Consider the following 109,969-nt stretch of genomic DNA (forward strand, 5'->3'; position numbering starts at 1 on the left):
GAAATGTGTGCTGCTAAACGCATACGTTTTCTTCTACAGATTTCATATTTTGAAAGTCATAAAACTAAGGCAAACATTAAATTAAAAAAAAAACTTCTTGCTAAACTAGCAATTACAGTCATATAAATATTTCATTTTTTAACAAAAAAAAAAAAAAATAATAATAATAATTAATAATTTTTTATACTCATAGCTTATTTTATGTATATATATATTTATCTTTGTCTCTTGTTTGTTATTATAATGAGTTTTTGCTGTCGATCTATTGCATTTTCGACACTTCGAATTTCGTATTGATAATTTCTTCGTCGGAATCGAGTGCGGGTAATGTGACATCAGCCATTGATTCGGGTATGTTTTCCTCTACCCAACGTAGATCATCTTCTTCATTTGTTGTGGTCTTAGATGGCGGTGTCTTGGCTCCGTTACTGTTGGTACCGCGCATTTTAACACCATAAACATCTGCCACAAACTGATCCTCTTCTGAAATGGTAAAAGGAAAATATTTATTTTAATTAGATTAAAATCAAAAATAAAAAACTATGATCCGATTAAAAAAAAAAAGTTATAAAGGATTAATCGGTTTTGCCAACAGATGTATACCCTCAGCCAATGTTCGATTATTTAAATATAATTTGACTTCCGGTATGATTATTCAAATTGTTGACAGGCTCCAAAGGAATGGGCCAATATTGTACATTTCGTATCGGACCTAAATAAATATGATATAAATATTACGACGTGCCAGGTTTGGACAATTACGACTACTTTCTTCACCTTATATGAGATTTGTATGTGATAATTTTTAGAATATCTTAAAATATGCATGCATGCCGAGATATTCCATTTTCATACTTCATCTAATACAGGCAAAAATATTGGCATGGACAAAATTACAAGAAAATCGAACATTTATACCCGATTTTATGCGAAATCATAAATCATACCAGAGGAAATGGTCCGATCTCTACCATCTTTATAACAGAACTTGTGTTGATGGAAATATTGAAATCGAATGTTAATCTCGTGTTTTATGAGCTTCATTGTTTTTCAAAATTTTGACCCTTTGTGGGGGAGGTACCGGAAGGAGAGCGCCGATATGTTTTTATTTTTATATTTTCACACCAGACCTTGGATTAATAAAAATATTGTGATGTGTGAAATTTGAAGAAAATCAGATGCTTATTTCGGATTTTTTGATCGTTTTGGTTATTCAAAACTGCGACCCTTTGTGGGGGAGGTACCAAAAGGAATGGTCCGATCTCTACCATATTTATAACAGATCTTGTGTTGATGGAAATATTGAGAGGTGCCAAGCCTCAATGGAATCGGATGTTAATTTCGTGTTTTATAAGCTTCATGGGTATTTAACATTTTGGCCCTTTGTGGATCGTTATTGTCCATTTTCGCACCTGACCTAGCACTGATGAAAATATTAGGATTCACAAAGTTCCTATCCTTTCACTTTATGTGCAGAAAATTATTTTCTTTCTATACCGTTATTTCGATGAGGCACGTTTTGGGCGTATCAAATGATAAATGAAATATGATATAAAAAATCCAATTAAAGAACTAAATAAAGGAGTTATTAACTCGTTCTGTTTGTTTCTTTATGTTGTTGTTGTAACAACTTCACATGTTTTGTTCGAATTCTGCTAATTTGGTTCCAACTCCAGGTTTAAAAATTCGGCTACTTTTACAGACTTTAGCCAGAGCTCTTCTGGAGTGAGTGGAGTATGTTTGGCACTGCAATTAAAGAGGTGTTGCGCATTTGACGGCGCTGTATAACACGCCGGAAAGACGTTTCGCTGTTGGTTAAAATATCTCGCTCTTCAGATCAGTCACCGTTACGTCGTTGAAAGTGATTGAGGTCCTATCTTACTTTTCCCAGGATTCGAGAGCGATTTAACTGTCATGCTCCTGTATCAACTAGTTTACTTCCACTGTCAATTCACTGAACGACAGAGAACATCACGCTCATTTACTTGTCCCGCTGCATCTGCTGGGAACTTTGCTCTTGTTTCGGGTATATTCCAGGTATACAGCGAGCGGGGGCAGCTTTGATGATATTACGTTCGCGAAGTTCAGTGTGGCCGTCGTTTGAGGATATGTGCAGTCACGTCGCATTGATAAATTCTTCAAGTTCGATAAAAATAGAATTTCAATCATACACCTATCAGTCACCGTTATTTTGTTTAACGTGATCAATGTCCCTTTTCCATGGTTCATATTGATTTTAATTTCACATAGTAGACAACGTGTCGACTTACCTTCATCATCCTCATCCTCTGGATTATCAAGCAGTGGTGTAAATGCATAACGTTGGTTATTATTTGTGGGACGCCACAAAATCATTATAACCAACAACAAAACTGAGAAAAGGATATGCCAAAATGCTGTATCAATCCAGATATTACGCCAGCCCTGAATAAACAATAAATATTTGTTATTATACTGTTAATAAATAGCTTTATAAAATAGAATACTTACCGGCGTGCAATTTTCTGCTTTACGTAAACGTAAAGCATACAACATAAATATGACGGAAGCAATTACCGAAAATATTAATGTATTTGTGAAATGTCTATACAGTGACAACTTAACCATATTTCTGAAATTAAGGAATAAAAGTTATTAGTTTATAATGAAAGAAAACCGCGTTGTACGAACCTTCTCAAACGCAATGTACGTGTGGTTTGAACCAAAGATGTAAAGATCCACCAACAAATACCGGTATCTAAAACTGCCAATGGAATGCTGGCTACCAGTAATTCATTTTGTATGTCCGGTTTGTTGCGCATAACACGTAGATAACTTTCAACACAAGCCAACAGGAAATACAACAAGCCCACACCTACCACACGATGTAACAATGGACCCAGACGAGGTCTATAATCGAGAGAAAAAAACATATGTATATTTCATAATTTGACATTTCTTATCCCAATTTTACTTACTTTACAATACCAAAACCCAAGCTCATTATTATAACCAGCATACGAGCCAAAGTTCTTTTGGCACACGATACAAATTCAGCTGTTAATTCAGCTCCAGGCACTGAAACACCACTAGTATTCACTGAATGATATTCTGCATAGAAAAATGCCTTCTCCAACATGCCCAGTAAAATTACACCGCCTATCCAGAATTGTATACGCAACAAATCACGCCATTGCATAAAGGAGACACCCAACCAAATGACGCCAAATATTACATATACAATGCACATTATACCATAGAACTACATGGAAGAATATATTTTTAATTTCTTTGTTTGAGGTGATAAAATTATATAAACTTACCGGTAAGAATGGAAAATCGGTAGCCGATATATAACCATAGGGTCCCAACATTTCCACCGTAACCATGGCTGAAAACTCAGCGGCCTCTGGTGTTTTTGTTTCAACAGTAATGGTCAGTTCGTAGATGCCATCATGTGAAACGGTGTACAATGGTCGATTGGTTGGCTAAGGAAAAAATTGATTTTTTTTATTTCGAAACAAGAAAATTTTATTTTTTTTATGTTATAATAATAAACAATTTAGACTATAATAATAATAATTCAACTTCAACTCTCATGAACGGAACAGGGATTACATATCTCCCACCACGAGGTTTGACAGAATTTAAGACACAGATTCCAAGCAGGGATGAATTAAACAGAGCCAACCTATTTCTAATCAGTCTGCCGATATCTACAGACGGATCAAAGATGGAAGAAAGCACGTCGGCCGGAGTCTTCTATCCGCAGCTAGGAATGACCTACTCTTTCCAGTTGGGTAGAATGTCCAGTGTTTTTCTAGCAACGATCTTTGCGATTATGAAAACGGCAGCATTTTTTATAACCTACACCACATAGTGGTAACGGTATTATGTCTTTGTGCATTTGTTTGTAACAGGGAGAAGGAAGCGAGATAGACCCACAGTTACTTCTGAGGATATTCACAGAATCACACTCTGAGTCGATTTATGCATGTCAGTCAGTCCGTCCGTCCATGTATTCTTGTTAACAAAATGCAGGTCGCATTTATTATCCGATTAAGATAAAATTTTGCAAACAATTTTTGTTTGGCCCAAGGACGAACCCAATTGAATTTGTAATAATCGGATCAGATTATATATAGCTCCCATATATCTTCGACCGATTTTGGTTTAATTGTGCACCAAAAGTCCTAATGACCTGAGTTTTGGTACATCGGATCGAGTTCAGTCTAGAAGCAAGTACATCCAATTTGGAGAAAATCGGAGAAAATGATCCGATTTTTCTTTTAAGTCCCTCATATTCGTAATATGCATTCTACAATAATGATATTTGGCACCAGATATCTTATAGAGCTCGGAAATACCTTTGCCAAATTTTATTAAGATTGGATCTGATTTGGATATAGCTGCCATATATATCTTCAACCGATTTCGGGTTGATTGTGCGCCAAATGGCTAATATCAGTCCTAATGACCTGAATTTTGGTACATCCGACCGAATTCGGTTCACAAATAGAGATATAGCTCCCATATATGCAGGGTAAGATGAAAAAACTGCAAACAATTTCAGACTGCTGTCATTTCCAACCCACTCGTCCGACTGCTGTTATCCCAGTGACACCTCATTATATTGTTTACAAGCGTACAAGTGATTTCTTATATTTGGCTGGAAAACCACATGTGGCTGTCGTTGAAGTACCTCAGCATTTAAATGTGAATAAAACTTTTGTGTCTCGTACCATCGCTCGTTACCGTGATACTGGTAGCGCAGCCCGACGTCAAGGAAGTGGACGGAAGAAAACCGCAACATCAGAAGATGTGGTTCGAAAAGTAAAGAAGCGACTTGATCGAAACCCGCGTCGCAGTGGCCGAAAAATGTCCGTGAGCTGAACATATCACATTCAGCAAATATTGAAAAATGAGCTCGGGGTAAAGCCACTGAAATGCCGAAAAGTGTGAGGACTTACACCGCAACAGAAAGAAAATAGACTTAAAAGAGCTAAAGAGTTGCTTCGCTTGGCCGAAATTGGTGAACTGCCGAATTTGGTTTTCTCCGATGAGAAAACATTCGTTGTCCAGCAGTTTGTAAACAAACAAAATGGTCGTGTTTACTTGCCAAAGAGGTCAGCTGAAAATGTGCACATTCGGTTGGCCACCAGAACTCAAGCGCCGGTCATGGTGATGGTTTGGCCCGCCATAACAGCCGATGGTCGCTCTCCACTCGTATTAATCGCCCGTGGCATCAGAATAAATGCCGAATATTAGCGCGCAAATATTCTGGAGGGTGTATTAAAGCCTTGGGCACGCAAACATTTTGGCCGCAGACCTTGGACATTACAACAGCACGCGCCACCCAAGAATTGTTACGAAATGAGGCTCCTCGCTTCATTTCCAGTGCACAATGGCCACAATAATCTCCGGATACCAATCCGTTGGGCTACTGTGTCTGGAAAGCAAGGTTGGCACTAAAAATACCAAAGTGTCGATCACCTCAAGCAAGCGCTTCGCCGGGAATGGGCCAAAATACCGCATAGCAACATTCGGGCAGCGTGTGACGGTTTCATTGGCAGTTTGAAGGCCAATTAGTGCTAGAGGTGACCAATTCGAACAAATTTAAACTTACTATTGTTTCTGGAGTATTTTGGAGAAAATACAAAAGTTTCGACCAAAAATACCACAGAGCAACATTCGGGCAGCGTGTGACGGTTTCATTGGCTGTTTGAAGGCCATAATTCGTGGCGAAGGTGGCAAATTCGAAAAAATTTAAACTTATTCTAGAATTTAATGCTTTTTCCGAAATTTTTTGCTTTTATTCAATCAAATTAAAAAAATGTAAAATTATGGCGTTTGATTTTGTTGCATTGTTTTTATCTCACCCTGTAGATATACTATTATAAAATTTTAAAACCTCTGAATGTCTTCATCCTATGGGAATAATAAACCGCATTATATAGGATGAATCTTTTATTATATCTTATGAATGATGGAATTTTTTTTCGAATTTTACATTGCATGAGTCGATTTTAAACTGGCTACAGACTAAACCAAATGATTCAATCTGATCTGTAACTGTTGTGTTTCCAGGCCAAAATCTTTGGGGTTTGGTTTTATGGACAGAATAGAATGTCCAACTTGTCCCTGTATCAATTCCGTAAAAACAGGGACATTAGCAAAAGTCTGTATAAGCTGATATTGAAGATGTTCTCTTACCGCATGTGAAAACGATACATACGTTAAAAGGAGATCCTTCCCCAGAACCTGCAAAAATCTACTGGTTTTGTGTTTTTTGATAAAGGAAAAATCGGTTGGAGTAGTATATTTTTAATTCTTGCAGGTTCTAGAAATGAGCAATTATAAACGTATAAAAATCAACCCGCCTCATATATAAATAATTTTTGAAACATTTCAATCATGGCGTGTGGCAAATTTGTCCCCCGGCAAAAAAACCTACTGGGTACTAATTAATTCATTTAAGAAACTATTTTTTTTAAGATATACTACTGGAAGCGTTGATATCGGAAACAGAATGTTTTGCGTAGAAAAAAAATGGGTAAAAAATTGTAAGTATTTCAAGTGATAAGAGTTTTATAAAACAACCTAAAGATAAGAAGTCTTTGCTTGTGAAAGGTGGAACCTAAACAAAGCATTGATTTAACACAGTTGAACAAGGTTATGACGAACAAAAAGAATCCTATGTTGTTTCATACGTTGATTTTTTAAGCAGGAAACAAATAAAAAATATGGCATTTTTCAAGTACAATCCCAATAAGAAATTTTAGTGTCTCTAAATGTGGTGAACATAACAATTCATAGGCATTCTTTATAAATTAAAAGATTTTAACAAATATTCACAAATCGGTCCTAGTAATTCACATTTCATTGCCATTGTAGTATTGCCTTTGAAATAATCAGATAAACGATATAAAAGTTTCGACTGTAATTACTTCTGTGATTCATGAAATTTACTGCAAAACATGAATACACACACGCACGCACCCACTAATTTTCTAAACTTACCGACAATGGATGTTTGGCATTCTTCATGGTATCAGCAGGAGATTTAGCCGTCAATTGTGATGTGTCGCCTGGCTTGATGGTCGTCTTATCAGAAGTTAATGCATTAGCAACAGCCCCTTGGATCTCAGTGTTGGGTATTTCCAAAACAATTAGATGATGTGGACATGTACCGTCTATCTGGTATTTATGCACCACTTGTGCACTTTGATTTTGGGCTCTTTGTTGACTTTCCAGTATATCGTAAGCTTTTTGAACCTGTGTAAAAATAATGGAATTAATTACAAATATATTTAAATTATATGAAGCGTGGCATACATCGGGGGCATCGAACCAACATTGTCGCTCCACTAACGATGTACTAATGATGATATCAAATTCAGTTTCAGTATTGGCTTCACACTCCACTACAATGAAATTATAAGAAAAAGAATTAGTCCGGGGGGTTTTCAACTGTCTTCCACCCACATCCTTCAACCAAGCTGTCGCTTACAAAACCACTTACATTTTGCATAGATTTTAGTGTTGGCCAATAGAGGTCTCATTTCCCGTTCGGTTGGAGCATTCTAAGCAAAGATAATATGATAAGTACTAAGGACGCAATTTCTATGGTTACTTTACTCACGGGTGACAGTGTGAATTTTGTTATTCCTGGATCCGATATACATGAAACGATTCCCCATATTTCCAGCAACGTCACCCAATACAGAAACGTTTTTATTTGTTTTGTTGTCATCATTTTTTACGGTTTCCTATGTGCCGGTCGTGTATAATTCGATATACGTGTTTAATATCGTCGTCGACAACTCAATTCACTTGATTTATTTGGTAAATTCATGAATCAAATAAATATTTTCAATCGGAAAAACTATTTTTCTATCACGACGTACATATTACTTTTTTCCTTTTTGACACTCTGCTACTGCGCTGCTTTAGAAATGTTCTGTTGTCAGATTGGGCAGTGTTGAAAAGTAATCGCATACCCGAAAGCATTAACTGCGAAGTAGGGTTGCCGTGTGTGTTGTTTTAAATAAAAAATGCAATAATTCGGTTGCAAAATAAATTTTCGACGTTGATGGGAAACACATTGCCCAATTTTAGGATAAAATGTATTGTCCTACTATTTTAGATTCAATGTTGTGGAATAACCCCAAAATTCCATTCTAGTTTCGCGGGTTTTCCCCAAATTAAGAATTAAAAAAAAAAAAATTAAAAATAAACAAAACTAACTGACTAACTAAACACTATAAGACTCCGTTACAGAGTTGCATTTTTCTAGTTTCTGTGAAGTTGAGCAACCTTTCTTATTGAGCCATATGTACATGTTGGGAGCTTGGATTATTATTCAAAATGCAGAAATGTAATTTCTAAAATGTTTAATTTCAATTTTTAATTTAAAGGAATGATATGAAACATTCCTCTGAATATGTAAGTGCTCTGTTCCAGACCTACAAGAATGTTAAAGTTTTTACTACGATCACCGATTTTCTCTTCATGATATCGAAAAAAATTGCAAAACTAGTAGATTTTTGCAGGTTCTGGAACAGAGCAATAATTGTTAACTGTATGGAAATGGTCCGCAAACTATTGTTTTTTTTTTTCAATTTGTACTGAATGTGAGGGTACATAAGCAGCTGGGCATCATGGCTAGGCACATTAATGTCAAATTATTATTATGGCATCTCTTTATGATATGTCACAAAATATTCCTTGCGAAGACTTCAAGCTGTTAATGTACTGTCACCTTTATTTCGTGGGTGGTAATACTTAGCTTATGTCTGATTTGAAAGTCAATTTGTTTTATCCTTCCGCTTTTTTCAATTATCAGAACACTGCACAGACGAGAGTTTATGTATTGAAAAAGTATACCCTGTGTATATAAAAAATAGGATTTAAAATACAAAATGTCGCTATCGAATTTGTCATGAGAACTACCTTCCCATTCAATGTTCAATGGAGCTGACTGATATTTGTGCTGGAGTTTTCAAAAATAACACAAGAATTATATACAAAAAAAAAAAAAAAATAACAATGGTAAAGAATGTCATGATCAACAAGAAAAATTGTCATATATAATTGCAAGAGCCAAGTTCAAAGGTGAACGATAAAAATTGCGGGAAACTATTTTTTTCTTGGGGGACGGACCCGGGACCCCAGACCCGAAAGTCCGGGTTCAAGACCCGGACTGGACCCGGATCCATTTACCCGATATAGACATCATAGGTATTGTTTGAAAGCTTATTAATACCTATCCAACAATTGGTCACATGATAAGGGTCATTTTTAAGCTACAATTTGTGGTAATACATTTTTCAGGTCAAAAGCCTGGTCCCGGGTCCGTCCCTCAAGAAAAAAATTGTTTCCAGGAATCAGGGTAAAAATACCTACCACTTGAAGAAAATTAAAAAAAATTAAGGGTTTTTACTAAATTAGAGTTAAGCCTATTTTTGTATCCACATAAAATTTATGAATAAACATTTTGGTAATGATTTTGAAAACAATTGCAAACATTTTAATCTTCTTTTGTTTTTCAGCAATATTTAATTGTTTTTCATGTTTTCATAATGTCAAAAAATGATTTCATAATGACAATGACGAAAAAAGCGCAACAGTAAATACACGGTCGTAAAAGACAACTCTGATTTAAGACTAATTGACTTTTGTTTTTGTCGTATTTGTTTTTATATAATTTCAGTATTTTATATAATTTCATATTTTATATAATTTCCGGAGAGTCAAATCAATTAGGTTTACAGTCCCTTGTGTATTTTGATTTGTTTTTTTATTTCTGTTTATTTGACAGATGCAAAACAAGTAAACACACGTTTTCTCATATATTCTCTTCTGTCCATATCATGGTAGAAGAATATAGGTAGACGCATCGACACAGCTGCTGGGACAATGAACTGTCATACCAATTTTGGAATTGGAAATGTTGAATGAAAAATTATTTAAATTTGTAAAAATGGTTGAAAACACGAATTATAATAACATCAGAATGACGTCGTATAAAAAAACATATAAAAATCTAATTATATTTGAAAAGACATTTGAACATTTTTGACATATCAATGTTCCTAAGCGTTGATGCATCTACCTGTATTCTTCTGCCATGGTCCATATATATTAGATACATTGATTATAAACGCAAACAATGAAATCGTGGCGCGATACCGGCTATTCACAGTACTTGGCAAACCGTCGACAGGAAATTCATTCGGCTTTGTTGTCGCATTCGTCATTTGTTCATTCGTAAACAAAGTTCTATCCGGCATTATTCATCACATTCATTCGTAAACAAAATAATGCGTTCATTGTTGACCATTCCCTTTTGTCTCAGCTGTTGGCATGGTTTGGAGCGTTTTTTAATTTGATTTGCGGAAAATATCTCGCGCCGTTAAGTAAACCATTCAGCTTCGTTGTCTGTTTGTGATATAACCAAAAAAACAAGATGTTGCGGAAGGTATAAAATTGTAAATAAAATAAAACAAATTCATTAATAAAAAACTCGAATTTTATTAAATTATTTAAGCTCAATCCTCTTATTGGCCAAGTTTTGAAGCAAACAAATGTACAAGTGTCGAGAAAAGTGGCGACAACTTCGTGTGTCCGCGCCACAGATGTGTATGAGCCGGATTATTTGGACGTATGTCTTATTTTTTGCAGAAAACAATAAAAAAGAGTTATTTTAGTGATTTTTATTTTTAGTCCCTCAAACCACAATATCCGCAGTATCCTAATCTGAATGTCCAAATCAAGGGCTATGATTATCCAATTTTGGAAAGCTATCAACGTTACCTGCATAATGTTGCCGAATATTTGGACATTGATGTAGCCGATTGGTAAGAGAAATCATGTTTTTTTTTGGCAAAATTTATTGGAAATAATGTTTATTCCAATTAATAACATAGCCTAAAGCCCCATTTTTGAGTAAAGGCCACCAGGGACTGAATAAGCATTAAGGTTGTGATTTGGGCCCTCTGTAATTCCTATACTAGGTTATATATATTTTCAACGGGTACTCTATGAGAAAATCCTATACATAAAAAAGAAGGATGTATTGAGATACTCTATTGAAGGAACACAGATGTTCCGGTATTCAGCATTGAATTTGATTCTTCGAAAAGTTCAATGACGCGTTTGAAGATGTTGAGAGCTACTCATTGGACTTACTAAATCTTATTGGAAATATGGAATTTGACATCGGCTTAATCCTTAATAGACGAAACAGTGATCATAAAGGTTGGAGATTATGATCTGAACTCTATAGAGATAATAATCTGAACTTCTAATTTAAGATTGCAAAAGGTACATTAAAACATTATTCCACGAAAGCTTAACCTGACGTTCAGGAAGGCAGCAGGATTTATTAGTGAACTAAATGTTGAGATTCCTACAACATATTGGGTAGTCCAGCGGTAAGAATGAGAAACGAATCACCTAATTGAATATAGCTGTCGAAGACTAAATAAGTCCTCCACTGAAGTCGAGTGCCAAAAAATGTGGGTAGTGCAACACCAATGAGTGTGGGATAGGTCCCTAAGTGGAAAATCGTTGCGGAGAGTAAGAAAATTATGTCTAATACTTTATATTTGCCATGCATGACAACTACTCCACTCACAGGCTTTAATGTCCATTGTGTTCATCCTTAGAGTGAAGGGTATGAGGGAAGAAATAGAAGAATGAAAAATAGTTTTAGCAGGGATAAACGAAAGAAGAAGTGAATATGTAGTTGTTTTACGAATTATACTTATGCACAGTAGGGGCAAGTTATGCCACCTGGTCAGGAGAATTGTTGGCACCACGTCGGAAAAGGAGTTCCGATGTTGATCCCTATGCTCTCCCATTCGCCTATCCTTCTATTGAAATGTATTGGGCAGTTGACAGCTCCCCACACAGTGGACATTCCCATTTAGAGACAACTTGTGGATACTTTAATAAAAAAGTTGTTACCCTTCTAATAGAAAATTTCCTCAGTCACTCAGAGATTTAATGAAAGGAATGTATTTGCCGGTGGTTGGCAAATATTTTGCCATGTTTTAAAAAAAAATTGACATAAATATTACTTAGATTTTTCGTATTTCGATTTACAACCAAATTATCATATAGAATTCAATGGAATATTTTCTTCTTTGCAGTTATGCGCTTCCTCCACAAAATATGACCGTACAAAGATTAAAACCCAACTCAATGGTCACCGATTCAGAATATCGCCTTAAAATCTATGAACGTAACATTCAATTGCAAGATGTTGATGTCCCGGCGTATCCAGCATTTCTACGTCTTGCGCAGGCGGCATTACCTGAAGGTGTTGAATTGACAGTTCAGGAACACACCGATGAATGCGAAGAAAGACGCTATGTACCCGACAAAGATTTATTAGAACTTAAAGCTGAGCTGGAGAGAATGCAAAGTGGTGGTAGCGGCGGAAAGAAAAAGTAATAGTCTGTGCATATAAATAATTGTTTGTTTTTATTTCGATATAAGAAAATAAATTGCGAAGAAAAAAACATTTATAAAAAATATATTTTCTTTTTTTTTGCACTCGTAATCAAATATTTGCTATAATTAAAGAACATTTAACAATCCTTATAAATATTGATAATAATAATGTGATAAAAAAACTATTTTTTTTCTAACTATTAACTTATAAACATAACCATTACTATAATTAAGATTTAAAGCTTTACATCTATGCAGGGGAATGTATTTGATATATTCGATTTGGAAGACATGTGTTAAAGATAAACGTGAAAACAAAAACAATGCACAATTAATTAATTTATACATAACGCATTAAACAACACCAAAATGTACCACCTTTATTGGCGTTCCATTGGATGTTGTGGTATTTGCATGAGTTACAGATGACGTCGCACTATGTCCATTATTTGTTGTGATGATATTGTTGGTATTTGTAGAAGGCTGATAATAATGTAGTTCATTTGCTGCCCTATGAGATTCGGCTAAAAATTTACAACAGTCAGTTTTGATATGTACAAAGAAAAAAAACAAAATATATACAAAACAACAAAACATGTTGTCATTTCTCAAGGCTGGCTACCTGCGGACAATGGATTAAAATCTTTAAGATAATCATCGTTTGGATGACATAGGGGTAAACTATCCTGTAATTCCTTTTTGGGGTTTGTAAAGTTCCTTGGAGGTGGGCGAGCATAACCATTACGTTTAGCTATCAGGGATTTATCTCTTCGTGGTATTTCCTGCAAAGAAACAACAGCCTTTCAATTAAAGAAAACATATTAATTATTCTAAAGAAATACAAGTTTTCATTTATGATATTACAAGAAAAAAGACAAAATAGTTGGATCAGCGGGTAATTGTTTTTTAGTCGATGTGGAACTTATCCTTCACCATGGGACAAATAAGGAAATTATCACATTCGTATCTATTCGTTTTAATACAACAAATATAGCCAAATCTATTTATACTTACCGGTACAACTGCCACTTGTACGGTATCCGAAAATTTCACTTTATTTTTCTCTCCATTTGGATTTTTACTGCCATCTTTAACATGGCCATTTTGTGTACCACTAATGCCACTCAGTACCGATGTGTTGCTACCATTTTGTGTTGTCGAGCCATTCGAAAGTATTGAAGCTGTGGGTTTTTTACTTAATAAAACTTTTTGATATTCTTCATTGGATATACTATGGGCAGCAAGAGATGTTCCACCGCCGGATGATGATGATGGTATTGTGCCAGATACCAACGGATGTTGAAAGAATTTCGGTTGATACATGGCAATTGGTGCAATGGGTAAAACTCCTGATGACGATGATGTAGGTGGTGCTGCTGCTGATGCCATAGCATGATACCGTTGTTGGTGTCCTCCCCCCATATTGGCATGATTGTTATTTAAGGAATCACTTGTAGTTTGTAAATAACCACCAAGAGATGACGAAGTTGAGGGAATGGAAGGTGAAAGTAAATTCATGTTACCATTTAGACCATTGATCCCACCAACACCACCGCCATTGCTGTTTGTATTATAAAGTGGAGTAAAGGCAGACTTTGTAGATGAATTTTTCAATGATATGCCCAAATCGGACCATTGTGGTGTAATGGAGGAACTATGTACATTTGTTGCATTATTGGAATGCACTGAATTTCTTGCACTTTTCATAGTTAAATTGGCTAAATTACTACTTAACGCTGCAGTCTTGGCGGCCGATAATGTTGTAGGATTTAATTTAGTCTGTTTTTTATCCGGTATTGGAGGAGGTGGTGGTCTTGTCCTTTCTTGATGTTGTACCATATGAGGTTCGGTTGATTGGGCTTCTTTTGGTAAATTGATTTTTATCATTTCAGCATTAAAGACTTTCGATTTAAACGAAGGCAGTGGTGGCACATAATCTTTAAGAAACTTTTGATGTTGTTGCAATTTGCTGCGACAATTGGTTGTTTCGCTAACCGTCGACTGTGAACACACGGATTCGGAACGAAAATCACTGGCACTTACATTGCCATTAACCATATCTTCTTCGTGGAGTATGGCAGCAGCTTGGCTAAAACAAGCAGCAGAAAATTCAGCAAGATTTGGATCACATTTTGTAACATTGAAAAGATCCATAAATAGATCATAATCTTCTATGTCTTGGGCTACTTCAAAGGCTTCAGCAAATAAGTTTTGTCTGCAATTAAAAGTAACAGAGGATCCTTGTTAGTAAAAAGCATAAAAAATATTTTTCGACATGATTACCTTAAGAGAAAAAAGAAAAACCGTCTCTTCAAATCAAATACTTGATCACTGAATTCATCTTTTGTCTCCTCTGTAAGGGAATCTGAAAATGTCTTTAGGGCTTTGTTCATAAGTTCAATGCGAATTTTCTTTTGATCGCCCTTATAGAAAACATGATTGGCAATTTTGTGTAATGATATTAGACATACGGCTCCATAAGTTTCCCAATTCAGAGCATTTAGAAGATTCACGGCCTTTTCCAATTGATTGAGGGCCAAATATTTATCTAATATCACATCCGCTGTTAGACCCGAATTATGAATATCACCACGCATACCAGCCCCTGCAAAAAATCTTAAACAACCAATGGGACCTTGATCGTATATCAATATTAGAAAACAATCTGTGGCTGCATAAGGATGTGAATAATGGTGAAGTTCAGGTTTACGACTAAATGATATTTGCAACAACGTTGGTTGGGCCGAGAAATAATGTGACAAATCCAGTAAATTGGAGGGTGTGACATCTTCACTTTGCAATTGATTGCCAACTGGAGTTAGAGCCAAGTCAAAGCATTGAAATTGTGATCTTGTGTTGGCAATTACTATTAAACTGGAATCACTGTGCCAGGAACATTGTATGGGAACCTTAAACAAGATGGACATTGATTATCAAAGCTCAACACATTTTATGCTATGATATGTATGGTTACTTACAATATCGATTTGTGTAACACATTTGGTTGACTGTAATACTAAATCATGCAGGCATATATTACGATCTGCACTGCCCAAAAACAGTTTTTCCTGATCTGGACTGAAGGCGAAACATGTTATCTGTGTACCCACGGGAATGGAGGACAGCGGTGTTCTTTGCATTTTACCCACAACTATTTCATAGCTGCAGACTTCTGCTGAAATCTCACCCTTGCGTGAAATTTTCTGTTCCAAAGTTAAAATTTGATTTTCGGTAGAACGTAAAAAATCCACACACATTGGATCATTCTCTGACCAACAATAGGCAAAGAAATCCAATTGATTTCTAATAAAAAATGTGCTTTCATTAGTATTTCCTTATGCCAACAACAAAGCAAAACTTACCCCTTCAACTTGAAAACATGTATGTTGGCACGATCCTGATCCCGTATTGTTGGCCGCCATGGAAACACCTCGTTTTGTGATGACTTTGTCCATATAACAAACATATCGTGGCTGGTATTTACACTAATGCGGCGTGCCAATTTTCGTTCGGCTGTACCCGGAATAATGGCGTGAAATATTTTCGGTTCCATGTTAGAAATTTTCTCAGGACCTTGTTGCCGGGTGTTGGGCTTTTGTAGATGCACAACTGTCACCTGATTGGTGTTGTATGCCAACACAATGTGGGAATGCGTAAAAAATGCTTGAAAAGAGAAATAAGAAAGATATTGAAAAGAAAAAAATAGAAGAAACATTGTTAATAGAATCGAGTGTAATAAAATGTGCAAGTCTATGACAAAGAAAATACAAAGAAGTAATTAACATTTAATTGCATGTGCAAAGATGCTTAGAAAGACATGAACGTTATGTCGCGGCATTAGATGATATGTTGGCAGAGGGGTTTTCGGGTAAACGGTGAAAGGTAGAAGTAAAAACAGCAAATAAACGTAACATTCGTTTTACAATGAGGTGGTCTTTTTATAGGTTTCGAAGCGGCAACGTTCTGCATAAACGAAGAACAGATTTTGTTCAACGTGGGAATTTCTTACTTAATGTAATTTAAAATGTAAATTGTAATAATCTGAAGATAGATTACACCATAATGTGCGAAAGATCGAATGCTTTGTTATAATGTTATTTAAGATACACACATGGTGTTGTAATTTTCTTCCTGAAATGTTAGCAAATTCTGGCCACCAGAGCTGATCTTTTGTTATCCTCCCTTTAGAGACGTAAAGAACCCAAGTTTAAGGTATTTTAAAAATCTAGAACTCTGTCCTTAATTTGTCTTTAAATCGCCAAGATATACGTGTTCATGGTGGTCATCACTGGCCACTACCGCATTTTCATTTAAACGATTTCTTCCTTTCGCATTATCATATTAAGAAGGATCAAAGTATTTTTTTATCAGTGCCTTGGATTTGTAGACGGACAGAATCATAAAGACGCGGTGCAGTGCGTCGAAATTAATAATTTTCTACAAGAAGCATTCCCAAATGAGTGTATAGAATCAAAAAGAAATTGAAATTTCTGTTTCCTTCCTAAGAATCGGGGTAGTTGCTACAGCTGCCAAAGCAAACCAACCACAACCTACAAAATATATAATCTTGGGTGTTAACTTTGCATGGCGAATATTCCGCCTTCGGGGAAAATAGCTGGGAATTAATTAAGCAGTCGCGGACCATCAGCGGTTCTGTGGGGAAAGTCTCGGATTACAAATCCAAGTACCAATGATCCATAGACTGACGAGACGATGACTCGGCCTCCTAAATTGGCCAAGTCTTTGTGCTGGTCCTCACATTAAGAGGACAAGCTACTAAGTCTTTCGAGTGTAATAAAATGTGCAAGTCTATGACAAAGAAAATACAAAGAAGTAATTAACATTTAATTGCATGTGCAAAGATGCTTAGAAAGACATGAACGTTATGTCGCGGCATTAGATGATATGTTGGCAGAGGGGTTTTCGGGTAAACGGTGAAAGGTAGAAGTAAAAACAGCAAATAAACGTAACATTCGTTTTACAATGAGGTGGTCTTTTTATAGGTTTCGAAGCGGCAACGTTCTGCATAAACGAAGAACAGATTTTGTTCAACGTGGGAATTTCTTACTTAATGTAATTTAAAATGTAAATTGTAATAATCTGAAGATAGATTACACCATAATGTGCGAAAGATCGAATGCTTTGTTATAATGTTATTTAAGATACACACATGGTGTTGTAATTTTCTTCCTGAAATGTTAGCAAATTCTGGCCACCAGAGCTGATCTTTTGTTATCCTCCCTTTAGAGACGTAAAGAACCCAAGTTTAAGGTATTTTAAAAATCTAGAACTCTGTCCTTAATTTGTCTTTAAATCGCCAAGATATACGTGTTCATGGTGGTCATCACTGGCCACTACCGCATTTTCATTTAAACGATTTCTTCCTTTCGCATTATCATATTAAGAAGGATCAAAGTATTTTTTTATCAGTGCCTTGGATTTGTAGACGGACAGAATCATAAAGCCGCGGTGCAGTGCGTCGAAATTAATAATTTTCTACAAGAAGCATTCCCAAATGAGTGTATAGAATCAAAAAGAAATTGAAATTTCTGTTTCCTTCCTAAGAATCGGGGTAGTTGCTACAGCTGCCAAAGCAAACCAACCACAACCTACAAAATATATAATCTTGGGTGTTAACTTTGCATGGCGAATATTCCGCCTTCGGGGAAAATAGCTGGGAATTAATTAAGCAGTCGCGGACCATCAGCGGTTCTGTGGGGAAAGTCTCGGATTACAAATCCAAGTACCAATGATCCATAGACTGACGAGACGATGACTCGGCCTCCTAAATTGGCCAAGTCTTTGTGCTGGTCCTCACATTAAGAGGACAAGCTACTAAGTCTTTCTTCGGAAGCCAAATACCTCGGTACTATCCCAGACCAGAAACTAAGTTGGAAGAGGAACATTGAGGAGCAAGCGAAGAAGGGCTTAATTGTACTTTATTCCTGCAAAAACTCCATAGGAAAAAGCTGGGGTCTCAAGCCTCACATAATCAAATGTTTATATAAATCTGTCGTCCGACCAATTCTAACCTATGTCGGCTTGTTTGGTGGCACTCCTTAGGGAAAACTACCTTCAGTAAAAGCATTGACAAAGTCCAAAGAGTTGCATCGCTACTAATTACAGGCGCCTTTAGGAGCACACCCCAATCCGCACTAGACACCCTACTCAATTTAAAACCGTTGGGTTTATTTGTAGAGGAACAAGCTGCTAGGTGTGCCCTGCGACTCAATGAACTGGGACAATGGCAGAGTCAACCCTTTGGACACTCCGTTATTCTCAAGTATGTGGGAAACATAGTAAATCAGGCTATAGCTAGCTTTGAACTACTTGATATCCATATACCTAACAGAGACATCTGGACCCGCGAAACTCCACCTTTTAACGGTATACCTGTCTATACTGATGGGTCAAAGATGGAAAGTGGAACGGGAGCTGGGGTCTAATGTGACAACGACTGTAGTGTTTTTCGGGCAGAAATCTTTGCTGTCAGGAAGGCCATAGAGCTGCTAGCAAATAGAATCAATGAACTGGACGGAACGGTGACTATACATATCTGGCAATGACGCGGATCTGAATCAGCAGATCTGGAGATTGACAGCTCAGTGAAGTCACCCTTATGTCACTTCTTCCAAGTATTGCATAAGCATTATCTTGGGAAGTTTCAACAGAACTGGCTAACTGGAAGGGGATGTGATATATCCAAAAGGATTTGGCCGGGAAGAAACTGAGACGTTGGAGCATTTACTCTGCTCAATTCTTATTGGAGTGAGACAGAGGCTACTGGGTAAGCAAATTCTTCCAGACTTGTCCTCCCTCTCCGACATCGAGGTAGCAGTCATTCTTCTGTTAGCCAGAAGACTAAAATGGCTAAGGACGACACGTTGATACACCGTGGATGCAAACCTACTAACTACTTGACTCTTTATTCAGATTCTCACTTCTTCACTATTCGCTATTCATTTCTATTTCTTTTCTCTATTCTATTCTCCTATCTTCTTAATTAGAATGAACACAATGGACTACTATGTTTCCGAGTAGAGTGGTTGTTTATACTACCGCGCATCCTTTAATCTAACCTAAGAGGACAAGCTAATGCTAATGGGACCACATGCCTACATTCTTCGCTGATTACTGTGAGAATCCCTTGACTGACTAGGAAGTAGATATGAGTACTACGTTAATTCATCCTTCGATCTCCAGAACTTATTAGCTCTTGCTTATATCTATTTAGGCAGAGGGTGCTTAAGGTAACTGCACTGATAAAGTGGAGGCATAGGTGATTTCTCTGGACGCCAAAAGTACCAAAGGCAAGGAACAAGAAAGCATTAAACTACTGCACTCGGAACTATAGCTTATCAAAACAAACCTGAAGTTTGCTAGGAAGTTGGAAAGGAACTATCGCAACCCAACTTTTAGGACAATTCCAATAAACAGGATACCCATAAATGGAACGCATGGGAAACCAGTCGGAGAGCAAAAAAGGGCGACAGGTGCGAAAAGCTCCTGTTCATATGGAAATGAGTTTTCGAAGGAGCCATCGTATAAGCAGTCTTCTAATAAGGCTTCAGATCCGAAAGAAGAGCAAGCAAAAGTCTACACCAAAAACATAGATAGGCAAATATGCAATGCAAGAGTATCCGATTTGATCCAAACTTGGTACATCGTAATATAGGTCAGGTAACAAAAAAAAAATATATCGATCCACTCCATCCAGTACTTCCCCCAAAAATGGCCAAAATTTTAAATAATTATAACTCTTATAAAATATTATGTAAGTGTCCGATTGTCTTTAAACTATCACATCACAATATTTTTATTAACCCAATGAGGTTAGGTGAGGATGGAATATATCGGTCCACTCCTTCGGGTACCTCCCCCACAGAGTGTCAAAATTTTGAACATTCATGAAGTTCATGAAACACGAAATTAACATCCGATTCCATTCAGACTAGGCACATCTAAATATTTCCATCAACACAAGATTTGTAATAAAGATGGTAGAGATCGGACCATTCCTTCTAGTACCTCCCCCACAAAGGGTCAAACTTTTGAATAACAAAAACGGTCATAAAATCTGAAATAAGCATCCGGTTCTCTTCAAATTACACACATCACAATATTTTTACTATCCGAAGTTCTTGGGTGAAGATGAGATATATCAACCCAATCCTTCTGGTATATCCCCCACAAAGGGTCAACATTTTGAGTATCCATGAAGCTCATAAAATGGGAAATTAACATCCGATTCCATTCAGACTCGACACATCTCAACATTTCCATCAACACAAGATCTGTTATAAAAATGATAGAGATCGGACCATTTCTTCTGGTACCTTCCCCACAAAGGGTGAAAACGTTAAAAAACAAGACGCTTAAAAAAGCGAAATAAGCATCTAACTCTCTTCATATTTCTCACATCCAAATATTTTTGCTAACGCAGGATCTGTTGTGAAGATGATATGTATCTGCAAACCGCTTCTGCAACCTAACCCACAAAGAGTCACAATTTTCAATACTTTCAAACAAGTCGGCGTTTCTTCACAACTTGCTACATCTAATTATTTCACTTAAGCCGAAATCTGATATCGAAATTTATGATTTTGCATAAAATTGGATAAGATTTTTTGCCATACCAATATTGTCTTAGGTCAGATAAGAATTTGTCAATATTGGCCAATTGCTTCGGAACCTGTCCCATAAATGGTCAACAGTGCGAATGATCATAACTCAAGGCCGGGGGTATACATCTGTCGGCAAAACCGACTGATACTATTTTACTTGTTTTGTTTCCCTTTCATTATTTTGACCCACAAGCCGGCTCTACTGAAAACATCAGTGACTATGCCATATCTATCCACTGCAACGGTGGCGAAGGTGAATAAACTGGTGGAAACAACAAAGTCAGCTAAGAAAGTAGTCACGACAAGCGGGAAGAATATACAAAATGTCATATTCTTAGGGTTTCTTCTGGAATTTCATTTGGAATTTCAGCCTTTACTTGCCATGCTCTGTAGAGCATAATATTCACTAATGTGTCCTCAGGACATAAGATTTTACCTCCAGGATACAGGGGAAACCATGGTATGGAAATTTAAGAAAAATCTTCAAAAAGGGTTTGATGTAAAAATATTAAAACATTCTTAAAATTGTTGAATTCGCATTTAAAAGATGTTCCGACGAATCGTTCAAAATCCTAGAAAACAAAAGACTTAAGACACAAACGTGATATCCTATAACTTTGAAATAATATTACAATCAATTATGGATTTGTTCAACTTACCATCTGTAATTGTTTCAGCAGCCAACTTTCCAACTAAATACTTTTCATACACCATGCGGGATATGTCACCGGTAAATGCATCTATGCAGATATGTGCTATAATGCCATTTGCAAACAACAATAGCACATGTGAATCTTCGGGCCAATGGATATGCACTACCTTCTGCTGGGTGCGCAAAAGTTCTTCTAAACGCTTGAGATTATCCTTGAGACGGCCAATGGCTTTGCGTGAACTCTTCAGCACAGCCACACCATTGCGGCGTTCTATGTAATCCCTTTTTGCTTCCGCATACAAGTCATTGGCCGGCAATTGTTGGAGTTCACGATGTCGCGTATAACGTAGACAACCAAAGTCGGTGTGTTTGATGCGTATATCCTCACGAGTTGTCCAAAAGTGACACTCGCTAAGCAGGGTAAGCATTTTCTTTTGCTAATTATTTGTATATTTTTGAATTCCTTAGGTTTTTCTCTGTTCACTAACACACACTTGTTGTTGTTACGATTTGCATAATTTCCTCCCAGCTTTTCTTAGTGGTTGGAAAATTTTCTCTTTTTTTCTTTTACTTTGCATTAGATTTTCTTCTTTATGGTTTCTTCAATCTATACTAGCAACAATGAACGGTTCTTTTTTTGTTTTTGTAAGATTTTCATAATTGATCTCAACACTGTAATATGCATTCGCGCACATTGCCATGCAGTGCAGCTCACCACGATTAATGTTTTCCAGAGCAGAAAAATGAACGGTAATGAAATGCTGACTACTGCCCTTATGAAGTCGAAATTGTTAAAACACTACAATTTGTTTAGTTTTCAATATTAATAACCATAACGCGACCACCTCCACTGAGCAAGTGCATCCACCTATTACACACGCACACAATTCAATATTAATTTTTCTTTACAAATGGTCCACAGCCAATGGTCCGCTGATTATGCGCATTGAAAATTGTTTCTTTTCGACGTTGTCGTTGTACTTTTTTTCACATTACCTATGCCCATTCGTTTTTGCTTTGGCATGTCTATGTTGGGGTGCTGCTGACTTACTCTGCTGGCTGATTGATGTTTGGATCATTTCATTCATTAATCACATATCATTTTCGTTTTTCGTCTGCTGCTTCAGTTGTAAATTTTTCAATTTGATATTTACATAATTTTGCTAATTTGTACCGTTTTCATTTGTTAAATTTCTCTAGTTTTACATCACCGTCGTCTAACTGTAATTTGTATTAAAATTATAACAAAAATATTTGTATAATTGCACTTAATGATGATTTTTGTTGCTGTCGTCTGCGTCAATAACAAAACACGACAGAAAGGAGCACTGGTTTTGGAGTGCACGGTTAATCTTGGTAACTTGACTGCAACAATCGTTTAACTGTTTATCATCTGTCAATGAAAAACTATTTTCTTTAGCATTTTTCGTGCATCAGCGTGGACAAATATAATTTATATTTCTAAAATACATTCTTAGTTCACTTTTTGTTTACGATCGTTAGATGTCAACTACAAAACTGGTGTTTCACCGATCGATTGTAGACTACTCGAATGCAGGTAGTGGTTATTTTACAATTCATAACTTTCGTGGTACTAAATAAGAGCGCCCAGTAAACTGGTGTTTCCGTTACTAAACCGACCAAAATAACGAAATTTAAATATTTTATATTGTAAAAAAAACTTTATTCGTTTTATGGCGAAGGAAGTTGCAGTTATCGATCGTTATCTGAGTGACGCATTATGAGGTTTGTCGATTTACTTCTCCCTTATCCTCTCGTAAGATGCTGGATAATTACGAGAGAATAAAGTAGTTTTATTCTCTTTTGCAAGAAAACTTTGAAAATTAAGCTGAAAACAAAACAAAAAAAAAAATGGCCGCCATAAAAAGAAATTAAGCATTAAAAAATTAACAAGTCAAAACGCTGTAAGTTCGGCAGGGCCGAAATTTGAATACCCTCCACCATTTGGAATGAACTTGGCAATTTTTAAAAACATAAAATCCGTTAAAAATTCTGTTAAAATCTTAAAAATACCGAATGTAGCCGTATATTAGGGTCTATACGATGACGTGGACCCGCATAGGCACCTTTTGTCATAAGCTATTACAATATTCAAATGCGAAACTTGAAAAAAATCGGTGAATAATGTAGCTAAAACCATTAAAATACCGAATATAGGGAGGTACCATGGGGGTTATAAAACGTGGTCCTGCACAGACTATTTTCTGTCATGGGCTGTAGAATTCATTACGAACTTCAAATACCAAATTTGAAAATGTCCGGTAAATAATGTCGCTAAAATCATCAAAATACCGAAAATCGGGAGGTACCGTTATATGGGGGATATACGAAGACGTGAACCTACAAAATACCGAATATCAGTAGTGGGATTCTCTAAGTCATTATTTGAGTTACCGACAATATTCGGTAACTTTAAAATCAAAATTTTTGATATGAAAAAGAAGTTAAAGTTCACAACATTGGTATCTATCGGTAGGTCTTAACGACTACTTTGATTTCTTCGCCAGCTTACCGCAAAATTTCGTTAATTACCGAAGTTATATGCATTCATGGTACAATGAAGAGAAGGTAGGTCAACTTTGAAAAAATTGCAAGTATAGAGGTCTACCTGTTTGGCTTGTAATGTCAGAATTGCTATCAAAACAATAAAAAAGCAAACAACTTGTTGCATTGATTTTGAATAAATAATTTAAAACCGCGAAAACTGAATAAAAGGTCAACATTTCTTTTCAAAATCATATTCTATATATCTCTTATGGTTTATTTCGCGACAAAAACTGTAGACTTTGTCGATGCACACGTTGCAATAAGCATTTTAAAAACACCCGAATTTGAATATTTTGTGAACAATTTTTTTATTATTGAAAAGAAGACACACACATAAGAAAATTAAGTTGACATATTAAGCCAGAAAAATAAAAAAATTGAAATCATATGGTAGTTCTGCCCTACCTTGAATTCATTGTACCATGTATGCATTTTAAGTTCACCGACTTTTGTCGGTAACTCAAAAAATGAGTTAGAGAATTTCACTACAGGAGACCATTATATTTTCGATACCAAAAAAAACCAGTAAGGAAAGCTCAAAAGTCGGGCGGGGCCGACTATATGATACCCTACACCACTATGCATATTTAGTAGAGCTCTCGTAAAAAGGTTTATACAGGGCATTTCAGAGCTCTATGAGATATTTGGTACAAAATCAAAATCTATCTAATTCTATCGTGCATTTTACGAACTATAGCTATCTCTGAGCCGGGTTTCTCCAAATTTTACGTATTAGCTTCTAGACTGAATTCGGTCTTATGTACGAAAATTCAGGTGATTTGGGCTGATATTGACCATTTAGTGCACATTTAACCCTAAATCGGATGAAGATATATATGGGAGCTATATCCAAATCTGAACCGATTTTGATAAAATTTAAAACAGCTATTCCTGTGCTCCAAAAAACCTGGTACCAAATATCACGGTTGTGGAGTGAATATTTCGAATGTATGGGACTAAAACACTAAATCGGATGAAACATATATATGGTTGCTATATCTATATCTGAACCGATTTTCACTAAAATTGATATACTTGCTTCTAGGCTGAATTTGGTCCGATGTACTAAAATTCAGTCCATTTGGACTTATATCGGCCATTTGGTGCACAATTAACCCGAAATCGGATGAAGATATATATGGGAGCTATATCCAAATCTGAACCGATTTCGATAAAATTACAAACAGCTATTTCTGGGTTGTATCTTATATCAGGTACCAAATATCATTCTTGTGGAGTGCATATTACGAATGTGAGAGGCTTAAACACCAAATCGGATAAAACATATATATGGGAGCTATAGCTGTTTCTGAACCGATTTTCTCCAAATTTGTGGTATTTGCTTTAAGGCTAATCTCGGTCACATGTGCCAAAATTCGGGCCATTTGGGCTGATATTGGCCATTTGGTGGTCAATTAACCCAAAATCGGATGAAGATATATATGGGAGCTATATCCAAATCTGAACCGATTTCGATAAAATTTAAAACAGCTATTTCTGTGCTCCATCTAATACCTGGTACCAAATATCACGGTTGTGGAGAGCATAGTAGGACTGTGAGGGACTTAAAGATCAAATCGGATGAAAGATATATATGGGAGCTATAGCTATATCTGAACCGATTTTCTCCAAATTTGATATACTTGCTTCTAGGCCGAACTCGGTTGGGTGTGCCAAAATTCAGGCAATTTGGACTGATAGTGGACATTTGGTGCTCATTTAACCCGAAATCGGATGAAGATATATATGGGAGCTATATCTAAATTTGATCCGATTCTCACCAATTTCAATAGGGTTCGTCCTTGGGCCAAAAAAATATTGTTTGGAAAATTTCATCTCAATCGGATAATAAATGCGACCTGCATTTTGTTCACAAGAATACATGGACAGACGGACGGACGGACGGACGGACGGACGGACGGACGGACGGACGGACGGACGGACGGACGGACGGACAGACGGACGGACATGCATAAATCGACTCAGAAAGTGATTCTATGAAGGTTCTCAAAAGTAACTATGGGTCTATCTCGTCTCCTTCTCCATGTTACAAACAAATGCACAAAGACATAATACCCTTACCACTATGTGGTGTAGGGTATAAAAAAAAAAAAATATTAACCTATGAAGTGGGAAGCTAGAGTGATTTCCACAGACGGACTGACATCGCTAAATCGACATAGAATTTTATGTTGATCAAGAATGTATATATACTTTGTGGTGTCTAAAATGTATATTTCGAGGTGTTACAAACGGAATAACAAACTTAATATACCCATGGTACAATAAAAAGGTAAGGTAGAGATCCCAGCTGATTATAATTTTTTTCTAGGTGTGCCCGACTTCTGCCAATTTTGTATATGTATTTGTTGTTTTGAAAAATAAAAACAAAACATTTCTTCTACAATAATAATAATTGCCCTTGTAAAAATAATAATGAAAAGTTCGTCTGAACACAACATAAATAAACCAAGGTGAGCAAAATGAACAATTTAGTATGGATATAGTTCCATCGTTCCTTGGGCAGAATATTTCATTGAACTAGATCGTTTCAGAACCACACAACTCTACTGCAGAAACAAAAACACTACTGGTCACTGATAGGTTTGAGTCAGTCCAGAAATGAATAATAACAATCCAAACATAATTTTTAATCCCCTGATAAGTGCTATTCAGAAAGTGGTGCTTTATGAAACACGAACGGTATGATAAAATTGGTTGTTATTGTATTTTCTTAATAACATAAATTTTCCTATTATATATTTGAATAGCGTCTTTATTTGGTGGGCAGTAACAACAGGGAGACGCGCTTTCGTCTGCTGACCATTGATAGGACTCAACATGATCGTCTGGCCATTGATGAGAATCCCAATGAATATAATGCATTGGAGATTCGCCGTTTCGTGGGATCGTTGGGTGGACAGCCCAAGGTAACTTCGGCCTATGGTGTTTTGGGATTTGTTCGTTTTCTCGAAGGATACTATTTGATTTTGGTAACAAAGAGAAAATCATGTGCGCATTTGGGTATGCATTTGATCTACACCATTAAGGACACGGTAATGGTTAAAGTCAATGAACCATCGAATACATTGAAAACACCACATCCATATGAGGAACGCTACAAAAAGATGTTTCAAAATATTGATTTGCGTAGCAATTTCTATTTTTCGTATTCGTACGATTTGACAAGGACATTGCAATATAATCTTTCGGCTCCGCGTTATGTTGGTCCAAATGTGGATATAGAAGTCGACGAACCCTTACCCGAATGGGATTCTTTGACGAACAATGTGGAAAAGGCCAATGAACGGGTGGATTACGCCTATCGTAGTTGTTCACGTAAACGCTTTGTATGGAATGCTTTTCTGTTGGAACCCATGAAGGGAATAATGCTGAGAGATTGGTTGTTGGAAGTCACCCATGGCTATATAAGTCAATCATGTATTAGTATATATGGCAGAAGGGTAAATGTTTGTTTGATTGCCAGAAGAAGCACCCGATATGCTGGTACACGTTTCCTCAAACGTGGTGCCAATTTCCGTGGCGATGTTGCAAATGAAGTGGAAACGGAGCAGATTGTAAGTGATGGCCATAATATGTGTTCGTTTACACAAATGAGAGGATCTGTACCGTCACATTGGTCTCAGGACATTAGTAAAATGGTACCAAAACCTCCAATACAATTGGATATTTCAGATCCCTATGCCCAAACTCCGGCCAGGCATTTCGAACGTTTGCTTTTCCACTATGGATCACCGCTAATAATGCTTAATTTGGTGAAGAAGCGTGAAAAACGTCAGCATGAAAATATAATTGCCAAGGAATTGGTGAACTCTATACGTTATTTGAATCAATTCTTGCCACCACAACATCGCATGAAATATATTCCATTCGATATGGCACGAAAAAGTCGTGGCGGTGGAAATGTAATGGAAATGTTGGCTGATATTGCTGAGTTTGTTGTCCAGCAGAATGGCATGTTCTTCAAGGCCAGAGGACAACCGTTGACATTTCAAACTGGTATAGTTCGAACCAATTGTGTTGATTGTTTGGATCGTACAAATACGGCACAATTTGCCATTGGCAAATGTGCCTTGGGCCATCAGCTAGAACGTTTGGGTTTCATTAAATCTCCGAATTTGGAATTTGATTCGGTTTGTGTGACAATGTTGGAAAATCTCTATGAAGAACATGGTGATACATTGGCTCTACAATATGGAGGATCCCAGTTGGTACATCGCATCAAGACATATCGCAAAACAGCGGCATGGGCCTCCCAGGGCAATGATATAATGCAGACGTTGAGTCGTTATTACAGCAACACTTTTAATGACACCGAAAAGCAGCACAGTATAAATTTGTTTTTGGGTTATTATATACCCAGTAAAAGTCATACAAAACGTAAGGCTATTTAAAGTATTAAGATTTGATTTTGATTTAAATAATTGTTTTTTGTCTTTAATTGTAGTTAACCAGCCTATTTGGGAGTTACAAAGTGATTACTATATGCACAATGCCTATAAGCCTCTATCGCCCAGACATGAAACCCGTCTCATTACCGACTGGGTGCGGTTGAAAATACGCAAATGTTTGCCCTACTCATGTTCCGACTCCAATCGAATTGTTAAGGAACTATTTCGTGTTCATACTCGAGATTTGGAAATGATTGATGGCTATTCCAATTTCTATCAATCTTTCAAATGGACTGAACTGAATGAACATATCTCATTTGAAATAAGTCAAGTTGCTATGAGACATTTGCCAACATTCCGTACCAATTACTCGCCATTCCAAAAACAGATACAAGAGCGTAAAAAACCTAAAAATCCCTCACTTACTGGCCAAAGTTCAACCAGCTCTACGGCTAGTAATGATTCTAGTTCATCGTCGGAGGCCGATGATACCTCAACGGATGAAGAGTTCAGCGCAAGTCTGTCTCTAAAGGAGCAGAATCAAAAGCAAACTAAAGAAATTGAAACATCAATTACTCTGGAGTCGTTATTGCCACCAATGGAAGAAGTTTATGGTTGTAAAGTGAGTAATCCCTCCAAGGAGAGTATGGATATTTATAAACGTTATGTACAAATTTCGAAACTAACTGGCAGTGGAGCTGCTGCAATGGGAAATTCTATGAATACGGTCGCCCAATCCAATGCAAATGGTATACAACTACGTAATTTGCCGGGTATCAATTTGAAGCCACTGAGTGATTATGGTACCGATTCATATCTGTCGGTTAAACCACCAACCGTCAGTGAGGAAAGCTTACGCATTTACGAGGAATATTGTAAAATTCCCAGAAACTTTAATGCTGTACCAAAAATTGATGAATTCGATCAGTTGTATCGTTATGTTTTAATGTTGTAAATTTATGTTATGTTGAATATTTAATAATATATGTATATTTAATAATTAATAAAATACATAAACTATATCAAGAGGTTTTGTTTAAACTCTTAAGCCTTGGGCATTCGTTTGAAGATGTCGGCATCATCAAAAATCTGTGAAAATCCATTATTTTAAATGTAATAAAGTCTAAATCTGCTTTGAACATGTCTTTGAAAGGCCAAGGGAAAATCTAATTTGAAAAATAGTAGTTAACATTTGTTCATTTGAAATTTTCGTTTATTATTTTGTTTGTAAAATACTATTAACAACAATACATTTTTATATGTTACTATTATTGCCTAACAAAAACTTGAATTTGTTCTATTATAACATTTAACAAAAAACAAATAATGTTTTATTCTCTTGTTTGGAATGGATAACATTCAAAATGCCTAAAAGTACACTACAATATATGAATTTTAAATAAAAGCCTAAAATGTGAGTTTCTCCCATTTTCAATTAGAATCATCTTGCTTGGCCATCCTCCAAATTTCCCTTATTCACTGTTGATGTTGTAGGCATCTCATGGCCATCGTCTCGGGATGGTGGCGGTGCAGTGTCGCGTGGCTTTTCCATTTGCACATGCAAATGCATTGGATTATAGCCAGATTTTTGCCCAGTTACATGTACATTTGTACCCACAACAGTTGGTTTATAGACACCGGCTAATTCTTGGGCTAACATATACTGTTCCTGTTCGGGGAAGTCGTGTTCACAATGATGTTCTCCACAAATTCGACACTCATAAATGTTGGGACGCAATGCACTTTGTAGACGCTAAGGAAATGAAAAACAAAATAAAATTGTTAACTATTATTTTAAATGCATATTCCATGTTTTACCTCTTGTATATCACGACCTTGAGCCTTATACAAATTTAGAATGGCATAACCCGGTATACAGACCAGTGAAAATGAAGCAAACATCCAACCAATGCCGTACGCCCAATCCGGATAAGTGTAACGGCCATTGTGATAGGTAGGTTCTTTATAATTGATTAAACTCAATATCCAAATTGCCTGTTAAGTAATAATTAAATTATTGTCAACTCACAATTCTTTTTTAAGGTTTACTTACAAACAGCAGACAAGGTCCACACAATATCCAGCATGATTTCAAATATAATGAAGGTGCCTTTCCGGTCATTTGTTTAATATTTTTCGATAGACGTCCTGTGCCATAAAACCAGGCGATTGCAATCATTTGGCAGAAAGCCAAGAACATGATTGTAACAGAGGCAGCATAATGGTCCATTAGTTGGAAGAAATAAATACCACCCTGAAAATGATAATGAAATGAAAATCAGATAAAGATGCAGATGTTTGATTGAGCATGGCTTTTTTAAGATATGTCTGGCTACATTCATAAATCTCTTTTAAAATGTTTTTTTTTGAAGAACTATCAGATGGGTTTTAAGAAAAAAGTTTAAACAATGATACCCACCTGTATTAAATTTGGCAATCCAAATAGAAACGATATAACCGAAACTATTAAAACTACAATCTCATGATAACCTAAATGTTTCTTAATCCAATTGGGGAAACCATCCTGTATTGAGGTGACAACCACTTCCACAATGGCAAACTGAAAATTTACAAGGATTTATTAACAAACATTCAAAATCGAAAATCATCATCACCCATTACCTGTGAATTCAAACCCAAACACAACAGCATAAAGAAGAACATTACCGCCCACAATTGGGCATATGGCATTTTGGCCATTGCCTGGGGATAAACGACAAATATCAGTCCGGGACCATCACCAATTACATCCTTAACATTGGTGTTTTGTTCCAATGCCAAATTTCCCAAAGTGGCAAATGCAAACACACCCACCAGTAGACTGGTCAGAACATTTACCACACTCACGGCAATGGTGTCACGTAAAATGTTATTGTTGTACTTGTTATAGCTGGCAAAGGAAATCATCGAACCAAATGTTATGCCCAGCGAATTGAAGTTCTGTGAAGCTGCATTAATCCAGACATTGGCATTTTTCAGCTCATCCCAATTGGGACGGAAAAAGTAACGCAAACCATCGTCGGCTCCTTCCAAGGTTACAGCACGGCCCATGAGTATAATGATCAGTATAAAGGGGAAGGTGGCAGTGAAATAGCGTACCTGTAAATACCAGGTTTTCAATGACATACAAAATATGCAATTGAACTTTAAAATTTTACCTTTGCCGATGACTTGATTGATTTCCAGGTGGCAAAGTACACCATTAACCAGGCACAAATTAAACAGGCAAACAATTCCCATCTCATTGTGCCAGGATATTCCAGGCCAGGACTAATTTGTAACACTTTGTTCCTGCAAAGGAGATTTAATAATTTAATCAACAATTCTCTTCCATCTATTCAATTAGGGGTAAACCATACTCAAAGAATTCCTCCGATGGTGTCCTTGACATTGGTGGCGATGTGGTATTATCTCCTACTCGCTGTGGTACCCAACAGTCGGGAGTGTTCCATCTGCATGGTAAATAAAGTAATTATGTTTTTCTACAGTAATATTATGTATATAGTTTGAAGTTTACCTGTTATTACAATCCACCCATGGCATTTCCGTTTTAAACGCTGTGAAGAAGTAATAAATTGAATAACCAATAATGACACTATAGTAGGTGGACATTAGAAACGACACCACTACACTTGCCAGGCCAGCTCCTGAAAGAAAGAAAGAAAAATGTGTATTTAGAGTTCTATAGCATTATTCATAAGAGTAAATTATTCTTTAATGGAAATATAAGGCCCTCTATTTTTTTACACAAAAATGTCAGAATTCAATATTGGATCGAATTCTAGTTCAATTTGCAAATACCAGTGAAATACCAATTAGAAAATGTGTTAATAGGAAGACATGGAAGGTTCTAGGAGACAATATTTATTTCAAACAATTTCGTCAAAATACCGAAGGTAACGTTATATGGGGGCTAAAGGAAAGTGTAGACAACGTTATGTTACAGTAGATAGAATCAATTTCAATAAATGTACAATTTCAAACAATTCCGTTGAGGATTGTTGCTAGTATTATCAGAGTGCAGAATATAGGGATGCTTATGAATGGGGCTTATGAATAACGAGGATCTTTCGTTAAAAATGTTATATGTCTGTGCTACCGAATAAAGAAAAATATTCTCGGATCCAGTGTTCCTGACGAAGACTATTGGGGAGCGCAACCTGTTGCGAAGAGATCGGCATCAGTTGGTTCATTATTACGTAACATATGATGGCGAAAAATAATTGCGTGCAGAACACCACTATTGGAAGAAATAAGCTTCGGTTTAATTTACTTGCAGAATATTTTAAAAATGGGTAATCTAAGGTTTCGGACCGCGCATCGAACATCTCTTTTCCTGAATATATAGATGTGACAAAAAGTGTTTTTCCAGCCTACCCTGAACCGCAGATGATGTAATGCTCATAGACAGGTTTATAAGTTGTCCAAGGTTAACTTAAGCCCGGCCCACATCTTTAAATCTCCTTGCATAGGCAAGAAAACAAAGGCAAAATACTGTCCTTCTTTTTTCTGTTTTTTATATCCTCCACCATTCTATGGAGGGTATTGACTTTGTCATTCCGTTTGTAACTCCTTGAAATACTCATGTAGACCCTACAAATATATATATTCTGGAGCAGCGAAAAATTTTTAGTCGATTTATCGACGAGACCGACTGTCTGTGTGTTGCAATCACGCTATCTTTCGAACGAATTAAACGAACGTATTTTGTCAGTAAATGGGCCTTGTCGGTCCATGTCTTCGTATAGCCCCCGTCTTTGTCATTCCGTTTGTAACATCCCTAAATATTCGTCCTAGACCCCATAAAGTATAAAAATATTCATGATCAGAATAAAATTCTAAGTCGATTTAACGATGTCCGACAGTCTGTTATAAACCCGATACAGCCCAGTACACGTTTTTCTATAGCCCCCATATAACGGTACCTCCCGATATTCGGTATTTTGATAATTTTCGCCACATTTTTCCACGGATTTGTCTAAAAATTGGTATTTCTGGATCATAATGAGTTCTAGCTCCTGTGGCGGAACATAGTATGTATAGGTCCACGTTTTCGCATAGCCGCCACATAATGGTATCTCCGGGTATTCAGTATTTTGATGATTTAGCCACATTTTGTCTAAAAATTGGTATTTGTAATTCATAATGGGTTCTAGCTCCATCGGCAGAGCATTGAAAATTAAGGTCCACGTCTTCCTATAGTGGTCATATAACGATACCTACCGATATTCGGTATTTCGATAATCCTCGATTTTATTCAAATTTGGTATTTAAGAAGATTTGGTAGATGGCATCCTTTGAAGTATAAAATTGCCTATATAGGTTCCCGTTTTGGTATGGCCGCCATATGACGGCCTCATCCACTTTGTGTTTTTTTTTTGAAAAGTTTAACATCTAGACGGTCTATTTTTGGGAATTCTCTGAGAAAAAATAGTATATAATTTTATAGGTCCCAATTGGAATTGACAACAACTCAATCAAAAGTGGTTACTTTATAGTTAGTTAAAAGTAACTGACTATAAATCGGTTTAAAGTAATAGACTATAAATCAGTTAAAAGTAACTGACAATAAATCGCCTAATAGTAATGCAGGAATGGAGGAATTGCGTGATGGAAATAAATCGAAAAGTAACCAGATAAACCAATTTATTTTACCGCAGGAAAGTTCAATTCAAATCGTTTGTATTCTTGCCCCCAACGAAACTTTCAAAACAACCTCCGTATTGTAGGTATGTGTGTGAGTATATTTTATTTTCTCTGCATATTTATACCCTACAACACTATGTGTTGGGGGTATTATAAGTTTGATTGGCCCAAAAATTATGTAACACCTCGAAATATTGGTTTCCCACATAGGAAAGCATATATGGATCTTCCTAGCTCGCCGAGCTGAGTCGATCTAGCTATGTATGTCCGTCCGTCCGTCTGTCCGTCTGTCCGTCTGTCCGTCTGTCCATGTTAATTTGTAATCACTCTACAGGTCGTAATTATGGCCCGATCTTCACGAAATTTAGAATGTAGGTGGGGCTTGGACCAGAATAGAACCCTATTCCTTTTGGAGATATTCGCCAAATGTTTAGGTGTTGAAATGGACCAAATACTGGAAAAATTTCGGATTTTGAAGTAGCTATACGGGTCGCAATTATAGACCAATCGACGCGAAATTTCGCGTGTAGATAGAGTTTAGGGCGGGGAAGAAGGCTACAAATTCGGGTGGTCATCGGATAATATTAGCGGGTAAAATACACCATATCTTTTGTGTTGAAAAAAATCAAAATTTTTCATTAAACCGTGAATATTTTAAATCCTGGCGAAATCACAAAGCCATCACAAGGTTACTTCTGACCTTTACATTGATGTTATTATCCAACAAATCGGATATATAGCAAAATATGTGCGATATATATGTCTATCAAAGAAGATATGCTTGAAAGATCTCTTATATGTGGAGAACGGCTGAACTGATTTCGACAGTTCTCATTAATTCAGAATAGCCTCTTGGCAGGAAAGAAAAAACGTCTAAAAAAATCGCATAAAAATATCTCTCTAAAGATGAAAATATTGATTTTGTAAAATTTTCTCATATTTTTTAAATTTTGTCATATTTTTGGCATATTTTCATTTTGAATTAAACATTTGGTAATATTTCTACAGCTAACAAAACTAAGTAGTAAGGATATCAGGATATCATATACAGATCGCATTTATGGCCCGAAATTTTGCATGGGGATAAGATGAGGGTCAGAATAGAAGCCTACTCTTTTTGGAGATGATCGCCATATATTTAGGGGTTGAAATGGACCAAAAAACTGCAAAATTGTCACCCGATCCTCACGCACATTTAAATGGGGGTTACCGCACATTGCAAAAACCAAGCAGTTTTGGATGGCCATCAAAAAATATTAAATGTGTGAAGGATTTTGCCAACTTTTGTAGACAAAATACGAAAATGTCGACTCCAGTGGCTTTTTGGAGAATTCACAAATACAGGAAAGACGCACTTCTGACTATTTCGTTAACGCTGATTTCGTTGAAAAATATAGTCAAATGTCTGTATCTCATATAGATGCGTTTCAGTCAAAAACCAATAATAAATGTTAAACTTTTGCCACTTCTGAGAGATCATAGGTCTTTGGGAGATATTGGTTCCAGATCTAGGAAGACCATTTACGTGCAACATCTACCAATAAATTGGAAATGAGCAAATTAGTTAAAGTTGCTATTATTCGAAAATTAGGGAACGAAACCTGATGGTTTTCTTTTATTATTTGTCACAATATCTTGTGGAATTCTGTCGAGTATTTCGCCTATATAAACTGTATCACTTATTATAGTGTTGTAGGGTATTCAACGGTCGGCCCCGCTCGACTGTAGCCTTTGCTTACTTGTTAATTTATAGTATTGAACACAATTCTTTCAAGTATATGCTAATTAGCAAACTGTAACACAAGTCGGTGGTATTTGGAGAACGCTGTTAAAAGTGGAATGATAGCCGTGTACATAGAAACAATATTTAAATTTACAATGAACCAGGAAATAAATATGCATATTGCAGTAGAGAGTGGAGGTGTGTGAGCGTTTTTTTTTTCAAATATATTATGAAATTTAACAATAACAACAATTTTTAAGTTTTCAAAATTATCTATAATAGTTTAAATATAGAATATTGGTAGGAAGTTAAAGATGGGATTTTAAGTTTAAAATGACATCCAACGAACAACATTCAATGTATCCATAAAAAAACCTATAAAGGGTGCTGTATTAAGAACTCCTTTAAAAGTATTTTACCTGGGGAAAACATATTTTCAATTTTTGTTCGAAAAAAACTTTAAGAAGTCCGTTCATAGTTCTCCTACGCCTGGAACACTTATATTCCATGCGTACACGTCTATACAGAAGATTCTTTAAAAGTTGTATTCATGGTAGAATAAAGAAGGTAAAGTGATGTAATTATATGTTTTAAGTTGTTTATACCCTAGAGAGGGTATATATCATTTGATATGGCCAAAACGAGCCTCGTCGAAATAACGGTTTTAGTCCTTAGGTTTCTTTGGACCAAATCCGTTTCGTAGCAATGTCTGTCCGTCCGTCCGTTTGGCTGGCTGTTGCCTACGATAACTCTCGAAGGTCATATTTGGTCCAAACTTGGTACATCGTAATATTATTATCAAACTTAGATCGAGTTCGGAGATAGGTAATATCGGTCCCCTCCTTCTAGCTGAAATATTAAAAAAAATAACATTTTACTGCACAGAAAGAGGAAGGATAATCCATCAGTGCAGGTACTTGATCGATTGGACCGATATTGTTCATTTTCGCCCCTGACCTAGAATGGACAACATCGGTCCAATCGATCAAGTACATCCACCACGAAAGGGTCAAAATTTTGAATAATTATGACTCTTATAAAATGTGATGTAGGAGTCTTCAAATTATACACATCACAATATTTTTACTAATCCAAGGTCTGGGTGAAGATGGAATATATCCACTCTTTCCTCTCTTTCTGGTATCTCCCCCACAAAGGGTCAACATTTTGAATATCCATGAAGCTCATACAACACGAAATTAACATCCGATTCCATTCGGACTTGGCACATCTCAATATTTCCATCAACACTAGATCTGTTATAAAGATTGTAAAGATCGGACCATTCCTTCTGGAACCTCCCCTACAAAGGGAGTTTTGAATAACCAAAACGATTATAAAATCCGAAATAAGCATCCGGTTCTCTTCATATTTCACACATCCCATTATTTCTACTAAGACAAATTCTGCTGTGAAGATGGGTTATACCGGTCCACTCCTTCTGGTATCTCCCCCATAAAGGGTCAAAATTTTAAATATCCATGAAGCTCATAAATCACGAAATTAACATTTGATTCCATTCAGACTTGGTCCGTTTCAATATTCCCAACAACACATGATCTGTTATATGGATGGTAGAGATCGGACCACACCTTCTGCTACATACCCCATAACGGGTCAAAATTTGGAATAACTGTATCTTTCATAAAATGTGAAATAAGCATCCGATTCTCTTCTTTTTTCACATATCCCAATATTTCTATTAACGCAAGATCTGATGTGAAGAAGAGATGTATCGATCAACTCCTCCTGGTACCTCTCCCTCCACAGAGGGATCAAGTTTTTAATTGCAAAAAGCTGTAAAAATGCGAAATAAGCGTCCTATTCTTTTCAAACTTAATACATCTCAATATTTCTACAACCATAAGATATGGTATGAAGATGGTAGATATCGGCCTACCCCTTGTGGTACAGCCCCCACAATTGATCACAATTTTAAATACTTAAATATTTCATTGCTTGCGAAACAAGTCAGCGATTCTATTCAAACCTTTTTATTTTATTTATAAGGAATAATAAATACGGATGCCAAAATATCTTTAAATCAACGGACAATAGCTGAGGGTATACATCCGTCGCAAAAACCGACTGATACTTTTTAAATTGTTATAGAAAACCTTTAAACATACTTCTTCCCATAGAAGGCCTATAAGATGTATTATAACAAAAGAATAATAATTAAATGCGTTTTATTTATAGAGCATCTGTAAAATTTACTTATGTTTAGATGATCTCTTTTACATACAGTAACCCTAAAAATCTTCTGTATTCAGAAGAATTGTAGGCAGTTTTCAGCACACAGTTCCACAACAACAGGTTACATATGGCCTTCTTCTACCGAAGACCTATAAAAAGTTATTTGTCTGTAAAATATATGTAAAATATTTTCTAACCATAAAATTCTCCATTTTTATCGTATATTTCTTGATTTCGGACCACTGTGACCAACGTTTAATCATTCAATTAAATAAAAATAAAATAAAACATTAAATGATTAAATATTAAATGATTAAATTGCGTGATGGAAATAAATCGAAAAGTAACCAGATAAACCAATTTATTTTACCGCAGGAAAGTTCAATTCAAATCGTTTGTATTCTTGCCCCCAACGAAACTTTCAAAACAACCTCCGTATTGTAGGTATGTGTGTGAGTATATTTTATTTTCTCTGCATATTTAATTTATAGTATTGAACACAATTCTTTCAAGTATATGCTAATTAGCAAACTGTAACACAAGTCGGTGGTATTTGGAGAACGCTGTTAAAAGTGGAATGATAGCCGTGTACATAGAAACAATATTTAAATTTACAATGAACCAGGAAATAAATATGCATATTGCAGTAGAGAGTGGAGGTGTGTGAGCGTTTTTTTTTTTTTTTCAAATATATTATGAAATTTAACAATAACAACAATTTTTAAGTTTTCAAAATTATCTATAATAGTTTAAATATAGAATATTGATAGGAAGTTAAAGATGGGATTTTAAGTTTAAAATGACATCCAACGAACAACATTCAATGTATCCATAAAAAACCTATAAAGGGTGCTGTATTAAGAACTCCTTTAAAAGTATTTTACCTGGGGAAAACATATTTTCAATTTTTGTTCGAAAAAAACTTTAAGAAGTCCGTTCATAGTTCTCCTACGCCTGGAACACTTATATTCCATGCGTACACGTCTATACAGAAGATTCTTTAAAAGTTGTATTCATGGTAGAATAAAGAAGGTAAAGTGATGTAATTATATGTTTTCAGTTGTTTATACCCTAGAGAGGGTATATATCATTTGATATGGCCAAAACGAGCCTCGTCGAAATAACGGTTTTAGTCCCTAGGTTTCTTTGGACCAAATCCGTTTCGTAGCAATGTCTGTCCGTCCGTCCGTTTGGCTGGCTGTTGCCTACGATAACTCTCGAAGGTCATATTTGGTCCAAACTTGGTACATCGTAATATTATTATCAAACTTAGATCGAGTTCGGAGATAGGTAATATCGGTCCCCTCCTTCTAGCTGAAATATTAAAAAAAATAACATTTTACTGCACAGAAAGAGGAAGGATAATCCATCAGTGCAGGTACTTGATCGATTGGACCGATATTGTTCATTTTCGCCCCTGACCTAGAATGGACAACATCGGTCCAATCGATCAAGTACATCCACCACGAAAGGGTCAAAATTTTGAATAATTATGACTCTTATAAAATGTGATGTAGGAGTCTTCAAATTATACACATCACAATATTTTTACTAATCCAAGGTCTGGGTGAAGATGGAATATATCCACTCTTTCCTCTCTTTCTGGTATCTCCCCCACAAAGGGTCAACATTTTGAATATCCATGAAGCTCATACAACACGAAATTAACATCCGATTCCATTCGGACTTGGCACATCTCAATATTTCCATCAACACTAGATCTGTTATAAAGATTGTAAAGATCGGACCATTCCTTCTGGAACCTCCCCTACAAAGGGAGTTTTGAATAACCAAAACGATTATAAAATCCGAAATAAGCATCCGGTTCTCTTCATATTTCACACATCCCATTATTTCTACTAAGACAAATTCTGCTGTGAAGATGGGTTATACCGGTCCACTCCTTCTGGTATCTCCCCCATAAAGGGTCAAAATTTTAAATATCCATGAAGCTCATAAATCACGAAATTAACATTTGATTCCATTCAGACTTGGTCCGTTTCAATATTCCCAACAACACATGATCTGTTATATGGATGGTAGAGATCGGACCACACCTTCTGCTACATACCCCATAACGGGTCAAAATTTGGAATAACTGTATCTTTCATAAAATGTGAAATAAGCATCCGATTCTCTTCTTTTTTCACATATCCCAATATTTCTATTAACGCAAGATCTGATGTGAAGAAGAGATGTATCGATCAACTCCTCCTGGTACCTCTCCCTCCACAGAGGGATCAAGTTTTTAATTGCAAAAAGCTGTAAAAATGCGAAATAAGCGTCCTATTCTTTTCAAACTTAATACATCTCAATATTTCTACAACCATAAGATATGGTATGAAGATGGTAGATATCGGCCTACCCCTTGTGGTACAGCCCCCACAATTGATCACAATTTTAAATACTTAAATATTTCATTGCTTGCGAAACAAGTCAGCGATTCTATTCAAACCTTTTTATTTTATTTATAAGGAATAATAAATACGGATGCCAAAATATCTTTAAATCAACGGACAATAGCTGAGGGTATACATCCGTCGCAAAAACCGACTGATACTTTTTAAATTGTTATAGAAAACCTTTAAACATACTTCTTCCCATAGAAGGCCTATAAGATGTATTATAACAAAAGAATAATAATTAAATGCGTTTTATTTATAGAGCATCTGTAAAATTTACTTATGTTTAGATGATCTCTTTTACATACAGTAACCCTAAAAATCTTCTGTATTCAGAAGAATTGTAGGCAGTTTTCAGCACACAGTTCCACAACAACAGGTTACATATGGCCTTCTTCTACCGAAGACCTATAAAAAGTTATTTGTCTGTAAAATATATGTAAAATATTTTCTAACCATAAAATTCTCCATTTTTATCGTATATTTCTTGATTTCGGACCACTGTGACCAACGTTTAATCATTCAATTAAATAAAAATAAAATAAAACATTAAATGATTAAATATTCTTAGCCTTCTTTGGGCAATTGTATAAGACGTGTGAGATAATTTATAAATATTCAAAAGTTCATTTTTGTTCTTTGCAAATTAGTATCTGTCAGTTGGAACACTCCTTCGTCTGAAATACCGCCCTCATATGTAAGTGGGAATCTGTTATACAAACGTAATTTCAATTGCATTCGCGTAGTGATCATCGGTAGTACTAATTATGATTTAAATTGTATAAATTACATGCGCACAGACATGACAGCTTGTGTTTGTAAAATATTATATATTTATATATATTATAAATTATAGCCGTGCATATCAAATATGAAATACAAACTGAAGATCACTTGTCTAGACTAATTATCATTGTCGTAGTCGTCGTCGTCGTTGCTAATTTTCCGCTACTAATTAAGTGTAAAATATAAGTTACAATCATAAATGGTAATTGCAAAAGAAGCTACACACAAATATATATTAACGCAAATGGAAATTTAAATAGGAAATTCGTATAAGTTATGGTAGGAGAAGTGATTCATTGTCTGGCTCTTTGTTCAAATTTTGAACGTGCATACATACAAACATACATACATGTGTATCTAAATCTGTAAAAGGGGAAAATGTTTGTTTGTAATTTATGGACTCAAAAACCGTTGAAAAGATTTTTCTGAACATTTCCAAGTATACTACAACATCGTCTGAAAGTAACATAGGCTATATCAATTCTTGAAATTCCATTTGGAACTGGAGATATAGCATCAGATTTGGAGGTACCTCCCGAAAAATTAGATTTTGTATGCACATATCTACGTTACCGAATTTGAAACAAAAATAAATTTGCCAAATTATATTGAAATCGCTTCATATTTGGATATAGCTCTCATATACATATTCGGCTGATCTTACATATCTGATGCATCTACAGGGTGAGATAAAATAGCTGCAACAAAGTCAAACCCATAATTTGGCACGAATTTTTGCCTTCAAATGGCTAACGAAACCGTCACACGCTGCCCGAATGTTGCTCTGTGGTATTTTGGCTCATTCCCGGCGAAGCGCTTGTTTGAGTTGATCGACACTTTGGTATTTTTAGTGCCAACCTTGCTTTTCAAAATACGCCAGACACAATAGTCCAACGGATTGGTATCCGGAGATTTTGGTGGCCATTGTGCGCTGGAAATGAAGCGAGGAACCTAATTTTGAACCATTCTTGGGTGGCGCGTGCTGAGTGCGATGGTGCTGAGTCATGTTGGAATGTTCAAGGTCTGCGGCCTAAATTTTTGCTTCCCCAAGGCTTTAATACACCCTCCAGAATATTTTCGCGATAGTATTCGGCATTTATTCTGATGTCACGGTCGACTAATACAAGCGGAGAGCGATCATCGGCTGTTATGGCGGCCCACACCATCACCATGGCCGGCGCTTGAGTTCTGGTGGCCAACCGAAGGTGCACATTTTCAGCTGACCTCTTTTGCAAGTAAATACGATCGTTTTGTTTGTTTACAAACTGCTGAACAACAAATGTTTTCTTATTGGAGAAAACCAAATTCGGCAGTTCACCACTTTCGGCCAAGCGAAGCAACTCTTTAGCTCTTTTGAGTCTATTTTCTTGTTTGTTGCTGTATAAGTTCTTGCACTTTTTGGAATTTCAATGGCTTTATCACAAGCTCATTTTTCAATACTTGCCGAATAGAATATTGCGATATGTTCAACTCACGAGTCATTTTTCCGCCACTGCGACACGGGCTTCGATCAAGTCGCTTCTTTACTTTTCGAACCATTTCTGCTGATGTTGCTGTTTTCTTCCGTCCAACCATAGCCACTTGTGGTTTTCCAGCCAAATAAAAAGAAAATTCTCACCAAAATCCTTTTGTACGCTTGTAAACAATACAATGAGCTGTCAGTGGATTAATTTTAACAGCTGTCGGACTAGTGGCTTATAAATGACAGCAGTCTGAAGTTGGTTGCAGTTTTTTCATCTCACCCTGTAGTAATATTTACTCAGCCTTTTTGGAAAAATCAACAAAGATAATTCAGTGAAATCTAGCAAGAAAACAGCTGTTTCGAACAATGAATGGGTTACGAGTACATTTTTAACTTGTTACGAAAGTAGTGCCAAAACTGAGAAAATTTCGCAATGAGAATTATCTGTAACTTAACTTTCAAAATTGCTTTTGAAAAGTGAAATATTAAAATCGAAAATGAGTGATGTGCAGAGAGGACAGAGGGGGTAAAGAGGTGGCAGATGACTTCCAGTAAGAACTTGCAACATTTGGTACAGTTTTTTTGGGTCACAAGAAAGATCTAATATGAAAAAATAAAGTTTTTAAATCAACTTACCCTTAAACAGGGGACATAATTGTCCTAATGCTCCAATTGGCCCTCTGCCTGTATATTGTCCCACGGATAGTTCCATAAATAATAGCGGTATACTGCAGATAATTAAAATAATACAATAAGGTACCAGAAATACGCCTGCAAGAAAAGAAAACAATGGGAAATATTTATTAATAAATATAATAACTATGCATATATTTCAATAAGACGAGATAATAAATTTTGGTCAACCATATATCGTTAATTTCTAAAAAAGTGTCATGTCTAAAAAAATTAAATTCCAAAACAATTACCTAAATTTTCGAATTAAGATTCCTCGGAATCCGTGCATTTTAGGTATACAGTGTCTTCGGTAATATTACAGATAACAAGTAAAAAAGCTGTAAGTTCGGCCAGGCCGAACTTTGAATACCCTCCACCATTTGGTACGAATTCAACAATTTTCAAAAAAAAAAAAAAAAAAAAAAGGATTTTAAAATTCTGTTAAAATCGTGTAGCCGTATATTAGAGTCTATATGGCGACATGGACCTGCATGGGCAACTTTTGTCACAAGGCAACTTATATCACAATATTCAAATGCGAAAATTGAAAAAAATCTGCTAAAATCGTCGAATATAGGGAGGTACCATGGTGGTTATAAAACGTGCATCTGCACACAAAATTTTTTGTCATAGGCTGTTATATCGAACTTCACGAACTTCAAATGCGAAATTTGAAACAATTCCGATAAATAATGTCGCTAAAATCATCAAAATACCGAATATCGGGGTGTACCGTTATATGGGGGCTATACGAAGACGTGGACCTGCACAGACAATTTTCTGTCATAGGCTGTAGTATTCATTACGAACTTCAAATGCGAAATTTGAAACAATTCCGGTAAATAAGTTCGCTAAAATCATGAAAATACCGAAGATCGGTGGTACCGTTATATGGGGGCTATACGAAGGCGTAGTCCTGCACAGACAATTTTCTGTGATAGGCTGTAGCATCCATTACGAACTTCAAATACTAAATTTGAAATAGTTCCGGTAAATAATGTCGCTAAAATCATCAAAATACTGAATATTGGGGGGTACCGTTATATGGGGGCTATACGAAGACGTAGACCTACATGGCTTATTTTCTGTCTTAGGATGTAGTATCCATTACGAACTTCAAATACCAAAATTGAAACAATTCCGGTAAATAATGTGGCTAAAATGATCAAAATACCGAATATCGGGGGGTACCGTTACATGGGGGCTATACGAAGACGTGAACCTACATTGCCCATTTTCTGTTTTATGCTGTAGTATCTATTAAAAACTTTAAATACCAAATTTGAAACAATTCCGGTAAATAATGTAGCTAAAATCATCAAAATACCGAATATCGGGAGGTACAGTTATATGTGAGCTATCCGAAGACGTGGACCTATATGGCCCATTTTCAATACCAAAAGTCCTGCAGACATAGTACACATTTGAGTAAAATTTTATCAACCTAATTCATTTCGTTCGGAAGCTAGAGTGATTTCCACAGACGGACAGACGGATAGACGGACAGACGGACGGACATTGATAAATCGACATAGAATTTTATGCTGATCAAGAATATATATACTTTGTGGGGTCTAAAATGTATATTTCGAGGTGTTACAAACGGAATGACAAACTTAATACAAAGACATAGAAGTATAAAGATGGGACAAGACAGAGTCAAAATATTGTCACCAGGTGTAAATACCTCTGTTGTTACGATATCATAACAACATACTCACCAATGTTAAAGGAATTTAACAGCAAATGCAAATTCCAATTAATTGAAAACGTCAATGAATGCAATTTTTAGTCCAAATTTTTGGTTTACAGAAAATGTTATTCTTAAAATTGCTCTGTAAATATAATTTTTATGCTAACATGTGAGCAGCGCCTCTATATATTTTTCACATTAACTATTTTTCCATAATGCATTTTGTCCAGTCTTTACCATTTTAGGTCTTTGCTTAATATACCCTCTCCATACTATGGTGGAGGGTATAAAAATACGAGATTTTTTTAACCCTTAAGGGGGACAGGGAATGGGTATTTTTGGTCCTTTTAAAATATGGTTAAAATCTTGCTTTTAACGAGATCGTAGGAAGTCAAAGTTGTTGATCATAAAATTCTGCTATAGGTTCCAGAAGAACTCAAAAGTCTAAATCTTATCTAAACGCCAGGAAACACATTTTAGGTTTAAATGGTTGTAACATGGAGAAGGAAGCGAGATAGACCCATAGTTACTTTTGAGGATGTAGTTTTGTGAACAAAATGCAAGGCGCATTTATTATCCGATGAAATTTTGCAAACAATATTTGTTTGGCCCAAGGACGAACCCTATTGAAATTGGTGAAAATCGGTCCAAATTTATATATAGCTCCCACTTATCTCTTCAGCCGATTTCAGGTTAATTGTACACCAAATGGCTAATATCAGTCCAAATGACTTGAATTTTGAACGATTTCAGTCCAGAAGAAAATATATCGAGTTTGGAGAAAATAGGTTCACATATAGTTTCCTCCAATTAGTAGTTTTAAGTCGCTCACATTCATAATATGCACTCCACAATAATAATCTTTAATACCAGATATCAGATACAGCTCAGAAATAAGTGTTTAAAATTTTGTCAAGATCGGTTCAGATTTGGATATAGCTCCCATATATATATTTATCCGATTTTAGTTTTTTGTCCATCAAATGGCTCATATCAGTCCAAATTCCGGCACTTCGGACGGAATTAATCTTAGAAACAAGTACTTCAAATTTGTTGAAAATCGGTTCAGATATAGCTTTAGTTCTCATACATATATTTCATCCGATTTGGGGTTTTAAGTCCCTCACATGCGTAATATGCACTTCACAACAATGATATTTAATACCGGCCATTAGATACTGCTCGAAAATACCTATGCCAAATTTATCGAGCAGTATCTAATGGCCGATATTAAAAAGATTTGTTTATATCCAACTGAATTTTACCATTTGGTGAAACTCGGTCCGGTATATCTATTTTGCTCCAATAAATATCGGCCATATCATGCACTATACAGCAATGTTATTTGTTTTAGAGTTGGTATGATCTACTTCATATAAATTCCCAATATAAACTATTTTGTTGCGGGAGCTCTATTAAATACGCATAGTGGTGTAGGGTATCATATAGTCGGCCCGCCCGACTTTGGACCTTTCCTTACTGGTTTTACCGTTAATTTAACACGTACCCAATCCGGGTTAAAATCTCCCTTCATTTTTTTGCCGGGTTAAAATCTCCCTTCAAGTGCCTAAGTAAGAATTATTCTAGATCAAATTTCATTGTGAGTCTCTGAAAAAAAGAAAATAGCCTCTACAATGCAGTACAAAGCGATTTTGGATTTTTACTTTTTAAAGCAGATTAACACGTTTTTGTATTTGAATTTGGTGTGAATTTGTTTTTATTCTTTTAAAGATATATTTTTATGTGTAAATATTTATTTAATTTTAAAATATATTTTCGGTTCATGCTCATCAATAGAATATCACACATATTTTTAAGGTGACAACGTTTGCTCATAAATAGCGCATGAAATGACAGACGGCTATTTATTTTAACAATTACTCCGACATTGGATGTCATATAAATATCACGCTACAAATAATAACTGTCTCTCTCGCTCGCTCGATGTTAATTGTAAATACAAACTGATGGTAGTTTACAATCTTTTGAATAAATAAATAAATTTTTTGACAAGATTTTATTTAACACATAATTTTTATGTTCGTTTGTTTGCTCATGCCACACTTTTGTGGGCAAGTGTGTGTCGGAGACAAAGAAAGGTTTTTGTTTGTTTCTGATGAGATATATTCAGGTCCAACATATTACTTAGAATCATATACAATGTAAATGTTTGTTTAGCACATTATGTCGCACCGGATACTGTGAATGGGAATAATCTTCTTCAAGATAAATTGTGAAAAAATATGTTTTGAATGAATTTTGCAGTTTGCAAAGATGGTATGTTTTTACTTAAATAATTAGTTTTACCCATGGCATGTAATGTGCACGAGGTGGATATGGAGTGGCTTGGAAAATACAATTATGGACTTTCAGATTAAAAATTATGGATTTTTTAAGAACATTTTTCAATGGAAATTCAGACCAATAATCGTGAAATATTTCTTAAAAAACTTTTAGACCAAAAATGGAGATTGTTTAATAGACATTAAGTCTGACTTTCAGTCAGATTGATTCTCGTTGTTGTTTTTAGAATATTTTGCAGACAAAACCTGGAGTTTTTAAAGAAAAGGTTTCTATGGACCTTTGGACCAATATCTGAACATCTTTTAGTAATGATTCTGCAGAATAATAACACTATGAACAAAATCTATTTTTTTTTTTCAAAATTACTCAGTTGATTACACTGTGCGAAAAAATTAGATTTTTTTAATAATTACGGGGAAAATCCTGCAGATTATGATAGTAAAGCTTAAGAAAGAAGACACATGTATCGGCGTTAGAAGGTCTAATTTCCCTTCTCTCCTTTGGATTGAGATTTCTCAGAATCCATGCATTTTAGGTATATAGTGCCTTCGGTAATATTTAACATTCAAGCCAGGTAACAAAGGAGTCTTTTTGGTCATTTATTTAAAATATGGGCAAAACGCCTGTCTTTTTGGACCCTTTTTTAAAATATGGTCAAAAAACTCTTTAAACGGGTTAGTAGAAATTCCAATTATTCTACAAAATTATTACATCATCGAATTTTACACCAAATAAAATAAATATCTTCTTCTATTGTAAATAAAAACAAGTAAAACAGCAGCTAAGTTTGGCCGGACCAAACTTTTAATTCCCTCCACTACTTTTTTTTTAACTCCATCCACTACCGAATATCGGGATGTACCGTTATATAGGGGTTATATGAAGACGTGAACCTGCAAACGAATTTTTTTCCATAGGCTGTAGTAACCATTAAGATCTCCCAATACGAAATTTTAAACGATTTAGTGAATAATGTCGTTGAAAGCATCAAAATACCGAATAACGGGTGCTACCGTTATATGGGGCCATAAGAAGACATGGACCTGCATACAAAAATTTTTGTCATAGACTGTAGTACCCATTACGAACTTTAAATGTGAAATTTGAAATAATTCTGATAAGTAAATCATGAAAATACCGAATATCGGGAGGTATCGCTATACGAAAACGTGGACTGAAATGGCCCATTTACGAATTTATACTGCCTAGTGGTAAACAATGCATTTATGCAAAATTTTAGCCATATATCTCAATTCGTTCGAAAGATAGCGTGATTACAACAGACAGACAGACGGACATCGCTATATCATCTTAGAATTTTACGCGGATCCAGAATATATATACTTTGCAGAGTCCATTATAAATATTTCTAGGAGTTACAAACGGAATGACAAAGTTAATGTACCCTCCATAGAATGGTGGAGGGTATAAAAAACAGCCGAACTTTTAATACCCTCCACAATTTGGAAGGAACTTGCAAAATTTCAAAAAACTCAAAAAATACCTCTTAAATGAAAACCGTTATATTGGGGCTATGCGAGAACTTGAGACTTCATATGTAATTTTTTGTTACAGATTATAGTACATGTTAAGATCTTCGAATACGAAATTTTAAAAAATTCTGATGAATAATATTGCTTAAATCATAAAAATACCGAATAAAGAGAGGTACAGTTATATGGGGGCTATACGTAGACGTGGAATTGCGTACGAATTTTGTTGACAAAGACTTTGAATACGACATTTGAAACAATTTCGGTGAACAATGTCGCTTAGATCATGAAAATACCGAATATCGGGAGGCACCGTTATATGGGTGCTATACGGAAAACATGGACCGATATGACTCATTTACGAACTTATATTGCCTACGGGAAAAATACAAAATTTTGGCCTTTTATTTCAATTCGTTCGACTTAGATTTTTTCGCTGATCATGAATATACAGGGTTAGATGAAAAACTGCAGCCAACTTCAGACTACTGTCATTTCAAAGCCACTAACCGACAGCTGTTAAAATATTCCAGCGACAGCTCATTATAATGTTTACAAGCGTACAAAAGCATTGTGGTGAGAATTTTCCAGATAAAAAGTTATTCGTGATCGAATTCAAGCGTGATAGTGTGATTTCTTTATATTTGGTTGAAAAACCACCTGTGGCTATCGTTAGAGCACTCCAGCGTTTAAATGTGAATAAATCTTTTGTGTCTCGTACCATCGCTCGTTACCGTGATACTGGTAGCGTAGCCCGACGTCAAGGAAGTGGACGGAAGAAAATAGCAACATCAGAAGAAGTGGTTAAGTAAAGTAAAGAAGCCACTTGATCCGAAAATGGCTCGTGAGCTGAACTTATCGCAATATTCCCTTCCTTGAAAAATGAGCTCGGGGTAAAGCCATTGAAATTCCAAAAAGTGCAAGAACTTACACCGCAACAGAAAGAAAATAGACTAAAACGAGCTAAAGAGTTACTTCGCTTGGCCGAAAGTGGTGAACTGCCGAATTTGGTTTTCTCCGATGAGAAAACGTTCGTTGTCCAGCAGTTTGTAAACAAACGAAATAATCGTGTTTACTTGCCAAAGAGGTCAGCTGAAAATATGCACCTTCGGTGATGGTGTGGGCCGCCATAACGGCCGATGGTCGCTCTCCGCTCGTATTAATCGGCATCAGAATAAATGCCGAATATTATCGCGAAAATATTCTGGAGTGTGTATTAAAGCCTTGGGCACGCAAACATTTTCGCCGCTGACCTTGGACATTCCAACAGGACTCAGCACCATCGCACTCAGTACGCGCCACCCAAGAATTGTTACAAAATGAGGTTCCTCGCTTCATTTCCAGCGCACAATGGCCACCAAAATCTCCGGATACCAATCCGTTGGACTATTGTGTCTGGAGTATTTTGGAAAGCAAGGTTTGCACTAAAAATTACCAAAGTGTCGATCACCTCTAGCAGGGAATGGGCCAAAATACCTTACAGCAACATTCAGGCAGCGTGTGACTGTTTCATTTCGTGCCAAAGGTGACCAATTCAAACAAATCTAAAATTATTCTAAAATTTGATGCTATTTCCGTACATGTCTTCTCTTTTTAGCTTTACTTTCATAATGTACTTGTTTTTCTCTATTTATTAAAAGAATTAATGTTGTTGCACAGTGTTTTTTAATGTTGTCGAAGACTAAATGCAAGAATTCTATGGAGTCCTCATCCAAAAATTTCAAAAATATGTATTTTTCCGTCGATACACGCGTCTTTTCTTTTAGCTATGCTTTCATAATCTACTGAGTATTTCTTGTAATGATGTGTGTTTGTGTTGCACAGTGTAATCTTGGGGTGATGGAGAAATCAGACACAGTTATATCGATAGAAGTATTGTTGTCCTATTATATGACCAAAATCCATCCATTGTGTCGTATCGAAATGAATCGTTGGTGGATTACCTTCTGACTAGCCGAGCAAAACCACGATCCCAAGTTTGAAAAATTAAAAAAATGTTTCCACGTCCGTTTTATGGCAAAAAAATCTAATTCTTTATTTTTTAATTCTTATGTCCGTTCAACATTTTCAAACAACCCTCGTATAATTATAACACTTATCATTCTAGACAATCAAATTTGTATTTATTATAGTCATCTGTTTGTAAGATTGTACGACAATAACTGTTATTTTTTTTCCTACATCTGTTACGCAAACGGGAAATCGGCATTTAAATACTTAAAGTCTATCAAAAAACGTTTTGTCTAATTTCACACTTTTCCATTATCGCAAAATAACAAATAAAGCAAAAAAGTGCCAACAGCATTTTTTCTGAGAGCGCAGCAACTTACCTCCACCACTTTTATAGCACATATAGGGGAAACGCCAAACGTTGCCCAGACCGACGGAATAACCAATGCAGGCTAAGACAAATTGCATTTTATTGGCCCAATGCTGTTGACGGGGTTTCAAGTTATTCGAATCATCCGACATGTCCATGTAGCTTTCATCGTCATCATCATCGACGCCGGGTAGTCTAGAGAGAGAGAGAAGGAGAAAGACAACGATTGATTATTGATAGTCCGCCAATTGTTGTTGATATTAGATAATAATAATATTGTAGAAAAGAAAAAACGCCACACAAAAGTGGTCTGAATTACTAATTAATTAGAATTTTAATTGTTTGCTTGATATTGTAATGTACATTCCAATTTAATATCTAACAGCTAAATACATATGTAGATACATGAAGGTGTAGAGGTTGTGTGTTTTTTTATTGAATAAATATCAAACCTTTTTCTTGTGTACTGTTAGATTTATGGATTTGCAAGGATTTGCTATAACATTGTGCAACCAAATTCAATTTTTTCAATAATCACAGGAAAAATCCAACAGATTATGAAAGTAGTGCTAAAAATGGAAGACTCGTGTATCGGCGCTTTGAAAGTTTACAAACCAAAGTAATCTAAATGGAGTGAGCAAGTTCTACAGTCTCCAACATTTACCTAACTTTCGGAATAAGATTCCTTGGAATCCATTGATTGTAGGTGTAAAGTGTCTGTGGCAGTTTTCAAAATCTTTCATTGTGAAATTAACCGGAGAGGATGTTAGTAAAAATCCTTTGCACAATGGACCCACATCCATAATTTCTGTCCAAAACTATTTCTGCATATGAAAACCCTAGAAACCAACAGTGACCTCAATATCAAAGTTCTGAATTTCAGCCCTAACCCCTCACCCTATACCAAATTTAGTAACATTTATTACGCACATCTAAACAATCTACATCTCTCCATCCTAGAAAGCAACAGTGATCCAAAATTAGTACTATTTAGAACTTTTCGAGCAATTATAGTACGCATTTGCAAAACCATTACCAGATCTCAGTACAAGATACCAACAGAGGCCTCAATACCAAATTTTGGGATTTCAACTAATCCCTTCACCTAATACTCAATTTAGTACCACGTAATACTTTTATATAGGTCGTGCTTTTCAAAACAATCTACATATCTCAACACATATCTCATAACAGTGGCCTTAATATCAAATTTCAGAATTTCAGGTCTTTGGTTTCCTTCAGAATTTCCAAGACCACTTCCATATTTTACCACAGACATAAGCAGTGACATCTTTGTCAAATTTCAAAATGTTACCTCTTTTCTTCCACCCAATACTAAATTCAGTACTATTTAGTACATTTCGTACAATTATTGTACACATTTGCAAAACCACCTCCATATCTTCCAACAGACAATATCAATATCAAATTTGAGGATTCCAGTCCTTTCCCTTCACCCAATATCAAATTTAGCACTTTCCGAACAAATATATAGGACACATTTCTAAACCACCGCCAAATCTCAAACACAGACGCTAATACTCTATCCCTTCACCCAATACGAAACATAGTGCCATTCAGTACTTTTCGTTTCCAAAACCACCTTCATATATCTAACTTACTTTCCAACCTCGTTTCTCATACCAAATTTCCACCAGTGATCCTCATACCAAATTTCAGATTTCTAGTTCATTCCGTTTGGCTAATACAAATTATTAAATTTTTAGCACATTTTGGTACTTTTTATGGCCTTTAGTACGAATTTCTAAAAACCCAGCCTTATGCAAAGTTTCAAGATTCGAGCTTCAGCCGATTCGTCTGGATATTGATTCTCAGTCAGTCAGTTATTTCACTATTCTTTTATGTATGTAGATGAGTTCCTGGCGTTTAGATACGTTTTAGACTTATGACATCTTCTACAACCTATCGTAGAATTTTATGATAAATAATTTTCAGAATATTTTGACTTGCTACGATCTTGTTTAAGGTGATTTTTTACCATTTTTTTTTTAAAATGGACCAAAAAGACCGTCTTGGTGACTCGCTTGAGGTTTAAAATTATTTAATAAAATAACCCTCGTATTATTTTCTGAAAAATATCCAAAGACATTATATGCTTATAATCAAGGAATTTTAATCCGAATTTTTCAAAAATTATTGGTTTGCCTTCATCGCGATGTAAACTTTCAAAATGCCAATACACGTGTTTCTTACTTCTAGCTCTACTTTCATAATCTGCAGGAGTTTCTCTGTAACTATTAAAAAAAGACTTTTGTCACACAGTGTAATTTTGTGGAATATTTTGAATTGTTACGATCTTGTTTAAATGCAGCTTTTAACCATATTTTGGAAAAAATACCAAAAAAAAAAAATTTGGTGACTCGGGGGTTAAAATTATCTACCAGACTAATCCTCGTATTTTTATGTACAATATTGCCGAAGATACTATATACCTAAAATGCTCGGATTCCGAGGAATCTGTATCTGAAATCCATGGGAGTAGGGGGAATTTCCCCTCTCTGTTTAGGTTACTTTGCAATGTAAACGTTCAAAACGCCGATACACGAGTATTCCATTTTTAGCTCTACTTTCATAATCTGCTGGAGTTTACACGAATTGTTGAATAAGTTGAGTTTTGTCCCGCAGTTTAGTTATGAGAAATATTTAGATTTGCTACGTCCTCATTAAAAGGGTGTTTTTAACCCTATTTTGAAAAAGGACCAAAAATACTTCTTTGGTGACTCGCATGAGTTTTATATTTGTAGATTAAAATAATCCGCGTATTATTTTTTGAAACATTATCCAAGCCACTATACGTCTAGAATTATTGAATTCTGTGAGATCTTAATCGGAACTTTTCAAAAAATGTGGACTTTTGTGTGGGTTTTTGGGAGTTTTTAACAATATTTTGAAAAAGGACCAAAACGACCGCTTTGATGACTCGTTTAAGGGTTAACATTTTCAACCAAAATAATCCTCATGTCTTTATCTGCAACATTACCAATGACATTATATATCAAATATCAAGGGATTCCAAGGAATTTTAATCTGAAAATTTCAAAAAATGCGAGTGAGGAAGGACCTTAAACCCCTTATATCATTTCTTTTGCGATGTCAACTTACAAAAAGACGATACTTCTATTTTTAGCCGAGTCTTCAATTTGTAGCTCTACTTTTATAGTGTAATTATTTTATATGTCACACAGTGTAATATGTGGTTAGAATTGTTTCAGATACAAATTTAAAGTCTTTACAATACGGTGTCTAAAAATGTATTTTTCAGACGAATAGTACCTAATATCAACCTCTAAATATGATAGTATTGCTATAAACACGGTATGACTATTACTTTGTGAATATAGTTATTGTTTGCAGCCAAAAAAAAAAAAAAAAAATGAAGCCAATTATTTTTAAATGTTACAACTATAACTCATCTCATCTTTATGACATGACATGGTTCCGGTTCGTGTCATTGCGTATGGCATAATTTTTATGGCATAATTAAAACATAAGCTATCGCGTTTATCTCATCATAAATCATGTCATTAATTTAATTAGGAACAGAAGTGTTATTACAACACGATGTGTCGGTCGAATTTTATGAATAGATAGATGGTGGATTCTGAATAACTCGCAACGAGTTGAAACACGGAATGTAGAGATGCCACTTGAGAGAAAAATGCAACATCTGACACAATTTTACTATTGCTACCTTTTTGAGTTTTTTTAGTAATATTTAAATGTCTCTAACGTTGAACACCCTTTGTAGGTCTTCGATATATATAAACCAGTAAGGAAAAGTCAAAAGTCGGTCGGAGCCGACTGTATGATACCCTACACCACTATGCATATTTAGTAGAGCTCCCGTAACAAAAGAATTTATTTGAAGTTGATCATACCACTTATCAATATTTGGCTTGAGGGCAGTTATAATTTGGTTTCAGAGGGAACTAATATATGGGAGGCATATCCAATTCTGAATCGATTTTCACTAAATTTGACGGAGATATTTTTATCTTTTATACCAAATAACATTGCTATAAAGTGCATGATATCACTTCGAGAAGGATTATATTAAAAACATATACAGGATAAGTTAAAAAAACTGCAACAAAGTCAAACGCCATAATTTTTACATTTTTTTTTAAATTTAATTGAATGAAATCAAAAAATGTCGGAATTAGCATCAAATTTTAGAATAAGTTTAGATTTGTTCGAATTGGTCACCTTTGGCACGAATTATGACCTTGTAACCGTCACACGCTGCCCGAATGTTGTATTTTGGCCCTTTCCCGGCAAAGCGCTTTGTTGAGGTGATCGACACTTTGGTCTTTTTTAGTGCCAACTTTGCTTTCCAAAATACTCCAGACACAATAGTTCAACGGATTGGTATCCGGAGATTTTGGTGGCCATTGTTCGCTGGAAATAAAGCGAGGAACCTGATTTTGTAACCATTCTTGGGTGACGCTTGCTGAGTGCGATGGTGCTGAGTCCTGTTGGAATGTCCAAGTTTTGCGGCACCCTCCAGAATATTTTCGCGATAATATTCGGCATTTATTGTGATGCCACGGTCGATTAATGCGAGCGGAGAGCGACCATCGGCTGTTATGGCGGCCCACACCATCACCATGGTCGGCGCTTGAGTTCTGGTGGTCAACCGAAGGTGCACATTTTCAGCTGACCTCTTTGGTAAGTAAAAACAATCATTTTGTTTGTTTACCAACAGCTGGACAACGAATGTTTTCACATCGGAGAAAACCAAATTCGGGAGTTTACCACTTTCGATCAAGCGAAGCAACTCTTTAGCTCTTTTGAGTCTATTTTCGTTCTGTTGCGGTGTAAGTTCTTGCCCTTTTTGGAATTTCAATGGCTTTACCCAAAGCTCATTTTTCAATATTTGCCGAATGGAATATTGCGATATGTTCAGCTCACGGGCCATTTTCGGCCACTGCGACGCGGGGTTCGATCAAGTCGCTTTTGCACTTTTCGAACCATTTCTGTTGATGTTGCTGTTTTCTTCCGTCCACTTCCTTGACGTCGGGCTACGCTACCAGTATCACGGTAACGAGCGATGGTATGAGACACAAAAGATAGATTAACATTTAAATGCTGGAGTACTCTAAACATAGCCACTTGTGGTTTTCTAGCCAAATATAAAGAAATCGTACTATCACGCTTGAATTCCACCACGAATAACTTTTTTCTGGAAAATTCTCACCAAAATGCTTTTGTACGCTTGTAAACAATATAATGAGCTGTCGCTGGTATAATTTTAACAGCTGTCGGACGAGTGGCTTAGAAATGACAGCAGTCTGATGTGGGTTGCAGTTTTTTCATCTCACCCTGTATATGGGAGCTATATCTAAATTTTAACTATTCTCACCAAATTTTTTTTGATCTCAATTGTATAATAAATGCGACCTGCAGGCGGACGGCATACATAAACTTCCCCATGCACAAAGACATAATACCCTTACCACTTTGTGCTGTAGGGTATAAAAAGATCCAGATGCAGAATAAGTTTAACAGACCTTTAGAGAAAAATTCACACAACCTATTTCTTCGTTGCCATCCCTACACGTTTCAACTTCACCGCTTTCGTTTGAAAAAGTACTTTAATAAAAAAAAACTTAATTCCGAATAATACCCACATATTGTGTGCCATCAAACCCAAATATAAATATATATCAAAATGTACACTAATGACATACAGATGTATGTATGTACCAATTCACGTTCATATAGAATAAACTTGTTACACAGCAGTTGTAATCATCATCATCAACAACATCATTCGAAACAATTGTTGTAAAATACAAATAATTGCAAATAAACACGTTTATTTATTTCTTGATCGAAACAGGGAGAAGGAGGGAGGGAGAGAGATAAGAGAGAAAGGGGACGAAATAAATAACATTTGTATTGGGGGAAAATGTGTTGACAACAATTAAATTCACATCATTAGATAAAATGTGGGATCTCCGTTCGTTCCACACATTGATTTACAATCCAAATCTGAATGATCAACATTTAATTTGACAGATATTTAATGGCAAACATTGCTTCTTTATCTAGATTGTAATAAATGTGAGAGAAGATGTAATGGCATGAAGGAATATAGTTTGCTGTCATATGATATTATAGGTTTGCTTTGGAAAATATCAAGAGAAATAAAATAACATTTTTATAGATGGAAGATCTTTCAAGGTGTATGTTATATGGTCGTGTGAAGCAAGCTCTTTTGGACGTTCCTAGTAACATTACTGTTTAATTTGAAAAGAAACTTCGAATAATGTCCTGGAGATTAAAATTCTCGAAAAAAAATCACTCCAACGTTTGTATGTGGCGAAACAAACTCAGTTATTAATAACAAGTAAGCAAAGGTTATGGTCGTGCGGGAGCGACCATGTGATACTCAACAACGCTACAATATGTTGAAAGCACCCTTATGTCAAAATCGAATTTGGAAGATTTCGCTGCCCAAATGTTACCTTTAGCTTTTGACCGGACAAAAATATTTACGCACTCACTCGTGTTGTTAGGTATTTGAAACAATTTCCCACGAAAGTTGTAGTAGTTCGGCGCGGCCGAACTTACAGCTTTTTCACTTGTTTCTACTACCAACGCCATCTATTGAATCAAAGTAACAATGAAATGTCCCATCTTATTACACTATATGTCTTTGCTTTGTACATTCGGTATTTTTAAGATTTTAACAGAATTTTAACCGGATTTTCTTTTTTTGAAAAATGCCAAATTCGTTCAAAATGGTTGAGGGTATTCTAAATTCGGTCCGGCCGGAACATACAGCTTTTTTACTTGTCATATTTTTTCGCGATTTTCTTAGATTTTATCCTTTTCTGCTAAGAGTCCATTACGAAATGGTGAGGATTGTCAAAATCAGTTCGACGGTTCTTGCCTTATAAGCGGAATAACTAACATCAATTTCTTGTTCATATAAATTGTACCTATTTTGCTATGTACCCGATAACTTGGCTATCAATATCACTATAACGTTCAGAAGTGACATTTCAATGTATTTGTGACTTCACCGGGATTAAAAATATTCACGGTTTAGTGGAAATTGTCATATTTTTTCACATAAAAGTTATGGTCTTGTTTACCCGCTATATATTGTCCAAACAAAAAGTTAGGCTTCTGCCCAACCCCAGACTCTAGCCCCATGAAAAATTCCGCGTCGATTGTTCTATAATTGCGATCTGTAGAGCAGCGGCAAAATCAGGAACAATTTTCTATTTTTGGTACATTTCAACTCCTTAATATTTTGCGATCATTTGTCAATACAATAGGGTTCTATTCCGACCCTAACCCCATTTTCAATTTCTTGAGAATCGGGCAATAATTGGGACCTGGACGGACGGAATTTTTATCTTTTCTACTAAATAACATTACTATAGAGTGCATCATATCACTTCGAGAAGGATTATATTAAAACATATGTATCGGAGCCGAATTCCTCCAAATGGAAACGTACCTCCCAAAATTCACTTCATTTGGGCTGATATTAGCCATCATTTGCACAATAAACCTGAAATTGGATTAAAAATATATATGGGAGTTATATCCAAATCTTAGCCGATCACGATAAAATTTGGCGAAGGTATTTCCGAGCTCTATAAGGTATCTGGTACCAAATATAATTGCTATGGTTATATCTACAATATGTTAAATTTTTAAAATTTTGTGAGGAGGAAACAGTCTCCTCTCCTCCTGCTCTACATAAATGCAACGAAAATTGAAAATTCTAGGACGGCCATTGCTGAGACAACCCAACTAGATCTAGGAGACCTTCTCTTGTTTCCCAATCCATCAGACTGGACATAATAACCAACATACTATAAAGGAATAACAATCTCTACCCAAGTGGTGTACTTGCAAAACTATATTTTTTACCATAATTTAGGTTATTAAGGTTATGGCCACCACGTAAATCTTTGGAGGGAGATTCCATCAATTTGTCTATAGACGATATTTCCCACTTTTCCGTAAACATTTAGGTGTCATGCGACATACAGCTACATAATGCCTTACATAATACTCATTTATGATATCAAAAAGGACATTAGCACATTCATTATCAATTTATAGTTTATTTAAACATTTATAACAATTCAATTGTTGTCTCGTTATTCTGTTTTTTATTATCGAGATCACAACTGATCCAGAAGAACAAAAATTGATCGGTATTATTGGCTCTTAAATAGGTACTAATTAGATAAGTAAATGTCGAAAAACATGCCAAACGATTCGATAACCAGTAATCAGACACGAGTATTGGAGCGGTTGTTGGTTTTCTCTTCCTCTCTCTCATGCTCTCTTCTTTTTTTACTGGTAAGCCAACGTGTGACGTGGAGAATTTGAGGAAGGGTATTGAATATTGAATGATTGATGGTATTCTAAAAATAACTTGACTTTCTGACAATTCGAATGCAGTTATTTTACAGTAACAATATTAGCTAAATACTAACATCACAGTCTATTAAAACTTCACGTAATTTGAAGAGGAATATTTCAAGTTTTTTTTTACATTTTTTTTAATTCATGAAGCAGCAAACTTACACTTTGGCAATACGATTGTAGCGCATATACGAATGTTCCGAATGCTTTGAGGACATGGCATCCAAGTCCATACGTGGTGACATTATTCCTTGCAAGATTTTAATATTTATTAAATAAAAGAATTAAATTCACTCAATAATTAATTATTTTTTTTTCTAAAAATTTTGCACTATATCATAGCCATTCTTATAGTTTATTGGATTCTTTTGGATTTTTCGAATTCGTTCGAAAATTTTTATTCGTTTTATATCCTTAGAAAAACGTTTAAAACAGCCCGGCCTTATTGTCGAATTGTTAAACGCCAACTAAACTTTTGATTTAATCTGAGGTTGGCAAAAAGCCTCTGGCGCTAAAACGATCCCCAATATGAAATTAAATCGGAAGGTGTTACAATTGATTGTTTATTGTATTTTTTTATTTTTTTTATTGAAAAACAAGGTTTAAATCATATTCTATTGGACGTTAAGCCGGGGTGGGTATCTCGTGCTAATTATTTTAATAAATAAAACAGCTAGTTAGTTGCTCTATTTACGCATAGCATTAAATTGTTTATTTCGTTCAGGGGTAACAAAAATTACACTGAGCTACCGAATTTTAAATTACAGCACATAGAGGAGGCAATAAACTTAAAACAAAATACATTAAACATTAATTTGTAGAAATTTTGGCGCCCAATGCCTCAGCTCTCTTTACGTGTGGAACGATTCTCAGTTTTTGGTTTGGAATAAGGAATTATGGGGCCATACCAAATCGGAAACCTCTATAGACAATTTTATACTTCAAGGATTGTCATCTACCAAATCTTTTTAGATACCATATTTTAAATAATTTCGTCGGCAAATGTGACTAGGATTATCAAAATACCGAACACGTGGACCTAAATATTCAATGTTCAGACACCGAAGCTAGAAACCATTATGAACTACAAACACCAAAAGTCAAAATCATCAAATTATCGAATATTGGGTGGTCTCGTTATATATTCGCCACCGGGATTGGAACACATTATGACCTACAATTACCAATTTTTAGACAAATCCGTGACAAAATGTGGCGACAATCATCAAAATACCAAATATTGCTGGCTATACCAAAACGTAGACCGATATATCTCATTTTCAATGCCAATTATGCTAGACACAATACAAATTGTTTTTAAAGATCTACGTCAAACAATATGGGCTGCATTATGACTTCAACAGACAGACAGACGGACATCGTTAATTCGACTTAGAATTTTATGTTGATCGTGAATATACAAACTTTAAGGGGTCTACGTACGAATATTTAGGGATGTTAGAAACGGAATGACAAAGTTAATATACCCTCCTTTTCAAGGTGGAGGGTATAAAAAGAATAGAATTTTATAAAGAATTGAAATCTACCAACTCGTGTTTATACCCTACACCACAAGGTGGTCAGGGTATTATGTCTTTGTGCATTTGTTTGTAACAGGCAAAAGGAAACGAGATAGACCCATAGTTCCTTTGGATGATCTGCATTGAATCACATTTTGAGTCGATTTATGCATGTCCGTCCGCCCGTCTGTCCATTTATTTTTGTGAACAAAGTACAGATCGCATTTATTATCCGATCCAGATGAATTTAGCACAAATCATTTGCCATTTCTTGTGCACCAAACGTGTAATATCAGTCCGAATAGTATGGAATTTTGCACGTACGATTGGAACTGAAAATAAATATGCCAAATTTGATCGAAATCGGATCAGATATAGCTATAGCTCCAATATATATATTGTTCATCCGATTTGTTATTTTAGTCCTCCGAAGCCGTAATATGCACTTTGTAACAATAATATTTGGGGAAATATATCAAATACAGCCCAGAAATACCTTTGCCAAAATTAGCGAGATCGGTTCAGATTTGGATATATCTCCAATATATAACTTCGTCCGATTTACCTTTTATTGTGCACCAAACGTCTAATATTTGCCCAAACGGGATGAAATTTGGCACTTACGACCGAATTGAGTCTAGAAGCTAGTATGTCAAATTTGGTGAAGATCGGTTCAGATATAGCTATAGCTACCATATATATTGTTCATCCGATTTGTTATATTTGTTACCCACAGCCGTAATATGCACTCCATAACAACGATATTCAGGGAAATATATGAAATACAGCTCAGAAATATATTTGCCAAATTTTATCAAGATCGATTCAGATTTGGATATAGCTCCCATATATATCAAATGGGCAATACGAGTCCGAATTTAAATGATACAAATGCTTCGGCATATTTAGTCTTTTGAACTTTAAATTATAATTATAATCATAGCGCGTATGATTGAATTCTCTCATAAAAACTTTTAATTGTTATGTGGAGCTCTACTAAATTAGCAAAGTGGTGTAGGGTATAATAAAGTCGGCCCGCCCGAATTGAAGACTTTGTTTACTGGTTTAACCTAAAGTTTGTGGATTCATGAGCTGACCCTGGCTGCGAACGAACTTATGCCTTTCTGGTACTTAAAAAAGCACAATTTATTCAGTTTGACAATTATTTGTAATCAAAACTTCATACATCTTACTAAATTTTTAGACTTTCAAAGTTTTATATTCTATTCAAGTTTTTCCTTTTTCGAAAAGAGCTTATCTTTTACACCGAAAAGTCTCAAAAGGCGGTCATTAGAAAAACCATTGTACAATGAATAAACATCAAATTTTTCTGTCCAAAACTCAAATTTAGTAACATTAATCATTTGCAAATCGTTTCATATCTCAATCCGGGACACCAGTAGATATGGCAAAATACAATTTCACAATTTCAGCTGCATTTCCTACACCAAATACAAAATTTGGTACTATTTTTAACTTTTCGTACTATTATAGTACATATTTCCAAAACCACCTCCTTATCTCAATTGCAGATACCAACAGAGACCTCAGATACCTTCATCCAATACCGAATTTAGTACCACTTAGTACGAACAATTATAGTACAAATTTCCAAAATCACTTCCATATCGTAATCACAGGCACATCTATATCGAATTTCAGAATCTCAGCTCTATTCTTCGCCCAATACAAAATTTAGTACATATTTCTCAATTCCAGGTAATAACAGTGGCATTTATATCAAATTTTAGGATTTCAGCTCTATTCCTTTATTCGTTATATCAAATGTAGTACCATTCAGTACTTTTTGTACGATAGCTGTTAAAATTATTCCAGTGACAGCTCATTATATTGTTTACAAGCGTACAAAAGCATTTTGGCGAGAATTTCCAGAAAAAAAGTTATTCGTGCTGGAATTCAAGCGTAATAGTGTGATTTTTTTATATTCGGCTGGAAAACCATAAGTGGCTATCGTTAGAGCACTCCAGCATTTAAATGTGAATAACTCTTTCGTGTCTCGTACCATCGCGAAGTAGACGAAAAAAAAAACAGCAACATCAGCAGAATGGTTCGAAAAGTAAAGAAGCGACTTGATCAAAACCCGCGTCGCAGTGACCCAAAAATGGCTCGTGAGCTGAGCATATCGCAATATTCCATTCGGCAAATATTGAAAAATGAGGTAAAGCCACTGAAATTCAAAAAGAACTTCCACCACAGCAGAAAGAAAATATACTCAAAAGAGCTAAAGAGTTGATTCGCTTGGCCGAAGGTGGTAAACTGCGGAATTTGGTTTTCTCCAATGAGAAAACGTTCGTTGCCCAGCAGTTTGTAAGCAAACAAAATGATCGTGTTTACTTGCCAAAGAGATCAGCTGAAAACGTGCACCTTCGGTTGGTCAACAGAACTCAAGCGCCGGCCATGGTTATGGTGTGGGCCGCCATAATTTGTATTGTGAATTTCCATCAGTGATCCTTATTCTAAATTTAAGAGTACAAAATTTCCAAAAACCCAGTCTTATGTGACACCTTCGGACCAAGAGTGAACCAAACCCAAAATTTCAAGATTCTAGCTTGAGCCGTTCGTCATTCAGTCAGTGAATTACTTGATTCTTTTGTTAATATTTGATACCTTTTGATTTGTTTGTTTGTTGTAGCACAGTGTAACTAGTTTCGCGATAGTTTTAAAGGTATTTAAAAGCTTCTGATCCGATTTAATTGCTTATTTTTGCACGTTTTTATAGATTACTTTCTTCTTGTATCGTTATTTTTGCTGCAGTCACGTGCCCAAAAAAATATTTAACCGAAAAGTGTGAAGTCAGTGAACGTTGGGACACTAATTGCGCTGACTTTAGATTCGATGTATATAAACAGAAAGGGAGACGGTATGGAAGACAATAAGGTTGTCTCGAGAAAATACCAACAATGTCATATTTATTTCTACAAGCCCGAAGGGAGTTTCCATTACAGTTATGCCCCCAGAAGGCTGTCTATTTCGATGTCTGGAGAAGAGTATTTGTAGACTGCCAGAAAAGACTTTATAGACCGACAGCAGAAAACCTTCATAGAGGACCTGAAGATTTTTAAAAATTATGCTGGTGTGAATTTCGATGATGACCAGATGAAAATATTTTTAAACGGGCAGATATTTTTAAGCTAACCAAATATTATTAAACCTTTGAAGAAGCTCTTCCTCTACCTTAGTGTTATCAAAGAAGTCATGCCATTAATCCTCAGAATTTTGATATTAATAACTTCAGGTGCTTTCCCTAACAACAGGAATTCAGATAACCCAACACACTTCTGTCTCTATTTGCATTTTATATTTTTAGTTTTACTATAATTTATGCAACATTTATGGTAACGCTCGCACACTCCAAAAATGCAGCTATTTTTAAAACTTGCAAATTGGAAAAGTCCACAAAGAAAGCCAAAAAGACAATTAAATTAGTTAGACCGTATGCGATATGAATAATTTAAAACAAAGAAGATCGCTATTGTTTTCCAAATACAATAACAAAATCCGCTACTACTTACTGCGGTGTTGGTGGATTAACAATATTTAATAATTCGGTGGGTGTTTGCGGCACACGTCGTATTATAATCTTACGGCCATCTGAAGAACCAAGTCCTATCGATGCCAACGATCGCACCGATGTTACATCCGAATAGATTTGATTGGCAACACTATCACGAAATAAATAGGAACTTGAATCATCTTGTTGTTGTATGAAACTGTTGACGGTCAGATCATTCGGATCGGAGAGATATGCTGAAATGTAAACAAAATAAAAAAGTTATTAGTTATTTCGTTTTGGTTGGTAACTTTTAGCACGTTTCCCAGACACAACTATAGTTTGTACTTTTATAAAAGCAAATATTCCAGTATATACTTAATTGAAATAATCGAAAAAAATTGTATGGATAGGGTTCGATTTTTTATGTTGTTTCTCTACAGAACTCGGTTAAGAAATATTGATAGAAGACTATAAACATTTGGTGGAAGTTTTGCTAGCTACTGGTAAAAGAAATGTTGAAGGATAGTTTCTGATTTTGTAACCAGTTTCTCTAATAATATACGGGTGAGATAAAAAAACTGCAATAAAATCAAAGGCCATAATATTTAACTTTTTTTAAAATTTTATTGAATGAAAGCAAAAAATGTCGGAAATAGCATCAAATTTTAGAATAAGTTTAGACTTGTTCGAATTGGTCAACTTTGCCACGAATTAGGGCCTCCAAACGTTGGAATGTCCAAGGTCTGCGGCCAAAATGTTTGGGTGCCCAAGGCTTTAATACACACTCCAGAATATTTTCACGATAATATTCGGCATTTATTCTGGTGGCCAACCGAGTTCTGCACTTGAGTTCTGGTGGCCAACCGAAGGTGCACATTTTCGGATGACCTCTTTGGCAAGTAAACACGATAATTTTGTTTGTTTACGAACTGCTGGACAACGAATACTTTCTCATCGGAGAAATCCAAAATCGGCAGTTCACCACTTTCGGCCAAGCGAAGCAACTCTTTAGCTCTTTTGAGTACATTTTCTTTCTGTTGCGGTGTAAGTTCTTGCATCTTTTGGAATTTCAATGGCTTTACCCCGATCTCATTTTTCAATATTTGCCGAATGGAATATTGCGATAAATTCAGCCGAGCCATTTTTCGGCCACTGGGACCCGTTTTTCGATCAAGTTGCTTATTTACTTTTCGAACCATATCTGCAGATGTTGTTGTTTTCTTCCGTCTACTTCCTTGACTGGCTACCAGTATCACGGAAACGAGCGATGTTGAGAGTCACAAAAGATTTATTAACATTTAAATGCAGGAGTGCTCTAACGATAGCCACTTGTGGTTTCCAGCCAGATATAAAGAAATCACACTATCTCGCTTAAATTCCATCACGAATAACTTATTTCTGGAAAATAATGAGCTGTCACTGGAAAATTTTAACAGCTGTCGGACGAGTGGCTTGGATGTGACAGCAGTCTGAAGTTGGTTGCAGTTGTTTCATCTCACCCTGTATAGGCATATCTCGCTTCCTTCTTCATGTTACAAATAAATTCACAAAGACATATTGCCCTGATCACAGTGTGGTGTAGGATATAAAAATTCTAATTATATGGTGGACCTAATTCAGTACTTTTTGAACAATTAGAGTACACATTTTCAATTTCAGTTCCCCATTACAAAATTTAGTTCAATTTACTACAATTATATTAAACATTTCCAAAACCACCTCCATATCTTAACAACAGACACCAACAGTAACATCTATATCAAATTTCCGGATATCAGCTTTATCTTTTATCCAATACCAAATTAAGTACTATTTAGTACTTTTTGAACAATTATAGTACACATATTAAACTTACTTTCCAACCTTGATGCTCATACCAAATTTCAGTTTTAAGCTCTATTCGTTTACATAATGGAAGAAATTTGGTATAATTTTAGAACTTTTCGTAATGTTTGAAAGACCAAATTTCAAGATTCTAGCTTCAACCGTTTCATCTGGGCTTTGATTCTCGGTCATTCATTCATTCAGCAAAAAACTTGTTTTTCTCATTACCAAGTACTACGTATCGTCAGCGCGTATCATGATCGTTTTGGTTTTTCAAAACTTTGGCCCTTTGTGGGGGAGGGACCAGAAGGAATAATCCTATCTCTATCATCTTTATAACAGATCTTATGTTGATGGAAATATAAAGATGCACTAAGCCAGAATGGAGTCGGATGTTAATTTTGTGTTTTATGAGCTTCATGGATATTCAAAATTTTGACCCTTTGTGTGACCCATTTTTTCACCAGATCATGGGTTAATAAATATATTGTGATGTGTGTAATTTGAAGAGAACCGGATGTTTATTTCAGATTTTATGATCGTTTTGGTTATTCAAAACTTTGACCCTTTGTGGGAGAGGTACCAGAAAGAAAGGTCCGATCTCTAACATCTTTATAACAGATCTTGTGTTAATGGAAATATTGGGATGTGTGTAATTTGAAGCCAATCGGACACTTACATTACATTTTGTAAGAGTTATAATTATTCAACCCTTTGTGGGGGAGGAACTTGATGGAGTGAACCGATATTGACCATTTTCGCACCTGACCTGATGCAAATATTAGGATTAACAAAGTTAGAGCAAAACCGGAAAATCCTTTATCTTTCTATGCAGTGAATAATTTTCTTTGGAAACGTTCACATTTTGTGGGGGAGGTTCCGATATTGTCCATCTCCGAACTAGATCTAAGATTGACAATAATATTACGATGTACCAAATTGGATACTCCGTACGAATGTCATCGTGCTCACCAGCTAGACAGACAGACGGACGGACAATGCTAGATCGACTCCAAATGTCCTGAAACGGAGTTGGAACAAAGAGACCTAGGGTCTAAAACCGTTGTTTCGATGAGGCACGTTTTGGCCGTATCAAATGATATATACCCTCTCTAGTGCTATGGCTATGTGGATGTAAGACTTTACAACCTCTTATAACAGTGACACAGTATATAGCCATATAAAAATGGGACCTTGTTCTCTTTCGTGAGAGAATTGGCCAATTTTTTTTTTTTCGAGACGTTACGGCCCTCTCATTTAGACAGTTTTATCAAACCTCCCCGGAATTATGCTCCTATAGCATTCAAAAGAAGTAGCATAAAGGTGGTGAAGTCACCTTTATCTATCTCTTCACCCATCTATCTCTATCCATGGTGATTGACTCGAATCCATATCCGTCTTCCTAGTTCATCCGCCAAGTATGTTGCAATGGCCAGGAGCGCAACAATGCTTGATGAAAGACTCAAAATTACCCAGTACTTTTCTACACTGATGGGATTTACTCTGGATACTCTTGTCTAACATTTTCAAGAACATAGAGGGTGAGATGAAAAAACTGCAACCAACTTCAAACTGCTGTCATTTCTAAGCCACTCGTCCTCAGCTGTTAAAATTATTCTAGTGACAGCTCATTATATTTTTTACAAGCGTTTTTTCCAGAAAAAAGTTATTCGTGATGGAATTCAAACGTGATAGTGTGATTTCTTTATATTTGGCTGGAAAACAACAAGTGGCTATCCAGCATTTAAATGTGAATAAATCTTATGTGTCTCGTACCATCGCTCGTTGCCGTCAAGGAAGTGGTCGGAAGAAAACAGCAACATCAGCAGAAATGGTTCGAAAAGTAAAGAAGCGTCTTAATCGAAACCCGCGTCGCAGTGGCCGAAATATGGCTCGTGAGGTGAACATATCGCAATATTCAATTCGGCAAATATTGAAAAATGAGATCGGGGTAAAGCCATTCCAAAAGATTCAAGAACTTCCACCGCTTCGCTTGGCCGAAAGTGGGGAACTGCTGATTTTGGTTTTCTCCGATGAGAAAACATTCGTTGTCCAGCAATTTGTAAACAAACAAAATGATGGTGTTAACTTGCCAAAGAGGTAGGCTGAAAATGTGAACCATCGGTTGGCCACCAGAACTCAAGCTCAAAATAACTCAAGCTCAAAATAACAGCAGGTCGCTCTCCGCTCGTATTAATCGACCATGGCATCAGAACAAATGCCGAATATTATCCCGAAAATATTCTGGAGGGTGTATTGAAGCCTTTGGCACGCAAATATTTTGGCCACAGGCATTGAACATTCCAACAGGACTCCATATAGCGGTACCAGGTGTCAATGTAGGACTTCCAATTATTGCTTTCTCAACAAATGGAGTACAATTTGCTATTTTAATGATTTTTACCAACACAGACGGCGCACAGTGGGATGAGATCTCCCAAAACGGAGATTAATTCAGGAAGCATTCTATCGCTCTGAAATTTTGCTCAGACATTTATTTACATGTTACATACCCCTAGTATGTTTGGTATTAAAAATGGGACACATCGGTCCAAGTTTCGCTAAGGCCCTCAAATTGTGTTTCTTCCTGATTTTCGGTATTTTGAAAGTTTCGACCACAATTTCAGACCCAATCATGAGTAACTTTGATTGGTGATAATCGGATAAGATTTAGATATAGATCCCGTATAACTTCAACCGATTTCGGGTGCACCAAATTCATATATATGTTTTATCCGATTCGGGGTTTAAAGTTCCTCACAAGCGTAATATGTATTCCACAACAATGATCTATGGTGCCAGATATCAGATACAGCTCTGAAATAAATAAAATTTTGTCAAGATCGGTTCAGATGTGGATGTAGTTACCACATATATCTTCGACCGAGTTCGCGTTAATTGTGCACCCAATAGTCAATATCATTCCAAATGGCCTGAATTTTGGTACATCCGACCGAATTCAGTCCAGAAGCAAGTACATAATTTTCATCCGATTTGGTTTTTAAGTCCTTCACATTTGAAATATGTATTCGACAACAATGATAGTTGGTACCTCATATATTATAGATCTCGGAATTAGATTTGACAAATTTTATCGAGATCGGCAAAGATTTGGATATAGCTCCCATATATATCCTTAATTCGATTTCAGGATTATTGTGCAAATATTGGCTAATTTCAGCCCAATTGGAGTGAATTTCGGGGGTGAATTTTGGGAGTGAATTTTGTGCAACTCGGTTCCGATATATTTTTTTTAATATAATCCTCCTCCAATCAAACTATAATTTCTCTTAAGCCAAATGTTGATAGATGGCATGATCTACTTCAAATAAATTATTTTGTTGCGGAAGCTCTACTAAACATGCATAGAGGTGCAGGGTATCATATAGTCGGCCCCAATTAATCGCCGTACAGATCATTGGCATGACATGTTATTGCTGTTATAAACAGTAGGTAGATAGATTTAACGTATTTGGAAGGATTTAGTTAAATTGATTTATAAATTTTCCTGCTTTTCAAAAATATGTAAGTGACAATAAATGCATTCGAAACACTTTCTTATTTCAGTAGCGCAAAAAATTGTAAATAAAATATCCAAACAATATCTGGATTTTGCCGTAGCTTTCTTAGATAAAATCTCGTTCGACTTTAAAAGACCTTAGCTGTTCAACTGCCAGACAATGGGACATTTCATTATCTAAAGAAATTCTTTTGATTGAATCGCATCGAATAGCGTCCAAGTTCAACCGAAAACTACCCCCACCATTACCATTATTATTATCATAATCATCATCGTCAACGTCGTCACGATCATCATCATCATCGTCAACATCAGTTGAAAAGCCAAGCAACTGGATATCATCACATCACCCACCAAGTGGGAGAGTTAAATAAATTAAATAAACTTATTTGATATTCTTATGGGTTTGTTGCTATTGTTGTTCTCCTTGTTGTTGTTGCTGTTGTTGTGGTTATCATTTATACATATGAAAATATTAACATTTATTTACACAACAATAAGAAAGTAAATATTAAAAGATTGTTGTTGACGAGGTCGACCATTTGATACCCTGCATTGCATATTTACATGAATGGGTAACAATTCAAATATTGGTTACATTTTACAGATTTAATTCCAAATCAGAAATCGGATGGAAAATATGTCGGCACGAGAGGTAAAGCTATATCTCTCTTTTTACCTTACCGTTTGCTACAAATCGAAATATTCGTCGGATATCCAAAAAATGTGTACATATTTGCGATTACCATATAACTCTGATTCGGTTAAACAATGTCTGTATAAGGGTTCGTCTGTTCCAATAAAGGTAGAGGTCATAACATTTAAGATAAATGTATAAAATGCATAAACATTTGAAGAACTGCTAAGATATTTGCTATGGGAAAAGGGGTTAAATCGGGCCACGTTTAGGTTTAGCCCCACAAAAAACGGCACTTCGTGATTTTCGATATTTAGAAGATTCCAGCCACAATTTTCATCCAAATCAACTACAAATTGTAGGCGAAATTGTCGGCTGACAATACCGTCATGTCTTTGCTGATTGGGCCCTTAGAATGCATGAAAATGATCCAGAATTTCATTAAAGAATCATGTTGAATAATGAGGTTAATTTCCACCTTGGTGGCTAAGTTAACATTAGCAGAATCTGGTATTCGGGAACCTAATAGTTATTGGTTAGAATGCTCAACGTGTGATGGTTTATAGTCCGATTTTAAGTTTTACCGAGGAGCAAGAGAGTCAAATTTGGTGAAAATCGGTTCAGAAATAGCTATAGCTCCACATATATATTGCATCCGATTTGGGGTTTTAAGCCCCTCTCATGCATAATATGCACTCCACACTTAATCCGATTTTACGGCTATTGCTCACCATATATGTAATATAATCTCAAATTGAATAGATTTTTTCATTTTCAACCGAATTTTACCATTTGGTGAAACTCGGTCCGGTATATCTTTTGCTGCAATAAATATTTTTAATATATTCCTTATCGAAGTCATAGCATGCTTTCCTTGCTGGTTTGAATCTTGAGCTTTTGTAGGAGAGTTAAGCAGAGTTTTTCAAATGTTATATTGATACTGTTGGTATCTGGAAATGAGATATGAAGGTGGTTTTGGTGGTTTTGTGTGCTATAATTGTAAGAAAAGTACTAAGTTGTATTATATTGGGTATTGCTGGAATCCGAATATTTTATATTGAAGTCTTTGTTGGTATCTGGAATTGATATATGGAGGTGGTCTTAGAAGTGTGTATTATAATTGTAAGAAAAGTACATTTCGTGTTTAGTGAATGAACATTTCGTATTGAGTGAAATGTGAAAGGGAGAACCCAACAGCATATTTGCATTAGATCTACAGTTGATATAGTTTTATCGGAAATAATAACAGAAACATGTTTATATTTTACATCAGTTTTTTTCAAAATCTTTCATTTTAAGTTTACCACACCCAATTTCAGAATTTCAGCTCTATACCTTTATATAATACTAAATTTTAGTACTTATTTGCAAAACTATTTCATATCTTATATCTAGATACCAACAATTATCGCAATACAAAGTTTTGCATTTTTAGCTCTATCCCTTCACCAGATTCAAAATTTAGTACTATTTAGTATTTTTAATTTGAACCACAGACACAAACTGTGCCATCTATATCAAAATTAAGGATTTCATCTTTATTCCTTAACCCAATGCCAAATTTAGTACCACTTAGTACTTTTCGAACAATTATAGTATGCATTTCCAAACCACACAAAACAAATCACAAACACATATGCACCATCCGTTTTTAGTATTGTAGTATGGAGAGTATATTGATACCTCGAAATATGCATTTTAGACCCCACAAAGTATATATTCCTGATCAGCATAAAAAAAATTCTATGTCGATTTAACGATGACCGTCTGTCTGTCCGTCTGTGGAAAATTTATTGATAAAATTTTACTCAAATGTGTGTATCGTCTGCAGGACTTTCGGTATTGAAAATGGGCTTTATAGCTCCACCTTTAGGTATAGCCCCCATCTAGCTGTACCTCCCGATATTCGGTATTTTGATGATTTTAGCGACATTTTTCAACGGAATCGTAATAAATTTCGTATTGATAGTTCTTAATGGGATCTTCAGTCTATGATGGAAATAGGCTGTGAAGGTCCAGGTCCAGGTCCAGGTCTTCAGGTACCTCCCTATATTCGTTATTGTGTGGATTTGCTTCAAATTTCGTATTTGTACTTCATAATTGGTACTACAGCTTGTGACAGAAAATTGCCTATGCAGGTCTACGTCTTCGTATAGACCTCAAAATAACGAATATAGGGAGAATTCGGTATTTTTAAGATTTTAAGAGAATTTTTAAGGGATTCTAGTACACCTACACCACAAGGTGGTAAGGGTATTATATGGTATAGGGTATATGTCTTGTGCATTTGTTTGTAACAGGCAAAACCAATCGTGATAGACTCATAATTCCTTTTGATGATCCGTTTGTTCATGTATTTTTGTAAACAATGTACAGTTCGCATTTATTGCCCGATCCGGATGAAACTTTGTACAAATCATTTATTTGAGCCAAGGACGAACCCTCTTGAAATTGGGCATAATCGGTCAAAACTTAGATATAGTTCCCATACATATCTTCGTCCTATTTGCCTTTTATTGTGCACTAAACGTGTAGTAAATAGTAGGAATTTTGCACATACGACCAAAATAGGCCTGAAAATAAGTATGCCAAATCGGTTCAGATATAGCAATAGCTCCCATATATACTTTTTATCTGTTTTGTTATTTTTGTCTCTGCAGCCATAATATGTACTTTGTAACAATGATATTTGGGAAAATATATCACATACAGCTCAGAAATATCTTCCCAAATTTTATCGAGATCGGTTCAGATTTGGATATAGCACCAAACATGTAATATTAGCCCAAATGAGAAACAAGTATGTCAAATTTGGTGAAAATCGGTTCAGATATAGCTATAGCTCTTATATATAATGTTCATCCGGTTTGTTATATATATTCTCCACAACAGTAATATGCACTCCTTAACAACGAGATTCAGGGGAATATATCAAATACAAATTTTATCGAGATCGAGTTGGATTTGGATATAGCTCCCATATACATATATCTTTATCCGATTTTAAAATAATTGTGCACCAAATGGGTAACACAAGCCCAAATTGAAAAGGCACAAGTGCTTCGGCAAATTCAGTAGAAATCGATTTAGAGGAGGATATTCCCCTCATATATTAGTTGCTTTGGACTTTAAATTATAACAATAATCATAGTTGGTATGATTTAATTCTCACAAATTGCCCATAAAAACTTTTATTTGTTATGTGAAGCTCTACTAAATATGCGAAATGGTGTAGGGTATCATAAAGTCGGCCCCGCCCGTCTTTAAGACTTTCTTTACTGGTTTTCGGCCCGGTCGAAGTTACTACTTTCTAACTTGTTTTTCATCATTCCTTCACCCTAAACCACACGCTGACGCACCTCGGCAGGACTTCTAGATTCCAGGTACCAGAAATGGTGAGCCATATTCGCACTAAATCTAATATAGTTGAAATTTAGCGTTGAGCGAAGTTAGTAGAAATAACGAATTGTTATTTTGAATTTTATAAGACTTGTAACTATTTAAAATTTGGGCGGAATCACAAGGAGTGTGTCGAAAAATCCCATATTCATTAGATCTCGGGTTTAGTGAAAAATAAAGATATATTTTCTTTTGCATGTTATAAGGGTTCTAAATAAATGTTGACCCATTGTGGGGGATGTCCCGGAAGGAGTGTTTCGCTATTCCCATTTTCACACAAGGTCTTGTTTTGAAGAAAATATTGGGACGTGGCAAAATTGAAGACAATCGGACTCTTATTTCACATTTTATGAGAGATATTATGATTATTCAAAATGTTGACCCTTTTGTGGGGAAGGTATTAGAAAGAAAGGACCGGTATTGTTCATTGCCTCGCTTGGCCTAGCATCGATACATGTATTATTATTTGCAAGGTTTGACCAAAATTGGATGATCCCTTCCTGTTCTACGAGATAAATTGTTTTCTGTAAAAATTTTAACTTTTTGGCGGGAGGTAACAGAAACAGTGGACCTATCTATGATTGATAATAATATTATGTGTACCAAGTATGGACCAAATCGGATACTCCCTTCCAGAGTTATTGTGTGCACCAGCCAGACGGGCAGAAGGACGGACACTGTTAGATCGACACCAAATGTCCTGAAACCGATTAAGTCCAAAAAAGACATATGGTCTGAAACCGTTATTTCTATGAGACACGTTTCGGGCGTAATCCATGGTAGCCAAATAGCTGAGGGCCTAAGCAATTGAAACTTTTATACATAATGCCAACCTTTAACAGACTACGAACGTTCTATGCAGCTTTTATGAAATATCAAAGCTCTAACCAGAATATAACAAACTTGAGCTTTATTTCAATAGTCGGAGAAATGGATATAACCAAATCATTTAAAAAATTTGATGCCGATCAGTAAGGATATATATTAAATTACCAACAAAATGATAAGCCATAACTACCCACCATCCATGGTGGAGGTCACACAAAACAGTAATACAAACAATGTAAGACTCACCTGATACCACAGAACGCATACTGCTATTACGATCGTTACGCGGACGCAAACCAATTCCCAGAGCAGAGGGCGATGTGGATAATGATGATGAAGCGGCGGCAGCTGCTGCGGAGGTGGTGGCACCAGTTAACGGAGAAATGCTATTAAATATAGCCGAGACAGGTCTCACAGCATGTGAAGATGGACTGCTGGACTTGAGCTGTGATGGGAATGGTGGCGGTGACAGTGACACTGATTGTTGTGGCTGCTGTTGTGTGGCGATTGTCGCACCACCACCAGGGCTCGTTAATGGATGTGTTGAGTTGTTGCCCGCGTAAATTGAACTGATTGCAGGCATTCGGTATGAATATAATGCATCTAATGTAGATGATGAGGCAAGCGATGTCGATGTCGCTGCCGTGGCTTTTGTTCCCGGGCCCGTGTTGTTTGTTGTCTCGTTGACGGCATTATCCGAGTCATAGTCTTCAATTGTAAATTTTACACTTGGGTTGACACCTGCAGCTGGATAGCTGCCGTTACTACTGCGATTGCCGGCCACTAGTGTTCCTCGAGTGTTCACCTCTGCCGCCGTATGATAAACGACATCCGACCGAGGCAATGATGGTGATACTGAGCTTTTTGCCGTCAGTAGGGGATGCTGTGTGGCACGGGCAGCCCATGTTTGTGTGGGGGTTGGTGGGGCGGCCAAACTTAGATTTGTTGGAGAACGGAGCGGTAATTTTTGTAAAGCTGTCAGCGACGTTGTTGATGTGGTCGAGGGGAATTTTGGTTGTTGACCCAGGGCGGGTGATGTGGCTGGTATTATGATGAATTTATGTGACCGCACCGAGGGTGTACGTATGAGGCGGGTCTGCTCGTCGGCATCGGATCCCTCGGCTCCGCTATCGTATAGCCAGCTATGACGAAAATTGACCGAGCCCTGTTTGCCAATGCTGGCCAGTGGGGGAGTGGATGCATTTGCTAAGTTCAAAGATAGGCTGGTTGATGACGAGACTGTTTTCGATAATGTTGCAGTTGCAGGTGGTGGTGGTTGTGGGGATGTTGAAGACGGTGTTGTTGTGGCAGCTTGGCTGGTGTTGGTGGGTTGTTCGCTAGGATTTGTTTCCATGGTGGTTTGTAATTTTTTGTTAAATTATTTGATTTTTATTTTAAATAAATCGTTTCGTTTAAAATATTATTTTTTGGTTCATTTTGTTCTCTGTAAGAAAAAATAGTCTGGGGTCAGAGATACCCGCCAAGGAAATGTAACAGAAACGAAACTCATGAAGTTTTTCACGTTTTACGAGATTTATGGGTATTCAAAATGTTGTCCCTTTGTGGGAGAGGTAAGAAAAGGAGTGGACCGATATATTCCATCTTAATATTTTTGTCAAACTTAGATCGAGTTCGGAGATGGGCAATATCGGCCCACTCCTTCTGGTACCTCCCCCACAAAAGGTCGAAATTTTCAAAAAAATTATTTTTTGCACAGAAAGAGAAACGATAATTCGATTTTGCTCCAACTTTGCAAATCCTAAGATTTGCGTCAGTGCTAGGTCAAGTGTGAAAATGGACAATATTGGTCCACTCCATCTGGTACCTCCCCCACATATGGTCAAAATTTTGAATAATTACAACTCTTATAAAATGTGATATGAGAGTCCGATTGTCTTCAAATTTCACACATGCCAATATTTATGTTAACCCAAGCTCTGATGTTAAGATGGAATATATCGGTCCACTCCTTCTGGTACCTCCCACACAAATGATCGAGATTTTCAAAAAAAAATATATATATTTTCTGCACAGAAAGAGAATCGATAATCCGACTTCGTTCAAACTTTGGAAATCCTGATATTTACGTCAGTTCTAGGTCAGGTGCAAAAATGGATAATATCGGTCCACTCCATCAAGTACCTCCCCCACAAAGGTCGAAATTTTTAATATCCATCAAGCTCTTAAAACACTACATTAACATCCGATTCCATTCAGACTTGGCACATCTCAATATTTTCATAAAAGCAAGATCTTTTATAAAGATGGTAGAGATCGGACCATTTTTTCTGGTATCTCCCCACATAGGGTTCAAGATTTTTAAAAACAAAACGCTCAAAGAATTCGAAAAAAACATCGAAATGCATCCATCCATCTCCTCAAATTTCCCAAAAACAGATATTATTTCTAACACAAGATCTGTTGTGAAGTTGATATACATCTGCCAACTTATAACTGTCATAACTTGCGAAACAATTCGGCGGTTCTTTACAACTTGCTGTATCTACGAACTTCTGTCGGCAAAACTGACTGATACTATTTTACTTATTATGATCGTTTTTGTTATTCAAAACTTTGACCCTTTGTGGGGGAGGTACCAGAAGGAATGGTTCGATCTCTACCATCTTTATCACAGATCTTGTGTTGATGGGATTATTGAGATGTACCAAGTCTGAATGGAATCGGATGTTAATTTCGTGTTTTATTAACTTCATGAATATTCAAAATTTTGACCTTTTGTGGGAGGGGTACCAAAAGGAGTGGACCACCATTTTCACACCATACCTTGGGTTAATAATAATATTGTGGTGTGTGTAATTTGAAGACAATCGAACTCTTACAATACATTTCATAAGAGTAAACATTTTTCAAAATGTTGGCCCTTCGTGGGGGTAATTGATGAAGTGGGTCGGCATTGTCCATTTTAGCAGCTGACCTAGAACTGACGCAAATATTAGGATTTGCAAATTTGGAGCAAAATCGGATCAGCCTTTCTCTTTCTGTGCAGTAAATTATATTCTTAAAACTCTGATCCTTAGTGGGGGAGGTGGGGGAAGTAGTAGCCCTATATTGCCCATCTCCGAACTCGATCTAAGTTTGACAATAATATTACGATGTACCAAGTTTGGATCAAATCAGATACTCCCTTCGAGAGTTATCGTGCGCACCAGCCAGATGGGCGAGTACCGCTAGATCGACTCCAAATGTCCTGAAACGGAGACCTCAAGCCTAAACCGTTATTTAGATTAGGCACGTTTTGGCCGTATCAAATGATATATACGTTCTCTAGCCATATGGCTGAGGGTATAAAAACGCATTTTTGTTACGGGTAGTTCTGCTAATGAAGAATGAGTTCTTTTTTGTACCAACATGAGATTTACAACTATAAACAATATCATCCCGTATTTGTAACCCCGTGTAAAAAAGCAATATTGAATACAACAAACACCGATTAATTGTTTCGCATCCAAACAATTGTATTACTTTGTTGATCACTTTCTTCTCGTGGCCAGTTCCAATGTTTAGTTCAATAAATCGTCAAAAAAGAAGAAGAAGCGCTAATCACATTTTAAATTGTTCCAGTTTCTTTGTTTTGTTTTGTTTGTGTTTTTTTTTTCGTTTTTCGTTGGTGTGGTTGACATGTCTATGCCGATGAATGAACGGATGACACATTCATCCGTTGGCGTTGCTTTTTTTCTGCATCGCTCTATCATGTCTGGCTATCTTGACCTTTTCCCCATTTTTTGTCACTTAAATTAAATTTTTTTTCGTCTTTTTTTTGCTGTTCATCCGTTAATTGATCGCATTAATTTGGCTATGAATATTAGTCGACATTTACATATGTACATATGAATGCACTTGAAATATAATCTATTACATTTTTATGGAAATTTCTCTTGGGGAATTATTTAATTAATGTTGTAAAATTTGTGCATAAAATTTTGAAATGTGTAATTGAACAAAATAAAATGTAACTTTTATTAATTTTTAAATTTAAATTTAATGTCTTAGATAATTTCGAATTCTATCTATGCCTGAGCGAGTTCTATCAGGTACCTTCGACAATACTCAAATTTTTACAGGAAACCCACATAGATAATGAATGTAGGGATAACAAGTAAAAAAGTCGTCTGGCCGAACTTTGATACCCTTCACCGTGATAAGTCAAAACCAGGACCTTTATCAGTGTAGGCAGTAAACTCCCATTGGAAACTTTAAATTAAAAAAAATCAGAAAATTCCGTTGAAAAAATTGGGGATAGCCATCAGAAAACCAAATATAGGTTGATAACGTTATATGGGGGCTATACCACAATGCGAAATTATATTAACTGTCGCAAGGGGATTAGAAACCGTAACAACCAAAATGTAATACCAAATTTCAGATAATGATATATATATATATATATATATATATATATATATATATATATATATATATATATATATATATATATATATATATATATATATATATATATATCATTCGATTACTTCAATGTTCGATTATTTGAACATATTTTCGCTTTCCGCTTTCTTTGAGCATTTTGTTTTCCAAAAATCCTGAACCCTTATCGAAATATTGAGATGTGCCAAGTCTGAATGGAATCGGATGTAAATTTCGAGTTTTATGAGATTCATGACTATTTAAAATTTTGACCCTTTGAGGGGGAGGTACAAGAAGGAGTAGACCGATATATTCCATCTTCACACCACACCTTTTATAAAAATATTTGTGATGTGTGTAATTTGAAGACAATCGCACACTTACGTCACATATTATAAGAGTTATAATTATTTAAAATGTGGAGTAAATTATTTTCTTTAAAAATGTTGACATTTTGTGGGGAAGGTACCAGAAGGAGTGGACCGATATTGCCCATCTCCGAACTCGATCTAAGTTTAATAATAATATTACGATGTACCAAGTTTGGATCAAATTGCATACTCCATTCGAGACAGATAGACGGACGGACATCGCTAGATAGACTCCAAATGTCCTGAAACGGATTTGGTCCAAAGAGACTCAGGGTCTAAAATCGTTATGAGGCACGTTTTGGCCGTATCAAATGATATATACCCTCTCTAGCCTTTTGGCTGAGGATATGAAAACAAATTCCAACGTCTCACAAAAAGTGAAGAGAAGATATGTTGGCACCCTCTCTCTCTCTCTGTGTGTGGTGTATAAAAGCAGGGGTGCTCAAAACCGTGTTCTAGAACATGAAGAGAAAAAAGAGATAATTTAAGAGAAAATTAAAATTCTGTTTTTCTTTATATTTTACTGTTCTATTTAATTGTTTTTAAACACGAATGATTGCCAAAATAGTTTATAAAGCAAATGGATAAAAAATAATTGTATAAATAATGACTTAACACTGTTTTGTTCTTGATTTAAATAAGCAAAGAGAAATTTGACTGAAAACAGATATTTCTTCTTGAGCACCCCTGATAAAAGCAGGGGTGCTCAAGAAGAAATATCTGTTTTCAGTCAAATTTCTCTTTGCTTATTTAAATCAAGAACAAAACAGTGTTAAGTCATTATTTATACAAATATTTTTTATCCATTTGCTTTATAAACTATTTTGGCAAACATTCGTGATTAAAAACAATTAAATAGAACATTAAAATATAAAGAAAAACAGAATTTTAATTTTCTCTTAAATTATCTCTTTTTTCTCTTCATGTTCTAGAACACGGTTTTGAGCACCCCTGATAAAAGCGATCAAAATTAAAAAAAAATCCAAAGTCTCACAAAGAGTGAAGAGAGCCGAAATTTACATCTGTTCTGATTCAAACCTCGAATATCGTAGTATACAGATCAAATTTTGGACAGGTGTTCAATTGGAAGACGAACCAACATTTTGAAAAATAATGGATCTCGTATAATGTAAATGTACCATGGTTTAAACTTGGTTTTTGACTTGGTAACTGACTGACTGACTTTGAATAAACTCCCATACAAAACGGCTGAAGCTAGAATCTTGAAAATTTTAACTTGGATCAATGTTAGTGGATAGATACTGCTTGATATATAAAATTTGGTATTTGGATCACTGTTAGTGTGTAAGATTGAGATTTGAATGTGGTTTTGGAAATACGTACTAAAAGTATTAAATGTGACATTTGAGTAAGGGATTGAGTTGGAACTCCAAAATTTGGTATTAAGATCACATATTGGGCGGCTTGGGTGATACATGGCGTACGTACTAAAAAGTACTAAATACTATTAAGTTTGGTATTTGAAGAAGGAATAGAGCTGGTAATATCAAATTTGAAGTGAAAGCCTTTAATTTTTACATTTTTTTTTTAAATTTTATTGAACGAAAGCAAAATGTCAGAAATAGCATCAAATTTTAGAATAAGTTTAGATTTGTTCGAATTGGTCACCTTTGGCACGAATTATGCCCTTCAAACGGCCAATGCAACCGTCATATTGCTTTTCGGTATTTTGGCCCATTCCCGACGAAGTGCTTGCTTGATGTGATCTACACTTTAGTATTTTTTAGTGCCAACCTTACTATTCAAAATACTCCAGACACAATAGTCCAACGGATTGGTATCCGGGATTTTGGTGGCCATTGTGCACTGGAAATGAAGCGAGGAACCTCACTTTGTAACCATTCTTGGGTGGCGCGCTGATTCCTGTTCGAATGTCCAAGGTCTGCGGCCAAAATGCTTGCGAGCCCAAGGATTTAATACAATAATTCGCTATAATATTCGGCAAAGGATTCGCTATAATATTCGGCATTTATTCTAATGCCACGGTCGATTATGGCGGCCCACACCATCACCTTGGCCGGCGCTTGAGTTCTAATGGCCAACTGAAGGTGGACATTTGCAGCTGACCTCTTTGTCAAGTAAACACGATCAGTTTGTTTGTTTACAAAATGCTGGACAATGAATGGTTTCTCGTCGGAGAAAACCAAATTCGGCAATTCACCACTTTCGGCCAACCTAAGCAACTCTATAGCTCTTTTGAGTCTATTTTTTATACCCTACACCACAAGGTTGTCAGGGTATTATGTCTTTGTGCATTTGTTTGTAACAGGCAGAAGGAAACGAGATAGACCCATAGTTCCTTTTGATGATCTGCATAGAATCACATTCTGAGTCGATTTATGCATGTCTGTCCGTCCGTCTGTCCATACATTTTTGTAAACAAAGTACAGGTCGCATTTATTGCCCGATCCAGATGAAATTTTGCAAAGATCTTTTGTTTTGGCCACGGACGAACCCTATTGAAATTGGAGATAATCGGTCAAAATTAAGATATAGCTCCCATATATATCTTTATCCGATTTCAAATTAATTGTGCACCAAATGGGCAATACAATTCCGAATTTAAAAGATACTAATGCTTCGGCATATTTAGTCCTTTGAACTTTAAATTATAATTATAATCATAGCGTGTATGATTGAATTCTCCCATAAAAACTTTTAATTGTTTTGTGGAACTCTACTTAATTAGCAAAGTGGTGTAGGGTATCATAAAGTCGGTCCCGCCCGACTTTAAGACTTTCTTTACTGGTTTTCTGTTGCAGTGTAAGTTCTTGCACATTTTGGAATTTCAATGGCTTTACCTCGAGCTCACTTTTCAATATTGGCCGAATGAAATATTGTGATATGTTCAGCTCACGAGCCATTTTTCGGCCATTGTGACGCGGGTTTCGATCAAGTCGCTTCTTTACTTTTTCAAACCATTTCTACTGATGTTGCTGTTTTCTTCCGTCCACTTCCTTGACGTCGGGCTACGCTACCAGTATCACGGTAACGAGCGATGGTACGAGACACAAAAGATGTATTCACATTTAAATGCTGGAGTACTTTAACGATAGCCACTTGTGGTTTTCAAGGCAAATATAAAGAAATCACATTATCACGCTTGAATTCCATCACGAATAACTTTTTTTTTTTGGAAAATTCTCACCAAAATGCTTTTGTACGCTTGTAAACAATATAATTAGCTGTCATTGGAATAATTTTAACAGCTGTCGGACGAGTGGCTTAGAAATGACAGCAGTCTGAAGTTGGTTGAAGTTTTTCACCTCATCCTGCAGAACTATATTTGTCGCAATTTGGTATTGAGTGAACAGATAGCGCTTGAAATCTGAAATTTGGTATTGGGGTCGCTTTCATGGATATATGGAGGAAATGTGTACCATATTTGGTATTGGTATTGGGTGAAGGGATAGGGCTGAAATTCTCCAATACGATATTGAGGTCTTTGTTTATATCTGGAATTGAAAAGTACTGAAGGAATAGAACTGAAATCCTTAAATTTGATATAGATGTCACTGTTGGTACCTTGTGTTGAGATTTGACGGTTGTTCGAAAAGTACTAAACAGTCCTAAATTGGATATTGGATGAAGGGAGGGAGCTGGAATCTTAAAATTTGATATTCAGGACTCTGTTGGTATCTAGGACTGATATATGAAGGTGGTTTTGCAGATGCCTGTTATAAATATTCAAAAAGGACTATATTGTACTAATTTTGTATCACTGTTGGTGTCTAGGATGGAGATGTGTAGATTGTTTTGGATATGCATACTATTAACCTTATTAAATTTGGTATTGGTTGAAGGGATAGAGTTGAAATTTGATATTTGTTGGTTTCTAAGTTTTACATTAGGAGACGTTGAAGGAAGGAGACGTTTGGGCAGTAAAATGCAATGGTGCAAATGTGCAATTGTTTTAATAATATCCTCCTCGGTAAGCTTCAAAATAAAAGATTTTGAAGATATTTTTGTGTGAAAAGTAAACATTTTCCTAATATTCTTTCGCTAACGAAGTAGCGGACACTTGCTAGTAGCATTCATATTATTGTACAACCACATACTCGGAATGAGAAGAGGAGTCATAGTTTTCAACACATGTCTTAAAAGAAATTTTGACAATTCTTCAGATACCTAATACTTTATTATTTTCAGATAAAAATCACATATATCGCTTAAATGTACTGTCAAAACTTTTACCTTTATTGCTCACGAAACGTATGCTTTATTTGAATCTGCATTATTGCGATTTAATTATCGATTTAATCGATCATTTGCTTCCCCAAGACAAATGACATACATCAATGTATTTGGGATTCCACTTTATCATGTTAACTACGCTTATCAGCGCTTATTGTTCATTCATTGACAAGTTTTTTGTCTGTGACATAAATGCGGATTTATAAGTGGTTATACACCACTTGCGAATAAATACGTTTACAATTTATGAATTTTATCTCGATTAGGTCATAGTCTGTAAAGAATGTGTATTTTACGGATTGTAAATAAGCATATCCCCTATCCACGTGCTCAACGGTAGAACCCTTATTAGCATTTTCTACTACTAGCCAGTAACATTTCGAAAAACACTAAATTAAATAAACGTGGTTGAACATCTGTTAGAGAGCAAGAGAGGAGCTATAATTTCGTTTGCTGCATTCACACGCTGACATATTAACTTAAACTTTATTATTATTATTATGCAATTTTCAAATATGAAAGTACCGCATTGGGCACTCCAACTAAGACCTAAGGAAAATTGTACATCCTCTAGTGGCAATTTCATTCTATATATTCGTTATATGTATGAGTATATATTCCTACACATCACCATATGTTATTGACTCTCTAAAACTTGAATTAAATGCATAACAAATTTAGTTCGAACTTGTTCTTAATGGAAAAGAACTAGTTCTTAAACCTAGTAACCAGTTGTAAGTTGCCACTTTCTCTTCAAATAGCTGCTGGGCTTGCAAATTTATTTCTTATAGCCTATTTTTTATTGTTGTTGTAATTTGATTCATGTTTCAGTGAAATGAGTTCTAGTTTTACAGCCAAAGCTATTTACGTCACATAGGAAGTAATTTTATTCGATATTTTTGAATAATGCTTCCTTGGTGGCAAAAAGTTGTGACTTTCAATGCTGATACAGCAGAAATTAGAGAAATAGTTTTGGAAAATTTTTGCATTTACATATGTTGCATGAGAGTTTTGTTTTCGATTATTAGACACAGTCAAGGCCTTGGAAAAGAAAACAATAAGGATTTGAATGATAGACATATACAACACCCATATACCGCTATGTTTGGTGGTTACCGAAACTTGGATTTCACTTAAAAGTTTGTTGCTTATCTGAATAATGGCCTAAGTGGAATGGCAACCCTCAGCCATATGGGTTCAGAGGGTAGTTATATTTTTTATGGCTCAAACGCGCTTATAGAAATAAAGGTTTTGGACCCTAGGTTTCTTTGGCCATAATCAGTTTCAGGCCATTTGGAGTCGATTTAGCGGTGTCCACTGTCTGTCTAGTGGTCCAAACTTTGTACATCGCTATATTATTTTCAAACTAAGATCAAGTTCGGAGATGGATATATATCAGTACCTTCCCACAAAAGGAAGGTATTTCACAGAAACCCAGTAAACAAAGGTCAAAAGCCGGTCGGTTCCGACTATATGAGGCATCATATACCACTATGCATATTTAGTAGAGCTACCTGGAACAAATAAACGTTTATATGGACATTTATCATACCAAAAATGATAGTTTTTTAATGCGTATTGTGGCTTTGAGGATGTTATAATTTGAAATCGAATGGGGTATATCCAACTCTCAATCGGCTTCCACTAAATTCGAGCGAGGTGTTTGTACGAGTACCTCTCGTACCAAATATCAATGTTAATATAGTATAGTGTCTGATGTGACTTCTAGAGAGATTATATTAAAAAAAAAACAAGAGAACAAGTTAAAAGGAATCAGTCGGTTTAGCAGACAGATGTATACCCTCAGCCAATGTTCGTTTATTTAACTATATTTTGACTTCTGTTATGATTATTTGAATTGTTGACCCTCTATGGAGTAGGTTCCGAAGAAGTGGGCTAATATTGTCCATTTCGTATCGGTCCTAAATAAATATGAAGTAGATATTGCGACGTGCCAGGTTTGGTCTATATCGACTACTTCCTTCAATTTATATGAGATATGTGATAATTTTTAGAAAATGTTAAAATGTGAGTGAGGTACCAGGTATTGTCGACCGAAGTATGTATTCCATATTCATGCTTCATCTAATACAGATAAAATATTTGTATGGACAAAATTACAAGAAAATCTAAAATTTATATCCAATTTTATGCGAAATCATAAATTCCATATTCATCAAGTCTGAAATCGGATGTTAATTTCGTGTCTTAAGAGCGCCATTGATATTTAAAATTTTGATCCTTTGTGCGGGAGATACCAGAAGGAGTGCACCGATATATCCCATCTTCACAGCAGATGTTGTGTTAGTAAAAATAAAGGGATTTGTGAAATATGAAGAGAGTCAGATGCTTATTTCGATTTAATAATCGTTTCGGTTATTCAAAACTTTGATCCTTTGTGGCGGGGGTAACAGGAGGAATTGTCCGATCTCTACCATCTATATCACAGATCTTGTGTTGGTAGAAGTATTGAGATGTGTCAAATCTGAATCGGATGGTAATTTCATGTTTTATGAGATTCATGGATATTCAAAATTTTGACCCTTTGTGGCGGAGGTACCAGAAGGAGTGAATCGATATATTCCACCTTCAAACCACACCTTGGGTTAATAAAAATATTGTGATGTGTGTAATTTGAAGATCGCACTCTTAGATCACAGACCGACAGATAGACGGACGGACATCGCTAGATTGACTCCAACAGTCAATCGGTCTCTCACTGAAATATTTACATATTTCGACAGGAAAGGAATACAACTTTTGAATAGCTATAACTCATGATCCAATACAAATAAAGAGACAATTTACGTTGACCTTGGTATTGCAGCCAACGTTCATATGAAATTTGCGGAAAGAAAATCGGGTCACACATTGCAGAGAACATCTATTACTAACACAACTACTTATATATAGATGTGTCATTTATTATACCCTACACCACATAGTGATAAGGGTATTATGTCCTTCTGCATTTGTTTGTAACATGGAGAAGGAAACGAGATAGACCATAGTCAATTTTGGAATCTTCTTAGAATCACGATTTATGCATGTCAGTCCGTCTGTCTATGTATTTTAGTGAACAAAATGCGATTGGGATGAAATTTTCCAAACAATATTTGTTTGGCCTAAGGACGAACCGTATTGAAATTTGTGAGAATTGGATCAAATTTAGATATAACTCCCATATATCCTATCCTATCGAGTTCGGGTTAATTGCGCAAATGTCCAATATCTTTCCAAATGACCAGCATTTAGGCACATCCAACCGAATTCAGTCCAGAAGTAAGTACATCGGTTCAGATATAGCTACAGCTCCCATATATATATATATATATATATTTCATCTGATTTCGGGTTTTAAGTCCCTCACATGCGTAATATGCACTCTACAAAAATGATATTAAGTACCAGATATCCCTCTGCCAAATTTTATCAAGATCGGTTCAGATTTGGATATAGCTCCCACATATACCTTTATCCTATTTCAGATTTATTGTGCACCAAATGGCTATTATCAGCCCAAGTCGACTGAATCTTGGCAATTCCGGCTGAATTCATCCTAGAAACAAGTACTTCAAACTTGGTGAAAATCTGTTCATATATATCTATAGCTCCCATATATATGGTTCATCCGATTTAACGTTTAAGTCCCTCACATGCGTAATATGTACCCCACAACAATGATCTTTGGTACCAGATATCAGATACAGCTCAGAAATTTTATCTAGATCGGTTCAGATTTGGATATGGCTCCAAATACCTATATCCGATTTCAGGTTTATTGTGCACCAAATGACTAATTTCAGCACAAATGGACTGAATTTTGGCACATCCGACGGTTTAGCCCAGCAGCAAGTACTTCAAATTTTGATGAAAATCTCTCTCTGCCAAATTTTCGGTTCAGACCTTTATATATCTTCGATATACATCTTCATCCGATTTTACGGTTATTGTCCACCATATATGTGATATCAACCCAAATTGGATAGATTTTTTCATATTCAACCGAATTTTCCATTTGGTGAAACTCGTTTGGGTATATCTATTGCTCCAATAAATATTTTTTAATGAAAATCTAAGTTGGTACTAGAGATACAAAAGCCTCCGTCAAATTTGTTAAAAATCGATTCAGAGTTCGATATAGTTCCCAAATTGTGACTACTCTAAAGCCATGATACGTATTTAAATAGGGTTCATAGTTGGTATGATTTACTTCACATAAATTCGCAATATACATTTTTTTTGGTGTCGGAGCTCTACTAAATACGCATAGTGGTGTAGGGTATCATATAGTCGGCACCCCCCGACTTTTGACCTTTCCCTACTGGTGATTGTTTCGTTAATTGTGCCTTTTTGTAACGGGTGTACCAGAAGTGATATGTAAAATCTATGTACTCAATCCGAGCTTGAAATTTTTTTATTGTTTTCAAACAATCGCCTACGAAAACTAATATAAAGTAAATATTCACTATTTTTCGTTTATATATAATTTTACCGCCGGAGGCCTGGCGTGTTTTAGGTTTCGCCAAGTTTTTGCCGAAATGCGTCGTTTAGAGTTCCCAAAAGGCAGTAAATATCTCTGCATATTTTCGAAATTTTTAAATAGCTTCAGCTTTTCTCAACATATTTTGAAAACTGACTACTATGTATTGATAAAAAAAATTAACCAATGTTTACAATAAATTGACCACAAGTTCCACACAAATGATAAGCACTAAAATTGTCAGCAACATTAAGCACCAGAAGAGAAAATTAAATTTGCAAAAATGTTGTTCATTTATTGGACTATTTTATATATTGAAAATGTTGTACTTTTTTTTAGTTTTTTTTTTTTTTTTTTTTTTTTTTTTAAAAAGGCCAAAAATGGCGGGTATCTAAAAGACGAAACACAGTATTAGGAATTGAAGGAAGAATCGAGGAGCGTTCGGTTTTATAAACATTTTGAATTTTTCACATTTTATCTTTTCCACTTAAAAAAATGGTATTTCAAAATTGTAAATTTTTTCACTTTCAGTGCTCTTCCCATTTTTATAACATTTAATCATTTTGTTTCTTCATTTTGATTATTTTACTATTTTTAAGGACCTCTTCGCAAATATTTGAATTATTCTCTTATCGTATTGCCTTAAAACATTTGTTTATTATTCGGAATTCGTTTTTTATTGCTATTATTTTATTACCGATGCCGTTGCTATTTTTACGAAACGTGCTGTTGCACGCGCTGTCAAATGTCAACTGATCTCCAATAATACGATATGAGAAGATCGTTTGCACAAATATTTTATTTGCTATTTGACGTTTGTTGTTGTTGTTGTTGTCGTTGTTTCGTTTTGTATTTTGAGTTTTTGTCATTCAGTTCTCGCTGGCAATGCGCGTAGATAAAAAAGCATTCATAATTTGTTGTCGTGTAGATACTTTTATTTACTTTCTCGCATTGCTGCCGCTGCTGTTGTTGTGGTTATTGTCATTGTAACTGCTTGGCTTCTCAGCTGCTAAAATATCTATATTCTGAGTGCCACAACAGAGATAGTACAGTGAATCTGAAAGATGAAAACTGCAGTGCAAATAATCTAATCAAGATATTGGAATTATATAGAAGAATATAGGATGGGTTTCTAGAGTCCAAGTCGATCTAGTCTTGTCTGTATATTCAGTGACCATGTAAACCTTGTACTTAGTTTAGAGGTCAGACGGTTAGATCAATAGCAAATCTTGCGCGAATTTATGTGAATAAGTTATACGCGTTTACGGCCGTAAATCTGCGGGAAATGGTATCAACTTAGTTTGATATTAACCCAACTTTATGAGACTAAGAGTTGAGTCCATTTTGAAATATTTCACCATTAGGTAATCAAGTCTGAGTCTGAGTAAACCCATTCTGAATAATTTCACAAGCCCTTTTTATACCCTCTGCCATATGGCTACAGAGAGTCTACAGGGTGAGATGAAAAAACTGCAACCAACTTCAGACTGCTGCCATTTCTAAGCCACTTGTCCGACAGCTGTTAAAATTATTCCAGTGACAGCTCATTATATTGTTTACAAGCGTACAAAAGAATTTTCCAGGAAAAAAAGTTATTCGTGATGGATTTCAAGCGTGATAGTGTGATTTCTCCATTTAGAGCACTCCAGCATTTAAATGTGAATAAATCGTTACCGTGATACTGGTAGTGCAGCAATATCATCAGAAATGTTCCGAAAAGTAAGGAAGCGACTTGATCGAAACCCGCGTCGCAGTGGTCGAAAAATGGCTCGTGAGCTGAACATATCGCAATATTCCATTCGGCAAATATTGAAAAATGAGGTCGGGGTAAAGCAAGACAGAAAGAAAATAGACTCAAAAGAGCTAAAGAGTTGCTTCGCTTGGCCGAAAGTGGTGAACTGCCGAATTTGGTTTTCTCCGATGAGAAAACATTCGTTGTCCAGCTGTTTATAAACAAACAAAATGATCGTGTTTACTTGCCAAAGATGTAAGCTGAAAATGTGCACCTTCGGTTGGCCACCAGAACTCAAGCGTCGGCCATGGTGATGGTGTGAACCGCCATAACAGCTCGTATTAATCCACTATGACATCAGGATAAATGCCGAATATTATCGCCAAAATATTCTGGAGGTTGTATAAAAGCCATGGGCACGCAAAAAATTTTGGCCGCAGACCTTGGACATTCCAACAGGTCTCAGCACTACCGCACTCAGCACGCACCACACAAGAATGGTTACAAAATGAGGTTCCTCGCTTCATTTACAGTGCACAATGGCCACCAAAATCTCCGGATACCAATCCGTTGGACTATTGTGTCTGGAGTATTTTGGAAAACAAGGTTGGCACTAAAAAACACTAAAGTATCGATCACCTCAAGCAACCGCTTCGCCGGGAATGGGCCAAAATACCACAGAGCAATATTCGGTCAGCGTGTGACGGTTTCAATGGCCGTTTGAAGGCTATAATTCGGGCCAAAGGTGACGAATTCGAACAAATCTAAACTTATTGTAAATTTTGATGCTATTTCCGACATTTTTTGCGTTCATTCAATAAAATTTATAAAAACAACAATAAAGGGATTAAGCCTGGCCATTTTGCAATAACAAAATACTATAGTATCCCGAACAAACAAGCCAACACTGTTCTATTTAAAAAAAAAATTAAAAATTATGGCGTTTGACTTCGTTGCAGTTTTTTATCTCACCCTGTGTATTAGCCATTTGGTGCACAAAAAACCTGAAATCGGATAAATATATATATATGGGAGCTACATCCAAATCTAAATCGATATTGACAAAATTGTAAACACTTATTTCTGAGTTGTATCTTATATCTGGTACAAATATTATTGTTGTGGAGTGCATATGACGCATGTGAGGGAGTTATAGCTTTATCAGAACCGATTTTTACCAAATTTGAATTACTTATTTCTGGGATGAATTCCGTCAATAGTGCCAAAATTCAGTCAAATTGGGCTGATTTTAGCAATTTGGTGCCAAATAAACCTGAAACCGGATAAAGTTATTTATGGGAGCTATATCCTAAGATCCGATATCGATAAAATTTGACAGAGGTATTTTGAGCTCCATAAGTTATCTGGTACCAAATATCATTCTTGTGGATGTGAGGGACTTAAAACTTCAAATCGGATGAAACATATATATGGGAGCTAGAGCTACATCTAAACTGATTTTTACCAAATTTGAAGTACTTGCTTCTAGACTGAATTCGGTCGGATGTGCCAAAATTCAGGTCATATGAACCGATATTGGTCATTTAGTGCACCATTAATCCGAAATCGGTTGAAGATATATATGGGAGCTATATATAAATTTGAACCGATTCTTACCAAATTTCAATAGAGTTCATCCTTGGGCCAAACAAATATTGTTTGGGAAATTTCATTTCAATTGTATAATAAATGGACAGACGGACCGACACGCATAAATCGACTCAGAAGGTGATTCTATGAAGATCCTCAAAAGTAACTATGGGTCCATCTCGCTTCCTTCTCCATGTTACAAACAAATGCACAAAGACATAATACCCTTACTACTATGTGGTGTAGGGTATAAAACCCTCTTTCTCATAATATGCTACCCACATTTCTCAACCAAATTGTGTGTTAATGTATATTTCGTAACGTAAGCTATCTTGAAAAATATTAAATACAACCGATTATTTTTTTTCAGAATTTACACATTAACATCATGTCAATTATTTGCAACCACTGTGCCCGGGTGAACCATAAATAGTAACAACTAGAACAATAACAAACACAATAATTTGCACTGCTCATTTTTCTCCCACTTCTAAAAACTCAGCTCAGCTGATCAATTATTCTCATCTAACAGCGACTACGTCACAATTACTAATTGAGTGGGAGGTTGGATAGAATTGGTTGGGTGAATAGCACAGAAGGAGAAAATATGTGTAAAGGGAAATGAAAATTATCGGTGTGTTTGTTGATTTGAGCATTCGGGCGATTGTAATTGTGTTTCCTGAATTCGCAGAGACAAAACGAACATTTTTTGAAATTTGATTTAATTTATTTGAGAAGCGTGTTACCGGTTGTATTTCATGCAAATATTGTTAAACCACAATTGATAATAGATAGTTGCAATAAGAGTTTATTTTTTGTTGTTCGATTTTTTTTCAGATTTTTTCTCACCTACATTGCACTGAGTATCTGCACTTGGATTCTTGTCGTTTTGGGTGCTAGTTGTGCTGAAATCTCATAACGTATGGCAGTGCCGTTTGTTTTGAGGTGTTCGGTGTAATCACATTTCTTCATCGTTCTATTTGCATGGATGTGTGTGTATGTAATTTAGATATTTTTACTTCATATAAACGTAGAAAATTTACAGTTCGTCATTGTATCTTCCCAACTCGACTGTTGGTGCCGGATGAAGATATTATGTCAACTCGAAATATCGCTACTCGCAATTTGTTATTAATTTTCTGTTCAAACTCGAGTGTTGAAGAACTTGAGAGTGCTGCACTTGAAGCGATTCAACCCCATTCGCTTTTAATGTTCGTATAAACTTATATTTAGTTTATTTGTTTATGTTTTCCGCAATGTTTTGTTAAAATAAAAGCTCTTTTTATACCCTACGCCACATAGTGTTAAGGGTATTATGTCTTTGGGCATTTGTTTGTAACATTTAAAAGGAAAAGAGATAGACCCATATTTACTTTTGAGGATCTTCACAGAATCAGTTTCTGAGTAGATTTATGCATGTCAGTCTGTCCGTCCGTACGATTGACTGAATTTGGGCAATTACGACTGAATTCATCCTAGAAACCAGTACTTCAAATTTGGTGTAAATCGGTTCAGATATAGATATAGCTCCCATATAGATGTTTTATCCAATTTGGGGTTTGAAGTCAACCACACACGTAATATGCATTCCATAACAATGATCTTTGGTATCAGTCATCAGATACAGCCCTGAAATAAGTGTATCAAATTTTATCAAGATCGATTCAGATTTGGATGTAGCTCCCATATATATCTTCAACCCATTTTGGGTTAATTGTGCACCAAATGGCCAATATCAGTCTAAATGACCTCAATTTTAGTACATCCGACCGAATTCAGCCTAGAAGCAAGTACGATTTTGTGTGACAGTCCCTCACATGCATAATATGCTCTCCATAACAATGATATTTGATACCGGACATCAGATGCAGTTCGAAAATACCTCTGCTGAAATCGGGATCGAGATCGGTTCAGATTACTATATAGCTTCTATATACATCTTCTTCCGATTTTACGTTTATTGCTCACCATGTATGTAATATCAAGCCAAATTGAATAGATTTTTTCATAATCAACCGAATTTTATCATTTGGTGAAACTCGGTCCGATATATCTATTGCTCCAATAATTATACCCTACACCACATAGTGGTAAGGGTATTATGTCTTTGTGCATTTGTTTGTAACATGGAGAAGGAAGCGAGATAGACCCATAGTTACTTTTGAGGATATCCATAGAATCACTTTCTGAGTTGATTTATGCATGTCAGTCCGTCTGTCCGTCCGTCCGTCTGTCCATGTATTCTTGTGAACAAAATGCAGGTCGCATTTATTATCCGATTGAGATGAAATTTTGCACATATCATTCGTTTGGCCCAAGGACGAACCCTATTGAAATTGGAAATAATCGGTCAAAATTCAGATATAGCTCCCATATATATGTTCGTCCGATTTGCCTTTTATGGTGCACCAAACGTGTAATATCAGCCCGAAAATTGTGGAATTTTGTACATACAACCAAATTAGGCCTTAAAATAAGTATGCCAAATTTGATCGAAATCGGTTCAGATATAGCTATAGCCCCCATATATATTGTTCATCCGATTTGTTATTTTTGTCCTCCGCAGCCGTAATATGCACTCTGTAACAACAAAATTTAGGCAAATATATCAAATGCAGCTCAGAAATACATTTGCTAAATTTTATCGAGATCGGTTCCGATTTGGATATATATCCCACATATAACTTCGTCCGATTTACCTTTTATTGTGCACCAAACGTCTACTATTTGCTCAAATGGGATGAAATTTGGCACTTACGACCGAATTGAGTCTAGAAGCTAGTATGCCAAATTCGGTGAAGATCGGTTCAGATATAGCTATAGCTCCCATATATATTGTTCATTCCGATTGTAGTATTTGTTACCCACAGCCGTAATATGCACTCCGTAACAACAATATTCAGAGAAATATATCAAATTAGGCCTGAAAATAAATATGCCAAACTTGATCGAAATCGGTTCAGATATAGCTATAGCTCCCATATATATTGTTCATCCGATTTTTTATTTTTGTAATATGCGTAATATGCACTCTGTAACAACAATATTTGGGGAAATATATCAAATGCAGCACAGAAATATCTTTGCCAAATTTTATCGAGATCGGTTCAGATTTGGATATATCTCCTATATATATATCTTTATCTGATTTCAAATTAATTGTGCACCAAATGGGCAATACAAGTCCGAATTTAAAAGATACAAATGCTTCGGCATATTTAGTCTTTTGAACTTTAAATTATAATCATAGCGTGTATGATTGAATTCTCCCATAAAAACTTTTAATTGCTATGTGGAGCTCTACTAAATTACCAAAGTGGTGTAGGGTATCAAAAAGTCGGCCCCGCCCGACTCTAGGACTTTCTTTACTGGTTTTTAAATATAATTCGTATCGAAGTCATACCACACACTATACAGCAATGTTATTTGGTTCATAGTTGGTATGATCTACTTCACATAATTTCCCAAAATATACCTTTTTGTTATGTGAGCTCCACTAAATACACATAGTCGGCCCCGCCCGACTTTTGACCTTTCCTTAATTGTTTATATTGGTGCCTTCACTGCAGCACACACCAAATAATACTAAACTGATTTGATGAGACTACATGAAGACGGGACTCAAAATCAAATACAAACCAGCTAGTAAAAAAAGCCGTAAATTCAACCGGGCCTAACTTTAAATACCCTCCACCATATGGAACGAATTTGGCAATTTTGAAAATAAATAAATAAATAAATAAAATCCGTTAAAAATTCTGTTAAAATCTTAAAAACATCGAATGTAGCCTTACATGCATAACAACTTTTGTCATAAGCCTTTACAATATTCAAATGCGAAATTTGAAAAAACCCGTGAATAAAGTAGGTAAAATCATCAAAATACCGAATATAGGGAGGTACCATTATGTGGGGGCTGTACCAAAAAAGTGGACCAGCACAGACAATTTTCTTTCATAGAATGTAGCATCCATTACGAACTTCAAATACTAAATTTGAAACAATTACCGTGAATAATGTCGCTAAAATCACCAAAGTACTGAATATCGGTAGGTACCGTTATATGGGGGCTATACGTGGACGTGGACCTGCACAAACAATTTTCTGTCTTAGGTTGTAGAATTCATTACGAATTTCAAATACCAAATTTGAAACAATTCCGGTGAATAACGTCTTTAAAATCATCAAAATAGCGAATATCGGGAGGTAGCCGTTATATGAGGGCTATACGAAGACGTGGACCTGCACAGACAATTTTCTGTCTTAGGCTGTAGAATCCATTACAAATTTCAATTACCAAATTTGAAACATTTCCGGTGAATAATGTAACTTAAGTCACCAAAATACCAAAAATAGGGAGGTATGGGGGCTATACCAAAACGTGGACCTACATGGCCCATTTTCAATACCAAAAGTCCTGCAGACATAATATTCATTTGAGTAAAATTGACTAAATCGACATAGAATTTTATGCTGATCAAGAATATATATACTTTGTGGGGTCTAAAATGTATATTTCTAGGTGTTAGGTATATGGTGGAGGATATAAAAATACATTCCATAGTCTACAGAATGTGGAATGCAGAAGGTAATCTGCAATTTTTTCCAAATTAGATTACAATCTCGATTCTCTTGGAATAAATAATAAGATGCATTTCACAATAATAAATTTAGGATCATTGTTTTCCTCAACATAAATTCCTTTTTCGATTATATTTAATAAATTCTATAGCACGACTATAATAATGCACGAAATTATTATAATACACATGATCATCTCAAGAGATTTCATATTTCGTCTTTGGTGTTTGTATCTGCTTAAGTATTAACAGGGTGACTGGGTTTTTAACAGGGTTATTCATGCATTCGAGTTTTAAATTTGATCAGTGCAGTATGTGCTCACACAGCGCCCTCTATTGGGCAATAGCCATAAAACCCATCTAACTCAGGTTTATATTTGATACAAAAATAGACAGGTTATTATATCTTACCGATAGATGAACATTCGATGTTGTCGGACAAATAAATCGTTTTTCGTTATTACAAGTTTCATTTAAATATAAGCTAACCGATAAGTAAAGTTGAGACCATCTTCCCTTTATATTTAACATAAAGTAACAGTAATAAATATACCCTCCATCATTTGTAAAAATTTGGAAATTTTCAAAAAAAAAAAAAAAAAAAAAAAATTAAGTAAAAAAGTATCAGTCGGTTTTATCGACAGATCTATACCCTCAGCCAATGTTCGATTATTTAAATATATTTTGACTTCTGTTATGATTATTCAAACTGTTGACCCTCTATGGAGTGGGTTCTGAAAGAATGGGCCCATATTGTCCATTTCGTATCTGACCTGAATAAATACGATATAAATATTGTGACGTGCCAGGTTTGGACTATATCTACGACTTCCTTCACGTTATATGTAGAATTTGCTAATATTTGGAAAATGTTTAAAATGTGCGCGAGGTACCACATATAGTCGACCGAAGTATTCCTTTTTCATACCTCATCTAATACGGATAAAAATATTGGTATGGGCACAACTACAAGAAAATCGAACATTTATCTCCAATTTTATGCGAAATCATAAATTTCATATTCACCTCGGGTTTCTGTTTGAGACCAATATTTAGATGTAGCAAGTTGTAAAGAATTGCTGACTTGTTTCGCAAGCTATGGCAGATAAAAGTATTGAAAATTATGATCCTTGTTTTGGGTGACGTACCAAAAGGGGTTCGTAGATACATATCATCTTCACAGCAGATCTTACGTTAGCAAAAATGTTTGCCTGTGTGAAATTTGAAGAAAGTTGGATGCTTACTTCTCTTTCTTGTGAACCTTATGTGAGGTAGGTATCAGATGAAATAGCCCGATTTCTACAGATTTTGTGTTAATAAAAATATTGAGAAGTGCGAAACCTGAATGGAATCGGATGTCAATATCACCTTTCAAAAGTGTTACCCTTTTTGGAGAGGTACCAGAAGCAGTGGACCGATATATCCCATCTTCATAGCAGATCTTGTGTGAGTAGAAATAATGGGTTGTGTGAAATATGAAAAGAACCGGATTCTTATTTCGGATTTTATAAACGTTTTGGCTATTCACACACATCGCTAGATCAACTCCAAATGTCCTGAAACGGATTTGGTCCAAAGAGACCTAGGGTCTAAAACCGTTATTTCGACTGTTCACGTTTTGACCGTATCAAATGATATATACCCTCTCTTGCCATATGGCTGAGGGTATAAAAAGAAACAAGTTTAAAAGTTGAGTCGGGCCGAACTTGAAATACCTCCACCATTTGGAACGAATTTGAAAATTAAACAATTAAAAAGCAGTAAGTTCAGCCGGGACGATCTTTGAATATCCTCCATCATTTGGAACTATTTTGGCAATTTTCAAAAACCAAAAAAAAAATAATAATTAAAATAAACAAATAAAATGAAAATAAATAAAAAAATAAAAATAAAACCCGTTAAAAATGCTGTTAAAATCTTAAAAATACCGGATGTAGCCGTTATGTTAGGGTCTACACGACGACGTGGACCTGCATAGCCAACTTTTGTCATAAACGATTATAATAATCAAATGCGAAACTTGAATAAAAAAAATCGGTGATTAATGTAGCTAAAATCATCAAAATTTCGAATGTAGGGAGTTACCGTTATATTGGGGCTATACGAACACATGGACCTGCACAGACAATTTTCTGTCATAGGCTGTAGTATTCATTACGAACTTCAAACACCAAAATTGAAACAATTCCGGAGAATAATAACGCTAAAATCATTAAAATACAGAATATCGGGAGGTACCGTTATATGGGGGATATAGACTGTGGTACCCATTAGGAACTACAAATACGAAATTTGAAGCATTTCCGGTGAATAAGTCGCTATAATTATCACAAAAACAGGGAGGTACCGATGTTTTTCAAAATGTTGAACCCTTTCCTTTCCGTTGCGGTCTAAGTTCTTGCACTTTTTGGAATTTCGGCCACTTGCCAAAAAATGGCTCGTGAGCTGAACATATCGCAATATTCCATTCGGCAAATATTGAAAAATGAGCTCGGGGTAAAGACATAGAAATTTCGAAAAGTGCAAGAAGTTACACCGCAACAGAAAGAAAATAGACTCAAAAGAGTTAGAGTTGCTGGCTTGGCCGAAAGTGGTGAACTGCCGAATTTGGTTTTCTCCGATGAGAAAACATTCGTTGTCCAGCAGTTTGTAAACAAACAAAATGATCTTGTTTACTTGCCAAAGAGGTATGCTGAAAATTGCACCTTCGATTGGCAACAGAACTCAAGCGCCGCCCATGGTGATAGTATGGGCGGCCATAACAGCCGCCGGACATCAATCCGTTGGACTATTGTGTCCGGCGTATTTTGGAAAGCAAGGTTGGCACTAAAAAAACCATAGTGTCAATCACCTCAAGCAAGCGCTTCAGGGGAATGAGCCAAAATACCGCAGAGCAACATTCGGGCAGAGTGTGACATTTTCAGTGGCCGTTTGAAGGCCATAATTCGTGCCAAAGGTGACCAATTCGAACAAATCTAAACTTATTCTAAAATTTGATTCTATTTTCGACATTTTTTGCTTTCATCAATAAAATTAAAAAAAAAAATTAAAACTTGTGGTGTTTGATTTTGTTGCAGTTTTTTATCTCACCCTGTATCTTGCAAAAAAGATTTGAAGAAAGCTTTGCTGGAAGAATGACAAAAGATCGAAACTAGCTTTTGCGAAAAACTTGTTAAAAGTATGCCAAATAGGCTACAAATGGAAAAAAATGAAGGAATGCATACAAAATATTAATGTCTAGAAATACTTTAAATTATACGAAGTGTACGAGTTTGGCTTTGGCATTGAAATATGATCTCTTTTAATATTTATTTATTTTTTTTACTTTAAATAAATTAAAATTTTAAGTGTTTTTGTTTTGCTTTTTAAATTGCTCGCATAGTGTACTAATAAAATGTAAATATTTTTTTTGTTATAAATTTTGATTTTTGGAAGTTATAAGAAAAATAAATTTCTTTTACGAGTTTCGCTTGGAGCTACTGTATTTCATTCTGGACAGCATTAAATTCCTTCTCGCCGAAATTTCTCTTTTCGGCTTGTTTCTATATATGTTTTTTTTTATTATGAAATTAAACAACAATTTTATTTTTTTATTATTTATTTTATTTATTTTTTAATATTAGTTATTTTATTTATGCATTTTTATTATAATTAAAATAATTTCGTTTTTTACAGATTGTTTTTTTCATTTTAAATTAAATTTAACTATTTAATATACAGAGTTGTTTTATTTTTATTTTAAATAATATTTAAGACGCCAGTGCAAAAAGTGTGAAAATAAAAAATATAATAATATTGGGAATTAAAGAATAATTTAGAAACAAAAAACAAAATTAAGAAAAGTAAAAGCATTTTAAAAGGACGTGGGGATATTTTGTGACTATTTTTGGGTTAAAAATTGTAAAAAAAAAAACTATAAAGCCCTGGCGGCATTAAGGAAGCGATTAAGTGCAATTTAGCAAAAATAAAAAAAAAAAACAAAATGAAATATTTATATAGGAATGTGTTTTAATATACAAAAAAAAAAAAACAAAGATAAATAAACTTATATGTAAAATATGTATATATCTAAAACGTTTTTCATTTGAAGAGATTTTGTTTTTCTTGTTACGAGCAAAGGAAAAGAAAAAATAAGAAATCTGTAATATTTACACTTGTGTGAACATTATATAATAGGGTTCGCTAGTTCGGTTCGGTTGGAAGTATCAGTCAGAGAGTGGTTAAAATGTTAAGAGAGTTTTAGGAAAACGTTTTAGTCGTTCGTTGCTAATATTTAAAAGGGCTGTTTTTTTAAAGAGTTTCGAAAAATATCTTTTCTACTCTGTTTGATTTTGTAATTAGGAAAATTGACTTAAAACAAGTGACTATACATTGTGTAAATTATTTATAATATATTATTGTATTGTTTTATGTGTCCATTCAATTAGGTGAGTTTTGTTTTGTGTGAGAAAATATTGTGGAGAACTTTCTGAGGTTCCCTATAAAAAAACAACCACCATTAAACTATATGTTCTCTTTATTCGCTGCTGTTTTTAATTTGACAAGAACTATATTTAAGGGGCTTCTTTCAAAGGAAAGTTCAAAGAATTCCCAACAATATTTCCGGCACATTTGTGGAAGCCAATTTTGTTTTTTTTTTTCTGGGGAGGGGAAAACTATTGAAGGAGAAATCTTGTGTCCCCTTGAATATCCTATTAAGAAATTGTTTTCTTTTAAAATTCATAATTATTTTAAATATTAAACAAAACAGTTATTTATATAAAAAAATAGTTAATATTTTTATGATATATTTAAAAAATATTAATAATAATCAAATCCTCCATTAGTCAATTTAAAATTAAAAAAAAAACATTTACATAAAATAAAATAGGGAAGCTATTTTCGATATTTCAGAAGAAGGTTTATTCCCCCCAAGATAAAGATTGTAGAAGTAGCAAAACGGGGACTTTCTGGTAGCTTCAACTGGGATCTCTTTTTGATCAATAACTAAAAGTCCCTACACCACTTTCTTGCTGAGTATTAAATGGGGGCGAATATTAGGGTTCTATAGTCCGTTTTGCGGTTTGGCTAACTAACTATTTGAAAACATTGAGGAAAAGTCTTTTTTGTTTGCATTGTTTAAACGGCAGTTCTTTTTGAAATATGGGTACATTTTCTGGGACTTTTGGACGGAAACTAGGGAGCTATATATACAACTATTTTAGATGGAAACAAAAAGGTGAAGGAAATAATATTTTGACTAATGAAGAAGTTGTCGTTAGTACGAGAATTCCCAAATAGTTTGTTGTTGCCTTTCTCGGGAAATAACCTCAACAGAGTTGCTATTTTGTTTTGTTTTTCTTTTGTGCCCTTATTCGTTGTTTGTTTTTTCTTCTCTTTTTTAATATTTGTAACTTAAAAGCAGTGTTGGTTATATAACTTTGGCAGTATTATACATATAAATATTTTAAATTAAATTAATTTATATTAAAAAAACAATCACTTCCTATACATTTTAAAGGGGAGGATAGGCAGGCAGGAAGACAGAAAAAGGTATGATACGGGTGCATTAAATGCAACTCTGTTTGGCATCGAAGGAAGAAAACTATTTGGAACTCTCATGTTAGTGGTTTTTACGTTCTCTTTCTTTCTTCAAAATAAAAGTGTTTACAACTAAACTAATTTTTTTAAAACTTTTTTTTTACATTATTTTCAAATACTTTTAATTTTCTTGTCAATAAATTTGTTTTTTTTTCTTTAGAAACGCTTTCATTGGCGTTTGTCTTGTTGGAATGTCATTTGCCAAAAGGAAAAAAATCGATATGTTTAAAACTTTTTGCACTTGGTGTTTACAATAATAGGGTTTTTCTTTTGTGTTTCTTTGTATAATTTTTTTTTTAATTTTTTATATAACTTATTTTCTAATTCTTATTCTTTTCTCACATTTGGATATATATTTGTTTTTGTTTTGTTGGTTGGTTTCTTATATCTTACGATAGCTAGTCTGGTGTTGGTTCTGGCACTACTTCTGGATTGGCAAACAGGGGATTGGGGAACTCTGGCGGATGAGGTAGAGGTGCCAATGTCTTGGGTCTTCTTCTATAGGCCATTAGCCAGCAGGAAACCGCACAGCTACCGCTACCAAAGCCAATAGGGCTGTAATTACCAAGGCAATTATAAGACCCACCATGTAGACACAAATATCTTCAACTCTTGAGCGGCAGGTTTGACTGAAAAGGAAGAAATTTTTTTCATTAGGAAATAGGTATTTTAATTAATTATTTTTATAGAAAGAAATTTCGGTTACTAGACGTAATAAAATAGCAATTCAATAAATTTAATATTAAAAAGTATTTAAGGAAAAAAATTGGATACGTTGTCAATAACGACCTAAAGATACCTAGATATACTTTGTCCTTACCACTGTGTTGCGGCTATGCTATTCCGGAACTTGTAACCCCCACAGACCCGATTTTTTATGAAGGAACAAAATAATAACAAGAAAAAAACATCAAAACCACAAACAACCAAATTGCTTGGATAGTATCGACCACGGACACGATCAAGAACATGATTTGTAATGTGGTGAGGTAGACTCTCTGTTGACGTACCACGCATGCAAAGACAGAGCGAAGACGACGAGGCTCAGCCAAGAGATTGATTTATCATTTTTCATTCGGTTTGTGTACGAATCGCCTCTTCGCCTCTGAGGTCAAGCACCAAGGAGGGAAATTTATCGGTCGGCACCAATGGAAGCGACCTCCGACAGCAAGGCATCATCGTGGAGGTAATCTAGCGGGTAATACACCTTCAGCATCCCAATAGCCCGCGATGATTCAGACAAAAGGGATGTAAAAACAAGGAGGAGTTATAAGCGGTCAGTGAAATACTCTAAAAAGTCCGAGACTCCTCAAGTTATGGAGAGATAGAGAAGGTTCGATGTTGAGGCAGAAAGGAAGTTCGCAAAGATTAACATACTACTGCAACGTGTTCTCTGAGAGTGAAATACAAGCAAAATAACCATTTATGAAAGCCTGTTTGTACGTACTAAGTCCAGCGAATTCTTAACTGTCAATACTATTTTGCATTCGTCAAATGAATCCACTGGAGTCGATTTTATTTGACATATACGCAATGGAAGTTGCAATTAAAATTCGTTCAATTTAGTAAGTGTAAACCCACTTTAAATCATCTGCCCTAAGTAGGGATACGTGAATCGTTTTTACAGGCATAAAAATGCATCAACTTGCTTCATTAGTCACATATATCTTCGATATATCTATGGAGTGCGGGGAGCTCGGCGTGAAATGCGTGTTTCCATCTTATTACCCATACCATCTTTTAAGCTTTTTAATTTTTGATAACATCATTTACGCGTCAAGCCTGTAGTCTTAGTATTTTTTCAAACATACCTGAACAGAATGTCTAGATTAGTATTGAAGAAACCCGTTGTAGTTTTATGTTCCCATAACTATTTGTTTAAAATAATTAATGTAAACATATTCAATAGTTATAAGATTATCTTAAAGTTGTAACTCTTTTAGCAAATAAGCAACTTGAATTCCATTTAAGTTATTACTATTATAAACAATCTAGCTATTAAGTTATGACTAACTGCGTTCTAGGCGACAGTTTCGCTTCTCAAAAATAGAAGCTTAGAAAGCATTAATTGAAATAAATCACTCATTCAGCGATCTCCATTCTAACTTGTTGCATTGCAACCACCAGATAAGATTACTGTGATGTGCAGAAAAAAAAAAACTGTAATCTCGTTCGTCTCTATGTTATTGACGTCTCAGTGAAAATATGAACAAAAGTAAACAAACTTTGAGATTTGGACTGGTCTTAACAAGGTCGCATTAATCAGGTCGTGTAAACTACAATTAATATCGAAAAACCCTCATAATGTCAAAGTATTTAATTCACAATTGGCATTTATTCTGACAATGCGGAAGAAATCTGCTGGTGAAATCAGCGGATGATCTAATGGAAAGACCATGCTCTTGAAGAGTTTTATGGACCTCTCATAACTGTGCCTTGAGCGGCCCTACAAATTGCCTGGCGACATTTATGGTTTAATAAATAACTAAACGATGTCCAAATAAATAAATAATTTTAACCATGACAAATCTCATCTCTTTCACTTTTATGTCTTAACATCTTGTTCAATCAATTTACATATACTTATTGTCATTGTATACTCACTATTTGCATCATTAGCTCCCGTCGTTGTTCTCTTCTCAAATGTCAATATGGCATTTGACGAAATGGTTATTTCCTCTCTCAGTTGACCCTCCATACCGGTGTTGGTGGCATCGCTGTCGAATCATCGTGGAATTGTCGGCAATGGAACGTCTACGACGGCGACCAAATGCTTATAGCCACGGCAATTGACCGGTTGACATTTGCCAAAGCATACACGTATGTTACACTGGAAGCGTATATTGTCGGAGGAGGGGAATTTAAAGGCATTGAAATTGGCCAAAAGGCTATTGGTATCGGGATTATATTCCCAATCGCGAATATCGATGGATCGGTGGCACAGCCATTCTCATCGGTGACAATGTACTCATTTTCACATTATCTTCCATGGTCTTGGCAATACAAGATCTGGCAAAGCCACCATAAATTGCTGCAAAGAAAGGGAGAAAGAGAAACAAAAGTGGTTGAATAAATCATTTTCTTCCTCAAGGTTCTACATTTTACTTACTTGCTGGTTCCACATCAACTTGCAGCTTCAGATTATCACCGATTTCGGCCGAGTTAATCTCCTCACCATCATGTGTTATAATTCTCATTTGACAGATTGGCGGTGGTCCGGTATTGGCAATGTTCCGGCCGTTGTCAGCATCGAAACATTGAATCCTAACGTCACATTCTTTTCACCCGTCTGATAGACACATTTAATATTGTACGCCTGGGCCTTGTATGTCACCAGTTTAGGATGTTTCGTATGACCAAAACCAAAGCTGGCCACATCCTTAACGGCTTGCATGCCACAGCTACCAAAGTGTACACGGAATATTTCCGTACGTGGCACAGTTTCACCGGCCAAATTGACACACGTCTACACTCTTCATCCTTGCTGTGACCCTTGACATAGAGAACACCATTGAATCCGGGCTCGGTTATGTGTATTTCCACTTGTACACACCATCGGCCAAGCAGGATACACCATATCGGGTCTTGGGAATCGGTACGGAATTGGTGTGGTTGCAAATCAAATCGGGGATACCGGTATAGCCAGCAATACATGACACTGGGCACGATGATTTACGGCATTACAGAAGGCATTGACACCGCAGGTTTGAGCAGACATGGATCTTCACGGTTTTGGTTTCGCTGTGGCAATAGCGATTATCGGCACAATCTTCGTTGATTTTGCATTTGGGTAACATTTGGTCTTCTGGTATACATTCACCGCTGCTAGTCAGATGGTAGCCGTGATTGTTGGGCAAATACAACGACCGCGTTCATCAATGACGAAGCCTCTTTCCAGGGCGCATACGCAGTGGCCAGTTTCGTCAATCTTAAAGCCTTGCTCTGCAATGCAAGGAGTACAGTATTCATAGACATCCAACGCAGTTCCGGGTGGGCAGACACATTGTCCGTCAATATCTCTTACAAAGACCTTTTCAATGACACACAACGAACGCTTGTCGCATTGCACTGCAGCATTGCCGGTATAACCCTCCAAGCACTCACAAATCATTGTGCGAACAGGAACAGTGTCGAGCACCTACATTTGGCATTGACGCCACATGCTGGGTGGCATTGCAAGGATTGATACATCACCACGGATTACAGGCCGTCTGCTGGGGCAATCGCCGTCATATTGGCAAATCGGTATGTCACGCAGTGGTTCACAGCCTTGCGACGAGCGACCGTTCCTGGTGGACAGGCGCATTGTGGACGGTGCTGATAGACTTGCACACCTCATCGATGGCACAGGCCGCAGTCGTTTCACATGGTTTTCACATTTACCATTGACACAGGCCTTATCGGCAGGACATTCGCTACAACACGGCAACCCAGTGGGGTACATGAAATTCGAGCATGCTCTAAATCCTGGAATACTTGGATACGGCACGATGTTCCACAGCCAAACATTGGGCATTCAAGCCACACTGCTCTCCTTGACAGGCGGGCACACACAGATTATTGCGGCAGGCATATGTCGATGGGCAGTCCGAGTTGATGGAACATTCCACCTTGGAACACTCAAATTCGGGATTACCTTCATAGCCTTGACGACAAGTGCACACGGGTTTGTGGTCCTTAATACGGCACCGGCATTCACGCCACAGTTGCAAGGATCGCGGCATACACCATTTACACAGGACTTATCGCTGGGACAATCCGAGTCCGCCACACAACCGCCTACCGCAATGATGGTTTTGGTGGGTTGACAAGTGCCACTTCCACTGCTGATATAGCCATCGGGGCAAACACAAATCATAGTACGTACGGGTGATGTGGGAGTCACTTCACATTGGGCCGGTCTGTTGCAAGGTTCCAATACCAGGCAAGGATCACACATTCGTTGCCAATACATGCAGGCGCGAAGGACAATCTGTGTCGAGTCTGCAAGTTGTTGCACCTCTGGCGACAGTCGATGTACGGATTACCAATGAATCCAGCTGGACAGCGACATATGGCCAGGTGATTTTGGCACGACATTCCGCCCGCGGTGAGCAGGTATTCTGGTATACACAAGGATTGACACATTGTTCGTGTAGCAATATTTGTCCGAAGGACAATCGTTGTTCGATTGACAGCCAATGACACGGCAACGTTCATAGGCATTGCACGGAATCCGCTCTTACATCTGCACATGCCTGATTCGACAGGACATAACATTCGGCATTGATGCCACAAGGATCCTTAACCAAGCAGGGATAATGCAATTGCCATTGACACAGGCCTTGCCCGAATCACATTCGCTATCCACACGGCAGCCAATTGATCTACACAGAGTGTAAGGATTGCCCTCGAAGCCGTCTGACAGGAGCAGATGGCGCGATGGTTGGTTGACTTGGCACAGGGCATTGGTACCAACAATTGCAAGGTTTGCGACATTGGCGATTGATGCAGGCTTCCTGGTCGGAACAGTCGGAATCGAAGAACATCCAGCTGGAGTTTGTAGGACCAATTGTTTACATTCGCCCCTTGAGTCGGGCACATAAGAGCAGGACATTCACAAACCATGGTGCGTACTGGGACACTGTCCAGCACACTGCATTGGGCCGTGGCGGCACAAGGCGACAGTTCAGTGCAAGGATTTTGACACTTGACATCGATACAGGCCAAGCCACTTGGACAGTCACCATCATCACGGCAAACTGGTTCCTGAGGTGTGCTCTCACAGTAGGCATAGGCATTGCCGAGAGGCATATTATCTGGACATCTGCATACGGCACGGTGTTGCAATGCCTGGCAGATGGCATTCTGGGCACAGGGATTGCTTTGATCGCGACATGGATTGATACACAAATTCTGGACACAAGCCTGATGGAGGCACAATCATAATCCGAATTACATTCCACACGTATGCAGCGGACAAATGGATCACCTTGCATGCCAGCCGGACACACGGCATGTGGCCCGTTGATTACGGCCAAAGCATTCGGCATTCAAGGCGCAAGGATACTAATCAAACAGGATTAACACATTCTCGATTGACGCACTGTTGATCGCTGAACATTCGTCGTCCGATTGGCAACGATTTGCATGCAGCCATATTGGGATTGCCGGAAGAAGCCAGGTTTACAATAGCAAATAGGATGGTGATTGCGTACTTGACATTCGGCGTTGGGGCCACAGTTGCAAGGATTGATACATTGTCATTGACACAGGACTCTGTAAGTTGACAGTCACTGTTCGATTACAGCCGACTGTGATGACATCGCGGGCTGGAAAGACACGAGGAGTGAGGTTAGTTCGAGGTTTCTTTTTTTCATTTTCAGCAATACTTACGTGGTATACATCCGTTTTTGGGTTCCCGCGCTATAGCCTGGGGGACAGCGACAAACGGCCTGGCGATTTTGCACATGACAATATGCACCATGACCACAAGGCTCGTCAACGCAAGGATTACGGCAACGCTCATTGCGACAGGTCTGTCGTGAGGACAATCATCATTGGTGGTACATTCGGCAGCTGGTGTCTTGCCTTGTTCATAGACCACGGCACGACATTCGACTCTTGGATTACCCTCGAACCCTTGGCACATGTACACTGGGCGTAATGATCTCTGGACAAACATTGGGCATTGACGCCACAGCGTTCCAGGCGACAGGCATCATGCAGCTTCCTCGCTGGCATACTCGGTGTTGGCACATTCGGCATTGTTTGGCATCCCACGATGACATCGTGTTTATCGGTACACAATTGCCGGAGTTATCGGTTATGTATCACTTGGACACTTGCAAATCATGGTTCTCAGTGGCAGGGTATCCAAGACGGTGCAAGTTTGTCTGGTGTACAGACATGTGGAGCGGCACAAGGATTGGCACAACGCTGATTAATGCAAGCCAACTGTGATGGACAATCAGCATCCTGGTACATTCCGGTTTGGGTGACCCTAGGCGGTGTTTTTGGGCATCAACATTGTTGATATGGATCGCCGTATAGCCGGCTGGGCATTGACACATGGGCTGATGACGTCTGGCCAAGCAAATGGCATAACGGCACAGGTATCCTCATCGCAAACGGGACGGCAGACACGATTCAGGCGACGCAGCCTCATGATCGGCACAGTCTTCATTGTACTGGCAATGGCCAGTGATACAGACACAAATGGATTAACTGGTACCGCTGGACACACGCAAACGGCTTGGTGATTTTGAGGCTCGCACTGGGCATTGGTGCCACAGCGTACATTGCCATAGGTACAAGGATTGACACAATTTCATTGATACACGACTTGTCATAGGGGCAATCGGCATTGATCTTACATTCGGCTGGGGGATAAGAGCGGGAATTAGTTGGGTCGGGGATAAATCTTGAAACTTACGTTTGAAACATTGAATTTGAGGATCTCCACCCATCCTGGGGACATGAGCAGATGGGACGATTGTTGAGGACCCTACATCTTCATTGCCCGGCACAAGGATTGCCCTCTGCACTGGATCTTGACAACGTTTATTGATGCAAGCAGCCGTTGGTGGCATTCCGAATCGTGGGTACAACCAGGCGGTGATTTGAGCTGTAAGTAAAGAAATAAATCAGAAAATCCTCCTCCATCGCATCACTCTCACTGAATTCGACTTACGTGGTTGATAACAATTGACGAACGATCACCCTGGGTTCCCTGGGGACAGGTACATATTGCTCGGTGCTGTTGGCCAACATTCGGCGCTGCGAGCACAAGGCGATGAATCATGCATGGGTTAACCAATTGCCATTGCGACAGGCCTCGGTGGAGGGACATTCATCATTCGACTGACAACCTTGATCGCGTACAGGTTCTGTGACACATAACAATACAATTAGTTATCTTATCCAAAACTGGAGGTGCAAAAAGTGCATCGAGTGCTTCGGTAGATTGTGGGAACTAAGAATTAGATTTGCTTGAAAT

The 109,969-nt window shown here is 36.1% G+C and overlaps 5 protein-coding genes and 1 pseudogene across 7 annotated transcripts; 2 read left to right on the forward strand and 4 right to left on the reverse strand.

Annotated features, from left to right (window-relative positions):
• Positions 1 to 148: 148 nt before the first annotated feature.
• Positions 149 to 7,938, reverse strand: LOC131801346 (transmembrane protein 87A-like). The gene is made up of 10 exons (XM_059119893.1): positions 7,622 to 7,938; positions 7,502 to 7,562; positions 7,315 to 7,403; positions 7,000 to 7,254; positions 3,303 to 3,467; positions 2,958 to 3,241; positions 2,671 to 2,889; positions 2,491 to 2,611; positions 2,271 to 2,424; positions 149 to 483 (listed from the first exon to the last, which is right to left on the reverse strand). Exons 1-10 carry the CDS (start codon positions 7,733 to 7,735, stop codon positions 263 to 265), a joined length of 1,683 nt encoding a protein of 560 aa, XP_058975876.1. The 5' UTR covers positions 7,736 to 7,938; the 3' UTR covers positions 149 to 262.
• Positions 7,939 to 10,323: 2,385 nt separating this feature from the next.
• Positions 10,324 to 12,468, forward strand: LOC131801348 (large ribosomal subunit protein mL48-like). Its single transcript, XM_059119896.1, has 4 exons — positions 10,324 to 10,459; positions 10,529 to 10,642; positions 10,705 to 10,838; positions 12,135 to 12,468. Exons 1-4 carry the CDS (start codon positions 10,448 to 10,450, stop codon positions 12,436 to 12,438), a joined length of 564 nt encoding a protein of 187 aa, XP_058975879.1. The 5' UTR covers positions 10,324 to 10,447; the 3' UTR covers positions 12,439 to 12,468.
• Positions 12,469 to 12,550: 82 nt separating this feature from the next.
• LOC131801347 (WD repeat-containing and planar cell polarity effector protein fritz-like) lies at positions 12,551 to 23,101 on the reverse strand. Its single transcript, XM_059119894.1, has 7 exons — positions 21,722 to 23,101; positions 15,801 to 16,101; positions 15,417 to 15,741; positions 14,722 to 15,347; positions 13,453 to 14,653; positions 13,061 to 13,220; positions 12,551 to 12,962 (listed from the first exon to the last, which is right to left on the reverse strand). Exons 1-7 carry the CDS (start codon positions 22,140 to 22,142, stop codon positions 12,793 to 12,795), a joined length of 3,204 nt encoding a protein of 1,067 aa, XP_058975877.1. The 5' UTR covers positions 22,143 to 23,101; the 3' UTR covers positions 12,551 to 12,792.
• Positions 23,102 to 26,823: 3,722 nt separating this feature from the next.
• Positions 26,824 to 29,720, forward strand: LOC131801349 (polyphosphoinositide phosphatase-like). Its single transcript, XM_059119900.1, has 3 exons — positions 26,824 to 26,985; positions 27,054 to 28,683; positions 28,751 to 29,720. Exons 1-3 carry the CDS (start codon positions 26,905 to 26,907, stop codon positions 29,647 to 29,649), a joined length of 2,610 nt encoding a protein of 869 aa, XP_058975883.1. The 5' UTR covers positions 26,824 to 26,904; the 3' UTR covers positions 29,650 to 29,720.
• A 282-nt stretch (positions 29,721 to 30,002) lies between these two features.
• Positions 30,003 to 89,277, reverse strand: LOC101892961 (sodium- and chloride-dependent GABA transporter ine). Of its 3 annotated transcripts, none has more exons than XM_059119897.1 (13): positions 89,207 to 89,277; positions 75,301 to 76,498; positions 64,866 to 65,100; positions 51,405 to 51,589; positions 43,546 to 43,680; positions 32,212 to 32,341; positions 32,054 to 32,146; positions 31,853 to 31,985; positions 31,317 to 31,793; positions 31,114 to 31,254; positions 30,748 to 30,948; positions 30,513 to 30,689; positions 30,003 to 30,447 (listed from the first exon to the last, which is right to left on the reverse strand). In XM_059119897.1, exons 2-13 carry the CDS (start codon positions 76,406 to 76,408, stop codon positions 30,136 to 30,138), a joined length of 3,327 nt encoding a protein of 1,108 aa, XP_058975880.1. In that variant the 5' UTR covers positions 76,409 to 76,498; positions 89,207 to 89,277; the 3' UTR covers positions 30,003 to 30,135. The 3 variants fall into 3 exon arrangements, with proteins under 3 accessions (XP_058975880.1, XP_058975881.1, XP_058975882.1); XM_059119898.1 differs by having other exon boundaries at positions 89,112 to 89,263; XM_059119899.1 differs by lacking the exons at positions 64,866 to 65,100; positions 75,301 to 76,498; positions 89,207 to 89,277 and adding an exon at positions 59,975 to 60,268.
• A 13,103-nt stretch (positions 89,278 to 102,380) lies between these two features.
• Positions 102,381 to 106,962, reverse strand: LOC131801350 (uncharacterized; annotated as a pseudogene).
• Positions 106,963 to 109,969: the final 3,007 nt, after the last annotated feature.

Source organism: Musca domestica, unplaced genomic scaffold (assembly GCF_030504385.1).
Source record: "Musca domestica strain aabys unplaced genomic scaffold, Musca_domestica.polishedcontigs.V.1.1 159, whole genome shotgun sequence".
Taxonomy (NCBI): Eukaryota; Metazoa; Arthropoda; class Insecta; order Diptera; family Muscidae; genus Musca; species Musca domestica.

Coding starts and splice junctions, on each gene's coding strand:
- LOC101892961 (XM_059119897.1), bottom strand. CDS start 76,408: ATGGAAACAAATCCTAGCGAACAACCCACCAACACCAGCCAAGCTGCC. Junction 32,147..32,211: donor TGGGTGGATTGTAATAACAG/GTAAACTTCAAA, acceptor TTTACCATGCAG/ATGGAACACTCCCGACTGTT. Junction 30,690..30,747: donor GTGGACCTTGTCTGCTGTTT/GTAAGTAAACCT, acceptor ATTACTTAACAG/GCAATTTGGATATTGAGTTT.
- LOC131801346 (XM_059119893.1), bottom strand. CDS start 7,735: ATGATGACAACAAAACAAATAAAAACGTTTCTGTATTGGGTGACGTTG. Junction 7,563..7,621: donor CAAAATTCACACTGTCACCC/GTGAGTAAAGTA, acceptor ATCTTTGCTTAG/AATGCTCCAACCGAACGGGA. Junction 7,404..7,501: donor CACTAAAATCTATGCAAAAT/GTAAGTGGTTTT, acceptor ATTTCATTGTAG/TGGAGTGTGAAGCCAATACT.
- LOC131801349 (XM_059119900.1), top strand. CDS start 26,905: ATGAATAATAACAATCCAAACATAATTTTTAATCCCCTGATAAGTGCT. Junction 26,986..27,053: donor TGCTTTATGAAACACGAACG/GTATGATAAAAT, acceptor ATATTTGAATAG/CGTCTTTATTTGGTGGGCAG. Junction 28,684..28,750: donor CAGTAAAAGTCATACAAAAC/GTAAGGCTATTT, acceptor CTTTAATTGTAG/TTAACCAGCCTATTTGGGAG.
- LOC131801348 (XM_059119896.1), top strand. Junction 10,643..10,704: donor ATGAGCCGGATTATTTGGAC/GTATGTCTTATT, acceptor TTTTATTTTTAG/TCCCTCAAACCACAATATCC. Junction 10,839..12,134: donor GACATTGATGTAGCCGATTG/GTAAGAGAAATC, acceptor TCTTCTTTGCAG/TTATGCGCTTCCTCCACAAA.
- LOC131801347 (XM_059119894.1), bottom strand. CDS start 22,142: ATGCTTACCCTGCTTAGCGAGTGTCACTTTTGGACAACTCGTGAGGAT. Junction 15,348..15,416: donor GTGTTACACAAATCGATATT/GTAAGTAACCAT, acceptor ATCTTGTTTAAG/GTTCCCATACAATGTTCCTG. Junction 14,654..14,721: donor TTTTTCTTTTTTCTCTTAAG/GTAATCATGTCG, acceptor TTTTAATTGCAG/ACAAAACTTATTTGCTGAAG.